The sequence below is a fragment of the Alosa pseudoharengus genome, unplaced genomic scaffold, assembly GCF_046254945.1.
Source record: "Alosa pseudoharengus isolate Yale_2024_CS ecotype anadromous, Long Island Sound unplaced genomic scaffold, YU_APseudo_1.1 YU_APseudo_1.1_scf_6, whole genome shotgun sequence".
Taxonomy (NCBI): Eukaryota; Metazoa; Chordata; class Actinopteri; order Clupeiformes; family Clupeidae; genus Alosa; species Alosa pseudoharengus.
This window is the reverse complement of record NW_027468848.1, coordinates 21,210,808-21,354,986: the sequence shown is the minus strand read 5'-3', so window position 1 is coordinate 21,354,986 and position 144,179 is coordinate 21,210,808. Positions and strand designations below refer to the sequence as shown.

The 144,179-nt window shown below is 41.6% G+C and overlaps 5 protein-coding genes and 1 long non-coding RNA gene across 12 annotated transcripts; 3 read left to right on the top strand and 3 right to left on the bottom strand.

Moving 5' to 3' along the window:
* Positions 1–32,006: 32,006 nt before the first annotated feature.
* On the bottom strand, positions 32,007–34,761 carry LOC143105913 (uncharacterized). 4 transcript variants are annotated; one of them, XR_012983573.1, is made up of 5 exons: positions 33,971–34,761; positions 33,502–33,708; positions 33,280–33,333; positions 32,844–33,070; positions 32,007–32,684 (listed from the first exon to the last, which is right to left on the bottom strand). It is a non-coding gene; the product is annotated as an uncharacterized LOC143105913 (long non-coding RNA). The 4 variants fall into 4 exon arrangements; XR_012983572.1 differs by having other exon boundaries at positions 32,844–33,104; positions 33,502–33,677; XR_012983571.1 differs by having other exon boundaries at positions 33,502–33,677.
* Positions 34,762–56,885: 22,124 nt separating this feature from the next.
* On the bottom strand, positions 56,886–83,300 carry LOC143105887 (H-2 class II histocompatibility antigen, A-Q alpha chain-like). Its single transcript, XM_076270023.1, has 5 exons — positions 83,185–83,300; positions 61,587–61,853; positions 61,178–61,459; positions 57,936–58,066; positions 56,886–57,844 (listed from the first exon to the last, which is right to left on the bottom strand). The coding sequence occupies exons 1-5, from the start codon at positions 83,234–83,236 to the stop codon at positions 57,824–57,826; spliced, it is 753 nt and encodes a 250-aa protein (XP_076126138.1). The 5' UTR covers positions 83,237–83,300; the 3' UTR covers positions 56,886–57,823.
* Positions 83,301–84,220: 920 nt separating this feature from the next.
* LOC143105886 (rano class II histocompatibility antigen, A beta chain-like) lies at positions 84,221–99,769 on the top strand. 3 transcript variants are annotated; one of them, XM_076270019.1, is made up of 5 exons: positions 84,221–84,290; positions 84,601–84,885; positions 95,013–95,294; positions 97,623–97,736; positions 99,128–99,769. In XM_076270019.1, exons 1-5 carry the CDS (start codon positions 84,242–84,244, stop codon positions 99,151–99,153), a joined length of 756 nt encoding a protein of 251 aa, XP_076126134.1. In that variant the 5' UTR covers positions 84,221–84,241; the 3' UTR covers positions 99,154–99,769. The 3 variants fall into 3 exon arrangements, with proteins under 3 accessions (XP_076126134.1, XP_076126135.1, XP_076126137.1); XM_076270020.1 differs by lacking the exon at positions 84,601–84,885 and having other exon boundaries at positions 84,225–84,290; XM_076270022.1 differs by lacking the exon at positions 84,221–84,290 and having other exon boundaries at positions 84,604–84,664.
* Positions 99,770–105,761: 5,992 nt separating this feature from the next.
* LOC143106000 (macrophage-expressed gene 1 protein-like) lies at positions 105,762–109,550 on the top strand. Of its 2 annotated transcripts, none has more exons than XM_076270160.1 (2): positions 105,762–106,167; positions 107,290–109,550. In XM_076270160.1, the coding sequence occupies exons 1-2, from the start codon at positions 105,904–105,906 to the stop codon at positions 108,994–108,996; spliced, it is 1,971 nt and encodes a 656-aa protein (XP_076126275.1). In that variant the 5' UTR covers positions 105,762–105,903; the 3' UTR covers positions 108,997–109,550. The 2 variants fall into 2 exon arrangements, with proteins under 2 accessions (XP_076126275.1, XP_076126274.1); XM_076270159.1 differs by having other exon boundaries at positions 105,762–106,350; positions 107,290–109,548.
* A 376-nt stretch (positions 109,551–109,926) lies between these two features.
* prf1.5 (perforin 1.5) lies at positions 109,927–113,227 on the top strand. Its single transcript, XM_076270161.1, has 3 exons — positions 109,927–110,291; positions 110,710–111,261; positions 111,906–113,227. The coding sequence occupies exons 2-3, from the start codon at positions 110,735–110,737 to the stop codon at positions 112,924–112,926; spliced, it is 1,548 nt and encodes a 515-aa protein (XP_076126276.1). The 5' UTR covers positions 109,927–110,291; positions 110,710–110,734; the 3' UTR covers positions 112,927–113,227.
* Positions 113,228–114,132: 905 nt separating this feature from the next.
* Positions 114,133–133,224, bottom strand: smarcad1a (SNF2 related chromatin remodeling ATPase with DExD box 1a). The gene is made up of 23 exons (XM_076270428.1): positions 132,770–133,224; positions 132,011–132,107; positions 131,719–131,875; positions 131,549–131,615; positions 131,334–131,437; positions 130,827–130,967; positions 129,543–129,621; positions 128,639–129,120; positions 126,171–126,367; positions 124,273–124,363; positions 123,744–123,843; positions 123,184–123,243; positions 123,009–123,084; positions 122,120–122,255; positions 121,378–121,509; positions 119,158–119,250; positions 118,256–118,373; positions 117,891–118,006; positions 116,324–116,512; positions 115,119–115,237; positions 114,828–115,010; positions 114,514–114,623; positions 114,133–114,325 (listed from the first exon to the last, which is right to left on the bottom strand). The coding sequence occupies exons 1-23, from the start codon at positions 132,897–132,899 to the stop codon at positions 114,264–114,266; spliced, it is 3,039 nt and encodes a 1,012-aa protein (XP_076126543.1). The 5' UTR covers positions 132,900–133,224; the 3' UTR covers positions 114,133–114,263.
* Between the last annotated feature and the right edge of the window lie 10,955 nt (positions 133,225–144,179).

Here is a 144,179-nt window from a genome sequence, read left to right as displayed (position 1 = left end):
CCAAAAAAGAAAAGAGACATCCGAAGCTTTTTCACTGCACAGAGTGTAGCCTAAGTAGGCAAAATAACCAAACCTACACCTAGAATCATATGTTGCTGTTAGCAACCAGTTAATGAGTTCATCCACATCCCTTTGAGTCATAGGAGTCTATGCCTCGGGTGATATGTAAGGGATAATGTATAGAACGCCGGTCATTATGGGGAAAATAAGTCCCGACAGGGCGAACCGGACCCCGACGTGCCAGCGGAGGGGTCTTGTTTCGCCCTGAAGGGACTTATTTTCCCATGATGACCGGCGTTCTACACATTATCCCGCTTATTATACGGCTACTTGCCAAAACGAAAAAATAAACTCCATATGTCTCTTTACACGTATTTGTTACCGTTTCGTCGTGGTTTTTGCTGAGAAACAAATAGTTCGCAAAACACGCTTAACTTGAATCAAACATTCTTTAGAACACAGCTGATCAACCGTCTGCTTTCACTTTTGAATGAAGTTCCAAGCACAAACTCCGTTGCCATTGACAGCGGTCATTCTTGTTTTCAGAGGTCTTTTCCCAAGAAATAATGACCGCTAGAACTTTCGGAAATCCCATTCAAGTCAATGGAGCATTCTACTTGCATAATAGTTTATATACTGTAGGTTCTTTGCAACCATTGACAGAGGGTATCCATCCTGTGAATGATTAGGCCTGTTCTCCTGAATCATAGGGCTGTGGACTCTACCCAAGCATACAGTATCTGAGATCCTGAGATGCCCTCCCCACTAATCATTGTTTATTGTAACTTTGTATTGCTGTGACTATTTCATTGCTTTTATTGTGTGAAATTTGTATTCCTATTGGCTTAAACTAAACATTGCTGCTCTGTGTGTTGCAAGTATTTTTTATTTATTTTTTTAATTGTGTCTAACTAATTTGGTTAGGGTCTTTCTCTACTGTTTTTTGCATTGAGTCTTTTAGAATATTCAAGTTCTACAAGGTAAGTTGTGATTGCTTAGTCAGAATTAGTGATTCACCATGTATTTATCACATGGTATTCACCAACTGTATTTATCACTTTAACTGTTTTGTCTTTAAAATAGTGATTATATATTGAGCTCTTGAAAATATAACTAATAAACTGTATAATAAACATTCCTTAGTCTCATTCTAGAGACCGCTATTTTAGGCAGCCTAATCTATTGAATCAATAGAATATTTCCACTGCGTCAGCATCAAACTGTTTTCTGTGTGCCTTTTTCAGCAAAATTCCAGTTTCATGCGGTAGATTTTTTAGTCAGTGACAACCCAGCACTTCTAGCGGTAGGCCACACAACTATTGAGAACTCAGTGCACATACCCCAGACAAACTCTCTGGGCTCCTTGAAGCTGATGTGCTCCACCACACAGGTGATCTTCTCTCCAGGTTTGGGGGTGAACTCCAAATAGGAGTGACTCTGGTAGAACCAGTCACCATCCGCTAGCTCCTCTGGGGCCAAGACATCTCTGATCACCTTCTGCCCATCTCTGTACCAGCTCATGCGAATCATTTTTGGGTGGAAGTCATAAGCGCTGCATACCAGCATGCCTGGGTGATTATCACTGAAAGGCTTCCCCAAACTTAGCTTCACTCTGGGCTCAGCTGCAAAAGTGAATTTTGGATTGTAAAACATAAAGACCCTAAATTATGTATTCATATATGTGTTACTATGTAGTAATCTATCACCTATCACATCTCAAATATAATGTTTCTGATTCTGACATCCCAAACCTCCTACCACTGTCAGCATTTTGGAAGCATGGCCTAAAAACATAACCTGGGCCCCAGCTGTGGCGCAACTGGCTGGGGCACCTGCACCGTACGCCGGTGACCCGGGTTCGATTCCTGCCCCGTGGTCCTTTCCGGATCCCACCCCAACTCTCTCTCCCACTCACTTCCTGTCACTCTCCACTATCCTGTCGCATTAAAGGCATAAAAACTGATGTACAGACCATAACTGAAACTAGATTTAAACCCTATTCAGTATTGTGGGAAGAGCCTCACTAAGATAAACTGCCCTACAAGGGCCTGGTTCGAAATTCAGCCAGCCACAGGTCTACATTGATTTACAGTAGGCTACCCCCCAGAATTATTGGCACCTCTGCTAAAGTTGACTAAAAACCGGTATAAAAAATAATCTGTTGGTGATTTATTGTAATCTCACAATGAAAAGAATTAGGTAAAAATCCAACCTTGAAGGAAAGCTAATTTATTTCGAGAAAAAGGAAAATCTCATAAAGAAATAAATATGTTTAATGAAAACACATGGCTCACAATTATGTGAATTTTTTTAGTCAGCTTTAGCACGTTGCTCACAATTATGTGAACTTTTTTGGTCAACTTTAACAGAGGTGCCAATAATTCTGACGGGTACTGTAGGTGTAGGCTACTGTGTACAGTATCTGTTCCCCATTTACTGAATAAATATTTCAATGAAGGAACTGTGATAGAGGCTTATCACTTCACTGCTCTATTTCCTCATTCTGAAGCCACACACCTGTGTGCTTTGTCTTTAAGGTCACAATATTGTGTGGAAAGTCCAGAATCAATACGGAACTGTACTTAAAACTTTCCAGTGGGAAACATGAGCTGAAGGCAGTCATAGGACAGCAACTTGGGACAAGCCACAAGGCAGTCACAGGACAATACATTAAGACAAGCCACAGGGCCAAATCCTGCTTATCCTGTTCAATTCCTGATCATGTACAGATACATTATTGAAGTGTTTCATTTGCCTCTGGTCAAATGTCAAACTCAGCTGCAAAGCCTGAAAGATATGTGGCAACAACACTTTTTCAACACACACAGCCAAATAAATGCTGTTTTATTTAAAAAAAATTTAAAACATAGAAAACAAAGAAAAACAAACCCTCTCTTAATGTTCCCTTTGATCCATTTTCTGTGAAAATATCTCTCCATTCTTCACACATCAGGGAACTAAGAGTGGGTTTATAAACATGTGACTGGTATTGTGGCTGTAGCTGGCTGGGGTGATATTGACAATCCAGTGCCATTGTTTGGTGCCGTGTCAGAAGAGGAACTGTGACAGTTGGGAGGAGGAAGCAATCTGCTTTGAATGCACTGTTCAGTAATGATGATGAATTCACTTCTTACTGATTCATGACGGAGAAAGCTCAGTGTTATGGAGTGAAAACCTGCAGAGCCATGTTACAACACATTATGTAATAACACAGCATTATGGAATTACTCGACAAAATGTAATACATTGTCCCTTCATCAGTGTTGTGCCAGTTCACAGCTTTTCTGAACTAGTTCAAGTTCAGTTCATACATGCTCAACGTGAACAGTTCACGTTCAAAGTTCACAATTTTAATTCTGAACTAGTTCAAAGTTCAGTTCGTTTTACTTTTTTCGTGAGATATTCAAATAAATACTTTTTTCACACTACGAGCTAGAAATCACTATACGTTCTTTGAAGCTGCTCATTGTAGACATTTGCTCATGACACTGCAATTGTCGGTTTCTTACCAGGTGATGAAACTTGCAGCAGTACAGACAAGGTAGACCAGTCTCCGTGCCATCACTTCCACTAGCCATTTTTTAAAAAAATTGCAGCGCTTTCTCTCACTCTGGTCATTGGTCTGTCTCTCTCTCTCGCTCCCCCAGCCCTCCGCACTCTCGTCGTTGCCTGCTACGCGGCGTTGCTATGCCTACCCCGCTTTGCTGCAATTCATCACGGGTAACGTTGTGCGGAAGCCAGTATGCTATTCAACTATTCTCAGCCGGACACTACGTTGCCCCCAATGCATTGCGCACACAATGTCAAAACCATTTCTGTCTGGTGATACATGATTTATAGCCTGGTGTTACCATCCTACGTACTTCCGGCCAAAATTTGATTTCAGCCTCGCACGTAGTCTGGCCCAACCGACAGTATACGGCTCGCGAGCGGCCGCGCTAATCAGCGAACAGTTGAGTGATGACGCGGGACTTCCCTGCCGAGTTGCTTGTAGTCCAGCGAAGCTTGTAGTTCAACAGCACAGCAACAATGGCGACGGAGGAAGAGACGCTAGAAGCTATCCGCGAAGTCTCGAGGGCATCACGCAAAGCAGGAGCAAGAAGCTTTTCTTGTCAATTTTATAAATGGCAAGGACGTTGTAGCTCTCCTTCCAACTGGCTTTGGGAAAAGTTTGATTTATCAGATGGTGATAACTAAACCTAAACGCACAAGTGTACTACATGCATCACTACTTTTCAAGTTTTCAAATAAACGTTTGCTGCTCGTTATTCTCCCCCCTACTCTCAAATTACCTTTACAAAATCAATACAGCATAGGCCTACTTAAGGAATGGAATGTTAGCTACTAGCTAGCCTACCGAGCGGGGCTCAAGGCGAGGCGGTGTGTCTTGACGTGAGCTAGCCGGTTACCGATCGGGGCTCAAGGCAAGGCTGCTGTGATTATGCTTGACTGGGACTAGCGGTTACCGAGCTGGGCTCAAGGTAAACGGCTCCGTGTTTGGGTTTGACAGAGGCTAGCCTGTGGCTGAGCTGGGCTCCAGGCGAGGCTACCGTACTTGTGGACAGTAACGTTAGCCAGTCACCGAGCATGGCTCAAGGTGAGGCTGCGTTGTTTTATGCCGAACAACTGCTAGTTTAACTGAGCAAGCTCCAGGTTAAATAACACGTAGGTCGTCAGTACAATCCAACTTATCCGAGAGTGAAGTCTGAACAGCCCGTATAGGACGAAGTAAACTCCGTAGCTCCGACGAAGTCACCGGGCTGCGTAGAACAACAATCGTCTGATAAGTGGCGAGAAGAGATAAGAGGAAAACTGGCGTGTGACAAGAGCTGATATAATCTCATGACATGATGGTTTTGGTATACAACTGTAGCCCTTTGGGAATTTAGGTTATTTTCTTTATAATGTACATTTCATGTTGTTAAAAATGTTTAAATAATGTTTACATGTATTAAAAATTAAGTTAGTTAAAAATTACTTACCTGGAAGAAAGACCCAATCAGGAGTCGGGGTTAGAGGTCACGAGGAAGAAGGAAGATGAACGTGAGGAGAAGGAGACCGGAGACAAAGAGAGAGACACGAGTGAGAACTGCGCTGTGTACTGCCACATTAGAAATTGGTAAAACACCAAGTTAATGCGTGTGATAGTAGCCTAAATGTACTTGTATACGGCACGAAGAGTGAGTTACATACATTTGGATAAGTTTGTAGTGTGATAGTTTATGGTTGTGAAGAACTCGGTTAGAGTTCTCAACGAGGAGAAAGAGTGGACGGCTAGTCAGCACGATTTAGCTACAAGGACTTTGCCAGTGAGTAGCCTGCTCGGTTGCCCTTTTGTGCATCGTCTGAAGAAGCACTTATCTCCAGAATCATCCCCTGCTAAGCTGTTGGAAGACGTCTTCAATCGCCAGCACCGCGTTGCCGCGGCGTGGACGACGACAACGACCAGCACTACTACAGCAGTGAGTTTATTTGTTTGCTGCGCAGTGGCGCGAAGCGACCATTTTGTTTGAGGTCTCTACGCTCCCAAGCCACGATACAGGCCTGCAACGTGTCCTCCCTCCTCTGACTGTCTGGGTATTCTTTCTATTTGCCATTTAGTAAGTTGCCGGCTTAGCTTTAACTGTGTGTAATTTAATGTGTTTTTTGCATAATTGGTCATTGGACTGAACTGTGTTTTTTGAATTGCACTTCTGATATTTGAACTGTATGTGCATACTATATTTTTCAGTAAATAGTTTAAACGTATTTCTGTTGAAGACTTGCATTACATTGGGTTTATGATTTTGATACTTAAGGTAAGATAATATTATTGAGTTCAAAGTAGCCTGGTTTAAAGTAAAAAGTGTTTATAAATGCTGATTTTGAAGTGACAATTTAGTTGATGCTTATTGCACTTATTGTATTGATAGCCATTTAAAAAGTTAATCTTTAGTTAACTAAGTGAGATAGCTGCAGACCTTTAGTGCTTTACTTTAACTTAGCTATAGACACTGTATTGATATAACTTTGCATTAGGTTACAAGCTATCATTAGGGTAGGTATTAAAATAGCTGTAAATGCTAACAAACAAATAATAATTAGGGAATTACTATAGAGCATTAATTAAGCTTAGAGAGAGAGATCTCTCGACACATAGGAATTCGGGGAGCGCACTTCACACTAATAGCCAGACACGCTAGGGGGCGCTACATAAAATGGGGGCTCGTCCGGGATGGGTTTAATTAGTGCTGAAATAGGTAATTAGTGATTTCAAATTAGCAGATAATTTATTTTTTCACCTTTAGCAATTTTATTAGTCGCTCAAAAGTAAATAAGATACTCAGCTTATTGAATAGTAAAATAAAAGCCTTTTTGAAAATGGAGACTCAGAGTAGGCATACAGAATTAGTGAAAGAGCTCAAAGCATGGTGCCGTGGAGAGGGATTGGATGAGGCACATTCCGTCATGGTGCTTGTTCCAGAAGGACTTGAGATTGCAGAGATTGAAGCAACCATGGAAACCATCAAAGTGTTGGGTCGAGTGCGCGTGAGAGGGCGGGCATTCAATCAAAAGCTAAACTGTTTAACTGTTCTATGTGAGTGCAAAGAGAAGGTAGAGCCTAGTACGGTTCCCTCTGAAGTAATGCCTACGGGTGGAACAGAGACGTGGAAGATTGTGATGGCATCTGAAAGTCCTGGGTTTAGTGGAAATGCTCAGAGCCCACTGGATAGTTTATTGGGGAATGCTGGAAATGGTAGCTCGGCTGAGTCTATTATTCGTGCAGTGGGTGATTTGCTAGCAAAGGTGGAGAAACCGTCAGGCGAAAATAGCAGTTACCGTCGTTTGCGGCTGTTCTCTGGAACGTTGCCGACCCCAACTGGGGAAGAGTCGTTTGAGCATTGGCTAGAACATGCGCGCCTTATGGTAGAGGAGAGTGATTGCTCTGCCAAGGAGAAGAGACGTCGCATAATGGAAAGTCTTAAGGGTCCTGCGTTGGCGGTGGTGAAGGCTGTTCGGACCGCTGACCTTGATGTTAGTCCGGCTCAATGTTTAGAGGCCATTGAAAGTGCTTTTGGTTCTGCTGAGACAGGTGAAGACCTGTATTTTGCTTTTCGGCTGCTTCAACAGCAACCAAAGGAAAAACTGTCTGACTTCTTGAGGCGATTAGAATTGTCTTTGACCAAAGTGGTCCGTCGTGGAGGTCTTCCACTTGACCGTGCAAATCGTGCTCGGGTAGAACAGCTGCTTAGAGGTGCTATACACTCAGACATGATGTTGGTTCAGCTTAAGCTTAGAGAACGGAAGGAAAGTCCTCCATCCTTTCTTGAACTTTTGAGCGAGATCCGCAATGAAGAGGAATATGAGTCCTCCAGAATGAAGCTGAAGTCATCTGTGCAGAGAGTCCATGCAAACACTGATATGGATAGTAGACAGTTGGATATTCAGACTTTGAGATTAGAAATAAAAGAACTGAAGTCAATGTTTGCTTCTATGACAAATCAACCTTGCCACACAGTAGCAGATAACAAGGAACCTGATTCATTGACAAAAGTGCCCACTCCTGAGACATGTGCTGATACTGAAGTAGCTGCATTGAAAAAACAATTGAAAAAGTTGCAAAATCAGATGACAGCCAAACAGTCAAAAGTGTCTGATGCTCCAGCTGCAGTGTTGAGAGTAGAACCAGCCAGATCTGCACAGAGTGAAACCAGACAACAAACAAGTGACTCAGACGGAAACTTCTGTTATCGCTGTGGCGAAAATGGACACTTTTCTGCCAAATGTAGAAACACAGAGAATCAGACTAAAGTTATCCAGAAGTTAATACGATCTCTAAGAAGAGCTAAACAGGGTGAGACATCTTCTCAAGGAACACAGAGCAGCAGTACTGTGTGTGCAGCTAAGAAAAGTGAGGCGATCACACTGAAAAGAGATATTCCACCAGGATTGATTGGCCCTTCCTCCATCGTTCCTGTAAAGATAAATGGCCAACAGTGTGATGCACTTCTTGATAGTGGCTCACAAGTCACCATTATCTTTGAGACCTGGCACAAGTGTCACTTACCTGATGTCCCGATCCAGCCAGTATCTGGTTTGGCCATATGGGGTTTGAGCGACTCAAGTTACCCATACCTTGGATATGTAGTTGTGGATATGGAGTTTCCAGAGAAGATCACAGGCACGAATGAGACAATTTCTGTCTTAGCTCTGATTTGTCCAAGTCCCCAAAGTCCTGAGCAGACTCCTATAATCTTAGGCACAAACGCAAATCTATTCCAGAGGTTAGCTAGACTGTGCAAAGAAACAGCAGGAGTGGACATTGCTCAGACACTCGGCATTAACGCAAAGGACTCAGTCTTGCCCACAAACCAGTCAACCGATGAGGGAGAAGATGAAGTGGGATGCGTGAGATGGATGGGGCCAGGCTCCCTTACCTTACCTCCTGGTGGCGAGTGTTGTGCCATCTGCGAAGTAGAGTTGAAGGCTCCTTTAGATAAAGACATGCTGATGGTCGAGGCCTCACCCACTGTTCCATTACCGTCTGGTGTACTGCTGCAGCCCATGGTTGTGCCCACTACAGCCGTAGATGTTGATCACTTAACTGTTCTGATCCAGAATTAGTCACTGAGAGATGCAGTCATCCCAGTGGGAACCGTCTTAGGTCAGCTATGCCATGCCGATCCAGTTATGCCATCTCCTAAGACTGACAAGGCGACTGTGAATGTTCCAACCAAGTTAGATCCGCAATTGATTCAGTTTGGCGACTCGCCCATTCCCAGTCATTGGAAGGAGCAACTGCGTCAAAAGCTGTGCAAGAGAGCTAGTGTGTTCTCCTTGCATGAATGGGATGTTGGTCTGGCCCAAGATGTAGAACATCATATCCGTTTGACAGATCAGAGGCCGTTCAGGGAACGTTCCAGACGCCTAGCTCCAGCTGACATAGACGACGTCCGAAAACATTTGCAAGAGTTATTAAAGGCGGGAATTATTAAAGAGTCACGTAGTCAGTATGCATCTCCTATTGTAATAGCCAGAAAGAAGAACGGGCGAGTTAGGATGTGTATTGACTATAGGACACTCAACAGTCGTACGCTTCCTGACCAGTACACTACGCCGCGCATAGATGATGCATTAGATTGCTTGTCTGGCAGTAAGTGGTTTTCTGTCCTAGATTTGCGCAGCGGTTATTACCAGATTGCTATGGCAGATGAGGACAAGGAGAAAACCGCCTTCATTTGTCCTCTTGGATTTTTCCAATTCGAAAGGATGCCACAGGGCATTACCGGAGCACCTGCGACGTTCCAAAGACTGATGGAGAAAGCTGTGGGAGACATGAATCTTCTCCAGGTGTTGGTATACTTGGATGACCTCATTGTCTTTGGACGTTCGTTGGAAGAGCATGAAGAGCGCCTCCTGCGGGTGTTAGATCGACTTGAAGAGGTAGGGCTTAAACTCTCCCTTGACAAGTGTCAATTTTGTCAACCAAGAGTCAAATATGTGGGGCATATTGTGTCTGCCAATGGCGTTGCCACTGACCCTGAAAAGATAGAAGCAGTGGCTAAGTGGCCTAAACCCACAGATTTAAAGTCATTGAGATCTTTCTTAGGGTTCTGTGGGTATTACCGACGCTTCATAGCGAACTACTCTTCAATAGTCAGGCCACTCACCGAACTGGGTCATTCTACGAAACCGGTGCCTTTTGCGTCCGGTCCATTTCATGAGCTCTCAACAATGTAAAAATGTGTCAAAATGTATTTCAAAGGATCAAACCTGTTAATTTAAGTGTTATGAATTACATAATGCATATTTCAATGTCATTGTAAATATAAATCCTACACTTTTTAGTCATCTTTACCAAGGACATGGCCAATTTCCCCATGTCCGGAAAGTCACATATGGAATTCGCACCTAATATATTAATTAGAACATTTCATTTTTTAACCAAATTTTCATTAATGTCATGATTAAAAATATGCTCTTGATACTATACTATATGTTTTTTTAAAATAAAAGTATGATTTCCTATACAAAAATCATGATTTATGCCCGTCCCGTAGTTTTACATACCACCCCATAACGCTTACATGTTCTGGCTATTACAAAGACACTGTTTCTTTAAGTGACCTCACAGACAGCAGATGACATCACTCAAACCCTTGCAGGAGCCAAGGTCTCAAGCAGGCAAGTTCCCACACAATTTGATATGATTTATTTGCTCTTTTTGGTAGTTAGATAGGGTCCGTTAAGCTTAAGCTTACCACCCCATAACGTATAATAGATAGGGAAACTGTTAAATTAGGATTTTTTTTTCAACTGTAATGTAAAGTGAAGGACATTTTAAACTGAATGATATATTTGCTATCTTAGCTAGTCAATAACAGTGCTAGCTGCAGTCATTCTGAGGTGAAATTTACCACCCCGTAACATACCACCCCATAACACTTTGTATCGTTATGGGGTGGTAAGGGGAATGTAGAGGGGGTGATAAGGGGAATGCAGAGTGGTTGCCATTGCCATTTAGATTACACAATTCATAAAAATTATATTTATATATAGTTTTACATACTGTGATGACTGGGGGAAACCTCTGTTCTTTCTGCAGTGAGCCCTTAGCAATAAGTCCATAGCAACCAGCTAATCTGTTGAATGCTGGTTCATCAGTATGCATTGGTCACTGTTAATATTTTATGACTATATTGTATGCCAATGTTAGCCTACTGGAGACTATTGTGGTGAGAAATAATTATTAAACAGCTTAACTAGTTGTGATGGACTTGTTGGGAAGGGCTAACTACAAGCAGAAAGGAGGTTTCTGCAGTCATCACAGCAAATGAATGCATTTCAAAATGTAGAGTACTTAGCTTTTTTGTGTATCTAGTGACAACCCAGTCATGAACTCTCTCTCTCTCTCTGTCTCTCTCAACTTGGCACACACACCTAGTCAGTGTAAATAATTATGATAATTTTCATAATTTGCAGACAATTATGGCTCCAATGAGCAATGCTGAATGACAGCGACTGTTCCGTGCTCGCCGCAATGCCGATCCAGAGAGGAGGCAGCAGTATCTAGAGATGGAGCGGCAAGGAGACGAGATGTCGAAAGAGGGAAGAAGTTGTTGATCAAAGATCTGAGTGAGAGGGACCAACGACAGTTAAGGAAAAAGTGGAAGGAACAAAATGAGGCCCCGTCCATTTATTAGGGAAGTGCGGTGTAAGTTTAAATGTTACTAACGAAGGTATTATAGCAATATTATAAATCTGGCGACGGAATAGCCTAGAACTTGGGTAGGCCTAGCGTTTAGTAGCCTATGCACTTGCGGTGATAGCCAAAACTAATGTGAATCGCGGACTATCCTACAACCAAAGAAAGTAAAGGAGATTATTTGTACCTGCGTTAGCCAAATAAAGGACGGGACTGCACCCTTCACAAACCGTAAAAATGAAGTTTATTAGTTTTACAGTTGACTACAGTTGACAGTTCACTATCAGTCCACACAAACAATTCTGGTTTCCTTGCATTAGCCATTTTCGTCGTAGCCTATTCTGTCTGTTTGTATAGCCTACAGCACGCAAGCTTTGGTCAATTTCTGTAACAGAAACAGTGCCACCTCTAGGCCTGGGATATGAAGTAACGTGTTGAGTCGTGTTGAGATGGATCCGTTTGGACGCAAATATTCTTGATACGGTTCCAGGGAAGACGGAGGAAAAAAAGATTGGTTTGGTACGTGTGGACTAGCCCTGAAAGGAGAAAGCAGGCAAAGGCTAGCCTGGAAAATCCAGACCCTGATAATCTAGAAAGATTAAGGGTCTGGCCACGAACAATCATGTAATGGCCCAACTCGAGGGGTGGCACCAAGCATGCATTTGAAAATCTCACTGCACGCAATTGGATAACACCAGACCAATGTTTACTCTGAATGATTACGGACTTCGACGCAATTGGATAACACTACGATCAATGTTTCCAACGTTGCAACGCTGTCGTCATCAGTTTAGCTCGCCTCTGGCCCGCCTATGTCAGATACGATTTGATTGGTTCTACGGGATGCAAGGGGAAAAAGTAACGTGCATCATTGCTCATTGCCAGAGTGCCTCGCAGAGACAATTCCATTGTGCTCTTGCGAGAACTCTGGATTTCCAGGGTAGGCGAAGGCTAGAATGAAGGCTTTTGACACCCCTCCTGAGAGTACTTTATCTTTTTCAATGTACTCAATTTTATGATCATATTTCAAAATGAATGTACTCAATCTTCTGAAATCTATCCATGTTGAATGTACCCAGTATTACATGACATAACATGCATTTTGAACTTCATATCAATAAATATGTTTATATATACTTTGGATCTTGACTTATTACGACATTAACAGTCCACACATATGTCCAGAACTAATCAAATTATTGTTAAATTATGGAAACAAACAAAATTAACCACCCCGTAACAGGATTTACCACCCTGTAACATGACTTACCACCCCATAACATGTGTGTTTTTAAAAAAAAATACTAGAGAGTGAGTGAAATAGCCCATAAATAAATGTTTGATCATAGTGTGATGAAGTGGGCCTATTTACACATGTAGCTTTAATTTGACAATAGGGAGTAAAATAGCCAATATTGTTCAAAACACCAACCAATGGGCATGTGGAATTCACAGTTTGAAGATTAGAATCTAAATTCTGCAAATATCCAATTAAAAAACAAACCTATAACTTTTAATATCAAATTAAGGACATTTTTATGACAGGAAAACATGAAATGTTCTGAATTCAATGTATGCATTATGTCTAAAATGGAGCGCATCTTGTCCGTTACGGGGTGGTAAAAAAAAAGACACCTGGGCTACAATAAAAAGGAAAATATTAATAGGGATTTATGCCTGAGGTGGGAAAATATTTTTTTATGCAGGTCATATATGTCTTATATCATGTGGATGTCTTAAAATATGGTTTGTCCTACATGATTTTTAAAAAAAATGTCAAAGTGAAAAGGCACCGGTTTCGTAGAATGACCCAACTGACAAAGGGCTATGCACCCACACAGCGTGGAAAGAAAAAAGACCTGGACAAGACAAAGACCTACTTGAAAAAATCGGAACCATTCAATGAAAGATGGGACCAGTCCTGTACCAATGCTTTCAAGCGCATCATCCAGTGTCTGATTAATGCACCTGTGTTGGCCTTCGCTGATGCAAATAAGCCGTATGTTTTGCACACCGACGCCAGTTTCAAAGGGCTTGGTGCGGTACTGTACCAGGAATATCCTGAAGGATTAAGACCTGTGGCCTTTGCCAGTAGAAAGTTGAGCTCTCCAGAACAGCGATACCCTGTCCATCAGTTAGAGTTCCTTGCGCTGAAATGGTCAGTCGTGGATAAATTTCATGATTATCTTTATGGAGCCAGGTTTACGGTACGCACCGATAATAATCCGTTGACCTATGTTCTTTCCACTGCCAAGCTCAATGCGACTGGTCATCGTTGGCTTGCTGCTTTGGCCACCTACGATTTTGATGTACAGTATAGGCCCGGAAAAGCCAACATAGATGCTGATCTATTGTCACGCAACATAGCTGACGTCACAGAGTGTGGTGAATGGGATAGTATGTCGCAGAATGTTGTGAAATCCATATGCCGACGGGTGCAAGTTGATGCGTCCCCCAGATACGTGGAACAGTTAGGAGCGTCGCCATCCTGTATCCCTGATGTGTATGCCTTTCCGTCACAGCTACACTTAAGCTCTCTGGAACAACTGTCCAAGGCTGATTTGGTTGAAGCCCAGAGGAAGGATTCTGTAATCAGGCTGGTGATCGCGGCTGTGAAACAAGGAGTTTGGCCTAGTAACAAAAATATGGATGCTGAGATGCTGTTGATGAAGAGGGAGGTAGGCAGATTAGTGATGAAAGATGGACTCTTGTATAGAGCAAGTAAGAAAGCTACAGAAGAGGCACTACAGCTTGTATTGCCTGCAAAATACAGAAAGTTGGTGTTGCACTCTCTACATGATGACATGGGCCACTTAGGAGTAGAAAGAGCCACTGACCTCCTAAGAGCTAGATTCTACTGGCCAAAGATGGCCAATGATGTAGAGGAATATGTCAGAAATTGTGGACGGTGCATAACACGCAAAACCCCTTGTAAGAAAGCTGCTCCCTTGCATCAAATTGTCAGCAGTGGTCCAATGGACCTTGTGTGCATTGACTTTTTGTCAATGGAACCAGATAGCAGAGGCATAAGTAATGTACTGATTGTGACAGACCACTTTACCAGATACGCTCAAGCTTTCCCGGCTAGGAATCAGAAAGCCTTGACGGTGGCAAAGATCCTGGTAGAGAAGTATTTCGTACACTACGGATTGCCTACCAGGATTCACTCTGATCAGGGTAGAGATTTTGAGTCACGGTTGATAAGAGAGCTTCTGATGATCTTGGGCATTCGGAAATCTCGAACGACTCCGTATCATCCCCAAGGCGATCCCCAGCCGGAGCGTTTCAACCGGACTCTGCTCTCTATGCTGGCTACTTTAGGCCAAGACAAAAAGAAATCCTGGAGTCAGCATGTAGCTTCATTAGTTCATGCATATAACAGCACCAAGAGTGATGCGACGGGATACTCTCCCTATTACTTGATGTTCGGTAGGGAAGCAAGACTCCCAGTAGATCTGTGCTTCAGAACGTCAAGTGATGGGAACGAGGACGCAAACCACTTTCAGTATGTGGCAAACTTGAAGCGTGACCTGCAAAGAGCTTACCAACTGGCGAGTCAAGCTGCAGACAAGACCCACCTACGCAACAAGAGAGCCTATGACAAGAAAGTTAGTTTTCAAAACATGCAAGAGGGAGATCGTGTTCTGCTGAGAAATTTGGGATTAAAAGGGAAACACAAGCTTGAGAGCAGATGGAGTTCACTGCCACATGTGGTCGTAAGAAAGCTACCAAACTTACCTGTATACCGTGTAAGACCTGAGGGAGGCAGAAGTGTAAGGACCATCCATCGCGATCACCTGTTACCTATTGGGCATGCAGTGAGGATGCCAGAGGATCAAGCATGTGAAGAGGCCCCTGCTAGACCGAGGACACGTTCAACAAGACTGAAACAAAGACCGAAGAAGTCAAAACACAGTGAAGAGGTCAAAGAGATGACAGATTCATCATCCGATGAGTATGACAGACCACACAGGCCATACAAGGACTACGTGGAACGTCTACTGAGCAGGAAAGAAGTTTCTGACAGAGATCCTGTGAGCTCAGGTGATGAATATGGCAGAGACTCCAGTCCTGATCGTCCAGCAGATGAGTGTGAGCTAGACAGAAATGACGGCGAAAGTCATGAAGTTACAGATACAGAACACTCTGAATTTGAAACGGACATGGATGTTGGGAGAACCCCTGTCTGTGCACCAAAAGAGAAACTGAGCTCCAAACCAAAAGTAGATAGAATACTAAGACCAAGAACAACAGAGAAAAGACAAGTAAGACCAGTATTAAGACTTACCTATGACGAACCTGGAAAGACCAGTGAGCAACCAATAACAATAGTTCATAGAGGCATTATCATTAAGTTGGGTAAAAACTAAGTTGGGTACAAAGTCCATAGTGTATATAAAAAGGTTTAACACTTTAAATAGGATCTAGAGTGAGGTTTTAGTGTCTAATGAGGACATTTAGACATTTAGTAAGGGGAGGATGTAGCCCTTTGGGAATTTAGGCTATTTTCCTAAAACTACTATTTTCATTTTGGTTATTTTCTTTATAATGTACATTTCATGTTGTTAAAAATGTTTAAATAATGTTTACATGTATTAAAAATTAAGTTAGTTAAAAATTACTTACCTGGAAGAAAGACCCAATCAGGAGTCGGGGTTAGAGGTCACGAGGAAGAAGGAAGATGAACGTGAGGAGAAGGAGACCGGAGACAAAGAGAGAGACACGAGTGAGAACTGCGCTGTGTACTGCCACATTAGAAATTGGTAAAACACCAAGTTAATGCGTGTGATAGTAGCCTAAATGTACTTGTATACGGCACGAAGAGTGAGTTACATACATTTGGATAAGTTTGTAGTGTGATAGTTTATGGTTGTGAAGAACTCGGTTAGAGTTCTCAACGAGGAGAAAGAGTGGACGGCTAGTCAGCACGATTTAGCTACAAGGACTTTGCCAGTGAGTAGCCTGCTCGGTTGCCCTTTTGTGCATCGTCTGAAGAAGCACTTATCTCCAGAATCATCCCCTGCTAAGCTGTTGGAAGACGTCTTCAACCACCAGCATCGCCAGCACCGCGTTGCCGCGGCGTGGACGACGACAACGACCAGCACTACTACAGCAGTGAGTTTATTTGTTTGCTGCGCAGTGGCGCGAAGCGACCATTTTGTTTGAGGTCTCTACGCTCCCAAGCCACGATACAGGCCTGCAACGTGTCCTCCCTCCTCTGACTGTCTGGGTATTCTTTCTATTTGCCATTTAGTAAGTTGCCGGCTTAGCTTTAACTGTGTGTAATTTAATGTGTTTTTTGCATAATTGGTCATTGGACTGAACTGTGTTTTTTGAATTGCACTTCTGATATTTGAACTGTATGTGCATACTATATTTTTCAGTAAATAGTTTAAACGTATTTCTGTTGAAGACTTGCATTACATTGGGTTTATGATTTTGATACTTAAGGTAAGATAATATTATTGAGTTCAAAGTAGCCTGGTTTAAAGTAAAAAGTGTTTATAAATGCTGATTTTGAAGTGACAATTTAGTTGATGCTTATTGCACTTATTGTATTGATAGCCATTTAAAAAGTTAATCTTTAGTTAACTAAGTGAGATAGCTGCAGACCTTTAGTGCTTTACTTTAACTTAGCTATAGACACTGTATTGATATAAATTTGCATTAGGTTACAAGCTATCATTAGGGTAGGTATTAAAATAGCTGTAAATGCTAACAAACAAATAATAATTAGGGAATTACTATAGAGCATTAATTAAGCTTAGAGAGAGAGATCTCTCGACACATAGGAATTCGGGGAGCGCACTTCACACTAATAGCCAGACACGCTAGGGGGCGCTACACAACTCTCGGTCTGTGGCTGGCGCAAGTTAGCAGAAGTGGGAAGCAGAGCCTGAAGCGGAAGTGGTAAGCGTAAGAGCCTGAACTCCTGCGCACAGCATACGTCATTACCAAACGTTGCTGATTGGTTAAGGGAACTCCAATGATTTTAAACCTCGAAATAAGCATCCGCCCATTACGGAGACAGATTATTATTACTTTGTTCCAGACTGTATGACGAAGAGAAACGTAGTCACAGGCGGTAAGGACCAGGCTACATGATTTAAGCGGCACCAGCGAGAATACAGGAGGGAGGAACTTTCTCTCGTTGTGTGTCAAATGTTCATGGCACATAATGTGAACTAATTCACGTTCAAGTTCTTTATTAAAAAATGTGTTGTGTTCAGTTCAACGTTCACGAAAAAATGAGCATGTTCAAAGAACGCGTTCTTTTGAACTCGTTCACGCACAACACTGCCCTTCATTATGTATTAACTTCCACATTTTGTAATAATCCGACGCATTTTGCAATAAACTGCCTGAATGTAATACATTTTCCTGCATTTTGTAATAATTATTAAATATTGCATTGGCCATTACCAAATGCAGGAGTTACAAAAAATGTTTGATGAAAATGTACTAATATGGTGCATTATGTAATAACCAACCAACATTGATGTCTTCTGTAGACGCTATATTTTTTTAGCAATTTAGTGTGTGTGTGCGTGTGTGTGTGTGTATGTTCCAGTGGCGGAGCTAGGGGGTGGCTTTGGAGGCTTAAGCCCCGAATCTTTTTTTTGTGTTTTAAATTCCCGGCAACTCTTATTTCCAATATAACTTCCCCTCGGTTTCTCTATAAATGTCACAAAATGCTCTATTACTGAGGAAATATATCCCTTATTTTCAAAGCCCAATATTGAAAAATAATTTGACTTGCTACACGATCTATGCCAGGTCTCTGGGCTATCCGCTATGGTGATTTCAATGGTTAGATTGATTTGTTTAGATCCAGTGAAAATGCTGCCTTGACAACGCTACGTCATGGCTTCAGTGTTCCAAAAAGCCTGTCAGAAGTCTGTCACTTTTACAGTCTGTGATAAAACACTTTTTGTACATGTTGTTGAAACGTTATGGATATTAGAAAGTTTTTCAAAATACCACCCAGCTCCGTTCAAGCAACAGCATCGCCCAGTGAACTGACGGATGGTGTTGTTTCAGGTTGGTGATTTCACGTTAAGAGCTTTCAGTCAGTTAGGCAGGCTAACGTTAAGCTACTTGGGTAGCTCCCTAAATGCTTAACGTTAACCTTAAATGTCCTCGTTCGTCGCGGAAAAGGCAAATTCAGTACTCTCATAGGCTAGCTAAGCCTACTGCAGAATAAGAAATTCCAGCTCCCAAAACAAAGTGATCCTCGTAATAAATTAGGCTACACTGTTTTGAAATGTCAGAAAACCCCATTAACAGTTATCTGCCCATGTCAACTTTTCAGTGTCATATGTTGCACAAAAGAATGTTAACTGTTAGCTTACCTTAAAACCTTGTTGATATCCTATTCACCACCACAGATCTTATAATCCAAGAGTCCGCATAAATATAAAAGTCATGTTATGTTGTTTTGGCTGCCTAACTAATTATTAACTAAAAAAAAAAAAACATTACAATGATATATTGAGAGGAAAGGGCCCTTTCCATAAGTGTGTTAATCAAGCACCATGCAGTCTGCATTCATAATCTAGGTGCTTGATTTTATGCACCTGTGTAAAGGGACCTGATGAAACCTATGAATAATCTTGCTAAATTACAAAAAAAATAATATAATTTATAAACGCCTATGTCAAGATGATAATGCATTCCTTCTAAAATACCCTTGTATCATGATGACTGGCCATACTGTAATTATATCATAATATTATGTATATTATAGTATAAGATATTCTATATATTTGTCACACAGATGAGATCAGGGAAGAGGAAGAAGGAGAATAGCAATAATAAACAATAATGTCATATCAAACAATAGCCTAATGAAAATAAACAAATACTATAATATACAAACCATAAGAAACGCTAACTAGAAACTAAGTATGCTAAACAGATATGAACAGATATTGCCTCTTGAAAGACCCAAAACTATAATTTTACACAGTGTGCCAGTCAGATACCTTGAATCTGTTGAATGTTAGTTTCACATTCTCAATGTGAACAAGTCTCAATGTGTCCATTAGTTTACACAAAAAATTCACTAGAAGTCATTATTTAAGGGGTTATTTAACAAAAAAAAATAAATGGGCTAAGCCCCGAATGTTTACAATGTCTGGCTCAGCCCCTGCTACATGCAATATTAATGGAACCCCCCCACAGATCTGCTATTTAACACTATTCTGACCTGCACCTGTTGGGTCTTATGTAAAGGTTATGAACCGCAGTCAATGAGTGAGGATATATGGCGACTAACAACCGCGCACCTAAACAGTGGTGCTTATCCAAACAAGAGACTCTGAATTCTTTTGAGAACTGGAAGCAAAACCTACGTTACACACTCTCTTTTGACCCATTGTTTGCTCCATTTCTTGTCGAGGGGACGACGTGGGCTAAGGGACCGTTCATTATTTATAAACGGGGTCACCGGAGGGATTTTGAGTGCTTCAATCAAAAGTTGCATGACCCTCCCCTGCCTGCAAGAAAATTTTCAACGACCCTCCAGCAGTCTTTTCAAAAAAGACATGACCCTCCCCGGCTAATCGTCGATAGGCCTACCTAGCGCTATATGGAGCGCTATGATAACACATCGACTTAAGCAATTGTTCTAAACTCACCCTCTGCTTTCTGATCTTACACATCACACTTCACCAAGATGGTGGCCATTTCTGTAGATTTACTCACTAACATTGTTGTGGAAACACAATAAGCATGGAAACTAAATGCACACTTCCTGCAACTGCATTAGCCTACTTGAAATAATTTACTCCTCTAGTAAGTATTCACATGAAATAAAACAATAAAACATTGAGACCATTCAACAAAGCACACTGGGTAATAACAAATTCAACACATGAACTTGTTGCTATGGACTCGTCTCTAGGCTTCCTCAGTCATTGTAAAGCTGCCGAAGCTGAACATTATCCAAAACTCAATTTCTCAGACGAGCGTCAATTTGGGAGCTTGCTACACTCCTTTCTTCTCAAATGACTTGAAAAGACCGTTTGCACAATTTCACAAATAATCACAGGGACCGAAAAATACCTAACATGGCAACTTTTTCCGGGTTTAGGCCTATCATTTTAACTTTTCCCCGCTGTCTTGCCGTTTTAATATTTTCCCGTAGAATATCCCATATTACTGTAATACTCTCATAACATTAGTCCTGCATTCTGGCCTGTCTCTGTGTTGTCCTGTTGTTACCCCTTGCCCTTCCAGAGAAACAGATGTATTCAAATCATCGTTTTGCTTGCTTGAATGCGAACTCAGAGTGATGTTAACCTACAGTAGGCCTATTTAAGTTAACGACGTGGTTGTTGTGAGAGCACGATTCATTGGCGCTTGCAGTGTTCGGCCGTAGGCTATGTCTACGTGCGCACCTGCCAGGCTAAGAGCCAAAGAAATCCCCTTGTATATTCACTCCAAGTTGGCCTACCATAACTTACCAACTCTAGCCTACACTGTAGTCCATAAACTGGCTATTTATATGACCAATGTATTTGTATTCTGTATTCTGCTTTATGAAGCAGAATTACGCTGCTACTTGGAACGTAACACATTTTTGTTGGCAGGAGAGAGAATGACAGCGATTAACAAATTGCACTTGTTGCTGGTTACCAATAAATACTATATATTTTTTTGCAAACAACAAAAACAGAAAGGATGGAGACAGCAAAGCTAGAGATGGGCAGGAACAAGGTCAATTGGTAGAAATGCTTGTCAAAACGTTAGGAGCTGGATGTGTGGATGAATGAAGCACAAGTATGCTTTATAAGCATGCACACTGTTTAAAGTTAGGCTAGGCTACACGGTAAACTACAAGTAAACCAAAGTTAGCTTTTTTAGGGCTGGATAAAGTTGACCAAATGGATATAGGCTGTTAGGCGTGAATAAAGTAGGCTACTTTGTTGCTCCAACCCTTCCAACGTTAATGGGGACGGATGTTGACATTTTCCGTATTTTGCGTGAGAAACCCGGGAAATCTCCCTTATTTTCATTGTTCAATATTGACAGAGCTATGGAACGAAAGAGAACGTTATATGGCGACAGAAATCAACAATCAAACAAGCCACTTTGATTTTTTGCTGTTTTCATTAATACAAAAGATGGGTGACCCCCCCTCCTAGACAAAAAAGTTAGGTGACCCTCCCCTCAACAAAGAATAAAAAGACATGACCCTCCCCTATTTTCCTCCGGTGACCCCGTTTATAAATAACGAACGGTCCCTAAGAAGAGTAGAACTGCCGTTCTCAGAGGATTCCGGAACGATGGTGAGCCAATTCCTGAAGCTTGCAGGCGGACTGCAAAAACAGAAAGTGAGCCAGTTAGAACTGATGCTTGGCCAGATTGCTAACTATTGCCCTGTGATTTCACGTAACACCATAGTCCGAAATTCCACATCAATAGATAGTATCTGGCAAGCCATTCGACTACATTACGGTTTTCAGACAACTGGCGCTCAGCTCATTGATTTTGTGGACATTCACTTAGAAACTGATGAGCGACCTGAAGATTTATATCAGCGCCTTATGGCATTTACAGAGGATAGCCTCCTCAAAGCTTGTGTATTGATGCACCATGGCAAAACTCTAGCTGAGGATGAAGAGCTGTCCCCATCCCTTGAGAACTTTATAGTTATGACATGGCTACGCTTAATTCATACTGACTTAACCAAACTCATCAAACAACGCTACGGCACTGAATTACGCACACGTACATTGGCATCTATCAAACCGGAGATTTCCCAAGCTCTTGACTCTCTCCTTAGTGAAATTCGCACGGCCGATGATGCCAAAATAATGCGTGTGGCTGCCTCTAACCGTACATACAGTAGCTCATTGCCACGCAAGCCCCCATTCGGTGCGTCTCCTAGAGTGCCGATGAGAATGACCTCCCATGAGAAATCGTGCCCTCTCTGCAAACAAGCAGGCCGCCAGAGCAACACACACTTCCTCAGCACGTGCAAGTACTTTCCTGAACAGGACTGTAAATTCATGTTGAAGGCAAGACAGATTGTCTCTGTGCTTGGCGAAGATCCTGACGGCACGGCCACGTACCATGAGTACCCTGATGAGCCACTTCCTCAGGAGTGCCCTGAGCCGACACAGCCCCACACTGCTCGCGCTGTACAAGTTCGGCAATCTCCATACATCGACACCTTTTACAAACACCACCATGCACGCATTATTCTTGACACTGGTGCTACGTGCAACATGATAAGACTGTCAGCGGCTCGCCGTCTTGATGTTCATGTGACCCCGAGCTCCCAGTCAGCTCACCAGGACGACGGTTCCTCTCCCATGAAGGTGGTAGGAGAGACCCGCCTCACGTTCTGTCGTGACACAAATAAATTTCACTTTGACGGCCTCGTAGTTGAAAACTTAGATGTGGATATACTAGCAGGCACCCCCTTTATGTCCTCAAATTACATTTCTGTGCGTCCTGCTAAAAGACTGGTCACCTTAGCCAATGGGACAGCATGAACCTACGGCTCCGCTGACACCGCCGCACCATACTGTTGCGTGCCCCTCCCACGTCAACCACCATTTGGCCTGGTGAATTCGTAGAGATATGCCTCCCACCTGATGCTCCTTCCGATTCGGCATATGTCATGGAACTCCGCCTGGATTCAGACAGTGTGCGTAAGTGTGAGATGTCACATGTGATAGCAATAAATGTATGGTTAAAATGGATAATAATTTAACTTCAAGACTACTTTTAGTTAGCCATGTAACCCTTCATGACACCCTCCCCCAATCAAATGCTAATGTAGTGGTTCAGGTACACAGGACAAAGGATGTTACCTTGATATAATGTATCCATGTGTCATGAAATGTAAATGTATTCATGTTCGGTATCATTGTGATAGTCTCAGTACAAGGATTGTAATGATTTGATTGTGAGAATGTTTGGAACATTCTATAAGTGATATTTCTGATATATAAGATATCTCTTCTCATGCTATTCAGACAGGTGTGAAGTGGGTGTGAGTAGGTGTGTCTGATGCCAACTGGAGAACCAATCATGTGTGCTTGTTTTGGCGCCATTTTCTTCTTTGTTTAAAGCATTTAAAAGTAACTAAACTGCAATGTTTGTCAGATTTAGATTTCTAGACTTGGACTAAGAATGTAGCGGAAGAGAGGAGAAGTTGGCTACAGGCCAACCTAGGCCTTTCAGGCCTGGGCTAGGCCTACATAGACCATAGACCCTTTTTTTGTACCCTCTCTGCTTGTAACAGAATAAACTTGATTCCTGAGTTTTTCCTGAAGTTCGCCAGTCTAAGATTAATATTAAGTAATTATTCACCACAATTACTTTCATGGAGGTTCCACCGAGATAATATACTTTTTTCGCTGATTCTAAGATGCCGCAGTTTTTTTTTTCTTTTTCTCATCGCTTTGGTGACAGCTCCCAGGTAAGGACGCTTTTTATCTGCATTTCTTCTTTGGTGATGAACAAAGGTGGATCTGTAAACCCGGGCGGTTCCTGCTAACCACAGTTTGGAACGGGCGTTAAGATATCGGAAAAGGCATTCTGAGTGAGTAGACATTTGTGGCAAAACCGTAATTTAATAGTGGACACAAAACGTCGCACAAGACGAATTAATCCATATTTTGTAAATTGCCTTATATGTGTTGGATGACATTGGCTTCTATGAAGCCCAATCCAGATAAGGAGCCTCTCTAGTGGGTCTAGAGAGTAAATAGGTTAAGCGAGTTTGTTCAACAGCTCAGTATTAAACACGGTGGTTAGTGTGCGACCTATTTTCCGCGGTATTAGGGTACTTTGGCCAGTTCCCAAGAAGCTACGTAGCTTATGCCCCTTTTTGTTTACAGAACATTTTCATTCCTTCATTACCAAAACAGAATATTAGACAGAACTTGGCGCTGCTGTTTTTGTTTTTATCACCAAGAGCGCATGAGCGGCTAGAATCCAAAGTGTTAAGCTAACACTAGTCTTGTTTTGTTTTTGAGTAGATGTACTGTTTTGTTTTACATCTACACTCAAGTATCAATAGACTGATAGATGATGAATCCAGGATTTATGTCGTAATCTTTTTCAAGTGTGCAAACAGCATAAGCTCAAGAGAGCATGGTTAGGCCTCTTTTAAGTACGCCTGAGCTAACTAGCTGCCGCTAGGGGCGTCTAGATGTCTTTTGTCTTTGAGCTAACATGAGTAGCCTACATAATGAAAAGGCTTGACTAAACTTCTTTTGTTTTTTTAAGCAGGAACATCTTCCTGCAGCCCGTTTAAGTTGTCCTCCAGCTCCATGGAGCTGTGTGTGTCTTTGTGTGTCCAGTATGAATGAATGCGCGTGTGGGCCGGCCCTGTGTGTGTGAAATTTGTTTATTTCTTTATATGTGTTTGTTTCCATTTTTTGTTCCAAGTCCTTCTGTTTTGAAATGTATGGGTGAGGAATTGTTGCAAGCTTATAATCTTATCGGGATCAAGGACTTCAATACCTTTATTTTATGTATCAAGTAGTTTTTTATTTTGTCAGGATTCTTTTAAACTTCAATTTTTATTTTAAACTTTTCTTGCCTTTAAGTTTCATCAAACTATGAAACAGGATTACCTGAACTGTTGAATGTTGAAATTATGTTCTTATGTTCTTATGTTTTCAACCCTGCCATCTCTGGCTACAATGGCGCAGTAGGCCCATTCGAATCCAAAGTGAACATTGGTCCAGTTGAGCCACCTCAACGCAAAGGCCGCTTACCCTTGTATGGCAGAGACAAACTTACCGACTTGCAACAGAAATTCGATGAGCTGGAGAGTCTGGGGGTCTTCCGACGCCCAGAGGAGTGGCGGTATCGTCTGGTGACTGCTTTTGCTGATGTTGGCCAATATTCAAAACCCCAGCCATCTTTAATGCCTGATGTGGACAGCACCATACGTCAAATTGCCCAGTGAAACACCTGATAGCAACTGATTTAACAAACGCCTTCTACCAAATACCACTGTCACACAAATCCATGAAATACTGTGGCGTTGTCACTCCCTGTCGAGGAGTCCGTGTCTATGCACGCTCGGCTATGGGCATGCCTGGATCAGAGACTGCTCTTGAAGAACTCATGTGCCGTGTGCTGGGTGATCTACTTCAAGCAGGTGTAGTGGCAAAACTCGCTGATGATTTGTATTGTGGCGGCGACTCCTCAGAGGAGCTGGTGAATAACTGGTCCTCAGTCCTACATGCTCTGAGACGCTGCAACCTGCGCTTGTCGGCATCAAAGACTGTCATTAACTCTCACTCCACAAACGTACTGGGGTGGGTGTGGTCCCAGGGTAAGCTTCAACCAAGCCCCCATCGAGTGTCCACACTAGCTGCTTGTGAGCCTCCGAAGACAGTAGGAGGCATGAAGTCTTTCATTGGAGCAGTTAAGGTAATGGCCCGTGTGATCCAACACTGCTCTGCCCTCCTCGCTCCCCTGGACGATGCCATGGCAGGGAAGACGTCACAGGAGTACATTACGTGGACTGAAGAAGTACACTGTGCCTTCAATAAAGTTAAGGAGTGCCTCTCCTCCAGCCGCTCAGTCACTCTGCCACGTCCGGACGATCAGCTATGGATTGTGTCTGATGGCGCCATTAGGAGACCTGGCATAGCCGCTACCTGTACATAATGCGGAGCAAAAAGCTTGCCCTTGCTGGCTTTTTCAGCGCTAAGTTACGTAACCATCAGTTAACATGGCTGCCCTGTGAGGTGGAGGCTCTTGCCATTGCTGCGGCTGTCAAACACTTTGGCCCCTACATCATTCAGTCATCACACAGGGCGTGTGTCCGGACCGACAGCAAACCATGTGTGCAAGCCTATGAGAAGCTGTGCAGGGGTGAGTTCTCTGCTAGTCCCCGTGTGTCTACATTCCTTTCCACGGCAAGCAGATTCCAAGTATCGATCCGACCTGTGGCTGGCGCTGCCATTCTCCCATCTGACTTTGCCAGTCGTAACCCTCCTGACTGCACTGACATGGCGTGCCAAGTGTGCAGCTTTGTACAACGAACTCAGGACTCAGTCGTGCGTTTGTTGTCCAGTGATGATATCCTGGCTGGTCGCGCAAGACTTCCGATCACGAGCAGGACAGCATGGTGGTCCCTACAGTCCGAATGCCCTGATCTGCGTTGCACCCATGCTCATCTCACTCAAGGGACACGACCGTCTAAGAAAATTACCAACATCAAAGACATCAAAAGATACCTTAACATAGCGTCCATAGCCAGTGATGGCGTGCTCATCGTGAAACGTGATGAGCCTCTCTCCCCATCAAGGGAGTGCATAATTGTCCCTAGACAGGTCCTGGACGGCCTGGTGACTGCTTTACACTTACAGCTTAGTCATCCAACAGCGAATCAGCTCAGGAAGACAGTAGGGAGATACTTTTTTGCCCTTGACCTCGACAAGTCCGTCAGCCAGGTTACTGATGGCTGTCATTCCTGTGTGGCCCTTCGTCACATCCCCCAGGTCACTGTAGAACAGTCATCATCTGATCCTCCAGCTGCTGTTGGCATCACCTTTGCCACTGACATCATGAAACGAGCACGCCAATTAGTGCTAGTGGTACGTGAGTGTGTGACATCCTTTACAGTGGCCATGCTCGTGGAAGATGAGGGTAGCCAGACACTGCGGGATGGACTCATCAGGCTATGTGTGGAATTACGCCCCCTAGATGGTCCATTTGCTGTGATCCGGACGGATCCAGCCCCTGCCTTTAAGGCCTTGGTCACTGACTCGCTCCTTGCCCAGCACAGAATTTCACTAGAGCTGGGGCGAGCGAAGAACCTTAATAAAAACCCTGTCGCAGAGAAGGCGGTGCAGAAGCTAGAGGAGGAATTGCTCCGGCAGCAGTCACGGGGTCAGGGATGGATCATGGCTTGTGCCAAGTGTGCATGTGCACAGGGGCCCTGAGCCAATGGGGGCCCTCGGATTAAAAAAAAATAAATTGCCATGAATTTAGGCTAGATTATGCCTTGTTAATTATTGATTATGCCCTGTCTGTTAATTTGCGGCACAACTGAATGGTGTTATGGAACCGCGGACCGAAAGAAAAATAAACTAAATGTTTTCCTGATCAATAAATACTTCTTAATTCATAAAATATAGAGGCTAACATTAGGTGGAAGTGGTAGGCTATGAGTGCTCATTCAATGTGTATGCGTGTTTGCGAAAGTGAAACTGACAAACTGAACCTAATGGAATCCACTTCATTCACCTAACTCGTGGAAGATGAGGGTAGCCAGACACTGCGGGATGGACTCATCAGGCTATGTGTGGAATTACGCCCCCTAGATGGTCCATTTGCTGTGATCCGGACGGATCCAGCCCCTGCCTTTAAGGCCTTGGTCACTGACTCGCTCCTTGCCCAGCATAGAATTTCTCTAGAGCTGGGGCGAGCGAAGAACCTTAATAAAAACCCTGTCGCAGAGAAGGCGGTGCAGAAGCTAGAGGAGGAATTGCTCCGGCAGCAGTCACGGGGTCAGGGATGGATCATGGCTTGTGCCAAGTGTGCATGTGCACAGGGGCCCTGAGCCAATGGGGGCCCTCGGATTAAAAAAAAAAAAAATTGCCATGAATTTAGGCTAGATTATGCCTTGTTAATTATTGATTATGCCCTGTCTGTTAATTTGCGGCACAACTGAATGGTGTTATGGAACCGCGGACCGAAAGAAAAATAAACTAAATGTTTTCCTGATCAATAAATACTTCTTAATTCATAAAATATAGAGGCTAACATTAGGTGGAAGTGGTAGGCTATGAGTGCTCATTCAATGTGTATGCGTGTTTGCGAAAGTGAAACTGACAAACTGAACCTAATGGAATCCACTTCATTCACCTAACTCGTGGGTAGGTGAATGAAGTGGATTCCTGCAATGTTTATGAAAACAGCATAGCGATTGGATAGCCTAATAAATCGCGACTTGTTGTAGGCTTAACAGTAGGTTATATCGTAGCAAATAGCCTATGGCGATGCCGATGACAGATAAGCCTACATTTATTTCACTCGTCTCGCTGGAGTGAGCGCATAATGTGGGCTGTTGCGCGAAGAAATCAATTAGGGAGATGATCTGCATCTCCATTAACCAAACGCTATAGTTTTACTAACATCTCCACTGTTAACGTGAAATCAGCAGTGAAGTGAAAACCTTATCATGCAGGTAGCCAATGTTCACGTCACCTGAGTCAGACAGAAAACGGGCCTGCTCTGTTAAAGTTTGTATGCCCCTTCCAAACTGCGTTAAAAGGGTGTATTTAACAGCCAGAATTTCCAAATCTTCCCGGGGAGACACCCCCGAACCCCCCGTAATATGAGCAGCACCACCTCTCACAAAATACTATCAACGTCCCTGCTACCGGTCCGTCAGAAATATGACAGCTGTTGTCCGGTCCGTTTAATGAAAAAGATTGGGAACTCTGTAGACTGTTTAGACAGCAAAGCACACTGGGAGATTACAGCCTAATAATAAAAACAGCTGTTGGAATTCATTTCTGTGTGGGCCTGAGTTATAATATATGACATAATGTACTACATTTTCCAAGGCCGTAGTCATGATGTCAACATTGGGGGGGACCAAATCTGTGGTGGGGTCTGAGGGACCCCCCAAACAGAATTTCAATACATTTCCTACCATGCAAAAATATTATTAAAAATCACAAACAAGTCGTTAGATAGGTCAGTCAATTAGGGTATTCCAAACTTTTGACGGACATAGGCATGGCATGGATGGATGGATTATGAACCCCTGGGCACAGATGCCCCCCCCCCCCCCTCTTCAGATAGAGGGGTCCTGAGGCATTCTCCCACAGAAGATTTTTTTATTTAAAAAAAAAATGACCCACCAGATGACTTCTTAAGAGGCTACTAAGACAGGCCCCTCTTCTGTCTGACTCTCATGTTACACCTGTATGCATTATAGACTGGCTTTTGACAGAAATGACGTTTTGTGCCAACATGTAGAAACACTAGGCCTACTACAGCCTTTAATTGGTGAATGGAGGTGCAAATTCTTTTCTTTGGTTATTGTCCGCGATTCACATTAACTGTAGGCTATCATCACATTGTAAACGTTTTTTCCCAACTTGTGTGCCGTCATCACATTTGATCACGTTTTGCCTGCATGGATGCGCGATTGAGTGCGCATCTAAATAATATGCAAGATGCAACAATTATTTCTAAGAGGCCTATAAACGGTAATTTCTGGCATTACTACTAGCATATGAATGCATGCATTATTTATGTTGAAAGACGTGAAAGAAATGATACAGGCTTGCACAAATTCATCATTTAAAATTAAACGTTTAACTTTCGCTATCATTACGAGAATAGCCTACAATATGGAAAATGTTCCCTTTCAGTCTGATCGGCTCCAAAAATGTATGGGATTTCCTTAGCCTGTGCTACACCTTTCCAATAAGTTTTGTGAAAATTGTACCGGTAGCTTTTGCGATATTGTTGACAGCCCTACCTCACTGCAGTAGGGTGCAGTAAATAGAAGCTTTTGATAGCGCACGCCACTAACGAAAAACGGAAAATCACCAGGACAAACCACTCAGGGGTGTAGGCTACTCTGGAACCATAGGTCACTAAATTGTGCGTTAGTTATGTTTGATTACATTTCAGATGCGTGTTGGTTTCTTGTAGGCCTAGTAGCGCTTTATTCTTTCTTTCTTTTTCTATGTCCGTATATTGGGGGGGACATTTTGGTCATATTTGAATATTGGGGGGGACACGTCCCCCTCAATGTCTATGGTGACTACGGCCCTGACATTTTCATTGTGTGAAATTGTGCACCAGCCTGCGCAGCGACAGCAAAAAGAGACGCGCTGGCTGCACACGCACGTCACGGTCAGGGGGAGGGGGGGCCTTTTTTGATATTGTGCACAGGGGGCCATATCTGTTTAATCCGTCCCTGCACGGGGTGGCCCCATATCAGCGAGACTTTTGGCCATAGCGACTGCTTGCTTGAACTCCAGAATCCGTTCATGTGGCATGTCTGCTCGGGAGATGTGGACACAGAGAGACCAGTTCACCTGCACTCAGCTGCCCCTAGCTGATGGGGAGCTTATACGCCGACAACACGATGTGCGGAGCAAAAATCATGCATACTGTGAGAAATCTAAGGCCCCTCATGGGAGGTTCTTGGTTCCCTCTTCAGTCGAGGTTGGCGATCTTGTCTACCTACACACAGACCGCAACAAAGCATGCAGCCGCGACCGCGTTACCGTTTCAGTCGTGGGTCGTTGGTGTGGTCTGCGCAAGTTCACAGGATCACAACTTAGAGACTTCACCTATCGAGTCAAGTCAACGGACTGTTACAAAGTCCCTAGGCCTATAGGCCTATGTTGCAGTTATTGCATAGGGTGTAGTTGAAGTGAATTCCCTAAATTATAGAATAAAATACATTTCCACAAAGCAGGTAGGACATTGCTTTTGCATTTTGAAATCACCATCACTCTATTGGGATTAATGGCGAACAATCCATGTGGCATATTTATTTTTCAGACAATATGCACTATCTTTTAACTTATTAGGCTATAACCTGCTCTTGCGTGAAATAAACTGCTCTAGATCGATCCATTTTGTAAAGGTGAGTAAAATGACGCGATAAACGCCCTTTTTATTAGCCTAGAAACCGGGCTAGTCTAGCAACTCTCCGTTGGCTTGCGAGCTGGAAAAAATAAACTTCGATAGGGACAATCATATCGTGTATAGAGACGTTAGGCGGGCTTAACATAGTGATTGATGGCAGAGTTGCAACAGTTTGGCTTGAATTCCCTGCTACTTTAAAACAAAGAAGATGGATGTTGCTGTTGGCGAACAGTGTGACACGAGTTAAGCTTTTTGGTTGGCAAAAGTTTGAATTAGCCAGCTAGCTCCGCTGGTGGGAAAACCCATGGGACTCATGAGTTGTAGGGGCAGAGGAACATTCGTCTACCTGGAGGGGGGGAGAAGAGAAAGCGAGGGGAAAAGGGGGGAAGAAGAGGAAAAGAAGAGAAAAGGGGAAAGAAAGGAGTGTGAATGAAGCAGGTGGATATATCGGGCCATTTTAATAATTTAAAAAAAATGACTGCAAAGTGTATTTTATTCATTTTCAGATATTTGGGATGTGTTTGCCGCCATACCACTAGGGGCAGCATGCGTACGTTTTTATCTTCACGCACAGATGAGCTATAACACTCAGATTCACAAAGTAAGCAGTTCTAAACAATGGGCTGTACGTGTAAAGAGTAGCCTACGTATTATATAGAAATGAGCATATTTATATAATTTCGACAATGTGTCTAGCCTGGCTAACTAGACATTCATTTTCTCGTATTTGAAACGTGGTTTACGAATGCCCAGAGCCGTTGATTGGGCGCTACAAATGTCTATCAAATGTGTCGTCATCGTCTTGCTGCCCTCCCTCCGTTCTGTGATTGGTTCCTTCGTTGAGGTGAAAACGAAGTCCATAGAATCCAGGCTGCCTAGCAGCGTGAATAAAATTGTGCGCGTAAGGCAGCATGGGAAAACCCAGGCTACAATGTGTCAGTAATTTGTGATAATTACTTTACAATTAATTTCATTGTCTGTAAAGCTCCCTCTTTCCAACCTGCACCTTATTTCTTTTAACAAATGTTATAAGATAACAATATCACACCATTTCAAATGTATAATTTAATAAATTATAATACTTTAGATATTGCACATATTTTATCTGATTTAAACCACTATGCAGAATCTGTACAAGAATCTAAATACCTCTTGACAAAAAACAATGCAGAAGACACAATGAAAACCAATTAAAATGTATTTATTTGCACACACACACACACACACACACACACACACACATAACATGAAAACATATGAACATATGAACAATCCTACAAACAACCTCAAAAAAGTAGTGTACACATTTACAAATTACTTTTCTTCATTTCTTTCAGCCACTGCTCTTTTGACAGAGGCTCTGTATTTGGGCTGTATAGTGCCCTTATACTAACTGTGGCCAGTTGCCTTTGTCCGGAACTGTCCACATTTCCGGCATGAATTCACCTCCACTGTTCATTTATTAAACTTGGCCTTGGAGGTGGGTTTCTGTGGGCCAGGTGAGGGCTGTTGTGGGATAGCAGGAGGTCTGGGATGCACTGAGGGAGCAGATGAAAGGGAAAAAACAGTGCCTGTGGCTGGGCTCTGAGGGAGGGTAAAAACAACTGGAGTAGGGAAAGGCTGGAGTAGGAAATCAGCTGCAAAGTAGCACTCCTGGTGTGAAGTCCTTTTTCTTTTTAGGAGAACGGAACCGTCCTTGGTTGAGTCGTTCTTGGTACCGTGCAGCAAAGGCCACACGTTGTTGGTCATATGGCAACAGGTTCTGCCACAGACTTACAATTCTGCCAGCCTGCTGGTTGGTAAGGGTCAAGGATGGCTCATGACGCAGATCCACCAGGAACTCAGCTAGGCTTTCCACCTTGTCCATGCCTGGCATGTTATGTTCGTCTACAGCCTGAAATAATATAGTAAATAAAAACATAATGAGTAAAAGTTATGAGGGAGACAATCATATTCATATGATGAATTACTAATTTACATACATGTAGTATGGCATAGTTTAGTTATATGAGTAATGTAGGATCATTTCAGTCTTAAGTAATAGCTTACTTACCAGTTCTGATGGCTGGACCAACAGAGCAGGAGTTAGAGGCGACAGGGCCAGTGTACAAGGCGATGGAGGAGGTGGCGGGGCCAGTGGCGATGGAGGAGGCAGCAGGGAGGGCAAAGAAGGGAGTAGTATAGTGGGGGTCAATGTCCAAAAGCTTGGATGGAGGATGCAGCTGGGTCCTGACACATGACAGCAAGATGTCTGTTGGTGGGGGCCACACTAATGGAAGTCTGATTCACACACACAAAGAAAGTGAGTGTCTGTCTGTGTGTGTGAGAGAGACATCGAGAGCAAATAAAGAGATGAATAATGTCCGAATCACTCTACACGATAAAGAAAACACTCACAGGACTTGAAGGTTCAGAGTAATGAATGAATAGTTAATCATACGTGATTCGTATACTGCTGAATATGGGCTATGTGGCCATTTTTTTTTTACCTGAGCAGGAGGTGATGTTTTCGGATGTGCCAGTCCAGCAACTGGTCTTGTCAACTGAAAAGGAATAAAATATTGAGTATCACTGACCAAAGTAAAGTAAAACCAGATCATAAGGGTAAAATGTTAATGCAAAGTATTAAAAGATTAGAATATTAGGCAAGTGTGAATAGAAAATAATACAATAATATTGTTTGATAAAAGAATAGGCAGGACTTGACTCACCAGTTTATCAAGCACTTTCCAGGGCTTGAAAGGGGAAGTGCCTGATGGTCCAGGTGCAGCAGCGGGAGGAGCTACTGGTGTGACACCTGTGGCCTTATGAGCGGTCAGACCTGAACCTGATGGTGTGACACCTGTGGCCTTGAGAGCTGGTGTTGCACTTTTAGGCTGAAGAATCACTTTAAATCATCACCAAACATATCAATACTGCTGTCAGAATAATAAGTGACACACATTACCTCAGCAGAGTGGAAATCACATGCACATGTATGCTGACCCTGACCCATAAAAAGTGTCTGGCCCCTAAGCTGCTCTGGACATTTCTTAATCTGTAACAGACATGCATACTAAGACACAAGACAGGTGAATTACACTGGTTTTCATTCACTGGTTATTAGCTCACTTTTCCTATTGATCCAGTGAGTCTGTTAACACAATAGCCTAAAGAACACATAGAGTACTGTAAACTAACCTTTTAATAGAGGTCATGCCACTTTTTCACCTTAGGGCCAGGTCCCTGTGTTGGCATACTTTTTAAGTTGACATACCACTCCTTGCCCGATGTCTTCTTTTCTTGATGCCATCTTTTAAACGGAGCACAATTGTAATAACTTTGTGATTTACAATTATGATATGACTGTCAACATTGTAAACTATCCTAACAACGTATGATAGATAGGCCTATAACGCTATCGTAACAACAATCGTAAATTGTGATATGACTCACTCACACGTTGTTAAGCTAACGTTAAATATCTGACAGTCTGACAAATTGTGAGAAAATGTGAGAAGGCGAGACATTAGAACAAATAGAAGCTGTCTAACATTAATGTTGGCTAGTTCTAACCAGAGCCATATAAAGGTACCTTTATGGCTCTGGTTCTAACCATCCATAGACTGGTAGCAAGCTAACGTCAACAACATAATTTATGTTACGTTAACAGTTATACTACCACTAATGCTAGTTAATGACACTCACAAACTCTGCAGCATACCACCACTGTCCCATAGTCTTAGTTAGAGAAATGTAACTAATTACTAAACTAAATAAACGTAATAATTCCATCAAAAACAGCCTGGAAAAAGCAACACTTACCCCAATAATGTTCGAATGACTGAATAAAAAATGCTTATCCTGCAGAGGAGTTGCTTACATATCGTGACAGTGCGTCTTCCGCTGTGGTTCATATTTGCCTCTCTGTCATTACCAATTTGCAAATGATGGTGAATAACTACTCATTGTGAGATGTATTTCGTAATATCTTTATTGGGGGCCAAGCAGCGAAGCTGCGAAGGCACCCATTGTGTTTCTATTTGTTCTTCTTATTAGGGGTCCGAGCAGCGTAGCTGCAGGAACCCTATTGTTTCTGTACCGTTCATTTTTTGGCCAAAATTCTGTAAAAGTCATACTGCAGCCTAAACCGTAACTCCAAAACTCTTGAAATTTTCAGGTATGGTTACCAGTACCCCCCTCTACCCATAACCCAAAATTTGGGGTACTGCACCCAAAGGTGGCGCTATTGAAAAAAAAAGTTAATTATGCTTATTTCTCCTTACCAGATTAACCTAGACTCAAAATTCTTTCAGAATATTAATCTCTAAACTCAGATGCATCTTTTTGGCCCTGGTCTTATGGTCTACAAATGTTTACTTTTTCCACAATTTCATGGAAAAGCCAAACATTATAAAAAGTTTAACACTCTTCAAAAATAATCGAATCTTCACCAAAATTCTCACAGACAATGTTTAGACCAAGCCTCACAAAAGTTATCGCTCAGAATTTTGATATTTTGTTCCATTTCAGAGATATAGGCCAATAAAGTTAGACCACTTAGGCCTTTTTTCCTAGATCACCTATATTCCTATAAACCGTAAGTCCTAGAAACTTGACATTTTCAAGTATTGTTACCAGTACCCCCCACTACCCATAACCCAAATTTGGTGTACTGCACCCAAAGGTGGCGCTCTTGTCAAAAACGCTTATTTCTCCTTACCAGATTCACCTAGACTCAAAATTCTTTCATCATATTAATCTCTACATTCAGATGCATCTTTTTCACCCTGGTCTTATGCTCTAAAAATGTTTACTTTTGCCACAATTTCAGAGAAAAGCCAAACATCATAAAAAGTTTCACAGGCTTCAAAAATTATCAAATCTTCACCAAAATTCTCACAGACAATGTTTAGACAAAGCCTCACAAAAGTTATCACAATAATTTGGATACGTTGTTCCATTTCAGAGATATAGGCCAATAAAGTTCGACCACTCAGCCCATTTCTCCTATATCACCTATATTCCTATATGAGTAATTTTTTTTTCTTGGATAACAACCATACAACCATCATTAGGTGGATACCATTAACAGTGCACATTTTCAGATATGTACTCTTTTTTATAAAGCCCTTAATTCTATTGTCAAATGTATGCTAGGAATTTTCTTGATGTTGTGTGTTTGCCAACACACATTTTCACCATTTGAATGTGACTGCTCAATGTGTATGATTGTCAGTGGCTGAGTGGGATAATGCCTAGTGCTGGTGTTTGTTAGGTTGAGAGTTCGAATCCTGCTAGAGCTTTAGGCTCAAGATGCACATGCTATTGGTTATTGAAGATTCACACTATTGAACAGCACCTGAATGACATCAGACAATTAACATTCACACTCATTAGTTGCCAAGAATCAGAATGCCGACACACTCTATGACATATGGGGGAACTTCTTTGTTTACTATTTTTCCTTCATCATTAAGTCTATCATATTTATATTTCATCCATTACTGTTCTTCTCTATAAATGTCTAATTGCCCCAGAATATCCAAAAGTTTTCAGGTGTACTCTTTCAGGAAAGCCCTTCATTTTATTGTCAAATGTATACTTGGAGTTTTTCTTGTGTGTTTACCAACACACATTTTCACCATTTGAATGTGACTGCTGAATGTGTATGATTGTCAGTGGCAGAGTGGGATAATGCCTAGTGCTGGTGTTTGTTAGGTTGAGAGTTCGAATCCTGCTAGAGCTTTAGGCTCAAGATGCACATGCTATTGGTTATTGAAGATTATTCACACTATTGAACAGCACCTGAATGACATCAGACAATTAACATTCACACTCATTAGTTGCCAAGAATCAGAATGCCGACACACTCTATGACATATAGGGGAACTTCTTTGTTTACTATTTTTCCTTCATCATTAAGTCTATCATATTTATATTTCATCCATTACTTTTCTTCTCTATAAATGTCTAATTGCCCCAGAATATCCAAAAGTTTTCAGGTGTACTTTTTCAGGAAAGCCCTTCATTTTATTGTCAAATATATACTTGGAGTTTTTCTTGTGTGTTTACCAACACATATTTTCACCATGTGAATGTGACTACCCAATATGTAGGATTGTCAGTGGCTCAGTGGGATAATGCCTAGTGCTGGTGTTTGTTAGGTTGAGGGTTCGAATCCCCGGTAGTGCTTTAGGCTCTAGCTCGAATACTATTGGTTATTGAAGATTCACACCATTGAACAGCACCTGAATGACATCAGGCAATTAACATTCACACTCATTAGTTGCCAAGAATCAGAATGCCGACACACTCTGACATATAGGGGAACTTCTTTGTTTACTATTTTTCCTTCATCATTAAGTCTATCATATTTATATTTCATCCATTACTACTGTTCTCTATAAATGTCTAATTGCCCCAGAATATCCAAAAGTTTTCAGGTGTACTCTTTCAGGAAAGCCCTTCATTTTATTGTCAAATGTATACTTGGAGTTTTTCTTGTGTGTTTACCAACACACATTTTCACCATGTGAATGTGACTGCCTATTATGTCGGATTGTTAGTGGCTCAGAGGGATAATGCCTAGTGCTGGTGTTTGTTAGGTTGAGAGTTCAAATCCTGCTAGAGCTTTAGGCTCAAGATGCACATGCTATTGGTTATTGAAGAGTCACACCATTGAACAGCACCTGAATGACATCAGGCAATCAACATTCACACTCATTAGTTGCCAAGAATCAGAATGCTGACACACTCGAAGACATATAGGGGAACTTCTTTTTTACTATTTTTCCTTCATCATTAAGTCTATCATATTTATATTTCATCCATTACTGTTCTTCTCTACAAATGTCTAATTGTCCCAGAATTTCCAAACGTTTTCAGGTGTTCTCTTTCAGGAAAGCCCTTCATTTTATTGTCAAATGTATACTTGGAGTTTTTCTTGTGTGTTTACCAATACACATTTTCACCATGTGAATGTGACTGGCAAAGATGTAGGATTGACAGTGGCTTAGTGGGATAATGCCTTGTACTGGTCATCCTTATGTTGAGAGTTCAAATCCCACCTGAAGCATTAGTGTTAAAATACTGTTGGGTTGTGGAGGTTAGCATACTAGAATAGAATGCTGTTGGGTTGTGGAGGTTAGCACACTATAACATTACAGCATTACAGCTACTTGTCAATATGGACTTGTAGTGCAAGGCAAGTATAACTGTATAATTATACGCTGTTTATCTTATTGACTCCGACACAGAACCCACCACCACAAATACAATTCAATTCTGTGGGAAACACTGCCTTCCATTATCAAACCCTTCATCTTAATAATAATAATAATAATAATAAGCTTTATTTGTATAGCACCTTTCATACACAGAATGCAGCTCAAAGTGCTTTACATTTGAAGCATGTAACAAAATAATAGTCAGTCAGTCATTATCAATCACATTTCTTCATTGCTGGGGCCGTTTATGATCCACTCAGCAACATATCAAAAATATAGAAAATGACATGTCATAAGACTGGCAGCCTTAACCCTCTTACCCCCCACAAGCACGCCATATGGCAACTGTGGCAAGGAAAAACTCCCATATTCCAGGAAGAAACCTTGAGCAGAACCTGACTTAATAGGGGGAGCCCATCTGCTTCTGGCTGGCTGCGCCCTCCAATAGCAGCAGATGTAGAATAATCTGAAAAAGTAGTCTACAGGATAAGACGAGTTAACTAAAAGCTTTCCTGTACAGGTATGTTTTCAGATCTTTTTTAAAAATATTTACTGAACTCGCCTGCTTGATGTACAGAGGCAGGGTGTTCCATAGTTTGGGGGCATAATGGATAAAAGCAGCTTCTCCACTTTGTTTGTGGAGCACTTTGGGTACGATTAAAAGATTAGAATTGGATGATCTAAGTTTCCTTTGTGGTTGATAAGATATTAAAAGCTCAGAGATATATGAAGGTGCTGTGCCATTCAGAGCTTTGTAAGTAATTAACATAACCTTAAAATCAATTCTATAGGAAATAGGGAGCCAGTGCAGTTCAGCCAACACAGGGGTGATGTGTTCTCTCTTCTTAGTCTTAGTTAAAAGTCTAGCCGCAGAGTTCTGTATGAGTGCCAATTTCTTTAGATGTTTTTTGGGAAGACCAGTGAAAAGTGCATTGCAGTAGTCTAACCTGCTAGTGATAAAGGCGTGAATTAGTTTTTCTGCATCTTGTTGAGTTAAAAAGGGCCGCACTTTGGCAATGTTTCTCAAGTTGTTTGTGTTTATCCACAACAAATAAATAGTCCTGTAGAATCAAGTATTGTTAGAATACTGTTGGGTTGTGGAGGTTAGCACACTATAATGTTACAGCACAGGGTAATCCTAATTTTATGCATCAAATTTATTCCAATCCAACTCAAAAATTTTGAACGACACAAAGTGAAGGTTTTATCCAGATCAAAACCAAGAATAGATCATGTGATCTAATCCAATTTCAGGATCCTTGTTTCCCTTTGAACAACCCATTTTCAAGATTTGATCCAATCCGATAGCTGAAATCCGATAACCGAAATCCGATCACGTTTCTTTTGAACAATTGTGCCCAAACAATCAAAGCATATGTAAAACTAAAAAGCTATGCTATCATGTTCGTTTTGCTCGGACCCCGTAAATCACCGCTTGCGGTTATATTTAGGGGTCCGAGCAGCGTAGCTGCAGGAACCCTATTGTTTCTGTACCGTTCATTTTTTTGCCAAAATTCTGTAAAAGTCATACTGCAGCCTAAACCGTAACTCCAAAACTCTTGAAATTTTCAGGTATGGTTACCAGTACCCCCCTCTACCCATAACCCAACATTTGGGGTACTGCACCCAAAGGTGGCGCTATTGAAAAAAAAAGTTAATTATGCTTATTTCTCCTTACCAGATTCACCTAGACTCAAAATTCTTTCAGAATATTAATCTCTAAACTCAGATGCATATTTTTGGCCCTGGTCTTATGGTCTACAAATGTTTACTTTTTCCACAATTTCATGGAAAAGCCAAACATTATAAAAAGTTTCACACTCTTCAAAAATAATCAAATCTTCACCAAAATTCTCACAGACAATGTTTAGACCAAGCCTCACAAAAGTTATCGCTCAGAATTTTGATATTTTGTTCCATTTCAGAGATATAGGCCAATAAAGTTGGACCACTTAGGCCTTTTTTCCTATATCACCTATATTCCTATAAACCGTAAGTCCTAGAAACTTGACATTTTCAAGTATTGTTACCAGTACCCCCAACTACCCATAACCCAAATTTGGGGTACTGCACCCAAAGGTGGCGCTCTTGTCAAAAATGCTTATTTCTCCTTACCAGATTCACCTAGACTCAAAATTCTTTCATCATATTAATCTCTACATTCAGATGCATCTTTTTCACCCTGGTCTTATGCTCTAAAAATGTTTAGTTTTGCCACAATTTCAGAGAAAAGCCAAACATCATAAAAAGTTTCACAGTCTTCAAAAATTATCAAATCTTCACCAAAATTCTCACAGACAATGTTTAGACCAAGCCTCACACAAGTTATCAAAATAATTTTGATATGTTGTTCCATTTCAGAGATATAGGCCAATAAAGTTCGAGCACTCAGCCCATTTTTCCTATATCACCTATATTCCTATATGAGTATTTTTTTTTCTTGGATAACAAACATACAACCATCATTAGGTGGATACCATTAACAGTGCACATTTTCAGATCTTTACTCTTTTTTATAAAGCCCTTAATTCTATTGTCAAATGTATGCTAGGAATTTACTTGATGATGTGTGTTTGCCAACACACATTTTCACCATGTGAATGTGACTGCTTATTATTTAGGATTGTCAGTGGCTCAGTGGTGTAATGCCTAGTGCTGGTGTTTGTTAGGTTGAGAGTTCGAATCCCCGGTAATGCTTTAGGCTCTAGCTCGAATACTATTGATTATTGAAGATTCACACCATTGAACAGCACCTGAATGACATCAGGCAATCAACATACACAGTCATTAGTTGCCAAGAATCAGAATGCCGAGACACTCTGACATTTAGGGGAACTTCTTTGTTTACTATTTTTCCTTCATCATTAAGTCTATCATATTTATATTTCATCCATTAGTGTTCTTCTCTACAAATGTCTAATTGCCCCAGAATTTCAAAAAGATTTCAGGTGTACTCTTTCAGGAAAGCCCTTCATTTTATTGTCAAATGTATACTTTGAGTTTTTCTTGTGTGTTTACCAGCACACATTTTCACCATTTGAATGTGACTGCTCAATGTGTATGATTGTCAGTGGCTGAGTGGGATAATGCCTAGTGCTGGTGTTTGTTAGGTTGAGAGTTCGAATCCTGCTAGAGGTTGAGGCTCAAGATGCACATGCTATTGGTTATTGAAGATTGACACCATTGAACAGCACCTGAATGACATCAGGCAATCAACATTCACACTCATTAGTTGCCAAGAATCAAAATGCCGAGACACTCTATGACATTCAGGGGAACTTCTTTGTTTACTATTTTTCCTTCATCATTAAGTCTATCATATTTATATTTAATCTATTAGTGTTCATCTCTACAAATGTCTAATCGCCCCTCCATGCTTGGAGTTTTTCTTGTGTGTTTACCAATACACATTTTCACCATGTGAATGTGACTGGCCAACATGTAGGATTGACAGTGGCTCAGTGGGATAATGCCTTGTACTGGTGATCCTTAGGTTGAGAGTTCAAATCCCACTTGAAGCATTAGTGAGTTGTGGATGTTAGCATACTACAATAGAATGCTGTTGGGTTGTGGAGGATAACACACTATAACATTACAGCTACTTGTCAATATGGACTTGTAGTGCAAGGCAAGTATTACTGTATAAGCTGTAGCCTATAATTATTTGTTATTCTTATAATATATGTCATTTCTTATACATATTTAGTCGGCTCTTCCACTTGACAGAACAACTCTATATCGGTTAAGGATGTCACGCATGAAACAATGCTGCAGAAACATGAAAATACGACTTTGAGTTTAGTAGGCTATAATTTTCAGTTCCTGTTTATCTATTGCACAATGGGTAATAATTTAAAGGAATCATGTTGCAGTCTTGTAAATAGTGACCCTGCAAGATCCCTAGTCATTGCAAAATCATAGTCTGTGACTTAAAACTCTACTACTTGTCTTTAGATGTGAGAGGGTCTGAGACTGTAGTCTTTCAAAAATCTTTTCCAAATCTTTGCAAATCTTTCCAAAGTTTACCCGCTGGGAAACCCTGTAGCTCCGGAGCAGGGGCTCAGACCAGGATAAATTGTTTGCTCGCCCTCAGTTCGCTCTTTTGTTCATCTCAACCCAGCACTCCAGTGTGTCCTGCTCTGTGTGCGTCTTTGAGTTAACGTAAGTCATCACTTTAATCACCCTCACTATGACTTTTGTGATGTTTATCAGTTTGTAGAGTAGCTCTGCCATCATGTGTAAAGTTAAGGTCTTTGTTTGTTGGTTTGGTGTGTTGGAGTCCCATGTGAGAGATGATTAGGTGATGTTGGTTGACTTGGGATGTCAAGTATTGTTTAGTTGTACCTTATATAGCCATATGATTTCAGTTTATTGTTCAAATGTCAATTGGTTTGTTTCTGAGTTGGGATCTGTACTGATTTACCCCATTTCACTGATTACTCCATTTTCTGTTTGTTTCCTCTTTGATGCAGCACACATACAAGTAAAGAACAAAAGAACAGATGAATTGAAACTCAAATAAAGTTAACTTGTGTTGCACCGAAACCTGCCATCTCCGTGTCATCACTCCATACCATTGAGCCTTCTGAGTCACACCATTGAACAGCACCTGAATGACATCAGGCAATTAACATTCACACTCATTACACACTGCTGGTGTTTGTTAGGTTGAGAGTTCGAATCCTGCTAGAGCTTGAAGCTCAAGATGCACATGCTATTGGTTATTGAAGATTGACACCATTGAACAGCACCTGAATGACATCAGGCAATTAACATTCACACTCATTAGTTGCCAAGAATCAGAATGCCGACACACTCTATGACATAGGGGAACTTCTTTGTTTACTATTTTTCCTTCATCATTAAGTCTATCATATTTATATTTCATCCATTACTGTTCTTCTCTATAAATGTCTAATTGCCCCAGAATATCCAAAAGTTTTCAGGTGTACTCTTTCAGGAAAGCCCTTTATTTTATTGTCAAATGTATACTTGGAGTTTTTCTTGTGTGTTTACCAACACACATTTTCACCATGTGAATGTGACTGCCTAATATGTCGGATTGTTAGTGGCTCAGAGGGATAATGCCTAGTGCTGGTGTTTGTTAGGTTGAGAGTTCAAATCCTGCTAGAGCTTTAGGCTCAAGATGCACATGCTATTGGTTATTGAAGAGTCACATCATTGAACAGCACCTGAATGACATCAGGCAATCAACATTCACACTCATTAGTTGCCAAGAATCAGAATCCCGACACACTCGAAGACATATAGGGGAACTTCTTTGTTTACTATTTTTCCTTCATCATTAAGTCTATCATATTTATATTTCATCTATTACTGTTCTTCTCTACAAATGTCTAATTGTCCCAGAATTTCCAAACGTTTTCAGGTGTTCTCTTTCAGGAAAGCCCTTCATTTTATTGTCAAATGTATACTTGGAGTTTTTCTTGTGTGTTTACCAATACACATTTTCACCATGTGAATGTGACTGGCAAAGATGTAGGATTGACAGTGGCTTAGTGGGATAATGCCTTGTACTGGTCATCCTTATGTTGAGTGTTCAAATCCCACCTGAAGCATTAGTGAGTTGTGGATATTAGCATACTACAATAGAATGCTGTTGGGTTGTGGAGGATAACACACTATAACATTACAGCTACTTGTCAATATGGACTTGTAGTGCAAGGCAAGTATTACTGTATAATTATAAGCTGTAGCCTATAATTATTTGTTATTCTTATAATATTTGTCATTTCTTATACATATTTAGTCGGCTCTTCCACTTGACAGAACAACTCTATATCGGTTAAGGATGTCACGCATGAAACAATGCTGCAGAAACATGAAAATACGACTTTGAGTTTAGTAGGCTATAATTTTCAGTTCCTGTTTATCTATTGCACAATGGGTAATAATTTAAAGGAATCATGTTGCAGTCTTGTAAATAGTGACCCTGCAAGATCCCTAGTCATTGCAAAATCATAGTCTGTGACTTAAAACTCTACTACTTGTCTTTAGATGTGAGAGGGTCTGAGACTGTAGTCTTTCAAAAATCTTTTCCAAATCTTTGCAAATCTTTCCAAAGTTTACCCGCTGGGAAACCCTGTAGCTCCGGAGCAGGGGCTCAGACCAGGATAAATTGTTTGCTCGCCCTCAGTTCGCTCTTTTGTTCATCTCAACCCAGCACTCCAGTGTGTCCTGCTCTGTGTGCGTCTTTGAGTTAACGTAAGTCATCACTTTAATCACCCTCACTATGACTTTTGTGATGTTTATCAGTTTGTAGAGTAGCTCTGCCATCATGTGTAAAGTTAAGGTCTTTGTTTGTTGGTTTGGTGTGTTGGAGTCCCATGTGAGAGATGATTAGGTGATGTTGGTTGACTTGGGATGTCAAGTATTGTTTAGTTGTACCTTATATAGCCATATGATTTCAGTTTATTGTTCAAATGTCAATTGGTTTGTTTGTGAGTTGGGATCTGTACTGATTTACCCCATTTCACTGATTACTCCATTTTCTGTTTGTTTCCTCTTTGATGCAGCACACATACAAGTAAAGAACAAAAGAACAGATGAATTGAAACTCAAATAAAGTTAACTTGTGTTGCACCGAAACCTGCCATCTCCGTGTCATCACTCCATACCATTGAGCCTTCTGAGTCACACCATTGAACAGCACCTGAATGACATCAGGCAATTAACATTCACACTCATTACACACTGCTGGTGTTTGTTAGGTTGAGAGTTCGAATCCTGCTAGAGCTTGAAGCTCAAGATGCACATGCTATTGGTTATTGAAGATTGACACCATTGAACAGCACCTGAATGACATCAGGCAATTAACATTCACACTCATTAGTTGCCAAGAATCAGAATGCCGACACACTCTATGACATAGGGGAACTTCTTTGTTTACTATTTTTCCTTCATCATTAAGTCTATCATATTTATATTTCATCCATTACTGTTCTTCTCTATAAATGTCTAATTGCCCCAGAATATCCAAAAGTTTTCAGGTGTACTCTTTCAGGAAAGCCCTTTATTTTATTGTCAAATGTATACTTGGAGTTTTTCTTGTGTGTTTACCAACACACATTTTCACCATGTGAATGTGACTGCCTAATATGTCGGATTGTTAGTGGCTCAGAGGGATAATGCCTAGTGCTGGTGTTTGTTAGGTTGAGAGTTCAAATCCTGCTAGAGCTTTAGGCTCAAGATGCACATGCTATTGGTTATTGAAGAGTCACATCATTGAACAGCACCTGAATGACATCAGGCAATCAACATTCACACTCATTAGTTGCCAAGAATCAGAATCCCGACACACTCGAAGACATATAGGGGAACTTCTTTGTTTACTATTTTTCCTTCATCATTAAGTCTATCATATTTATATTTCATCCATTACTGTTCTTCTCTACAAATGTCTAATTGTCCCAGAATTTCCAAACGTTTTCAGGTGTTCTCTTTCAGTTTTTCTTGTGTGTTTACCAATACACATTTTCACCATGTGAATGTGACTGGCAAAGATGTAGGATTGACAGTGGCTTAGTGGGATAATGCCTTGTACTGGTCATCCTTATGTTGAGTGTTCAAATCCCACCTGAAGCATTAGTGTTAAAATACTGTTGGGTTGTGGAGGTTAGCATACTAGAATAGAATGCTGTTGGGTTGTGGAGGTTAGCACACTATAACATTACAGCATTACAGCTACTTGTCAATATGGACTTGTAGTGCAAGGGAAGTATAACTGTATAATTATACGCTGTTTATGTTATTGACTCCGACACAGAACCCACCACCACAAATACAATTCAATTCTGTGGGAAACACTGCCTTCCATTATCAAACCCTTCATCTTATCCACAACAAATAAATAGTCCTGTAGAATCAAGTATTGTTAGAATACTGTTGGGTTGTGGAGGTTAGCACACTATAATGTTACAGCTCAGGGTAATCCTAATTTTATGCATCAAATTTATTCCAATCCAACTCAAAAGTTTTGAACGACACAAAGTGAAGGTTTGAAGGTTTTCAAAACCAAGAATAGATTATGTGATCTAATCCAATTTCAGGATCCTTGTTTCCCTTTGAACAACCCATTTTCAAGATTTGATCCGATAGCTGAAATCCGGTAACTGAAATCCGATAACCGAAATCCGATCACGTTTCTTTTGAACAATTGTGCACAAACAATCAAAGCATATGTAAAACTAAAAAGCTATGCCATCATGTTCGTTTTGCTCGGACCCCGTAAATCACCGCTTGCGGTTATATTTAGGGGTCCGAGCAGCGTAGCTGCAGGAACCCTATTGTTTCTGTACCGTTCATTTTTTGGCCAAAATTCTGTAAAAATCATACTGCAGCCTAAACCGTAACTCCAAAACTCTTGAAATTTTCAGGTATGGTTACCAGTACCCCCCTCTACCCATAACCCAAAATTTGGGGTACTGCACCCAAAGGTGGCGCTATTGAAAAAAAAAGTTAATTATGCTTATTTCTCCTTACCAGATTCACCTAGACTCAAAATTCTTTCAGAATATTAATCTCTAAACTCAGATGCATCTTTTTGGCCCTGGTCTTATGGTCTACAAATGTTTACTTTTTCAACAATTTCATGGAAAAGCCAAACATTATAAAAAGTTTCACACTCTTCAAAAATAATCGAATCTTCACCAAAATTCTCACAGACAATGTTTAGACCAAGCCTCACAAAAGTTATCGCTCAGAATTTTGATATTTTGTTCCATTTCAGAGATATAGGCCAATAAAGTTAGACCACTTAGGCCTTTTTTCCTAGATCACCTATATTCCTATAAACCGTAAGTCCTAGAAACTTGACATTTTCAAGTATTGTTACCAGTACCCCCCACTACCCATAACCCAAATTTGGGGTACTGCACCCAAAGGTGGCGCTCTTGTCAAAAACGCTTATTTCTCCTTACCAGATTCACCTAGACTCAAAATTCTTTCATCATATTAATCTCTACATTCAGATGCATCTTTTTCACCCTGGTCTTATGCTCTAAAAATGTTTACTTTTGCCACAATTTCAGAGAAAAGCCAAACATCATAAAAAGTTTCACAGGCTTCAAAAATTATCAAATCTTCACCAAAATTCTCACAGACAATGTTTAGACAAAGCCTCACAAAAGTTATCAAAAGAATTTGGATACGTTGTTCCATTTCAGAGATATAGGCCAATAAAGTTCGACCACTCAGCCCATTTCTCCTATATCACCTATATTCCTATATGAGTAATTTTTTTTTCTTGGATAACAACCATACAACCATCATCAGGTGGATACCATTAACAGTGCACATTTTCAGATATGTACTCTTTTTTATAAAGCCCTTAATTCTATTGTCAAATGTATGCTAGGAATTTTCTTGATGTTGTGTGTTTGCCAACACACATTTTCACCATTTGACTTCTCAATGTGTATGATTGTCAGTGGCTGAGTGGGATAATGCCTAGTGCTGGTGTTTGTTAGGTTGAGAGTTTGAATCCTGCTAGAGCTTTAGGCTCAAGATGCACATGCTATTGGTTATTGAAGATTCACACTATTGAACAGCACCTGAATGACATCAGACAATTAACATTCACACTCATTAGTTGCCAAGAATCAGAATGCCGACACACTCTATGACATATAGGGGAACTTCTTTGTTTACTATTTTTCCTTCATCATTAAGTCTATCATATTTATATTTCATCCATTACTGTTCTTCTCTATAAATGTCTAATTGCCCCAGAATATCCAAAAGTTTTCAGGTGTACTCTTTCAGGAAAGCCCTTCATTTTATTGTCAAATGTATACTTGGAGTTTTTCTTGTGTGTTTACCAACACATATTTTCACCATTTGAATGTGACTGCTGAATGTGTATGATTGTCAGTGGCAGAGTGGGATAATGCCTAGTGCTGGTGTTTGTTAGGTTGAGAGTTCGAATCCTGCTAGAGCTTTAGGCTCAAGATGCACATGCTATTGGTTATTGAAGATTCACACTATTGAACAGCACCTGAATGACATCAGACAATTAACATTCACACTCATTAGTTGCCAAGAATCAGAATGCCGACACACTCTATGACATATAGGGGAACTTCTTTGTTTACTATTTTTCCTTCATCATTAAGTCTATCATATTTATATTTCATCCATTACTGTTCTTCTCTATAAATGTCTAATTGCCCCAGAATATCCAAAAGTTTTCAGGTGTACTCTTTCAGGAAAGCCCTTCATTTTATTGTCAAATGTTTACTTGGAGTTTTTCTTGTGTGTTTACCAACACACATTTTCACCATTTGAATGTGACTGCTGAATGTGTATGATTGTCAGTGGCAGAGTGGGATAATGCCTAGTGCTGGTGTTTGTTAGGTTGAGAGTTTGAATCCTGCTAGAGCTTTAGGCTCAAGATGCACATGCTATTGGTTATTGAAGATTCACACTATTGAACAGCACCTGAATGACATCAGACAATTAACATTCACACTCATTAGTTGCCAAGAATCAGAATGCCGACACACTCTATGACATATAGGGGAACTTCTTTGTTTACTATTTTTCCTTCATCATTAAGTCTATCATATTTATATTTCATCCATTACTGTTCTTCTCTATAAATGTCTAATTGCCCCAGAATATCCAAAAGTTTTCAGGTGTACTCTTTCAGGAAAGCCCTTCATTTTATTGTCAAATGTATACTTGGAGTTTTTCTTGTGTGTTTACCAACACATATTTTCACCATTTGAATGTGACTGCTGAATGTGTATGATTGTCAGTGGCAGAGTGGGATAATGCCTAGTGCTGGTGTTTGTTAGGTTGAGAGTTCGAATCCTGCTAGAGCTTTAGGCTCAAGATGCACATGCTATTGGTTATTGAAGATTCACACTATTGAACAGCACCTGAATGACATCAGACAATTAACATTCACACTCATTAGTTGCCAAGAATCAGAATGCCGACACACTCTATGACATATAGGGGAACTTCTTTGTTTACTATTTTTCCTTCATCATTAAGTCTATCATATTTATATTTCATCCATTACTGTTCTTCTCTATAAATGTCTAATTGCCCCAGAATATCCAAAAGTTTTCAGGTGTACTCTTTCAGGAAAGCCCTTCATTTTATTGTCAAATGTGTACTTGGAGTTTTTCTTGTGTGTTTACCAACACACATTTTCACCATTTGAATGTGACTGCTGAATGTGTATGATTGTCAGTGGCAGAGTGGGATAATGCCTAGTGCTGGTGTTTGTTAGGTTGAGAGTTCGAATCCTGCTAGAGCTTTAGGCTCAAGATGCACATGCTATTGGTTATTGAAGATTCACACTATTGAACAGCACCTGAATGACATCAGACAATTAACATTCACACTCATTAGTTGCCAAGAATCAGAATGCCGACACACTCTATGACATATAGGGGAACTTCTTTGTTTACTATTTTTCCTTCATCATTAAGTCTATCATATTTATATTTCATCCATTACTGTTCTTCTCTATAAATGTCTATTTGCCCCAGAATATCCAAAAGTTTTCAGGTGTACTCTTTCAGGAAAGCCCTTCATTTTATTGTCAAATGTGTACTTGGAGTTTTTCTTGTGTGTTTACCAACACACATTTTCACCATTTGAATGTGACTGCTGAATGTGTATGATTGTCAGTGGCAGAGTGGGATAATGCCTAGTGCTGGTGTTTGTTAGGTTGAGAGTTCGAATCCTGCTAGAGCTTTAGGCTCAAGATGCACATGCTATTGGTTATTGAAGATTCACACTATTGAACAGCACCTGAATGACATCAGACAATTAACATTCACACTCATTAGTTGCCAAGAATCAGAATGCCGACACACTCTATGACATATAGGGGAACTTCTTTGTTTACTATTTTTCCTTCATCATTAAGTCTATCATATTTATATTTCATCCATTACTGTTCTTCTCTATAAATGTCTAATTGCCCCAGAATATCCAAAAGTTTTCAGGTGTATTTTTTCAGGAAAGCCCTTCATTTTATTGTCAAATATATACTTGGAGTTTTTCTTGTGTGTTTACCAACACACATTTTCACCATTTGAATGTGACTGCTGAATGTGTATGATTGTCAGTGGCAGAGTGGGATAATGCCTAGTGCTGGTGTTTGTTAGGTTGAGAGTTTGAATCCTGCTAGAGCTTTAGGCTCAAGATGCACATGCTATTGGTTATTGAAGATTCACACTATTGAACAGCACCTGAATGACATCAGACAATTAACATTCACACTCATTAGTTGCCAAGAATCAGAATGCCGACACACTCTATGACATATAGGGGAACTTCTTTGTTTACTATTTTTCCTTCATCATTAAGTCTATCATATTTATATTTCATCCATTACTGTTCTTCTCTATAAATGTCTAATTGCCCCAGAATATCCAAAAGTTTTCAGGTGTACTCTTTCAGGAAAGCCCTTCATTTTATTGTCAAATGTATACTTGGAGTTTTTCTTGTGTGTTTACCAACACATATTTTCACCATTTGAATGTGACTGCTGAATGTGTATGATTGTCAGTGGCAGAGTGGGATAATGCCTAGTGCTGGTGTTTGTTAGGTTGAGAGTTCGAATCCTGCTAGAGCTTTAGGCTCAAGATGCACATGCTATTGGTTATTGAAGATTCACACTATTGAACAGCACCTGAATGACATCAGACAATTAACATTCACACTCATTAGTTGCCAAGAATCAGAATGCCGACACACTCTATGACATATAGGGGAACTTCTTTGTTTACTATTTTTCCTTCATCATTAAGTCTATCATATTTATATTTCATCCATTACTGTTCTTCTCTATAAATGTCTAATTGCCCCAGAATATCCAAAAGTTTTCAGGTGTACTCTTTCAGGAAAGCCCTTCATTTTATTGTCAAATGTGTACTTGGAGTTTTTCTTGTGTGTTTACCAACACACATTTTCACCATTTGAATGTGACTGCTGAATGTGTATGATTGTCAGTGGCAGAGTGGGATAATGCCTAGTGCTGGTGTTTGTTAGGTTGAGAGTTCGAATCCTGCTAGAGCTTTAGGCTCAAGATGCACATGCTATTGGTTATTGAAGATTCACACTATTGAACAGCACCTGAATGACATCAGACAATTAACATTCACACTCATTAGTTGCCAAGAATCAGAATGCCGACACACTCTATGACATATAGGGGAACTTCTTTGTTTACTATTTTTCCTTCATCATTAAGTCTATCATATTTATATTTCATCCATTACTGTTCTTCTCTATAAATGTCTATTTGCCCCAGAATATCCAAAAGTTTTCAGGTGTACTCTTTCAGGAAAGCCCTTCATTTTATTGTCAAATGTGTACTTGGAGTTTTTCTTGTGTGTTTACCAACACACATTTTCACCATTTGAATGTGACTGCTGAATGTGTATGATTGTCAGTGGCAGAGTGGGATAATGCCTAGTGCTGGTGTTTGTTAGGTTGAGAGTTCGAATCCTGCTAGAGCTTTAGGCTCAAGATGCACATGCTATTGGTTATTGAAGATTCACACTATTGAACAGCACCTGAATGACATCAGACAATTAACATTCACACTCATTAGTTGCCAAGAATCAGAATGCCGACACACTCTATGACATATAGGGGAACTTCTTTGTTTACTATTTTTCCTTCATCATTAAGTCTATCATATTTATATTTCATCCATTACTGTTCTTCTCTATAAATGTCTAATTGCCCCAGAATATCCAAAAGTTTTCAGGTGTATTTTTTCAGGAAAGCCCTTCATTTTATTGTCAAATATATACTTGGAGTTTTTCTTGTGTGTTTACCAACACACATTTTCACCATGTGAATGTGACTACCCAATATGTAGGATTGTCAGTGGCTCAGTGGGATAATGCCTAGTGCTGGTGTTTGTTAGGTTGAGAGTTCGAATCCCCGGTAGTGCTTTAGGCTCTAGCTCGAATACTATTGGTTATTGAAGATTCACACCATTGAACAGCACCTGAATGACATCAGGCAATCAACATTCACACTCATCAGTTGCCAAGAATCAGAATGCCGAGACACTCTATGACATTCAGGGGAACTTCTTTGTTTACTATTTTTCCTTCATCATTAAGTCTATCATATTTATATTTAATCTATTAGTGTTCATCTCTACAAATGTCTAATCGCCCCTCCATGCTTGGAGTTTTTCTTGTGTGTTTACCAATACACATTTTCACCATGTGAATGTGACTGGCCAACATATAGGATTGACAGTGGCTCAGTGGGATAATGCCTTGTACTGGTGATCCTTAGGTTGAGAGTTCAAATCCCACTTGAAGCATTAGTGGGTTGTGGATGTTAGCATACTACAATAGAATGCTGTTGGGTTGTGGAGGATAACACACTATAACATTACAGCTACTTGTCAATATGGACTTGTAGTGCAAGGCAAGTATTACTGTATAATTATAAGCTGTAGCCTATAATTATTTGTTATTCTTATAATATTTGTCATTTCTTATACATATTTAGTCGGCTCTTCCACTTGACAGAACAACTCTATATCGGTTAAGGATGTCACGCATGAAACAATGCTGCAGAAACATGAAAATACGACTTTGAGTTTAGTAGGCTATAATTTTCAGTTCCTGTTTATCTATTGCACAATGGGTAATAATTTAAAGGAATCATGTTGCAGTCTTGTAAATAGTGACCCTGTAAGATCCCTAGTCATTGCAAAATCATAGTCTGTGACTTAAAACTCTACTACTTGTCTTTAGATGTGAGAGGGTCTGAGACTGTAGTCTTTCAAAAATATTTTCCAAATCTTTGCAAATCTTTCCAAAGTTTACCCGCTGGGAAACCCTGTAGCTCCGGAGCAGGGGCTCAGACCAGGATAAATTGTTTGCTCGCCCTCAGTTCGCTCTTTTGTTCATCTCAACCCAGCACTCCAGTGTGTCCTGCTCTGTGTGCGTCTTTGAGTTAACGTAAGTCATCACTTTAATCACCCTCACTATGACTTTTGTGATGTTTATCAGTTTGTAGAGTAGCTCTGCAATCATGTGTAAAGTTAAGGTCTTTGTTTGTTGGTTTGGTGTGTTGGAGTCCCATGTGAGAGATGATTAGGTGATGTTGGTTGACTTGGGATGTCGAGTATTGTTTAGTTGTACCTTATATAGCCTTATGATTTCAGTTTATTGTTCAAATGTCAATTGGTTTGTTTGTGAGTTGGGATCTGTACTGATTTACCCCATTTCACTGATTACTCCATTTTCTGTTTGTTTCCTCTTTGATGCAGCACACATACAAGTAAAGAACAAAAGAACAGATGAATTGAAACTCAAATAAAGTTAACTTGTGTTGCACCGAAACCTGCCATCTTCGTGTCATCACTCCATACCATTGAGCCTTCTGAGTCACACCATTGAACAGCACCTGAATGACATCAGGCAATTAACATTCACACTCATTACACACTGCTGGTGTTTGTTAGGTTGAGAGTTCAAATCCTGCTAGAGCTTGAAGCTCAAGATGCACATGCTATTGGTTATTGAAGATTCACACCATTGAACAGCACCTGAATGACATCAGGCAATTAACATTCACACTCATTAGTTGCCAAGAATCAGAATGCTGACACTCTATGGCATATAGGGGAACTTCTTCGTTTACTATTTTTCCTTCATCATTAAGTCTATCGTATTTATATTTCATCCATTACTGTTCTTCTCTACAAATGTCTAATTGCCCCAGAATATCCAAAAGTTTTCAGGTGTACTCTTTCAGGAAAGCCCTTCATTTTATTGTCAAATGTATACTTGGAGTTTTTCTTGTGTGTTTACCAACACACATTTTCACCATTTGAATGTGACTGCTGAATGTGTATGATTGTCAGTGGCTCAGTGGGATAATGCCTTGTGCTGGTGTTTTTTAGGTTGAGAGTTCGAATCCTGCTAGAGCTTTGGGCTCAAGATGCACATGCTATTGGTTATTGAAGATTGACACCATTGAACAGCACCTGAATGACATCAGGCAATTAACATTCACACTCATTAGTTGCCAAGAATCAGAATGCCGACACACTCTAAGACATATAGGGGAACTTCTTTGTTTACTATTTTTCCTTCATCATTAAGTCTATCGTATTTATATTTCATCCATTACTGTTCTTCTCTATAAATGTCTAATTGCCCCAAAATGTCCAAAAGTTTTCAGGTGTACTCTTTCAGGAAAGCCCTTCATTTTATTGTCAAATGTATACTTGGAGTTTTTCTTGTGTGTTTACCAACACACATTTTCACCATGTGAATGTGACTGCCTAATATGTCGGATTGTTAGTGGCTCAGAGGGATAATGCCTAGTGCTGGTGTTTGTTAGGTTGAGAGTTCGAATCCTGCTAGAGCTTTAGGCTCAAGATGCACATGCTATTGGTTATTGAAGAGTCACACCATTGAACAGCACCTGAATGACATCAGGCAATCAACATTCACACTCATTAGTTGCCAAGAATCAGAATGCCGACACACTCGAAGACATATAGGGGAACTTCTTTGTTTACTATTTTTCCTTCATCATTAAGTCTATCATATTTATATTTCATCCATTACTGTTCTTCTCTACAAATGTCTAATTGTCCCAGAATTTCCAAACGTTTTCAGGTGTTCTCTTTCAGGAAAGCCCTTCATTTTATTGTCAAATGTATACTTGGAGTTTTTCTTGTGTGTTTACCAATACACATTTTCAGCATGTGAATGTGACTGGCAAAGATGTAGGATTGACAGTGGCTTAGTGGGATAATGCCTTGTACTGGTCATCCTTATGTTGAGTGTTCAAATCCCACCTGAAGCATTAGTGTTAAAATACTGTTGGGTTGTGGAGGTTAGCATACTAGAATAGAATGCTGTTGGGTTGTGGAGGTTAGCACACTATAACATTACAGCATTACAGCTACTTGTCAATATGGACTTGTAGTGCAAGGCAAGTATAACTGTATAATTATACGCTGTTTATCTTATTGACTCCGACACAGAACCCACCACCACAAATACAATTCAATTCTGTGGGAAACACTGCCTTCCATTATCAAACCCTTCATCTTATCCACAACAAATAAATAGTCCTGTAGAATCAAGTATTGTTAGAATACTGTTGGGTTGTGGAGGTTAGCACACTATAATGTTACAGCACAGGGTAATCCTAATTTTATGCAGCAAATTTATTCCAATTCAACTCTAAAGTGTTGAACGACACAAAGTGAAGGTTTTATCCAGATCAAAACCAAGAATAGATTATGTGATCTAATCCATTTTCAGGATCCTTGTTTCCCTTTGAACAACCCATTTTCAAGATTTGATCCAATCCGATAGCTGAAATCCGGTAACTGAAATCCGATAACCGAAATCCGATCACGTTTCTTTTGAACAATTGTGCCCAAACAATCAAAGCATATGTAAAACTAAAAAGCTATGCCATCATGTTCGTTTTGCTCGGACCCCGTAAATCACCGCTTGCGGTTATATTTATTATTATTATTATTATTATTCCGCCATTGAAGTCAATGGCAGCCCATAGAACCGTCTGGTGAAAAGTTGTGAAATTTGGCACACTGATTAGGGACAGTCCCATGATTAATGTCACCAAGTTTCATGATGGCACCTCAAGCACTCTAGCGCCAACAACAGGCCAAAGTTGGACTTGCGTTCACGCACGTAACTTTTGACCCGTATGGCCGATTGTCAAAAATGAGGTATCGTTGGAATCCTTGGACCAAGCCGAGTTCAACGCACCCTATGACGTCATTTTCCGCCATGATGGATTTTCCGCCATTTTGGATTTCATCAAAAACACTTAAAAGTCTTCACAGGTCACAAATTTTGTCTGATCGAGACCAAAACTGACACACTTGATCTTCAGATGAAGCCGCACAAAAGTTATTCCTTTTCGTCTTCGGAACTCAAACCGTTTGCCCGTAACAGCCAATCGAAATATGCGGCGAAGCCGCCAAACAGGAAGTGAGCTCATATCTCAGCAACCCATTCACCTATCATAACCAAACTTAGTACATGGACTCAGGACCCAATCAGGGGGACGCTCAAGAAATCTGGTGACCTTTGACCTCTAGGGGGCGCTGTAATTAAGAAACATGCCTTTTGGCCTGTAGCTGCAGTTGTGCTTAGAATTAAAACGCACTAGTGGTGTCTGGTAATACTGTTGGAGGTCCTTAGGCCGACCCAAGTCAACTTGTGATGTCATCGTAATTGATTCGGCCGCCATATTGGATTTAATCAAAAACACGTACAAATTTTCGCAGGTCACAAATTTCAGCAGATCCTCACCAAAATTGGCACAGACCATCTTCAGACCATAACCTATTAATATATTGCTCTCTGGAACAATTGACAAAAGCATTCGGCTGTAACAGCCAATCGAAATATGCGGCGAAGCCGCCAAACAGGAAGTGAGCTCATATCTCAGCAACCCATTCACCTATCATAACCAAACTTAGTACATGGACTCAGGACCCAATCAGGGGGACGCTCAAGAAATCTGGTGACCTTTGACCTGTAGGGGGTGCTGCAATTAGCAATATTGCATTTAGATGTGTAGTTGCTGATGTGTTTTATCAATCTTTTATTTTTTGATGTGAAACTGATGACAACATGTTCCATCGAGTTAATTCTAATGCGTGCGTACAAGAGCAGGGCAGGGCAGGACGGGGTGGGACGGGCTGGGGTGATTAGGTGGGGGGGGATGGCTGGCGGAGGCGGTGGCGGTGGCAATACTCAGCCCTGTTTCAGCCCTGTTGATCCCGGGTGTCTGCTGAGTTCTATCTTGTCACCGTGGCTACTCCGGCCTATACTGCTTGGCCCCCTCATTGCTGCTTGCAGCTATATTTCTAATTATGTTTCCCATTGTAATCATGTAATTTGTAATGTTTTGCGTGGATTTGCGCCGATGCGCGTTTGTGGATGAGAGAAGCATGGTCCGTTGTGCACCCGCCCATATCACTGTTGATAATGCATTTTAGGTAGTGTACGATAGCGATTTTTAGACAAAACGCCAGACCCCGTTAATTGCCACAGTCCTTGGCGCGTTGCTGAAAAAAAGAGACGTTCAAGATAAGAATAAACGTTGCGCTGGGATAATAATCCACTTTCCGCCAGGCGCCAGGTCGGAAACTAGGGCCCAGAATGGAATTCTGACCAGAACGTGGGTCAAAACAAATCGGGCGAATTTGTGTCTTTAGAATAATCAATGTACTGAGAATATCCTCGTCTGTGTGCTAATCCACACATGATTGCATGTTGTCTGTATTAGAAAAATAAATTTGACATCTATTTAATTTGGTGGATAGTAACATATTCCCTGGCACAAAATTGGAGCCCATAGTCTTACAAGTACATTAGCAAGATGTATTTTTTTAAGATTTTAATCTGTAAAAGAACCAATAATGTATGGCATTAAATCAAAATTATGTAGGAATTGTACCACTAGGGATATAGGGAGAAAGGTATTTCTGGCATAGTACAGGACAGGACAGATCACCCTTGTTATCACGTATCATTGCAGAAGTTACTCCTTTTCAATGCTCAGGGCAGTGTGATGGGCTTCCATGAAAATCTGTGTTGGTGCTGTTGTTTCTGCATGAAAAATGGTCTTGTCTCCTTCCAATGTTGAGGGGGTTCCATTAAAAAATATTAGAAATGTGACAAGGAATAAACCCCTGTTCTTGCATAATGGGCCTTTCTTGTGAGAATAAATTGTTTAACAATAAAAGGTTGGGCCATGCAAAAGAAAAGATTCTGGACGCATTCTGGATGCTGGACGTTAACAGACTTCAGCCCCCGAGATTTATTGTCTGAAATGAAAGAAAATAAAATAAATGACACACACCTACAATTACATTAAAGAGCATTTGGGTTAACATGCTGCTTTAGATATGGTCATACCTCTGGCCTTGTGTTGCACTGGTTTCCCTTGACAAGGAAGAATGTTCCGGTAGCCACTCCCAGCAACCCCAGAGTTAGACCCACCCCACAGAACACTGATGGACCAAGACTGGGCTCAGATACTTCAACATCTGAGGAGGACACACACACACACAAACACACACACACACACACACACACACAGGGATCAGACACCTCAACATCTGAGGAAGATACATCTGTAGGCTGACCAGATGTCCCGAAAAAAAATTGAGACAATCCTGAAACCCAAGCACTTGTCCCGAATCCCGCCCTAATTGTCCCGAAAATTATACTAGAGCAAAGTCTCGAGTTGATATTGTCTGATTGAACATTAAAAACTGTTCATGGTGGTTGAGTCGTCCTGTAGCCAGCTCCCGTCGGCTGTTCATTTGCTGCAGCAGTTCCTATGTGTAAAATAAAAATAATAATAATAATAATTGCGTAGCCTACTGGCATGAATTGATAATGCGCATTGATAACTAGAAATGCAATTCCAAGGAATTACCAGTGCATGAAAATGCAAAAGTTGTGATGTAAAATATCATGTATAGTTAAAATAGATAATACAGAGATGGTTACTACGGTGATGCTAGGATATATATTGTGGTTGCATAGCTTAATAAAAGTTGATAGTTTAAAAGTAGACCGTTTAAAAGTTAAACGTATAGTTTAAAAGTTGTTGATAGACAGCTAGTTTAATATATAGATAGTTTACAAGTAGACTGTTTGAAAGTTGAATGTAGATAGTTGGAAAGTTGTTGATAGACGGCTAGTTTAATAGATAGATAGTTTAATGATAGTTTAAAAATAGACCGTTTAAAAGTTGAATGTAAATAGTTTAAAAGTTGTTGACAGACTGAAAGTTTAATGAATGTTGCTATTCAAATACTTTAATGGCTGTGTATAGGTAGATATTTGATGATAACTGAAAGTTGGAATGGCTCTAATGTTTGCTAGCAGTTATGCTAACAATTTTAACTATGCTAACCATGTGACTTAGCTAATCATTTTTAGCAGTTATGCTAACAATGCTAACTATGTTAACCATGTTACTTAGCTAACTTAGCTAATCATTTTTAGCAGTTTTGCTAGAAATGCTAACTATGCTAACCATGCTAACTAGCTACGGTGGGTAGGGGTCATAGTTGATTACAAGTAACAGTTACAATGGCTGAACAGTTAAAAAGTTCAGTAGTTTAAAGGGTTAAATTGTTAACAGTGAAATATTGTAGTGAGGACTTTTATTTTGAAACAGTTTTTGGCAGAGGAAGCAGTTGAACAGGATGTGTAGTCTTAATAGCAGCCAGTTTGTATGCTTAAAGCCTGAGACTGGCAGTTGATCCAGGTGGCCTGACCACCTGGCATAGGATTCTAATTGCTTAACGGCTCTATTGTGATGTCATCAGCCCAATGTTAAGTCTATGGGGAAATTGTGAGTAGTTTTTAATTACAGTGCATGAAAATGCACTGTACTGTTCTTCCTAGGCTTCTTCTTCTTCTTCTTCTTCTTCTTCTTCTAACGCAGTTAATGCAGCTTCAACCGTTTAACGTAGAAACTTCATTCAAACTGCGTTGCGTAGGTCTTACTTAGGACATGTGGGCTTTGTATTTTTCATCTTTGTAACTTTTATACTTTTTTAAACTATTAATTAAAACTGTTCAAAATTTCCCCATAGACTTAACATGGGCTGATGACATCACAATAGAGCCGTTAAGCAATTAGAATCCTATGGCAGGTGTTCGGGCCACCTGGATCTCAACTGCCAGTCTCAGGCTTTAAGCATACAAACTGGCCCTATTAAGAATACACATCCTGTCCAACTGCTTCCTCTGCCAAAAACTGTTTCAAAATAAAAGTCCTCACTACAATATTACTTGTCATCAACTATGACTCTTACCCACTGTAGCTAGTTAGCATGGTTAGCATAGTTAACATGCTAGTTAGCATTTTTAACAAAACTGTTAAAAATGATTAGCTAAGTTAACTAAGTAACATGGTTAGCATAGTTAGCATGCTAGCATGTTAGCATACTAGTTAGCATTTTTAGCAAAACTACTAAAAATGATTAGCTAAGTTAACTAAGTAACATGGTTAGCATAGTTAGCATGCTACCATGTTACATGCTAGGTAGCATTTTTAGCAAAACTACTAAAAATGATTAGCTAAGTTAGCTAAGTAACATGGTTAGCATAGTTAGCATGCTAGCATGCTAGTTAGCATAACTACTAAAAATTATTAGCTAGGTTAGCTAAGTCACATGGTTAACATAATTAGCATTTTAACATTGTTAGCATGCTAGTTAGCATAGTAACTTGGTTAACATTATTATCTTTGATAACATAGTTAGCATAACTGCTAGCAAACATTAGAGCCATTCCAACTGTCAGTTATCGTCAACTATCTACCTAAATAATTTAACCATTTAAACTATCCACCTATTTAACTGTTCAGTCATTCCAACTATATTAAACCTCATCTACTTAGCAACCAGTATAGTTTGTTTTTACTCTGTATGATATTTTACATCATATTTTTTGCATTTTCATGCACTGTATTTCCTTCAGGAAATGCTTTTCTAGTTAATAGTTTAAAAAGTATAAAAGTAACAAAGATGAAAAATACAAAGCCCTGGTGTCACAAGTAAGACCTACGTAACAAAGTTTGAATGAAGTTTCTACGTTAAACGGTTGAAGCTGCATTAACTGCGTTAGAAGGAAGAATAAGAAGAAGCCTAGGAAGAAGTACAGTGCATTTTCATGCACTGTAATAACCTAATTTTCATTCATTCAGCCACGAGAAGAAGTGATTGGTCGCATGCATAAAATGACTTATGTTGCTGATGTCGGGGTTACGCAAAGCTACAATAACATAATCATTGTGTTTTCTTAATGACCGACAGTTTAGTTTATAAATAAAACTTAACTTAGGCAAAGAGTTGGCCTATTAGCGTTACAATGTTATGGTATTACGGAAAGGCCTGATTTACAGGCACTGTTGAAGCGCATTCATTGTGTTTGTTTTTCATAATGACGTTTGAGTTCATGATTTTAATGATTTTTTTGTTGTTGAGTGTTTACTGGTCTACTTAATAACAGACAGTTGAATTTCTGAATAAAAATAATTTTGGTGCAGCGTTTTGAAATCCGGTCAACCTAAACAAATGTTAATAAAACATCATAGTATTGAAATTAATGAATGAATGGGATTCAAGTCAGCTCACCCCAGTATCTTGTCAAGGGTTCATCCAGTGCCTCGTGCTCCACAGTGCAGGTGTACATGTCATCCTCCTGAGGAGTGAACTGCATGCTGGAGAACATTCTGAAGTAGCCATTTTCATTTAAGTAGTACCGACTCAGACTCACACCACTAGTCACGTTCTTTATGTTCTTGGTCCACCTCACTGTGACTCGAGGTGGGTAGAATCCAGTCACGAGGCAGATGAGAGTGTTGTCAGATCCCAGCTGAACATCATTTTTTGAGTAGACAGCACTTATTGGGGCTTCTGAAATGTATTCGTTTTAGGGTTAATAATTATAGATTGTTTTATCATAAATTGCTATTTATGTCAGATTTTGTTCGGTGTACACCCTTGGTCTACTAGTTGAGTTTCAGGATCACACACATCTTACCTTGAGCAGGTGATGGATAATTAAAAGTCTTTTTCATGTAATTCATGTCAGATTTAAAATTGATCATTTGACGGTAAGCGAGTTCATATATTGGTTCAAAGTATTTCTCCAAGTCAATTTGGGGTTCAAAAGGTGCTGGCAGTGTGCAGACAAGGTCCTTCCTTTGGAAATCCACATACCCCAGCTCATCCTCACCAAACATTATTGAAAACTCCTCTTGATCATCTGTATCACTGCAGATTCTAATGACGCTAAGATCAAACGTATCTGAAAGAGAATGCCAGGTAAAACATATTACTATAGCTCTCGTTGCCTAAAGGTAAGCCTATAGTTATGTACAACTATTAGGGAACCTTTTGGGAACATTCCCTGAAGGATTAATTAAGGTCAAATTTTTGTATAATCAGTGGAGTAGATCTGTCATCGTGTCATATGGAGCTGATTATGCCTAACATGCCTGTGTGTGTGTGTGACAGAGAGAGATAGAGACTCGTCGTGGGGGTTGCCCCTACAACTCTAAACTTTTAGCTCGCCCCAGGTTTCAACCAAAGATAGGCTAGCTGTGGTGGATCCACCAGAGCTGGGAACATTGGTTGTGTAACAAAAATATGAACACCTTACAATGGTTAAGATGATAAGAATTAAGCAGTCAACTTGAATGCAACAGTATTTAACAAATTTGTGCAGCGTGCTAATAATGCTAACCGGGTTTACAGTAATTTAGTAATTTGTTGTTGCTAAATTGTTGTTGGAATTTAGCAACAACAGTCCTTGCTTGCAGGATTGTGAATGTTTGGATTATGTGCGTGCTAAGGTAGCCTACTTCCAGGGCTAGCCCGGTCCCACCATGATTATTTATACATATGCTGAGGCACGCGACATAGAGGATATAAGCGCACATTTATCATCCATTTCGGGAAAGCAATGTTTCACTAATATTACATGATTTTAACTGTAAGCCGTAACACCTGCAAACTATAACTTTATGGCAAGCTAAAATAACACTTTAAGTTGGAGACCGAGTCTACTCATACTGTAGCATTATTTGAAACCAAAGGCTAATACACACACACACACACTAGGGTGACCACCTCCAAAGAAACCGAGGACGAGGTTGTGCACAAAACTCTATAGGCTACTAGCCTGGGTGTTCCCATAATAGGCTACTATTATTATGCATGTTTTAAGTCTGACTGAATAAAATGAGTCCTAATTATTTCCTATGTTGACCATTTACACGAGTTTAGCCTACAATCTCCCCAGATACTATTAAGTGAAGATACACACATCCCAAAACATTTTCATTGTTACGGGCTATCATAATTTCTATGTCATTAGTGTCTTTCTGAGTGTGTGCGTGTGTAGCCTACGTGTGTGTACCTGCCTGTATGCGCACAGAAATGTGATAGGTTTGCTTGTTGTACTGCGTCAAGATTGACAACAATTTCGACCAATCATGACTGACTTCAGATCTCAAAAAGAGATCTGAAGAGTGTTCTGAAGCCAACCACTCGTTGATTTGTTGTGGATAACTTATTTTATTTTTTCTCCTCTCCGCGTCGACGACAACCGAATAGCGCAACGTAGATGGCTTCTTTGCTACTGATGCATGTTGCAAAGAAACGCTCAAATGCATGTCAATTGAAAGCGGAGGAGCAAGTGGTCACAGAGCCCTCCACACACACACAACTAGTCTGGTCAGTTTGGGGCAAAAATGGGGTCAAGGCTGCAAATTATGATTAACATTTGAGCCAATGTTTTTCTGTTCATTTAGGGCCAAATAAAGAAAAAAATGCAAGGAGCCCAAAAAATTAGGTGGGGGAAGGCCCTGAAACGGCCATGCCCACTTTTTAGACCTGGAATTTTCTATCTCGGCTCCTGAAGGTCGCAGAGAGTTGGTCTTCAGCTTAAAAGATGCGGAAATGTCACATTTATATTAGTGTTATTAAGAAACATAGGCCCTAAAACCTTTAATTTCTGAGATATTTGTGAAAAACCTTTTATCACTGAATCAATCAGCGCCCAAGCCACCTTTTTCTGTAAATCTGCTCATGAAAGCAATGCAGTTTGTTTGGGCAAAAGCTCTAAATCTACTCATGGGGCCTACTAGTGCTTAAGTTGATTAAGGCTCTTTGTTAGAAGATGAGGCCCCCAACAACCTTCTAAGAAAACAATGTAAACAAAGTGAAAGTCCAAAAATGATAGGTTTTTGTAAGGTGACAGCAGTTATCACACGTGATGAAGACCATGGAGTGCCTGGTCTTGTGCATACTAAGGCCCCAGGTACGCCATGCACTAGACCCGCTACAGTTTGCATACTAGGAGAAAGTGGGCGTGGACGATGCCATCACATATCTCCTACACAGGACGCATTCTCACCTGGACAAGGGGAAAAGTGCTGTGAGAATCATGTTCTTTGACGTTTCTAGTGCTTTTAACACCATCCAACCCCTCAGACTGGGTGACAATCTCCTGCAGATGGGTGGGGATGCTCAACTAGTATCCTGGATTGACATACTACCTGACAGAGCGGCCACAGTTCGTCAGACCGTCAGACACACCGGAGCTCCACAGGGAACTGAGCTCTCTCCAGTCCTGTTCACCCTGTACACGTCAGACTTCTGCTACAACACTGAGTCATGCCACATGCAGAAGTTTTTGGACAATACTGCAATTGTGGGGTGTATCAGGGATGGGCAAGAGGAGGAATACAGGAGCCTGGTGGAGGAATGGTGCAAACTCAACCACCTACAACTCAACACTGCTAAGACCAAGGAGATGGTGGTGGATTTCTGGAGGTCTAAGCCTGCTCTGCTGCCAGTCACCATTGAGGGGGTCAATGTGGAGGTGGTAAACACTTACAAATATCTACACCTGGACAATGAACTGGACTGGTCATTCAACACTGAAGCACTCTACAGGAAAGGGCAGAGCAAGCTGCACTTCCTGAGGAGGCTGCGGTCCTTCAATGTCTGCAGCAAGCTCCTCCTCTGGATGTCTTACCAGTCTGACTCTGTTGTTGCCATTGCCTCTGCTATGCTGTTGTATGGGGAGGAAGCACTAAGAAGAGGGATGCTGGGCGACAAGACAGGCTGGTAAGGAAAGCTGGCTCTGTTGTGGGAGCTGAACTGGAGTGCATCACTTCAATATCAGACAAAAGGACCCTGAACAAACTAATCAACATCTTAGACAATGACTGTCATCCACTCCACAGCACTATCATGAAGCAGAAGAGCTTGACCAGTTGGAGACTACGCTCACTGGCATGCACAACTGACAGACTGAGGAAGTAATTTGTCCCCAGGGACATACTACTCTTCAATGCTTCACGAAAGGGAAGTGAAGAGATCGACTTCTCTGCTTAGTCTATCTGCCTCTCCACCCTCTTCTACACTTTTATGACCTCCTATAACAATGTTGTGTACGGACTGTCCACTCACCCACAATGTTACTGCTTACACTGTCTACACTGTTTACAGGCTATACTAGCCCACATGCACAACCACTCCCTCCACTGTGGACTGTGGTCTAACTTCATACTTGACCAATGGCTGATATCCTATCACTTCAAACCTATCCTTGCACTGCTGCTATAATTCTTATATTACTATGCTTATATTTATCTCTTATATTGTCCATATTTAATGCTGGTCTCTTGACTCTAGACTATCACTTCACTGTTGGACTTATTTGCACTATCACCATGACACACACCTCATAGAGCACCTTACCACTGAAACACAGGGTCAGTCCCTGCCCTGTTACGCAAGATATTCATGCTTATACATCCTTCGTACATTCACGTGGATCCTTGATTTAGGGGCAGCCGTGGCCTACTGGTTAGCACCTCGGACCTGTCACCGGAGGGTTGCCGGTTCGAACCCCGACCAGTAGGCACGGCTGAAGTGCCCTTGAGCAAGGCACCTAACCCCTCACTGCTCCCCGAACGCCGCTGTTGATGCAGGCAGCTCACCTCACTGTGTGCTGTGTGTGTTTCACTAATTCACGGATTGGGATAAATGCAGAGACCAAATTTCCCTCACGGGATCAAAAGAGTATATATACTATACTATGCTATTCTTGATTTAGTATCTTTTATTGTCCTTATTAGTGGAGTTGTTATTTTATCATCCTGTTTATGTTGTAGTGTATGTTGTGATGTCTTAAGTAGGGACCTTGAATTTCCCCTTAGGGGATCAATAACGTATATCTATCAATCTATCTGTTATGTACCTTCCTCCAAGTTCCTGTGGTGGATTTAAAAATGAAAACGTTGCACACATTTACATGACATTTTTCATGTCAAGCACATGCCAGTTCAGTCATATGGAGATCATCAAATCAGGGAACAGCAGAACTTTGGGGGCCTCAGCAGAACACTGATTTTTTAGTACACAAGTTAAACACAAATATAGTCTGATAAACAATACAATACAGTTGTTTCGAACGAAAATTCAACAGTAGAGGCCAACTACATTTCTTCTATCCCAGATTCATCTGATCCATCCAAGTTAGTTTGATAACTATATTCCATAGATTTAGGTGGTTCTCAAAGCTAAAATACAGATTTTTGCGACAGTTCTTATTAATTTTTTGCATCGATATTTAAAATAAATTAAGGTCATTTAGGGAGTTTGGTGGTTCATAACATTGATATAAGATGAGATTCATACCTAATAAAAACTTAATATGATTCTCTACAACCTTCAGGAGCTGATACATGAAAAATGGCCTGTGCACCATGCAAAAACTAGTTTTTCGTGAATATCTCAAAAAGTAAAGGTTTTACGGCTTATGCTTGTTCATAACACTAATATAAACGTGGTGTTTCTGCATCTTTTAAGCCCAAAACCAACTCTATGTGACCTTCAGGAGCCGAGATACAGAATTCTGGTTCTAAAAAGTGGGCGTGGCCGTTTCAGGGCCTTCCCCCACCTAATTTTTTGGGCTCCTTGCATTTTTTTGTTTATTAGGCCCTAAATTAACAGAAAAACATTGGCTCAAATGTTAATCATTTTTTGCAGCCATTTGCCCTAAACTGACCAGACTAAACAGGCCTCCCTGCATGAAACGTCCCTCTTCATTCTGCTAACATTTACAGTAGCTATTCTGACCTCTTCCTCAATACGTCTCTCTCCTCCTCCGTAACGTCTCTCTCCTCCTCCTCCGAATCCTCCTGTACTTTGCCTTCCTCTGTGTTACTACACTGCACATCAAAGCTGTGTTCCACTCCTTCAGCCTGTGCACTCGATGTCGACAGCCCTGCACCCGCTGTAACAGTCGACCTTGGGGTGAACATTTCTGTGATTTTGAGACATTTTGCTGCGTCCACTTGTAGGCTTTTTAGCCTTTTGTCTCGCAGCTTCTGTGCGCCCCCCTTGCGCTTTTGTGGTTTATTAGGCCTACTATCCATTTTCACAATTTCACTGACGTAAACTCACTTCTCTCCGTGGTCAGACAGCTCAAATGGCAAAATTTGATACCCCTGGGAGGGGAGGGCTGAGAGATGTCGTTTGACTAGCCCAATTTCCGTCAAGACCGATGGGCCGTAGCCTAGAAATCTAGACGCACCCTAGCGGCGGCAAATTAATTTGCTCAGCCTGTACGTCTAGTATCAAACCATAGGGATTTCTATTGGCTGACGCCGTGGACGTCATCCAATCACAGCGCTCTATTTTGTTTGAGAGTCTTAAGGCGGGCTTAACAGGATAAAGACAGTCCTGCGACGGTGAACAACAAGGAAGGTGGCTATGTCAAACGAAGAGCGGTTGTATGAATCGGCGTTGGCGTCAACTTTGGAGGAGTTGGACTTGTGCTTTTCTTTGAAAGTTGAGTGTCACACAATGACACAAGTCATTCCTTTCGAAGAAGGATGTATTAGCCGTTTTGCCGACCGGATACGGATATGGTCGTAGCGCTGGCCTATTGCATGCCTAGGCAGTTTGAAAGACAATTCTCTGCCCGCCCCTTGGATTAAGCGAGGTGAATGGTTCGATTCCAGACTATACATTTCAATGATATAGGATGGCCTGCCAGGCTAGATGGGCCGCGTTTCGTGTCTCAAATACCGTCGCGGTGGATATTGTTGGGGGCCAAGCAGAAAAGCTGCGAAGGCACCCATTGTGTTTCTACGTATTCTTATTGGGGGCCAAGCAGCGAAGTTGCTAAGGCACCCATTGTGTTTGTTAGTTTTCTTATTGGGGGCCAAGCAGCGAAGCTGCGAAGGCACCCATTGTGTTTGTTAGTTTTCTTATTATTGGGGGCCAAGCAGCGAAGCTGCGCGGCAACCCATAGTGTTTGTACCTTTTCTTATTATAATTATTTTTCAGTGGATGTCTATGGCAGCCCATAGAACCATACAGTAAAAAGTTGTGAAATTTGGCACATTGATTCCATACACTCCCATAATCCATCTATCTATAAAGCAAGAAGCGTCTGTGTGTCTGTGTGTTTGTGTGTCTGTGGCACGCATATCTCGCTGACCGCAGACTGACCTAAGATTTCGTATGTGGCTCGAGCGTGGCACAAAGGTGTGCACTCTCGATTTTGAAGATGTTTGAATGCATATTTCAAAATATGCTTATTTACGTAGGACGTTTATCGCTGCACTGCACTGTTTCCAAGGGGACCAGTTTCAGCGGAGCTCCACCCCATGGATCGTGTAGGCAGAGAATGTCTAATAAGGGGAGAACCGCCACTCTCGGGAAACTTCCGGTTTCTGAACTGGTTGCAGTTCCTGTTCTGGTTCCACATGAGGGCGCTCACGAATAAGTGCAGAATGAATGGAGGTCTATGGAGCTGTACCCCTCAAATCCACTTTTCTCGGGATATAATTTTTTGGCCAGAAATTGGAATGTTGCATGCGAAAGAGGGGGCAGAGAAAATATACACCGCTGAGTATTATATTTTTTGAGTCACTTATTTGTTCTAAAAAGCCTTTCAAATGCGTCAATGACGTCATTCATTAGCAGCAAGCTAGTGAGTTGTGGGCAACAACGACCCAACCTGTAAGAAATCGAAAGGAAATAAGTACTCGTTCATTCAACTTTTGACCTATAATCCATATTGATCTTGCAGAAACCACAATCCAATCTTCGATTTGTCAACGACAACCAGGTGAAAGGGACACATTTAGCCGTCTAGCTCCATAGACCCCCATTGTTTTTGCACTTATTCGTGATCGCCCCTAGCGGAACTGCAGCAGATTGCAGTTACAATGGAGTTAATAGGGAGTGATCCGGCTCTCCGTAAACGGGCTCTGGTGTAGGCCTACTGACAGTTCAGGGTTCCCGCGGATCCTTAAAAAGTCTTAAATACAACTTTCGGTTTTTAAGGCCTTAAAAGTCTTAATTTTTTAATGCCTTAAAAGTCTTAAATTGTCAGAGATGTCTTGAATTTTCGAAAGGGAGGTATTAAATTTGCGTATGGGACCGCCAGCGAGTGAGGGAGTGCAAGAGAGCGAGTGAAATGTCTCCATCCATCCGAACGCAATTTTATACAGTAAGTGACTATATAAGGCTACGGGAGGAAGTGTAGTGGTTGCAGAGTGAAGATGTTTTTCACGGGTGTGGTTAAAGGTGTGAAAACGGTAATAATATGTAGGCTACAAATATGCCTGACGTTTTCGTGGTGTAGCCGAGGCCTGAGATACGCAGGTAGCCTAAGTGAGCGGTAGAATGAGCGTGAGAAAGTTGATAAGCCAGTTAGCGATAAGGTGGCCATACGTTCAATATTTAGGCCGGACATATGGATTTTAAAAGCCCTGTCCGGCGTCCGGCACAGCCTCAAGCCGGACGCTCATTTGTCCTCCTTTTTGGAGTTGCGCTTGGCATCTAGAATCTTTGCTCGGATGCAGCATGGTTTCACAAACTATGGAAGACTGCTGGTCAAATTATGCGCAGTGCTTCTGTCACTCGTCTGATAATTTGCTGCGCAATTTATGAAGGAACCACTGACTGACTTGCATTTTCGCAATCAGAAGTCGAAACTGGCTATATAAAAAAACAAACGTGCGTTCATAATACGTGCGTGCTTGAGATGAAACTAGCAGTTTTCAGCAGGATCCGAGGAGGACCTGTCTCTTAATTAATTTAAAACAAAACAATGGTTGCACAATGTTTCAGTCAAGCTTTGGTTTGTTTAGGTACAACTGGTATGCAAAATGTAAAGTAGTGGATTAACTTTAATTTGCTGTGATGTGTATGGGACATATGATTTATATGCACATAGTAAATTATACAAAGTAGGTCTATTAAAATATTTAAATAGCTTAGTCTAACTTTGAAAAAAAATTGAATGGAATCCAGTCCAGTGCACATGTCTTTGGCAAGTAATCTAGGCTACTACAGATACAGATGAAGAACAGTCAGTCTCAGCCAGTAAGCACAACCAGATATGTACAGCCAGCTTCAAAAGCAAGCAGCCCAGACCCTAAAATTGGGCATTTATAGCTGTGAAGGTAATTCACACAATTGTTTTTCTTTTGCCAAAATATATTTCGTAACTTCTGTAGACATCCAAAATTGGGTGGGGGTTAAAATTAGTAGGAAAAAAAAACTGTTGCATAAAACAATTTTAAGTTGTCGTATATATCTTTTTGCCGTGGTATAGTCTTAATTTTTACATTTAGATGTCTTGAAAAGGTCTTAAAAGTCTTTCAATTTGCACTTGGAAAATGTGCAGATATCCTGCAGTTGCTAGGTCCAGAGAACGGGCTCTGCTAGGTCTCACTTTGATGATACAGTCGCAATTTAAAAAACGGATTACTCGGGAACTGCTTGTGGGTTAAGATGCAAGATGATTATCATGTCTGACCTCAACAATAAAGACTCCCTGTATGTTGTTTGCTTGCATAAAATGATTACGCGGATTTTGCAACTACACGCCAACAAACACGGGCATGTAGTGACCACTCAAAATAAAAGTGCAATAAACTGACGTTTCGAATAGCATTAGGAAGTTATTCAGTACGCTATACACACTTAACTCAAAACAGTTGTTAGGCTTATGTCATTCTGATCTGTAGAAATGTCACATGCAGCCATGCCTAAATTTATTACACTTGTATTGTATTAGAGGCCACATTAATTATAGGCTAATATATAATATTCAGTTTTCATTATTGAATGCTTAGATGGAATGATGTTTCCCTATCATCCTATTTTTAAAGCAGGCATACCTGTGGGCATGTAATTGAGCTATACGGGTTTTCTTCAGGAATGGCATGTTTGAACGGGCACTAGTTTCACCAAATTTCAAGTCTGAACCCCAGGCAGTCTAGTGCCACCAATGGGTCAAAGTTGGTGTTGCAACTATGCACTTAACTTTTGAACCGTATGTCCAATTTTGAACATCGATATATAGTTGGAACCCCTGGATCGACCTGAGTTAAGTGACTCCTATTACGTTACTTTCCGCCATATTGGACCTCCGCCATATCGGATTTCATCAAAAACACTTAAAAGTCACAAACTTTATCCAATTTTCACGAAACTTGGCACAGATGATCTTCAGACCATGTCTCATAACTACATTGCTTTTGACACCCTTACTCAAAACTGGTCACCAGTCACGACCAATCAAATTTGGCGGCAAAGCCACCAAACAGGAAGTGAACTCAGATCTCGGCAAGGCTTTCACGTATCAAAACCAAACTCGGTACATGGGCTCAGGACCCAATTAGGAGGAGGCTCAATAAATTTGATGACTTTTGACCTACAGGTGGTGCTATAACTAACAAAACTAAGTTTTGGCCTGTATGGGGTGATGTGTTTGAAATTAAAACATATTAGTGATCTCTGTTAATACTTTGGGAGGTCCTTAGGCTAACACATAATCAACTTTTGATGTTAACATAATTGTTTGGACCGCCATATTGGATTTAATCAAAAACACTTAAAAGTTTTCACAGGTCACAAATTTCATCCAATTGTCACAAAACTTGGCACAGATGATCTTCAGACCATGCCTCACAAACGCTTTGCTTTTTGAACCTTTATTCAAAACAGGTCGGCCGTGACGACCAATCGGAATTGACGGCAAAGCCGCCAAACAGGAAGTGAACTGTTATCTCAGCCAAGCTTTCACGTATCAAACCAAACTTGGTACATGGGCTCAGGACCCAATTAGGAGAAGGCTCAATAAATTTGGTGACTTTTGACCACTATGGGGGCGCTATAATCACAGGAAGTAGGCTCATATCTCAGCAACACTTTCACATGTCAAAACCAAACTTGATGTATGGACTTGGGACCCCATCCTGAGGACACACAATCAATTTGGTGACCTTCGACCACTAGGGGGCGCTAGAGTTACAGGAAGTTAGCTCCTATCTCAGCAACGCTTTCACGTATCAAAACCAAACTTGGTACATGGACTTGGGACCCCATCCTGAGGACACACAATACATTTGGTGTACTTTGACCACTAGGGGCGCTATAATTATCAACACTTTCTTGTAGTGACACCAAACTTGATTTTGGTTCATATCATCAATCTTTGGTTCAGGTGTTTGTGCAACTGGACCCTGAAGATCTAACAAAAATCTGAGTAGTCCTACGTAGGAATTAGGAAAGTATCAAAATTACCTTGTTTGCTTCTTTTGGCCATTTCAGCTCAGCACAAGGAAAAAATGCATTGCTTCTTCTGTACCGACAACATGCATGGTCGTCAATTCACTGTGAGTCCTGTATATTGTAGCAACGAGCACAAAGCTGTGCTGTGGTGAATCGTTTATTTTTCATGTGTGTATGCCTCTATGTGATTGAATTATTATTTGATGCAAATAATTCTAGCTGGCTCAGCCAATGTTTATCAGATGGCGGCTTAATTAGGCCTACAAAATGATTGGCTGGCTGCAGCTGAAATTATAAATGGCACAAATGGTGGCGCCTGGCGGCAGCTTCGGGGTCTAACATGGCTAATGCAATGTACATACTGGTTTCAAAACAATTTCTCAGATAGATTTCAATGTGTTAAATCAGGTAATGTACAGTCTGACTTTCTACAAATAAGAAAGGGTGTCCCTCAAGGCTCTGTTTTAGGTCTGGTCCTTTTTACCATTTACATTAAGGAAATAGCTTCCTCTCTGAAAAACTGTCATGTCCATCTCTATGCCGATGATACCATAATATACTGTATTGCTGACTCTATCAAACTTGCCATGACAAATCTGCAACAATCCTTTACTGCCCTACATGAAGCCCTGACTGATCTTAAATTGTTTTTAAATGTGGACAAAACTAAATTTATATTGTTCTCTTGAGCCAGAAGCACTGACCCAAATGACCTGTGTCTTCTTACTCTTAAAGGTCATGATATTGAACAGGTCTCTGAATATAAGTATCTGGGAATCTGGCTTGATGAAAAACTAAAGTTCTCTTTCCATATAAACTATCTTACCAAAAAGCTGAGGCAAAAGATTGGTCTTCTGTACAGAAACAAATCAAGCCTCCCCATGTCTTGCAGAAAAATGATTGTTGAAGCCGTTTTTATGCTTATGTTGGATTATGGGGATGTAATCTATAGGAATGCTACCCCATCCTCCCTTAAAGCTCTAGACACAGTCTATCACTCTGCTATCAGGTTTGTGACAGGTACCACATTTAATACACACCACTGTATCTTATATGACAGTATTGGTTGGGCATCCCTAACAGAAAGACGGACTAGACACTGGATACTGTTAATTTACAAATCCCTTATTGGAGAACTTCCACCTTACATATATTCTCTGTTAAGCTGGCACTCAGGTCCTCATTTTACTCGCACAAATAACTATCTTCAGCTTAAAGTTCCCAGTGTTCGTTCTGAGTTGGGAAAGTCAGCTTTTTGTTTTGATGCCCCCACCACTTGGAACTCAATTCAACGCACATTTAAACTAAATCATTTAGTTTCTTATGGTCAATTCAAATCATTAGTAACAAACCTCCCTGTCCCAGTCTGTAACTGTTTTACCTGATTGTCTGTATTGTATTTTTATCTATTCTTATTTATTTTATCTATTTTTATGGCTGTGATCTCAGTGGTTGCTGTTATTTTATTATTGTTTCATGTTGTATCTCGGCTACATTGAAAATGAGGGCTGCCCTCAATTGTACACCCGAGAAGGAAAATAAAGGTTTGAAATGAAATGAAATGAAATGAAATGAAACATACAAAAGTTGTTTGTCTTTGGGAGCCCCACACATCTACCAAATTTGGTGTGTGTGGATGAAACTATATATAGACCACAAAACTCAATGACATAAGGGGGTGCTATGAAGTCTGTGGGCCACACCCAGGGCCAAAGCCTCTGTATCAGAGTAGCAAGTGCTACGACTGACGTGTGTACCAAATTTCCTGCGTTTCGACCACGGGAACCGCTTCAAAAAAGGCAATATCATGTCCTAAAACAATTGAATAATAATAATAATAATAAGAATCCTTTAAAAAAAAAAAAATAGGGCTTCGCACTTTGGTGCGCAAGGCCATCTCTTCACCGTCGGTGCTCAGGCCCTAACAAATGAACTATACTTTTTCTGTAGAATGACCCAAACGCTTAGCTAGCAGCGGTCATAAAAAAATAGCTTATTCTTATTGTCTAGTAACCTGGGGCCGTATTCACAAAGCATTTTATCTTACCACTAGGAGTACTAAAAAAATTTTTAGCTAAGAGTTTTCTCTTAAAAGTTATTCACAAAGCCTTTCAGACCTAGGCTACTCTTAAGGGGCTATCACATTGTACTTTGACCGCGGCACGCGCAAGAGCGGCAAAGGGGCTTTGCTCAGCGCAGCGGCAGACCAGTTTTTGCGCTTGCAAGCCTTTGACTATAATGCATTTCATAGCGCATGCCGCGTGTAATGTGACAGGAAAAATGTCAACTCCTAAACTAAGAGTGAGCCTTCGTTGCTATGTGTGACGTCATTACTCATGCACGAGCTTGATTGAAGTGACCACCTTGATTGACTGATGATTATAACGCGGGAATGATGCCAAAAACCTCCCCTACGACGATGAGTGACAGGTGACAGGTATTTTCTGGTGAGAATGTGTGCGCTACACAAGTACCACAAAGGATAGAAGATGGTGAATAAATCTCTCAGTGCGCCCATTTCACTCGCGAGTAAAAATGATGCCGTGCGAGTGCAAAAAAATATTTAGGCGCACTGGTGCGAATGACTTCTAACCATGTCAATGTTTGTCTACAAAATACACCGCAACATCGAGAAACATTACTGGTGCAAACCATAGAATCACGTCGCGAATGCAGCACAAAAACTACACCTCCCATCAACGTTAGCAGTTTCGCGTTGTGACTCGCTAGTAGTCGCTTCTATCAAATCCAAGAGCGCGCAGAAAAAGCGGAAAGACTAGCCAGCCAATATGCAAAGATTGAAGAAATTAGTTCTTCTATCCACCGAATTCATTGGATATAGGAGGAACAGGATGAGATTCTGAGAATGCAGTGAGAGAAGGAAAGGTAACCTAACATGCCTTTTAGCCCAGTTGACGTATTGGCTGCAATATGCAAAATATAGCTGTAGCGGCACAAAAGTAGGCTAGCCTACTCCCATTTTATTCAAAGGTAGAACGCTACTGACAACTCCAGGCTTCCACGCATGCTTGTTTGTTTACACCGAATACAAGCTGAAGTGCAAAACGATAGTAGGCCTAACGTTTGCCTACTGCTCCCATCAATGCAGATATTTCAAATAAAAACTAAAAGTATAAAACATATATCCTTGATTAGCCTATGTTGGGTTTTGTGGAAGAGAAAATTGACTGTTTTAGTAGTATTAGGCAGTATGCAGTCAGATAGGTGACCATGGGCATTTGGGCACATTTGGATTAGCTATAGATGGATTCACTAATAAATAAATTAGCCTACATTTGGAAGGATACTTGAAATACAGGCTAAATGCAAATATGGCAATGTATTATATTATTTTACATTAACAAAATGTAGGAAAATAGAACAGACTGAAAATAAAGTAGCCACTGATCTTTAAAATCCTGTTTCCTGTAGCCTAAATGTTGTCAGTCATTCTTAATATCCGCAATTGGTGCACTGGCATATTTAACTGTTAGCTGCAGTATAATGTTAGATTATGTGTAAGTTAAGTAGCCTACAGAACTGACTGTGGGCCCAAATTTTTGTCTGTGCTCCTAAATTTTTTAACTTGGGCGCACAAGTGCTTCTGAAATTTTTTTTTAGTGTAGAGCCCTGTATGAATAAAGAGTAAGACAAAGAAAATAACAAGAATTATAAAATACACTACGGATTGATGCAGTGTCTTTGCAATATGTTTTAAATGAATCTGAGAGGAGAAACAATTTAATTTGATTTAGGCTACAGTAAGACGTTCTATCTATGCAATGTGCAATTATAGTTTTGGTTGTTGGTGGCATTATTGCATCCCTTAATTAGGCTACAATGCACAATTCTTCCCTCTCAATTGACTGCTCCTGTAACCGCATGTTCATTTCAAAACATCACGACGACGGCAATTTCAACAGTAACAAACGACAGTTGACAGTTTCATGTAGCCAGTGTTGTAATGTAACGGAGTACAAATCACTTATCTGTACTTTACTTCGCTATTTAAATTTATGTCAACTTCCACTTTTACTCCACTACATTTCCTAGATAAAATGTATACTTTTACTCCGTTATATTTCCACTAAGCATCTTCGTTACTCGTTACTAAAACATAAAATTAGAAAAAATGTGTGCGACTGCAATAAGGGAGGTTTGGCGAATCACTGCTCCTAGATTGCATTACGCACGCTCCGCACGCTGCGCGCTCTATTTCAGCTCTTGTTTGTTGCTAAAGGAGGAGGACGTACAACTGAAACCGCCATGGAAGCACGAGCACCTACTGGAGGACCTCCCGTTATCATAGATGACCACCCCGACAATAGTGGTGAACTCGGTGAACAGGGTAGTGGTGAATATAACGTCATACACCCGTGGCCGTATTTGCAAGAAATGTTTCTGTACATCGGCTACCTGCCCTAGCGGCCTGTGAAAGGCTATTTATCCATAGCATCGCAGGAGTTGTCTTCAGTCCAAGAAGAGTAAGACTGAATCAGGCCCGGGGTGGGTAATCGGGAGAATTCCTGGTGGGCCGCTTCACTTTTGGCCCGGTAGAGGAAACAAATATTGACATTTGTCACGTTAGTCTATCTTTTTTGAAAGTAGGACACGTTCCGCATTCTGTACATGAGACCAATGCAATGCCTGCATGGGTTGTAGCCTACGTGAGGGAGTTCTCCCCTCCCAAAAAGAGTTGGTTGGGTCCATATAGCCCGTCTTTTCCAAAACGTTTTCTCAGATACGATAGCCAAGCCGGCCCTACAGTTAACACAAGCGTCAGGAAAGATGGAGGGTAGAAAGAGGCCAGGAGAGACTGAGCAGCAGATCAACCAGTCGACCACTGAAAATGATGAGCCCGAAATTAGTGATGAGGAGGCCATGACTACAGGAACAAGTAGAGAGGATAAATTAAAGTTGTTTAATGTAAGAAAGAGCAATTACCCTACATGATAAACCTATATGCCTTGTTTGCTCAGAAGAGGGTGTAGTAAAGGAGTAGGCTAAATCACCAAACAACAATAGCCTACCCATGCAAAAAACATGTAGCCTAAACATTAGTTCAATATGCCTCTTTGTGGAAGCATGGGATAGGCTACATTTCAAAGGCGTTCTTTCTTTCTTTCTGTTTTGGTAACTTGTGGAATAGTGGAATATTTTTTGTTAACTTCTCAGTTGAAGTGAATTATTATATAACCTTTACACATTTGTTGAACCATGGTACTAATAAAAACTACAGGATCTTGGATCGGTCTTGGGCCTGAAACTCGCGGGCACTGAATTCTGGCAACTTTGACAACCAGCTTCTTTTGAAGATGAACAGACACCTTTTCAGTTTCAACTAATGACTGGCATATTAGTAGCTGCTGGACATAGGTGGCCTGTGTGTGTGTGTGTGTGTGAGTGACGGTGACCTGGGGCAGGGGCGCCTGCAGGAATTAATGCTATGGTACGCACACCCATCCCCCCCCCCCCCCCCGCAAAAAAAAAATTCACTCGTGAACAATATTTGTCCGTTTTAGGTCCGTGCATTGGTCAGCAAAAAAGTAGCCTACATAGCATAACAACATCCACATGCAACAATACAACGACAATGTCTACAATGACCTATTAATTTGGACAACTTGATACAGCCCTATACAGGCTAAAGTTACCTTTAGTTTTGTTCTAGCGTAACGTGACGTCTATGGGGCGCCAAATGTAACATGCCTTATTTCGTGGACAGAATGACTTTCGTGTGACGAAATACATATATTCATTACGAAACCATGTTACATCGTAACGCCTTTTGTCCACGGAATGCACAAATTGGTTTGCATTGTGTCCACGAAACACTGAAGAGAGCACATCATTTCGTGGACGAAATTGACTGGTGGCCTTTTCCTTTCGTGGACATAATGCTGAATGCAGTATTCACTGTCGTAGACGAAATGTTTGGTCAAAAGTAATTCTGTCTACGTAAATACGGAATGCACCTACACGCATCATTCTGTGCATCCTATTTCAATTTCGTCCACAGAAGTATTGTGTTGTGTTACAGAAGGCATTCCGTCCACGCAATAGTAACTTAACAACTTACGAAATGCATTCAGTGACATATGCTTTCATTCTGTGGATGAAATGCATAATAGAATCACGTACATTCGTGAGTCAGCAGTTTACGAAATGACTTATGTGTCACGATAATTTCATTACGTGGACGAAATGCATAACAGAATCACAAAATCAGTTTTGTGACCTGATGCAATACATTTCGTGAGTCAGCAGTTTACGGAATTAATTATGTGTCACGGTCATTTCATTATGTGGACGAAATGCATAACAGAATCACGAAATCAGTTTTGTGACCTGCTGCAATACATTTCGTGAGTCAGCAGTTTACAGAATGAATTATGTGTCACGATAATTTCATTACGTGGACGAAATGCATAACAGAATCACGAAATCAGTTTTGTGACCTGCTACAATACATTTCGTTAGTCAGCAGTTTACGAAATGAATTATGTGTCAGGATAATTTCATTACGTGGACGAAATGCATAACAGAATCACGGAATCAGCTTTGTGACCTGCTACAATTCATTTCGTGAGTCAGCAGTTTACGGAATTAATTATGTGTCACGATAATTTTATTACGTGGACGAAATGCATAAGAGAATCACGAAATCAGTTTTGTAACCTGCTAAAATAAATTTCGTGAGTCAGCAGTTTGCGGAATGAATTAGCCAGTGGGTCCCATTTAGAAGTGGCACTCTAAATGGGCCTAGGTCCGCGAAAAGCTTTCTCTGAATTATCTATGGTCTATGATCTTCAAAGTATGAGCCTCTTCTACGAGTATATTGCTGGTCCACTGGACCACGATTTTAGGCTAGATTAGGTCTATGCCCGGTGCTTCTGTCTGTTAGGCCTACTTCTTAATTCATTAAATATAGAGGCATAACATTAGCCTAGGTGGTAGTGGTAGGCTGTGAGTGCTCATTCAAAGTCTATGCGTGTCTGTGCAAGTTGTAACAAATTGCCCTTATTCAAAAGAACTGATTGCCACTACGCATTTAAGGTTACGGGCGGATCTAACAAGCAGGAAATCATTCTAGCTCAATGCAGACGAAGACCTCAGTTTATCTTAACTTAAACTGGCAAAAGGCCTTGTCTTCCTCTTAATAAGAGTGTATATTAAAGAAAAAACTATCTTACAGAAAGAAACCCAAACATATGAGATTGATTCACTTTGTATTGTAATGAACGAACTCGCGGCCACTCGGCGCGCAACTGAAGGCCCGACACACAATTAACAACAAAGTTTCACAATGCAAGAACAAATACCCCCCAAAGTTCAGTGCCCAATAGTCCCGACATCAAGCAGATGATTCAATCAGTCCAAAACACAAACGTGATCCCCGGAATAAGAGTCGTTGCGCTTACAGTCTGTTGAGAAGTCGTTCCCTAATACGGTTGCGAAACGCAATCTCACCAAAACACGCACGTTAGGAAAAATTGCTGTAATCCAATGACTTTGGGAAAAAATGAGTGATCGCAGATAGCGAGAAAAAGTCACGGTTCAGCATGCAAGGCCTCTAACGCGCGCTACTCCATACACCAGCGTCTTCGCACAGGTAACTCTCGGGGGCGAGCGCTCTCCCCGCGCCTCCATTTAAACAAAGTGCAATGAAAGTCACTCCTACCCAAAACGCGCGTTCAACGGTCAGCTGACATCAAATTTACATACATGGCATATTAAACAGAGAGAAAATACTACAGACGCCTCTGCGTAGTATACTACAGAGAGAAAATACTAATACATTTTCATACAAACAACCATGTAAAAAGGTGATTTTGGCAAACTTTACAAAGTGAAACGGACAAACTCGTGGGTAGGCTAAGCAACGATATTTAAAACAATCAAGAAGTGGATTCCTGTAATGTTCATGAAAACAGTATAGCGATTGGATAGCCTAATAAATCGCGACTTGTTGTAGGCCTAACAGTAGGCCTAGATTATCTCGTCTCGCTGGAGTGCGTGCATAATAGGCGTAATGCCTACTTGCCCGTCCAAATAAAGGGCTTTCCTTTGTTTCACGGAGCTCTGACTAACGGGAGGCGCGATTGAAGTGGCCACTTCTAAATGGTAGCCTAGGCTACCCACTGATTAATTCATTCCGCAAACTCACGAAATGTATTGTAGCAGGTCACAAAACTGATTTCGTGATTATGTTATGCATTTCGTCCACGTAATGGAATTACATGTATTGTGACACATAATTCATTTCGTAAACTGCTGACTCACGAAATAGCAGGTCACAAAACTGATTTCGTGATTCTGTTATGCATTTCGTCCAAGTAATGAAATTATCGTGACACATAATTCATTCTGTAAACTGCTGACTCACGCAATGTATTGCAGCAGGTCACAAAACTGATTTCGTGATTCTGTTATGCATTTCGTCCACGTAATGAAATTATCGTGACACATAATTCATTCTGTAAACTGCTGACTCACGAAATGTATTGCAGCAGGTCACAAAACTGATTTCGTGATTCTGTTATGCATTTCGTCCACGTAATGAAATGACAGTGACACATAATTAATTCCGTAAACTGCTGACTCACGAAATGTATTGTACGTGATTCTATTATGCATTTCGTCCACAGAATGAAAGCATATGTCACTGAATGCATTTCGTAAGTTGTTAAGTTACTATTGCGTGGACGGAATGCCTTCTGTAACACAACACAATTGAAATTGAAAAAAAAATTGAAACGAAATTGAAATAGGATGCACAGAATGATGCGTGTAGGTGCATTCCGTATTTACGTAGACAAAATTACTTTTGACCAAACATTTCGTCTACGACAGTGAATACTGCATTCAGCATTATGTCCACGAAAGGAAAAGGCCACCAGTCAATTTCGTCCACGAAATGATGTGCTCTCTTCAGTGTTTCGTGGACACAATGCAAACCAATTTGTGCATTCCGTGGACAAAAGGCGTTACGATGTAACATGGTTTCGTAATGAATATATATTTCGTCACACGAAAGTCATTCTGTCCACGAAATAAGGCATGTTACATTTGGCGCCCCATAGACGTCTGGGCCCACTTCCCCGATAACGACGGAGACACGCTCTTAAGAGGGTTTTCTACGATTCATCTTACGATCGTTCGTTTGGTTTTTCCGACTGTTTCCCGAACATGCTCGTAGCGTGAACGCGCGTGCACTGCTCTTAAGATGCTCTTAAGGGGAGCTGTCCACGTTAATAGTTCTGAAATATCCTCTGATTTGACGGTGATGTCAGGTGACTGCACGTCACAGCTATATGCCTACCATTTAAACTTCGGATCTACACATTAATTCACATCAATTCGAAAATAGAAACACTTTAACATCTGCATGTAAGCATCCCAAGTAGGTTATATACCACACAGAGACATAAATAATTGTAATTATTTTAAGATTAGATTGTTGCACCATGCAATAATTTTTCGCGGTGCCACTTAAGAACACGTTTGAAGATAAGAAAAAAGTCGAGTAAGAAAGAGAGGAAATGTGTAGGCTTAGATTTTGATGCAGTAGGCTACAGAATAAACCACATGTTGCTTTCTCTGCTTTTTACCTCATAGGCCTAATAAAATATTCACTTAGCAAAGATAATGTCAAACTATTCTGGCAACGTCTCGTTTCATAACTTGATTGCATTTTTGTCCGCTTTTCATCACATTATTATGACCATTAAATGTAGGCTATTTTGCACGCTAAAATCTGATTCATCACAGGTAAACACAATAAAGAATGGGAACGTAAATTGGATTATGTATTCTAAATTGTAATTCCTCTGTATGTCCTGTTGGTGACCTCAGTGAGAAGTAGCCTAGGCCTACTGTTAAGACGCTCTTAGCCGGTAACGAGTACTCTGGAGCACTCGTAGATCTACGAGTGTTTTCACGATGCTCTTAAGCTACGATGGTTTTGGGAAACAGTCGGCAAATCTTAAGATGTTCGTAAGAGGGACTTTACGACGCTCTTAGGCTTAAGATGCTTTCGGGGAAGTGGGCCCTGGCTTTAGTGCAGTCTAACGTTCTGACAAGCACACCAATTGCCTACCTTGTTCTTGCCCATCTGGAATAACTCCTTAAAACTCCTAGCTTTGCTGCCTCCATCCTTTCTGTTTTCGTTGTTTAAACTTGTGATATCCATGATGAGTATTGAGTTAGTGAATTAGCTCAACATTGTGTGCTGATAACCATATATAGATAGCCGAGTAAAAGAAAACAACAAGTAGCCTATTGCGTGTCAGCGTGCGTATTCTCTCTCCTGCTCAAACAAAATGCGTGCACGTTAATTTTGATAACGTGTTCACTAACTTTACGTATTAGAAAATGGTAAATAGCCTAAAGGCATGCAGCTAAAGGGATACTGTGCATAGTTGGGAAAGTATGGTAGGCCAATTTGGTGTGGATACACACACACAAGGGATATGTTCTGTTGTTGAGTATAGTTTGATGGTATGCACAGTGCGTACGGACGTACACCTGCAGGCGAGCCTGACCTGGGGAGTAAGCCCTAGAAATGCTCATGCCACATGACCAAAATGTTCTCCCTACAAGCAGGTAATTTTTTTTTGTGAAAGAAATAAGTTATTTATTTTTCATTTCAGAGAATTGTGCCTAAAAAGTCCTAGAAAAGAATGTGATTTTGATTTGATGAGTGAGATTAAGAAGATATGGGAACCCTAAATATATTCTTTATGCTTTACTATAAGAAAGCCAAAATAAAGTTTCCAATAAAAGTTCAAAATAAAACCGTTTGCTTTTTACTTTTACTTCAAATACTTAAGTACATTAAATATCAGAAAATTATCAGATACTTTAAGACTTTTACTTAAGTAATATTCTAAAAGGCAACTTTCACTTCTACCAAAGTCTTTTTCTACGATACTTGTACTTTTACTCAAGTATTGCTTTCTAGTACTTTATACAACACTGCATGTAGCCTATAATTAATTTACATATTTTTTAATTATACTTACACTCTGTGCTAAAGTGCAGGAGAAGACCGAAAAGGATGATAACTGGTTTCATTTTGAGGATGAAACAGAGTGAAGAAACAAAGCTAAAAACTGCACTGAGTGATCTTACAGTGCTAGTAAATCCACACTGACCAACAGGAACAGTTCAGCTGTTGATTTAAACCTCTCGATCGTTTTATCATACAGCCAATGAGATTGCGAGATTTACTTTTACTTAACAGTATCCAGGGAAAGTCGAGATTAACACACACTTTTAATTAATTGTAGCCTAGGCTACTGAATGAAGGCTACCATTTTCATGAAATTGGCTCTTCACTTCAGACCACTGTTTTGGAGCAATATATTGGAATAATATATGGAAACATTTTTTTATATTTAGGGGATTTTTACCTGTATGTTGAGAAAGAGACTGAGTGGGAGAGAGAGATGGTGGGATAGGGAAATAACCCTAGTCGGACTCGAAACAGGTCCCTGTGGGAATTTGGACCCAAATGATATGGGTGCTGAAGCCAGCTGCTTCAGCGCCCCACTGGAAACATTTCTTTCAAACAGACATTGTCCCATAGCTTGCTGTAAATTGGCACAGCTTTCTGTATCTTTAGTAAAACGCCAGGCCTCAGAACTGAATACAAAATGAATTAATTAATCAATTAAAAGGCTAATGCTACATTTATTAATGTATTATTTTTTTCTTTGTGATTTAAATTTCACAATCAGGAGTGCGTTTTCCATACAACTATGGAGGTTAGCCTATTATTAAGTAGCCTATTATGTTGTGTAAACCTCCCTCCCGACACCTTGAGTTGTACTAATGAGAGAGCTAGGCTACTACATGCAGATCGCAAAGACAAAGAGAATAACAACAAGTACACTAGGTGTCCGCAGTTATCCCTTGCACACCCGTCAACGAGTCTAATCAATGTCTGTCATAGACTAGCCTACCTGGAAACACATGACACAATAACTCCTCATAAACTGATTGGTGAAATCTAGGGAGAGTTTGCGTAAATTCCTGCACAAAGGCTTTAATCTCACAGAAGAGATCATACAGCCATCAATGTTGGGTTCCTTCGTGCTGATATTATCATATCTCAGTGGCAGAGCAGGTTGGTGAAAATGTTATGCCAATAATATTAAAATTATAGTAACATATTTTATGTTTATGGTATGGCAGATGCAGTTTAAATAAACACCATTGTAGGCTATGTCACTTTGGACAAGAGCGTCTGCCAAATACTTGCCATAAATTAGTAACTTATGCAATGTTTTATTAGACAACAGAATATTTTATGCCCTCTAATATTTAGTAGACTAGTTAGAAATATTTGAATTCAAAGAAATATTTTACTACATTGAATATTGAAATGCAATATTGAATCACAAAATAATATTATGCACATTTTGCTTTGTTTATAGATGCATATACCCGGTATTCTTTGACATCTTGTCGCTCCAGCACCTTGGACCTGAGTGACATAATGTTTGTTAACTCCTATTACTTCAATAGGATCAACTATTTAGTGTTTAACAGCACACTTGGAAAGTTTGTTGGATACACTGAAGTAGGGGTGAGGTGGGCAAAGGCTTCCAACGGAAATAAAGAATATATGGCCTATATGCGAAATGCTGTCAACACATACTGCAATCCAGCAGTTGATTTATATAAAACGTATGCAAGTACCCATGGGATGTTTTTCATATGTAAGTAATACCAAACCAAAATGACCTTTTTACAGAAAGCTACAATGTAGGTAGGGCGTAGGGCCTATGTTTCAACATTGTTTTAGATTGAATTATTTAATTATTAAGTAGGCCTACTGATCACAGTAATTATGTGTGTACCTAAGTTTTACAGGTTGCATTTTTAATACTAGTACAGGCGTTCAAACACATTCCTGTAGTAGGGGAGAGCCGGCGTTACATGTGCACCCATGTTAGCTGCGTTGGTGACGTTTCACGAGTGATGGCGTTTATTCTACAGATTTGGCCGCTTGCAGATTTGTCACTTTCTGATTGAAACTGGAGACGAACAAATACAAATATGTATGACATGTTTAAATGTCAAAATTGCCTCTAGTACGCTCCATGCACTGGACCATGAATATGCCACCCAAAAAATAAATAACAAATAGCCTAATAATCTCCACATGCTACCGAACCTGCCTCCTAAATATATGATAACCAGTGATCTTCATACTTGCGCTACAAACGAGCTGAGAAGTCACAGTGAAATGTACTTCACGTACACTATACAATTAAAAGAAGTCAGCTGATATATGTTATTATGATTGCAGCAAGTTAGCGCGGCTGGTCATGGGCGGATTATGAACTTTCGGGCCCCTGGGCCCAGATGTATTGAGGGCCCCCCACTAATTGTCGTATATATGTGAGAGGGGGGGGTTTGGGGGTCCTCCCCCAGAACATTTTGGTAACACTTTACTTGACGGGTGAGTTCATAAAACATTCATAGCAGCTGTCAGGAACTGCACATAAAGCATTCATGACAGTTGAACACGAGACATGACTCAACATTCATACCAAACCTTTCATGAATGTGGAAGACAGACCGACGAGAACTTGTCAAAATAAAAGTCCAAAGTCGCAAAGCAGCATTGCCGTTTTTGGTCCAAACCTCTTACCTGATCACGTCCCATCTGAGTCAATGGGCTACTCCAGTGCCAAAAAGACAGAACATGGTCAAGCAAATAATTTTTGCTTCATAAAAATGTATTTGTTTTATGATGTAACCTTTGCAGATGATTTCTCATCTTTTGCTACTGGGAATGTCCAACCGTTCCAGGTTACACAAATATGGGTCAGCTGAATGTAGGCTAGTTTACCTCCCAGTGTTAAACTCAGTGATACTTCACAACTTGCATAGTAAAGTGACATTCGATGTACTGTAGACTTCATAATTGATGGTATCCAGGTTACACAAATACGATGTTGGACTTTTATTTTGACAAGTTGTCGTCGCTCTGTCTTTCACATTCATGAAAGGTTTGGTATGAATGTTGAGTCATGTCTCATGAAACAGTCATGAATGCTTTATGTGCAGTTTATGACAGCTGCTATGAATGTGTTATGAACTCACCCGTCAAGTAAAGTGTTACCAACATTTTTAATTTGTATGATGTGATTCCCTTCTGGTGCATTTTGGGGATGGCAATACTAAATTAAATTCATGAATTCATAGCCTACATCCTGATTTGTTGATATTGAGGCAATGATTCCATGCAAAGGCTTGGGCTTCAGGGCCCCCTGACCCCTTGGGCCCCTGGGCCTGGGCCCGGTAGGCCCGTGCAGTAATCCATCCCTGCGGCTGGTCATGCATAGGCTATGGCTACCTACGGTGTTGTCTTGCTACAGCAGTTGCATGTATCATGGTTAAGTTTTCAAACATTTCACTGACTGCTGCAGGCTCTCTGTGGCCACCTAGTCTATCTGTAGACTAAATTGAGGAAGCATTGCTGTTCTAAAAGTAAATAAATAATAATAATAATAATAAAACTGTGATTGGTGAGGATTGAACCTACCGGTATATCGACTGCGCGTAATAGCAATATGTTGGCCAAGGCATCAACCTGCTGCGTCACAGGAGAAGCAACATTTCATCAGTTGATAAATAAACTGATTAACATTAACGTTAATATACGCCTAAGAGTCTCCCTGTGCGCAAATTTTGTGTAAAATATGGACACGTTATAGACTTCTCCTGCCCATTGTAGTGTGCGTTTCAATGCCTGTGTTTCATGAACTGAATTCTTAAAAGAATAGTCTGGACAAAAGTATACACAATTAGGCAATTATTTGATTTATTTGCTGACGTTTATGTGCCTCTACAAGCACTTCAGGCAGGGGCGGCCACAGCCTAACCTCAGTGATCATATTCACTGAAACCGACACTATACTCAGACAGAACAACATCAATCAGCAGAAAAAAAACACACTTCTACCTCCACCTAGAGCCTGTTATTTGTTTTGCAAAAATCCACAGCTCCAGGGTCCAGGTTCCCGATAACGACGGAGACACGCTATTAAGAGGGTTTTCTACGATTCATCTTACGATCGTTCGTTTGGTTTTTCCGACTGTTTCCCGAACATGCTCGTTGCGTGAAGGCGCGTGCACTGCTCTTAAGATGCTCTTAAGGGGAGCTGTCCACGTTAATAGTTCTGAAATATCCTCTGATTTGACGGTGATGTCAGGTGACTGCACGTCACAGCTATAGGCCTACCATTTAAACTTCGGATCTACACATTAAAGGGGAACTTGGCAACTATTTCAACTTAATAAACCCGTTTAGAAATCATTTGGATGGTTAAATGACCTGTTCCGGTGAAAATGGTGACTTTCCCCGCTGCGCCTAGCGTCCCCAGGCGGAAAACCAACCTTGCAACATTGAGACTACTGTCCTGGGCCCACTTCCCCGATAACGACGGAGACACGCTCTTAAGAGGGTTTTCTACGATTCATCTTACGATCGTTCGTTTGGTTTTTCCGACTGTTTCCCGAACATGCTCGTAGCGTGAACGCGCGTGCACTGCTCTTAAGATGCTCTTAAGGGGAGCTGTCCACGTTAATAGTTCTGAAATATCCTCTGATTTGACGGTGATGTCAGGTGACTGCACGTCACAGCTATAGGCCTACCATTTAAACTTCGGATCTACACATTAATTCACATCAATACGAAAATAGAAACACTTTGACATCTGCATGTAAGCATCCCAAGTAGGTTATATACCACACAGAGACATAAATAATTGTAATTATTTTAAGATTAGATTGTTGCACCATGCAATAATTTTTCGCGGTGCCACTTATGAACACGTTTGAAGATAAGAAAGAAGTCGAGTAAGAAAGAGAGGAAATGTGTAGGCTTAGATTTTGATGCAGTAGGCTACAGACTAAACCACATGTTGCTTTCTCTGCTTTTTACCTCATAGGCCTAATACAATATTCACTTAGCAAAGATAATGTCAAACTATTCTGGCAACGTCTCGTTTCATAACTTGATTGCATTTTTGTCCGCTTTTCATCACATTATTATGACCATTAAATGTAGGCTATTTTGCACGCTAAAATCTGATTCATCACAGGTAAACACAATAAAGAATGGGCACGTAAATTGGATTATGTATTCTAAGTTGTAATTCCTCTGTATGTCCTGTTGGTGACCTCAGTGAGAAGTACTGTTAAGACGCTCTTAGCCGGTAACGAGTACTCTGGAGCACTCGTAGATCTACGAGTGTTTTCACGATGCGCTTAAGCTACGATGGTTTCGGGAAACAGTCGGCAAATCTTAAGACGTTCGTAAGAGGGACTTTACGACGCTCTTAGGCTTAACATGCTTTCGCGGAAGTGGGCCCTGGGATCTATGAGTGCTCCAGAGTACTCGTTACCGGCTAAGAGCGTCTTAACAGTGCTTCTCACTGAGGTCACCAACAGGACATACAGAGGAATTACAACTTAGAATACATAATCCAATTTACGTTCCCATTCTTTATTGTGTTTACCTGTGATGAATCAGATTTTAGCGTGCAAAATAGCCTACATTTAATGGTCATACTAATGTGATGAAAAGCGGACAAAAATGCAATCAAGTTATGAAACGAGACGTTGCCAGAATAGTTTGACATTATCTTTGCTAAGTGAATATTTTATTAGGCCTATGAGGTAAAAAGCAGAGAAAGCAACATGTGGTTTAGTCTGTAGCCTACTGCATCAAAATCTAAGCCTACACATTTCCTCTCTTTCTTACTCGACTTCTTTCTTATCTTCTTATCGGGAAACGGGGCCCAGGGCCCACTTCCCCGAAAGCATCTTAAGCCTAAGAGCGTCGTAAAGTCCCTCTTACGAACGTCTTAAGATTTGCCGACTGTTTCCCGAAACCATCGTAGCTTAAGAGCGTCGTGAAAACACTCGTAGATCTACGAGTGCTCCAGAGTACTCGTTACCGGCTAAGAGCGTCTTAACAGTACTTCTCACTGAGGTCACCAACAGGACATACAGAGGAATTACAACTTAGAATACATAATCCAACTTACGTTCCCATTCTTTATTGTGTTTACCAGTGATGAATCAGATTTTAGCGTGCAAAATAGCCTACATTTAATGGTCATAATAATGTGATGAAAAGCGGACAAAAATGCAATCAAGTTATGAAACGAGACGTTGCCAGAATAGTTTGACATTATCTTTGCTAAGTGAAGGCTATATTTTATTAGGCCTATGAGGTAAAAAGCAGAGAAAGCAACATGTGGTTTAGTCTGTAGCCTACTGCATCAAAATCTAAGCCTACACATTTCCTCTCTTTCTTACTCGACTTCTTTCTTATCTTCAAACGTGTTCTTAAGTGGCACCGCGAAAAATTATTGCATGGTGCAACAATCTAATCTTAAAATAATTACAATTATTTATGTGTCTGTGTGGTAGGCTATATAACCTACTTGGGATGCTTACATGCAGATGTCAAAGTGTTTCTATTTTCGTAGTGATGTGAATTAATGTGTAGATCCAAAGTTTAAATGGTAGGCCTGTGACGTGCAGTCACCTGACATCACCGTCAAATCAGAGGATATTTCAGAACTATTAACGTGGACAGCTCCCCTTAAGAGCATCTTAAGAGCAGTGCACGCGCGTTCACGCTACGAGCATGTTCGGGAAACAGTCGGAAAAACCAAACGAACGATCGTAAGATGAATCGTAGAAAACCCTCTTAAGAGCGTGTCTCCGTCGTTATCGGGGAAGTGGGCCCAGGGCTGTGTTATTACACACAGACTGATATTTTTCAAATGTTTATTTCTTTTAATTTTCATGATTATAACTGACTAATGAAAATCCCAAATTCAGTATCTCAGAAAATTTGAATATTACTTAAGACCTATACAAAAAAAAGGATTTTTAGAAATGTTGGCCAACTGAAAATTATGAACATGAAAATATGAGCATGCACAGAACTCAATACTTAATTGGGGCTCCTTTTGCCTGAATTACTGCAGCAATGTGGTGTGGCATGGAGTCGATCAGTCTGTGGCACTGCTCAGGTGTTATGAGAGCCCAGGTTACTCTGATGGTGACCTTCAGCTCTTCTGCATTGTTGGGTCTGGCGTATCGCATCTTCCTCTTTACAATACTCCATAGAATTTCTATAAGGTTAAGGTCAGGCGAGTTTCTGGCCAATTAAGAACAGGGATACCATGGTCCTTAAACCAGGTACTGGTAGCTTTGGCACTGTGTGCAGGTGCCAAGTCCTAATGGAAAATGAAATCTGCATCTCCATAAAGTTGGTCAGCAGCAGGAAGCATGAAGCGCTCTAAAACTTCCTGGTAGACGGCTGCGTTGACCTTGGATCTCAGAAAACACAGTGGACCAACACCAGCAGATGACATGGCACCCCAAACATCCCTGACTGGAAACTGGAGACTTCAAACAACATGGATTCTGTGCCTCTCCTCTCTTCCTCCAGACTCTAGGACCTTGATTTCCAAAGGAAATGCAAAATTTACTTTCATCAGAGAACATAACTTTGGACCACTCAGCAGCAGTCCAGTCCTTTTTGTCTTTAGTCCAGGAGAGACATATCTGACGCTGTGTCTTGTTCAAGAGTGGCTTGACACAAGGAATATGACAGCTGAAAACCATGTCTTGCATACGTTTGTGCGTGGGGGTTTTTGAAGCACTGACTCCAGCTGCAGTCCACTCTTTGTGAATCTCCCCCACATTTTTGAATGGGTTTTGTTTCACAATCCTCCCCAGGGTGCGGTTATCCCTATTGCTTGTACACTTTCATCTTTTCCTTCCCTTTGCCTCTCTATTAATGTGCTTGGACACAGAGCTCTGTGAACAGCCAGGCTCTTAAGCAATGACCTGTCCTTTTGTGTCTTGCCCTCCTTGTGCAAGGTGTCAATGGTCGTCTTTTGGACAACTGTCAAGTCAGCAGTCTTCCCCATGATTGTGTAGCCTACAGAACTAGACTGAGAGACCATTTAAAGGCCTTTGCAGGTGTTTTGAGTTAATTAGCTGATTAGAGTGTGGCACCAGGTGTCTTCAAAATTGAACCTTTTCACAATATTCTCATTTTCTGAGATACTGAATTTGGGGTTTTCATTAGTAAGTTATAATCATAAAAATTAAAGACTTGAAATATATCAACTTTTTCATGATATTCTAATTATATGACCAGCACTTGTAATTTCTCTCAACAGGACTATTTGCTCACTGAGGCTACGTTTATACGGTGACTATGAAAAGGGAAGACGCAGAAGTGGCGTCTCGTCTTCATTTTTTTATTCGCGTTTAGACGAGCATTCTCAGGGGGAAATCTTTGTTTGTATGAAGACGCAAGAGTATGTGATATTCGATTGGATATGCATTCCAGACCGCTGGGTGGTGGTGTGATAGAACCCCGGTACGTCACGCGCAGACATTCTAATTTGACAGTTTAGCCAGAGAGGTAATCAAGGATATTTGGTTTAGCCGTTTAGACGGAGACGCAACCCGGGTCGTCTTCAAAACTCTACACTCTGGAAGGAGTCTTCAGATTTTTGCGTCTTCAAGCCCCGATGGCGAGGGTCGCCGTGTAAACGAAAGGCACTTATGATAAAATATTTTGTCGTCTTCCTTCGCAATCGTTCTTGTATAAACGGCCCCTGAAACTAGTGCTGCCGCGATTAGTCGACTTAGTCGACCTAATCGACCATGAAAATTAGTCGACGGCAATTTTTTTAGTCGAAGAGTCGTTTTACTATTGACCGCCTATTTATTTTTGGTCTCACACGGCTGTAATGTTATATTAACTCTATGTTTTTAACTCTTGAAAAGTACAATGACTGTCTTTGGATGTTAAACAGGCTACTAAGACTTTGGCATGTTTTAAACCCCACTATGCACGCAAGTGTTAATGCCAGCAGCAAAGCTGCGTGCCTGCCTGCTTTCAGCGCAATTAATTATTAGGCAGAGCTAAGTGGGGGGAGCTAAGCTAGTAGGTTACGCTAGTCCAGACTCTGACTAGTAGCCTATTGTGGAAATTGAAATAAATGAAGTGAAGTGTCTCACGTTGACAACGCAACGGCAACAGCGTGTCATTACTGTAATTCATTCATACAAAAAAACGTTAAACCGAACATGCCGCCGCCCGTGATATCAACAATCAAGGTGCACGTAATTTCCCATGGTCAATAAGTCACGACGCATATTTTTTTAGCGTTCAAGCCAACTGATAAAGTGAAGTAACCTATGTGGTAAGACGCGCAAAGTGCCTGTAGCCTACTTGTTTTGAACATGCTGATGTTAGGCTAATTAGCAAAGTCCTCAACTCCTGTCGCCTTTCAAAGTCCAGCGTTTCTCAAACTATGGGCCGCGCGGACCAGCACCGGCCGTAACGTGGACATTGCTGGTCCGGAGCCGCGGAGTGAAATTATTCCCGGGGCTTCGTCTGATAATTTGATGCCAATTGATCAAGGAACCGCGGACCGACAGAAAAAGAAAACAAACTTTTCTGCAATCAGTATGAATTACTTGCTAATTTGGTGTCATCCAACATAGAGGCATACAATTAAATGGTGGTATGAGCGTTCATTCAATGCGCGAGAGAAACTGAAACCACTTGATAACGTTGGTAGCAAATCTCCAATTCAACCTATTGGAAAGCTATTTAATTATGAAACTACATTTAATAGAACAATGTGGATTTATGCAACTCCCATAAAAACAGAGCACAGACTATAATACACTATCTAGAGTATTGTATAGTCAAATTTGAATAACGTGGCCAAAAGCTTGTGGCATAATTAAATATGTAAATATTCTTTCCATTTGCCTACCCAAGCATGATGCTTGCATGAGGGAAACATCCCAAAACGATGACACCCATATAATTGCTGTCGTTTTGAGAAGTATTTATCATGCAACCATGCAAAAGCAATGGAACTATTCTAATTATATTTTACATTAGTAAAGCAGTCCTCTGATGTGCATGTATTCAAACTTTTTGTGAACAATGTTAGCACTTTAAACACTGGCTGCTTTGAAGTGCATGTATAACAATATAGCATAACAGTAATAATTGTGATGTGATATAATGATAATTTGATGGGGGGTGGGTTCATGTAGGTGGGCCCTATGACCCCAAAGTATGCCATGACCGGGCCTCAGGTCAAAGAAGTTGTCTATGTCGATGGCAACACTGGCATACAAATAAAGTCTATCAAAGGTCTGACATTACTGTAGATCTGAAGGTAGCATTTTAAATGGGAGTTTTTTTTTATATAATGTTTTTGAACAGTTTACTTACTGTAATACAGCTTCTAACAAAAGTAGGGTGATATATATTTTATGTTTTCCCTTTAGTTGAGTTCAAAATAAAACGTACACAACAAAATAACAAACACTTGATTTAAAAAAAAATAGTCGTTTAGATTAGTCGACTAATCGAAAAATTAGTCGAAAGATTAGTCGTTAGAAAATTAGTCGTTAGTGGCAGCACTACCTGAAACTGAACATAAGATCTTCCATGTGAGGAGGGCCCAACACACATTTTAATGATTTTCGAGGGCTTTACAGATCTGGGGTTACCTAACAATAGCATTAATCATTATTAGCCTAGACACCTTCAAGTTTGAAATCAATCGGACTAATGGTTCAACATATATGCAAGCCTATACAGTGCTGTGTGAGAGGGGAGTGGATGCAGAGCGGAGAAGGCAATGTGTGCTTCTTTTACCGCTATATTTAACTATATCTTTTGCATTACTAATCCAAACTGTCAAACTTGGCACTGCAGGACAGGTACTCGTTCCAAGACACCTGCCAAGTTTGAAATCAATCGGACAAGCGGTTAATGAAACGGTTAACGAATAACAGACAGACAGACAGACGTTCCTGTAATTACAGTGCATGAAAATGCACTGTTCTGTTATCCGAAGTCTTCTTCTTCTTCTTCTTCTTCTTCTTCTTCTTCTTCTTCTTCTTCTTCTTCCCACCAAATTTCTGTGTCTAATTCAGCTTCAACCGTTTAACGTAGAAACTTCGTTCAAACTTTGTAACGTAGGTCTGTAGGTTTTCACTTTTGTAAACTTTATACTTTTTGAGATATTAATAAAAAACAAGCTTATTTTTCCCCATAGACTTTGTATGGGGACTATGACATCATAATGGGCTAATTAACTTGATTTGCACCTGTATGAACTTCCAGCTGCTCAACTAGGTCCCATCAAAAAGCTAGTTAAACTGATTGCACCTGTATCAACTGCTTTCTGCTCAATTAGGCCAACTCTCTCTGTGTATCTCCATTCTACAAGGATATAAGGCACATTCCATCCAACTTTCTATCCATTCATCCTCTTCAAACCATTCACTCATCTACCCATTAAACTATCCCATCAACATCCATTAAACAATCTGCCTATCAACATCCATTCAACTTTCTGTCTATCAACATCCATTACACTATCTACATTTAACTTTTAAACTATATACTCTGTCTCAGGCTTTAAACATACAATCTGGCTCTACAGATCCTGTTCAACTATTTCCTCTGCCCACAACTGTTTCAAAATAAATGTCCTCACTACAATAATTCACTATTAAATAATTTAACTATTTAAACTACTCAACTATTTAACTGTTCAGCCATTTCAACTGTCAGTTGTTATCAACTATGACTTCTGCCAACTGTTATCAAATAAAAGTTTGTTTTGCATTTTATGTTAATATACAGTATGTTTATATTTTCATGCACTGGTAATTTCCTCGAAAATTACATTTTCTAGTTTATAGATAAATATCATCCAGGTCTTTACGTATCACGATCCAAAATTCACTTTTGCAGCTGAACCCAGAGTGAAGCTGAGTTTGGGGAAGCCTTTCAGTGATAATCACCCTGGCATGCTGGTGTGCAGCGCGTATGACTTCTACCCAAAAATGATCCGCATGAGCTGGTACAGAGATGGGCAGAAGGTGACCAGCGATGTCTGGGCCACAGAGGAGCTAGCGGATGGAGACTGGTTCTACCAGAGTCACTCCTATCTGGAGTTCACCCCCAAACCTGGAGAGAAGATCACCTGTGTGGTGGAGCACATCAGCTTCAAGGAGCCCAATGAGTTTGCCTGGGGTATGTGCACTGAGTTCTCAATAGTTGGAATTTTGAAACTGGAATTTTGCTGAAGAAGGCACATAGAAAACAGTTTGATGCTGACGCAGTGGAAATATTCTATTGATTCAATAGATTAGGCTGCCTAGAATAGCGGTCTCTAGAATGAGACTAAGGAATGTTTATTATACAGTTTATTAGTTATATTTTCAAGAGCTCAATATATAATCAGTATTTTAAAGACAAAACAGTTAAAGTGATAAATACAGTTAAGCAGAGTACCATGGTGATTCACTAATTCTGACTAAGCACCCACAACTTAACTTACCTTGTAGAACTTGAATATTCCAAAAGACTCAATGCAAAAAACAGTAGAGAAAGACCCTAACCAAATTAGTTAGACATAATTCCAAAAAATATCCAACACACAGAGCAGCAATGTTTAGTTTAAGAATACAAATTTCACACAATAAAAGCAATAAAATAGTCACAGCAATAAAAAATCACAATAAACAATGATTAGAGGGGAGGGCATCTCAGGATCTCATATATGCTTAGACTGACACACCTAGCTTTGGCTCTGAGTCCACAGCCCTATGATTCAGGAGAACAGGCCTAATCATTCACAGGATGGATACCCTCTGTCAATGGTTGCAAAGAACCTACAGTATATAAACTAATATCACCCGAGGCATAGACTCCTATGACTGGAGGCAGGCTTCGCAACAATGGAATCAACTATAAACAAGCTAACTGTCCATGCTATCGCTGTTATAGGGCCAACAAGCTGAACTGCGTGTTTCCTTTGCGTGCTATAAAGGCATGGCTTTACAGTGGCAACCGTGTGATAAGCGGGATAACGGCCTTCGAGGTGTGTCCAGTTATATGGAATTAATGGACTCGCCCTCGTCCATTAATTCCGTATAACAGGACACCTCGGCGGCCGTTATCCCTTACATATCACCCGAGGCATAGACTCCTATGACTCAATAGTAACAGTCTTCTGAGTGGATGAACTCATTAACTGGTTGCTAACAGCAACATATGATTCAAGGTGTAGGTTTGGTTATTTTGCCTACTTAGGCTACACTCTGTGCGGTGAAAAAGCATCGGATGTCTCTTTTCTTTTTTGGTGGTACTGCTGATTTCCAAAGCACAAAAAAGGCAAAAGTGCAAAGGGAATACTGATCTGAAGTTTTACCCTTTCCTAGGGTATGTATTGGCAGATAGCCCTGATAACTTACTCTTGTCGGCACACCTGCTTACTAAGATTGGGGAACTCTACAAAGCCCTTAAGGGGACAAATGCAAAAGAAATAATAATAAATTGCGCACCAGAACATTCTCCTGTTCACAAGAAATTCAAAGCCCCAAAGAGGACATGGGCAAAAAAAAAATTGTGTGTTTCTCGTGACCACCAGAAACTCTGACTAGAAGGCTCTGTAACACTGTGTCCTGGAACAGGACTTATTTTTTAAATGCTATGCAATTGCCTGGAGCTGGCTGTGATGCCCCTCCAATAAGCTTAAGACAAAAAAACTTTTATATATCAAAGTAAAAGTCCCAGGCCCAAACCAGTTAAAGGTTGTATCAGCGATGGTGGGGTAACGTCACTTCTGTTGATGTTCAAACAAAACAAAGAGCTAGCTCGCTACTCCCTCCCCCTCCCTCCCGTGCAATTGAAACTCTCCTGAACGCGCATATCGTCTGTTATTGGTTGGAACACTTTATTTTGCCTTTGAGTGGTTGGCAACACTTACTGTAGAAACACTTAGAAACAGAAATTGTTTTTGTGTGCAGATCTCAGAGCCTAGGCTGCCTACAGAGGCGCTTTTTTGACGGCCTGCTTATGGGGCGGGCAGCTAGCGGATCGGGTGGAAAGATTAGATGAATGTGATCATTTATGTTTGGGCCTGCAATCGCTGATACAACCTTTAACTCTGCCAGCTACATTAGGATCATTGATTTTTTTTACTTCTTATTGGTTTAGGACCAGTGGTCAGATGGTCAAATTACCTGCAAAAAGTCATTTCTGGGAGGCCCTTATCACCATGTCATGTTTAATGATTAGTCTCACACACACACGCACACACACACACACACACACACACACACACACACACACACACACTCATGCATGAGCTCTCGCTTGCTCACTCCAGATATTATTATAATATCCCGGGATATTGTATCTAATTTGCAGGAGTCTGTGAGCTGCTATCAATATGCGTGAAACTCACAGAACTTTCATGAGGTTTGGGATGTCAGAATGAGCATTACATTTGAGTTGTAATGGGTTGTAGATTACTAAATAAGACAGTAATATTTGTCCATCTTCTTATACTGGCAGACTCCTCCATGCCCGAGTCTGAGAGGAATAAGGTGGCCATTGGGGCTGCTGGACTGGTGCTGGGCCTGGTGGTCTGTGCTGCTGGACTGCTCTACTACAGGAAGAAGTCTCAAGGTTAGTAGTGTCTGGATACAGCAGGGCACAGTGTTGGTCTGGCAAAACAGAATTACAGAAAAATATGCCAATAGCAGGTCCTCAAAAAATAAATCAAGCAGATAACAGAAAAGGGTAATGCTTTTTAATAACTATTAAGCATTTATTAAGTATTTGTAAACTATTACTAAATGAAGCAATAAGCCATGAGAGGCTGTAGGTTACAATGATTTTAGAACAGTTAAGGGGCGTTGTTAGGCACTACGCGCAAGCGGAGTCCAGCTGCATCATCTCTAACTTTTGTATCAATCTGTGGTGGCACATGTAATTTAGAATGAAATGCAGTCAAGATGTATGGTTATGCTGGGTTTTACAACGGCATTGAACGTGATTCAGCCAATCATAATTAAGGACCGGAACTATCCGTTTTAGAATGCTTTGTTCCTCATTTGTAAAGCATTGTTCCTACATTAATGAATTATTATTAATTAACATTAATTAATCAGTAAAGCATTTGTACACACAGTTATAAATGGTTTGTCCAAAGTAAATAAGCCTATGTCTAAAATATGTTCATAAATTGTTAATAATTAATAAATTATGCAATAATAATTTGTTAATGAAGTAATATTTCCATTACCGGTATTTAACAGTTGTTAAGGAATTGTCTATCGTTTATAAGATCAGTTAGAATGGGTGTGTTTATGATTAAGAAACTTTTTACATCTACATGAATGCATGCCTTTATAATAATGATTAAACACATGCACTAATGATTAGTTAGGGTGTGGATACATGTTTTAAAAAACACTTCTTAATACTATAATTCATGATTAACTCAGGAGTTAAGGATATTTTGTGGGCTCATCTAAAGTGAGGACTTTCCATGCCTTACAGCGCATTTACAAATGAGTTGTAAAGGTTACATTTGCATTTATTCATTTAGCAGACACTTTCATCCAAAGCGACTTACACATGTCAATTAAATTAAAGGCCAAGGGCACAATGGCAGAAGCAGGGAATTGAACACACAACTTTTCAGACTACTGCATGCTAGCCTGGATCCTTATCCACTACACTACCTCCACAGCTTTAGGCTACTGTATCACTATGAACAAACTATTTATAACTATGTGTACAAATGCTTTACTGATGAGGATTAATGTAGGAACAATGCTTTACAAATGAGGAACAAAACATTTAGTGTGTAGTTATTATAAAGTGTTACCGATGTGGGTAGTCATTATCATCTTCATGACAGTCATAAGTGACTGACTTTTTTCTATGGGTGGATGCTAAGTAATAAATAGAAATGTAATGTAGACCTAGTTGGAAGAACCTACATTGTACATAAACACTACAATTATGTGAATGAATGCATATGTTATGTTTTACGTTTATGTGTCTCGTAGGCTGGATCATGGTTCCGCCAGGATGAGAGTTCATTATACCTACTAAAGGACCCATCTTTCATGTGAGCTATCAGCACACTTTATGTCTCCAAATGTGAACTATGAAGCACCTTTTACTTCTGAACTGGTATTGTAAATGTTATTGTCTTGCATCTGACTTTTTGTACTTCTGTGATTTCTTCCCTTTGCTATTGAATAGGATGTTGTAGGTACACATAGTGCTTTGGTGTGATTTAGTCCAAGGTATTATTATTATTATCAATACCATCTAATGAGTAATATAACATCTGTAATGGTAAATGTGTTAACACTGGCTGTTTGATTGCCCTTTGATTCCACAAGAATGAATTCTGTTATGTTACTTCATGTAATTCATGTAACTGAGATTTTTGGCCCATAAACTGTCCTGGAAGGCATTGTTGAGATGTGGCTGTAAGGTAAACAAGGAAGTAAAGAGTGTATACAACATCTGTCACTACTTTATACATTAACCCAATAATGGTACATAAACAATATAGATTTTTCTGGTACTTTTGTCTTTCATTCCATTGCTCTTAGGAATATTACTGTTGGTTATTGGTAGATAGGACTTTAGCGTCCTCTACTGACAAGTCTGAATAAACAGTAAACTCACTTGCTCCACATGCCTTCCTTGTGTGTTTTGTTTGCTGCAGTGCCAACATTTCTTTTCTTTTTTTAAGTATATTTTTTTGGCCTTTTTATGCTTTTTTAATGATAGTGACAGTGGAGAGTGACAGGAAGCGAATGGGAGAGAGAGCAGGGGTGGGATCCTGAAAGGACCACGGGGCGGGAATCGAACCCGGGTGGCCGGCGTACGGTGCAGGTGCCCCAGCCAGTTGCACCACAGCTGGGGCCCAGTGCCAACATTTCTTCACATATACACACACATATTGCATATATATTGCATATATTTGGACAAAAGTGTAACCATAACCATATATATTCACACATATACTGTACCACACACACATATTGCATATATATATTCACACATAATATATATTATACTGTACCACACACACATATTGCATATATATTCTCACATATACTGCACCTCACAGACACATATTGCATATATATTCTCACATACACTGCACCTCAAACACACATTTTGAATATATATTCTCACATATACTGTACCTTACACACATATTGCATACATATTCTCACATATAACATCCCTCTTAATGTGGCCTAGCTGGAGTGTCAACATTTCTCACATACTGTAGCTCTTAATATGGCCTAGGCTACTCTCAGATATGTGGCAACAACAGTTTTTTCAACACACACAGCCAAATAAATGCTGTTTTTATTTCAAATCTAACTTTTCAAAACATAGAAAACAAAGCAAAACACATCCTCTCTCAGTGTTCCCACTGATCAACTTTCTGTGAAAATATCTCTCTGTTCTTCTGACTGCTACATTATGCCACCTAGTGGCTCATAGATGGTATAACCAGAGTATTCAGAAAACCTTTTTTCAAGGAAAAAAACAGCTGGAAAGCCCTGCTGGAAATCAACAGTCAGTGCACACACAGCCTCTCCCAAGTGACCTACTTCTGCTCTGTCACTAACCCATACTGGTCACAAATCATAGATGCAAAAAGCAGCTGCAAAAGCTCAGCTCCTCAGCAAACAACCGCAGCTAGCTACGGGATCTAACCCTGCTGCAACTTCTGATGACATTTGACTTCCCAAAATGGGAATGTGCAGGCTCCACAGTGACCTAACAGCACATAAGATGCATCTTACAATTAATCACAGATGGAAATGTGACATGAGTACAGTAAATACATCCAAGTCATAATCAAAGATTAAATTAAAGATTAAAGATAATAGATTTTCCTCAATAACTTGCACATTTATCAAAGCAACATTTATTATGCTGATTCTAAAAGTGCAGTAGACTGGACATGTAACAAGTATTCAAAATGTATGTGTGACTGACTTTGAGGACTTTTATAGTACCATCAAACTTTCCTTGAGTGTATACCATGAACAATTAAAAATATAAACACGAGATGTGCTGAAATAACATTCAGTTGAGGGAGTAGAGAGTGGCATCCTTATCTAAAACACACACATTTTAAAACACAGTAAGTGGCTTTTCCTAACAGTATTTGGGCCTTCAATGATCATTGTTACACTATTAACTAATTAATTCTCCATGCAGAGTCACAGTTTGTATGTGTTTATGGTTCATTTTACTGTGATCACTTGCTATTACTTTTCTGCTTACAGTTTTTTCTGATTGCTTAAGCACATTTTTTGTAACTATGGCTTTTTTTGCAAAACTCTACACACAAATGGCAAAACCTCTCACCCAATCAGCAAAACATTGTAGTTCTCTTGCAAAAGCTAACACACCTTGCTTAACTCTTCACACCTTCGTAAAAATGGTGTTTTCGTATCTAACAGTAAACACAAGCCATCACAATAGTAAGCACACAATGTGCCAACAACACACTGATGGTATGAATAAAAAACACATCTGGCTTTTGCTTTCTCTGTGCACAAGGTAGACTATGTCAGTTTGAGGTCATACTTTTGTCATAGTTCTGTAAACATACAGGGATCCAAACTTCAAGTATTAGTGTTTATTTACACACATCAAAACAAACACAAGTGTGTTTTTCCAAGTCAAAACACAAAATAGCATTTCACTGAGACAAAACAAATCAGTCTACATTGGGTCGTCTCTCTCAAAATTCTGTCTACATCACATGCAATGTCCTAGTCCAAGGCACCGGGAAAAATATATTCTGGAATGACGTATCCAGGCCTGACATGACAATATCCCCACATGTAGACTGTTTTTTTGTCTGTAAAAGGGCTATTTCTTTCTCTTCTCACTCTTCCTGCTCACTCCATTGTAGGGGAGACCGGGGCTGGTTGTCTCACGGGTTGGTTGTCACATTGCTTATTCCAGGCACACTAGGTGATGCTGTGGTAAAATTTTGATATCAAAATGTTACCCTTTGATAGCTTACTCATTTGCACTAGGAATTTTGCTGAGCAGACACACAGCATTGAGGTGAGGAGACAATTTTTAAATTTCATGGGTCAGAGTAAATTTTCATGTTGGTGTTGTTTTTGTATTGAGAGCTTGTAGGATATTAGTAGTTCAAAAACAAAACACTCATTAAAAAGCCAAAGGTAGTAGCTTTATTTTGAGTCATATTTAGCTATCAAGTTAAAGCCATGTGGCAGCTAGGTTAACATCTTTGTCAAGAGGTCAGTTGGGGATGGTTGTCACATAGCTCGTGGGGTTGGTTGTCACATGTGTTTGTTGTCACTGAGACACAGTTGTCACTGTGTTTGCAACTTTGTTTGCAACTTACATGATAATAAAGAGGTTTTAGCACGGAAAATGATTTCATTTCATTTCTCAACACAGTAGACAATTCAAGTAACTGATCACCTCCTTTAATCCCATTGTTTAAACATAAGGGGCATTGATGACAACTATCATAGGGGTGGTATTCATATTAAAACTTATTTGCAGTTTCTAGCTTAAAAAACTAAAAAGTTACACATCATTTTTTAAGATCCCATTTTATCACTGAAATCCCATTGAAACTCTATAGGGACAACCAACCCCATACCCTGTGACAACCAACCCCATGATGGGGTTGATTGTCACATTGTGTCAGAGTGTCTTTGATGGTTAATTGCTTCCTGTTACAATACATTCTAAAAGTAAAAATTATACACATTTAAAGCCAAGACCCCAAGCTTTCATTTCATGTAGGAATTACTGCTGAAAGAGTTTTTGAAGATGAGCAATTCATGCATGAGTAAAAATTGTGACAACCAACCCCGGTCTCCCCTACCCATTGTACATTACCTGTGGCTTATTTATAGTGCTTGGGCTGATTGCAAAGTAAACTAATTATCTAAAACAGTTTTCACATGAGAAAGTGTGCCAGAGAGTTGGCAAAATAGTGTAAACTAGATGTACCGCATATCGGTACAAAATATGACCGCCGCTCAGTCCTGTACATCCGTTCCGCGAAAATAAATCACACTTCAATTTGTCTCCATATTTTACTCCATCCCCCACTCTTGAAACTTTTGTGTATGCTTGTTTGGCATGCCTGAGTGTGTGTGTGCGGCTGCACAGAGAGTAGCCTACTGGTGCTGAAAAGGTGAATAGATTGTAGAATAGCCAAAGAAGATGTAGCATTGTTATAAAACCTTTAACATCTCTAAACAATCACAAGTAGGGCAGTTCATCACAGTTCATCCATTGCAACTGGATTGATGAAAGGTCACCACACCTGTAGGCTACATTGTATTTGGGAAAAGCAAAAGGTATCAGCATAATGTTATTTATTTATTTATAAACAAAAACATCTCTGTCAGTTCCATGCCGTTTTCAACAGCTATCAAAAACAAAGGTCATTTTTGGATGGATGGATTTTTTGTGAATGTTTCTTCTTCTACATAAGATTTTAGTCATCTTTAGTTCATCTATACTTTATTGTCAATGCACAAATTAAGTAACAGTAGTCTGAAACGTTATTGTTAACGCACAAATTAAGTAACAGTAGTCTGAAACGAAATGCTGTTTTACATCTAGTGGTGCAAATAACTGACATGTCCAAATGGGCCTTGATGAAATGCGTCGCTAGACTGTTCATAGGCCTACACATTTTAACGGGCCAAAGTTGAAGAGCTGTTGTCCGTTATTGTTCGTGCAAATATAGGCTGATTCATGTTCCTTTGCATTGTGTAACTGAGGTCCATGCTAGTTTGGCTTTCACCAGACCAACCTCAATCTTTTAAGAAATCAAAAAATAAATAGCGGGCCTGTAGGAAGAATATCCCGCTTGCAAGTTCAGTGTATCGTACCCGGCGACCGAAGCGGTTTCAGTTTCCATCCTGCATCCACAGCACAGAGGGAGGCTAACGAAACGCTAGCGATTGTTGCAAACGTGTGTATAATGGCAGAGCCTGCGAAGAAGCAGAGAAAACCCTTGACGGAAGATGCAAAGAAAAAGAAAAGAGCTTCAGACCGAGCGACGGGGAGTTTCGTAGAGAAAAAGCATCAGGCTTGCCTGGTGTCCCTTTAACTTCCAACAAAATTACGTCTCACTGCAACGATGCGCCATCTAGTGGACAAACGACTACTTATCGCCAATACTGGAAATGCAGCCATGATGATGATGATGAATATATATTTTGGCTTTCTTTTAATCCTATTGAATTTGTAATTATGTGTGCATGTGTGTGTGCATGTGTATATGTGTGCACCGCCATCTACAGGCCAATGAGTGTACAGTCACTAAATGTACACATAATCTATTTTTTTTAAGACCCCCCCATGGATGAAATTCTACGAAACTTGGCATACCCCCAGAGAATGCCAGGTCAATCATACAAATAAAATTTGGTGCAGTTCTGAACATCTTAACTGAAGATAGGGGCGATTAAAGCAGAATAATATTGCATTTTCATTTTTTACCGGGGGGGGTGGCAATCACAAATGAGTGATTATGGGCCAGATTGATGTGGGCCCTTGAGACCAACATACCATAAAAGATTCTTCATCCTCGGTGCCACGGTTCAGGTAGTTATTTAGGAAAAACTGCTTTTTTTGCGGTTCGGGGGGCCCAGCACAGGGGGGGAGTGGACCCCGGGGACAAAACAAAATTTTTCCGTAAAAGTCTAGTGGGGCTACATACACACCAAATTTCATGTGTCCCGGTGGTTCGGTGTCCCAGGTATCGTTGACCAAAAATTCAGGAAGTAGATGACGGGGGAAAAAAAAAAAAAAAAACCTTTGACAATCCCTTTATGACTGCTTCGCTAGCGGCGGTCATAATAATAGCCATTGTGCCTACAGTTGTGCAAAGTGTGTGTTACAAAATTGCAAACTGAGTGCAAAGCAGTGTTTGTGCTTTTAGTTTTGCGAACTCAGTGAGTGGTTTTGCCATTTGTGTGTAAAGTTTTGCAAAAAAAGCCATAGTTACAAAAAATGTGTTTAAGCATTCAGAAAAAACTGTAAATGATTTATTACTATTATTAATATTTGGATGTAGCAATATGACTTTAAATGAACTGTTCATTTTTTATATTAATATTTATTGTTATTGTTGTTTGTTGCTTTGAACAAAAGCATCTGCCAAGAACCATGTCCATAACCATATCTGACATAGGCATTCCATGAGTCAACAAGAGTGGTGATATCTCAGGACATCCCCACTTGAGCATTTTGCAGCTAGTAATCACATATTGCACTGAATTATCCAACTCAAACATTCTATTCATTCAAGTGACAGAGCAACAACTTCATAACATATACATATTTGAATGAGAAAAAAGAGTAAATAAAGAGGATGAATGAGTATGAAGAGTATGAATGATGAGACGTAAAGACAAGTAAGTAGGCTAGTAGGTAATAGGAAATTACTGTGTGCACAAGCACATCCTCTCACTGAACCTGCTCCTCGAGTGGTGTTGCATTGCTTGGCAACTTAAGCCACTGAGGATTCAAATTTACATGAGCCAGCCAGGTATTCTCAATGGCACACTACATAGCCCAAACAGCTTTCTCATTTTGCGAAAACGAAACTTGGTTGTCAACAGGAAGCTGTATGAAGCCACACTGTGAATGCCATCCTGAGACAACACAAACACAGGCTGTCAGGGTTGATGTAATAGTCCCTCAACAAGCAGCTACCACAGTCTGACCTTAAAAAGAAAAAAAAACCCTTTTCATCTTGTCCTCACCGTAGCTCAATCTGACAGACATGGATCTCTCCTTAGGACGTGTTCTTGTGCTTTGTGTCTTGGGTCACTGTCTTTGTCAGCCTCTCCCTCGGCCAAGCAACGGGCTGCTAGAGTGTCGAAAAACTGTGAACTCACCAGCCCTGGGAGTGTTGCCCGGTGGAGGCTGGGACAACCTACGGAACCTGGACATGGGGCGAGTCATGAACATCAGTTACAGGCACTGTCACACCACTGAGGACGGGGTGTACCTCATCCCGGACGAGGTGTTTGTCATCCCCCAGAAGGTGAGTGGTGTGGAGACTAACTCTGAGATCGTCTCTTCATGGCAGAAGCAGCACAGCTCCACCGCTCTCTCCATCAATGCAGAGGCATCTTTCCTTTCTGTGCTGAATGCAAAGTTCTCCAGAGACAACCAGCGCATGAAAATCCATCAAGTCATGGAAAGTTCGGTCACTGCTCGTATACAAGTGAGTATGAACTTACTGAATACATGAATGGGAGTGGGAATGCTTCGAGACTAAAATGGACACAAAATGGTTAAAATGTACTAACAGTGTATAAATGTTATAAGAACTATGTCAAACTATTTACCGTGTAGGCCCCCTCTTACCTTGGCAATAGTATGTTTTTCTCAGTCACTTTGGTGCATTTTTCAGATCAGATTCGGAATTCTCAAAACTGCTTGTTCAAACTCCATATCATCTTATCACTTGTGCACATCATTAAAGCAATTTCTCCCAGTCTTGAACAAACAGCAATGCTACATCTATGGAGAATCTACATCCATGCAACTGATTGTATACAAATGTCTGTTGCTAATGCACTATACTGGTTCCATGCTGAATTAGTCCTACCCATAAAATAGAAAAGGCCTTGTCTCATCATTTGAGTCATTGTGTTGAACTAGTTCTTCTAACTAGTTGTCAGAAGGGGGGTTTTCTATGTTTTACTGTAAATTTGTAATTTTTCCTTTGAACAATGCTGTAAAAGCCTTTGTTTTCTTATACTGTAACAATGGCTGTCAACAAATTACAGTACAAACATGCAGTCAATCCCCATCACATAATGTGTCACTTTGTAGTTTTACTGCAAAATAGATATGCCACACAGGAAATAGTACTGCCTTTTATAGTTTTTCATTTAAACATACTGACATAGTAAAGTATTGATCTTCTTTATAAACAATGGTGTCAAATACTTGCTTTTGAGCCATAAACTAAGCTTTTGCAGGAAATCCACTATGTAGAATTGTTTTAAAAAATGCACTAACTGTTGTGCAAGCGTTAACGATTCGATGATTCGAGAATTGCACCAAAGTGATTCTAATGGATTCATTATAGTCCACTTTCAACAGTTTTTACCATTCACTTCAACAACTTCTACTTCTACGTCTTTTTCCTCTGTAGGTGCGCAATCACCTCTACACAGTCAAGGCTTACCCTAACTTTGCTTTGGACTCTCGCTTTGCCTGCCAGGCAGAGGAAATCGCAGATGCAGTAGTAAACAACCAAACCCGCCAAGCCATTTACCTGTCAGAGAGGCTGGTGCTGAGCTACGGCTCTCATGTCATAACAACCGTTGAAGCTGGTGCTTCGCTGGTGCATGAGGACTACCTAAGAGCCTCTTATGTTTCCACCAGCGACACAGAGAAGTCAACAGTGTCTGCATTAGCTGGCGCAAGCTTTTTCAGCAAACTTAATATTGATGGCAAATCCACAGGAGAGACTGCAGAAGCACGCATGTATGAGGGAAACATCACATATTCTTTCACCCAGGGCCATGGTGGGGCTTTGTTCTACCCGGGCATTACGCTGCAAAAATGGCAGGAAAGCACCCTTAACAATCTGGTGGCTATCGACCGGGCCGGGATGCCGCTGCACTTCTTTCTAAACAGAGCAGCATTTCCTCATCTCCCAGAACCAACCGTGTTTAAGATGGCAACGTTAGTGCGTCAGGCTGCCGAGCGCTATTACAAAATCAACAGCCGTCCAGGATGTGTCAAGCCAGACTCAAAGAATTTCAACTTCCAGGCCAATATAGACGATGGTTCTTGTGATGGCTTGGCAACCAATCTCAGTTTTGGAGGGGTTTACCAGCAGTGCTCTAAGCTCACACCAGATGCAGATCCGATATGTAACGACCATGCACAGGCAAATCCAGACACTGGAGATTACTCATGTCGAGAGTCATTCAGGTCCATTCTGTTGCAGTCAGAGGTGCAAGAGCAGGGTTACACTGAGTATGAATGCCATAAAGAAAGTGTCCGATGTTGGGTTATTTCCACATGTTCTAAGACAGTTTGTGGAAATAGCTATCATGTCAGACGTGCTCGCATTGACACTTTCTGGTGTTCCACTGTTAAAGACACCGTGGAGCTTTCAGGATACCTCTTTGGGGGGCTATATAGCCTTTCCAGGCGGAACCCATTAACGAAATCCATGAGTTGTCCTCCAAATTTCTTCCCCCGGAAATTGTTGGCGAGTGGGCTGATGGTATGTCTAAGTAATGACTATGAAGGAGGCAGTCAATACTCTGTGCCTTTTGGAGGATTTTTCAGCTGCAAATCTGGCAACCCTCTGGCTGGCGGTCTCCAGCGCTGCCCCCCACAGTTCAGCCAGCATCTTGCGGCCATCAGTGATGGATGCCAGGTTCTCTACTGCGTGCAGTCGGACGTTTTCACAGCAGAAAAACTGCTGCCCATCAATTTACCTCCCTTCACAAGGCCTCCTCTGGTCAACATGATTGCCACCAACACTGTGGCTGTGATGACAGAGGGAGGCATGTCCTGGGTCAGAATGGGAGAGACGAGGACATGGAGACTGGCCAAGCCTGAGGACATCAGAAGGCTCTCAGAGGAGCTGGACCCATCTGCAAAGGTGCCCCCCTCCAGGTTGTCCACGAACATATTAGGGTGGCAGATATTCGGGGTCACTATGGCTTGCATCGTGCTCGCCTTGATACTTATAGGAATAGTGCTGCTGGCGAGGAGAAGAAACAAACAACGAAGGACGCCTGAATTACCGGAGAGCAGAGAGTGTCAACAATTTATCAACGATGGTCAGATTAGTGATGGTGGGGAAGATGACGCAGAGGTCTTCTCAGTGAGACTGTGAGGAGAGAGGGACAAAAGGGAGGAAACAGCAGAGCAGGGTGTTAGGGATGCACGCATTGTTAACAGAGCTGGTAGCGTGTGGCTGGGGATTGTGAGTGGTTTTGTTTGCAGACATGTGCTTCCTGTGCTAAGTTTCAGCTGTTTTTTTACTTTTTTTATTCTGCTTGCATGCTCAAATCAGATTTCCTCTCCTCTCACTGAGGTTGCATGAATTGCTGCGCAGTATACTCACAAATGACACGGTTGACCTATATTGTAAGCCTCCTATTGTCATGATTTGATTTTGCATGTAACAAAATGATGTTGTTATATGAATGATGTACATACAGTATTTTCAAATTCTGTAGACATTCAAAGTGCTTTCTTTAATGCCATTTTAACGGAGAGGTTGAGTTTGGGGCAGGGGTGGGTGGTGGGAAGGTGGAGTTGTTCATTTTGAATAGCCTTGTATGACCTGGGAGGAAAATACCATTATGGTTACTGTATATTTATATTAAGCAGCAGTGGCTGCACTTTTCCAGGGAACTGTTTTAGCATGGTTTGTATCTGTAAGTACACAAAAACGTTCTAAAATAAAATATCAATTCAACCATTGTCTTTGGGTAAAAATACTTTGACTTAAATATGTGACTACGGTAGTTTTGAACCAACACTGATACACTGACACTGAAATATTGAGGAATGAGATGCATTTTCAAAAACATTTTCTTGCATGAAGCTGCAATATATCTACTGTCTGTTTGAACCCTCTTCCACAAATCTGCCTATGATCCTCCACTCATTTGCAGACAGATGGGATTAAAGGATATATAGACAATGATGTTTTTTTCTCTCCTCTCTCTCGGCTTAGTCATATTCGGTTAAATACACACCCACATGTGCACACACACACACACACACACACACACACTCTTGTGGCCTCATGAGAACCTCCCCCACAGCACAGCTGGAGCTGAGGCAGCCGTCCGGCCCCGGCTCTCATCAAAACAAAACAGTTTGCCTGATGAACACAGTCTGACCGCAGGGACAGGGGGCCTGGCAGAGGGAAACTCCCTGCCCTTCCTCAAACACAAGAGACACTGCAGCTCAAAGAGGAGCTTTTCAGAACGGCAAGGCACTCATGAGCAAGACACAGAGAATCTGGGATTTCGAGAAGGAAGGAAATAAATGTTGGACCAATCCAAAGCTATAATTGTCTTCTTGGAAACTTGGCCTTGGGGGAGTTGCTTTGTGTGAGAGACATAACTGCTCCCATCAACTGGAAATCTGAGGAACTCAGAAGTGGCTGGTTCTATGGTAGGCCTACGATATTCCACAAGTGTAGCCTACTTTTTAGCTTTCTGGTAGGCCTATTATGTTCATAGTCTGCATTTTTTCTGCAAAAAAATGTGTTAAATATACTCTGCTGCCCTGGTTTTAAATGACCTATATAGTGCTTTTTCTTCTACAATCAAGACAGCACTACTGAATAGGGTAGCCTAGGCGGGCATGTTGTGTACATTTTGTTCTTATAAACCTACTTTAAAAAAAAATAGATTCAGTATATTGTCTAACGGGACAGAGTTTTCCTGGAGTTGACAGCAATGTCTTATGGTAATTAAGGTCCAGAAAACAGTTGCAAAAGGAACTAAGAAAGAAACTGCAAAACTGCCCAAATGTACCATGTGACGAGCTAATATCATCTATTTTTTTTTTCATCCTTCTTGTGTTTTAGTTGTGACACGTGCTCGGTTGGAAAAATGGCCAGACTGAAGTTGTATGTGGTCAAGCTGATATTCCCTCTTCTTTCACTTCTGGGAAGCACCGCTGCCTGCCGGAGTGGTACCCCAGCAGAGTGCGAGAAGGTGCCGTTTGTGCCCGGTTACAACCTTGCAGGAGAGGGCTTTGATGTGGTTAAAATGCGTCGCAAAGGCGCCTACTTGATCAACGTTAAAACGCACCTTAACGACAATGGCACCTGCACGCTGTGTGAGAACCGCTTTCAGGGTGGGCAGGTGCAGAAGCTACCCGCCATGGTCCTGGACTGGAGACCCTTCAGCCGGTGCAGCAAGCAGCTGTCCAGTGCGCTTCATCACACAGTCGACTCCCTTGTCAAGAGCTCCACTGCGCTTATCAACAACAACTGGGGCATTGACCTGAACCTGGACACCTATGGCAAGGTGCTTCTGGGAGGGAGCCGTTCAGACATCGCTAAGTTCGCAAGAACTCAGTACAATGTGGACAAAGCTACCTTTGCACTACATGAAATCACATGCACATACTACAGGTAAGATCCTACACACCGTGTGTGTTTACAAGAAGGGCCTAGTAGCTTATCAGCGGATGTGCTATAACAGCTAATGCACGTCAGAACTTAAGTGTTTGTGACTACAAAGAAAAGCCTGCGTACTCAGTTGATTATTTGGAATTAGAATTCATTTTAATTAGGCTCCTATTCATAGGCCTACATGAAATAAAAACACACTACATACAAATTAAACAACAAATAAATAATAACACAGAGCATACAATATTCCAGATTTCATTTTCAATTTCCAGCTGATGGCATACATGTAGTAACAATGGTTTTATTACTGGTCTTCACCATATTCAAAGAGGTTCTTATCTCACTCTGAACACAGGGCTTCAAGTATCCTGGTTGAGTGGGATTGCAGTTCACAATAGCAGGTCTCCAATAGAACATCAAACCCTTTCTCACACTGTGTCTGAAAAGCACTGATAAGCTGTGACAAGAAAGAGTTTACAACTGTTGTTTTGCTCAATAGTCATCCCACTTTGTTTGGGCTACCAGGATAAATAGTATCAAAACAAAGCATGACACCATTGTATTAGAGCCATGTTTATTTGGTTTAGGGGAGTGAGCTGATCTATGGTTATCATTCATAAATCCTCTTTATTGTCTTTTTACAGTTACAGGGTGACTGATCACCCAGAGCTCAGCAGCGAGTTCAGCAAGCACCTTAAGCGACTGCCAAAGCAGTATGACGACCAGAGCAAAGCAGTGTACCGCAGGACCATCGACACGTATGGCACCCACTACATCCGCCACGTGCACCTGGGTGGCCGCGTGCGAAGGGTAACGGCCTTCCGGACGTGCCTGGCGACGCTGAAGGGCTTCTCCGAGACCGAGATCAAGAACTGCCTGAACGTGGAGCTCAAGTTAGCACTCGGCTTCCTCCCCGCCAACGCCTCACTCTCCAACAAGTGCGTGGACATCCTGAAGGACAACATGAGTATGGGCTTCTACCAGGGCTTCATGACCCACAAGATCGAGGTGCTGGGCGGGGAGAAGTACTTCCCGGACGTCCTGTTCCAGGAGAGCCCCAGCAAGGCCTACAGTAGCTGGATGAGCAGTTTGCAGGAGAACCCGGATGTGGTCTCCTACGCCATCTACCCCTTGCACCACCTGGTCGATGATCCGAACATCAGGGGCAATCTCAAGAGTGCCGTTTCTGAGTACATAGAGGAGAACATGGCTCCTGCGGACCAGAAGAATGCCCAGTGCTCCCCCTCCGAAAATCTGGACCACAACTGCTGCCCCTTGAGGACCGCCAGGGGCAAACTCCTGGTGGAGATCCAGAGAGCGGCGGGGTTAAAGGCTGACACGTTTACCAAGACTGACGCTTTCGTCAAGATCTGGTACAATGATAAGTATCGCGAGACCGACATTGTCGAGAACGACAACAACCCGTCGTGGAACGTCACCTACAACTTCGGCTCCATCGAGGTGGGCCACCAGCTGATTGTGGAGGTGTGGGACAGTGATGTGCTGTACAACGACATGCCTGGGCGCTGCGTCCTGATTCCAGAACGTGGGGTCCACACACATGGCTGCAAACTGAACAAAGGGGTGCTATACTTCTCTTATGCGGTCCTTTGCGATGCTCACCTGACAGGTTACAGGTGTGAGAGGTATTCTCCCAAACGGTAATAACCTCTCGGTCAACTGTCAGTGACTGTGTGAAGTCTTAGTAACTGCTGTAACTGTGACCACAGTTTAGAACATTTTTCCTAATTTTGTTTTTCTGTATTTTAAAATGGTAATTTTTTTTTTTTTTGGGGGGGGGGGGGGGTGTGATATGTTGACTCACCCACAAAAGCACCATGTTGCTGCAGCAGAATCTTTGTGATATTTTTACAGAACAAGTAAATGTTTGGATTGGTTTAATTTCCTGGGTTTCAAATCTTAAATAAGAAGTTCAAATAAATGATTCTGTACTTTTCGAAAGACACCACTATTCAGTTTCTTATTTATGATCACTGATGGCAAACATTATGGGTTAAGACTGAAAAAAAAAACCTCAGGCCCCATGAACAGTTCCAGTCATGTGCCTGGAAGAAGCGTGTGGGGGAATACAACCCAGTAACTACCGCTGTGACTATTTTGAGAAATGCTTATGTAAGCAAAACTAGTTTGCAGCGGGCTGCATACTCCATACCTCACATGCTATCCCAGAAATTCAGCTCCTGCACTCCTAGTGTCTGAGGTTAAAGGCCTAAGTTTACTGAGAAACTTCTGAATCTACAGTGCGCATCAGACACTAACCCTGGCTGTATAGTTTAATGGGTTGATTACAAATCACAGTACACAATCACAAGTCTGCCAAGTGACAGTGAGGAGGTCAGATGCATCAGTGAAAAGACCTGCCTGATTTTCTGCCTTACATGTTGGTTGGTATACGTCTTTTATATTGAATAGGTCTATTCAGCATATTATAATGGGCATGAGTATTGTGTTTTGTCACAATTTCAGTGATGGGGCCAATCATGTGAATTTTAGTTATCCCCATCCGCATAAATCAGTTTAATGCGGGTCAGTCTCCTTCAGCATTACAGACATTTACCACAGTGTGGCATGGAGCGCTACAGTTATGAGTCATGTGGTGAGCATAATGCATGCTAGTGAAACCCTGCACTGAATGACTGTCTGACAGTATTTTAGTACTTTAACTTTGAAAGGAAAAGTGTCTCCTTGGAAACAACCAGAGATGAGTAGAATATTACATGAAAACGTCAAAAGTGGTTGCTCAATTTTTATACACATGCCCCATTAGAAAAAAAAACAATTCTGATGTGGGATAAAAAATAAAGTAGTACACGGAAGCTGCTAGTAGTAAGGAATACTGTAACATGCCTATGAGTTTTCAAGTTATATTTATTTCATGAAGATGTACAAGACAAACACAGACAATAGCTAAAAACACTTAAAAAAAAAAAAGAAAAAAAAAAAAAGCCCTATCTGGAGAGGTAACAGTACCATCACTGCTTTCAAAGGCCCATTGAGACCTTCAAAAGCAAAGCCATATCTTCAGGCATGGAGCTCTCTTCCCCTAAAGGAGAGAAAGAGTCAGAGTTCAGTCAACTGAAAATATAGTTACACAAGCACCAGACTTACAAAACATCCATGCAAATTCATTCTGGGTTCAATCCTTGATATTTTACATGATTATACAGCTTCCACCATTATCCTGGCCTGGGACAGTGGGGGAAAAATATGCAATTCCTGAGCTGTGCTTACCCATGTCTGAAGAGATCATACACTCTTCAAGTTTCAGTTTTTCCTGCCCGACTCGCAGCATGGCATCTTCAATGGAGTCTTTGCTGACCAGCTTAATGACCGTCACAGGCCTGTGGGTCAAAAGAGGACCAGAAAATGATACACACACCCTCACTTCACTCCTCACTTAACTGATGACAACTTCATACCACAAATCACCCTGGGACTGCCAGAGAAACAAAGGTTTGGCATAAATGCACAGTCACATGGCTGCCAGAGGCTGAGATATTCTGTCTCTGGTCCTGAAGGTTGGGTTGAAAACCCCATACACCTACCTGGTCTGGCCCATGCGATGGCAGCGGTCTTCTGCCTGCTTGTCGTTGTAGGGGTTGCAGTCGATATCGTGGAGGATGACCACGTTGGCGGTCGCGAGGTTGATGCCCTGTCCCCCAGCACGGGTGGACAGCAGGAACACGAAGATATCAGGGTCGTTGTTGAAGTCATCAATGAGCCCAATCCTGGAGTAGGACAAGCAAAGGTTTGCTGACTGTCTGTGTGTGTCTGTGTCTCTGTGTGTGTGTGTGTGTGTGTGTGTGTGTGGTAATGATTAACTCAGCACCCCTTACCTCTCCGCAATAGGTGTGGACCCATCCAGCCGGATGTAACGATGGTCCAGGTGCTTCAGCAGAACTTCTACGATGTCCAGCACCATGGTGAACTGGCTGAAAAGCACCACTCTGTCTCCCTGAGGACAAAGATGTCCATTATTTAACACACAAAAGAGGATGAGGAAAATGAGGGCCAAAAATGGTAAGGTCAATATGACCGAGTATAGGAAATAAATGCTAGAGATATTCAACAAAAATTTGGATCCAAACATACAAATACTGCAATAGAGCAGGTAGTACACACTAGTGGTACTGTACCTTCTCTTTGAAGGATGCCAGTAGTTGTGTGGGCAGACTGAATTTTGGCAGTAAAACTATCTCTGACAAATTGCTGTTACAATTTTGCGGTCCTCTGAACTCTTATCAGATAGCTAATTTGTAACTCTGTCGCAATGTGACAGTCCATTTAAACGTCACAACGACTTTGGCGAATGCACATGCACATGCGGCTACAGGAGCTGTCAATCGCAAGGGAATAATTGTGCATTGTAACTAAGGGATGCAATAACGCCACCAACAACAACCAAAAGCATTCATTGTCAACAAGTTAAACTGAATGTAAGGTTTCATTGTAAATCAAAATAAATTGTTTCTCCTCTTTGCAAACATGTCTTTTAGTTTAGTTTAAAAAATGTTGCAAAGATACTGCATCAATCCATAGTGCTCATTAGGCTACTAGGCTATTTGCTTTTTCTTCCTCTTTATTCATTTAGGCTATTTATTTATCATCTTCCATCCTTCACAGTACTTGTGTAGCACTAGCATTCTCACCAGCAAAGACCGGTCACCTGTCACTCATCATCGTAGGGGGGGGGTTTTTGCCATCGTTCCCACGTTATAATGATCAGCCAATCAAGGTGGTCACTTCAATCAAGCTTGTGCATGAGTAATGATGTCAACCATAGCAACAGAGCTCTTCTCTTATCTTAGGAGTTGTCATTTTTCCTTACTTAGAGTAGGTATGAGCGGCTTAGTGAATAGGTTTTAAGAGAAAACTCAAACTAGCTCAAAATTTTTAGTGCGATTCAGGAACACTCCTAGCGGTAAGCTTTGTGAATACGGCTCCAAACAATGGTATAACAGCATAATCGTGTGTGTGTGTGTGTGTGTGTGCTAGAGAGAGATAACAATTGAGTGGGTTGTACAGTACATGCTAATGTTACCTTTTCTTTGAGGGAGGCCAGTAGTTGTGTGAGTCGATCGAATTTCCCCGAGTCCAGCAGCAGGTCGGTGTCGAGCTTGTGGCTGTGGATGGATGGGTACTGCAGACAAAGGTTATGCAGCTCAAAGTCCGACATCGCCTCCATGTCCTCCTGGATCAGGACGGGGTCAGCATCAAAGTGCGTCGGCTCCTGAACAACAGAGGAAACTCTGCTCATGTTTTTGATTGAACAACATGAGGAAGCAATATGCAACACTAACAGTTCACACCCACGTGTGAGGGAGTTCTCCTACCCCCACCTCACCCCACTCTGTTTAGTCTGTGGCATGTCACAGCAGAGTGTGACTTGTGATGACATTAGAGAAAATTAAGTAGTGCCATGTGCCAAACAGGGCACTGTAGCCTACTGGGTATTGGGTACATGAGGTAACATTTGTATGTGGCCCCGCTGGATTCTAAAGGCTGTTTCAGACTGGGTGCATGGCGTGAGCGTGACAGCTGCGTGGCTCCCATGTTAACAGGTTAGAACTTGCAGAGAGGCCAGCGCAGCGTCACGTCAGACACGTTTCTGGTAAACAAAGACATCGAAAACGCCAAGCCGCCGCCAAGCAACTGATACGCCACTCACCTGGTCTGGAACAGCTCTAACACAAAGACTTTTACGCATCATCCTTTAAAGGTGCGATTTGTAGGATTGTTACCGAACGTTCTTTAGGCCAAAATCAAAACACTGGTGAACATTCTCAAGACTACCAGACGCGAGCCTCTTCTGGGTTGCCAGATGTAATGAAGACTTAGCTAACGTTAGTTGACCTGCAGCTGCTTTAACGTTTCTCCAACCATGACACAGCTACACATTACGGAAACAGTGAAAACAAAAAATACCTCTCTAACCAACATAACATATTTAGCTGAAGTTAGCAATGCAGATGAAGTTTAGCATAGGCTACCTGTTGTGGATAAATATGGCCAGCTCTGCGTCAGACTTGATATTCTTCGTTTGACGAAGACGTCACCATCTCAGGAAGCTCCTCCGATGTCCACTTCATTTGTTTCTTGTTTAAATTTTGGAAATTTGCCTGCCTCTCGTAGGCGTTCATGACTACAACTGACAGCTGTTGACAGTTGGCCTTTGCTAATTTGGCAACCCAAATAGGAGGACGCGCTAGCCCATTATTAATACGCTATTCTAGAATGAATCGTTCAAAACATAAACGAAAATTCCAAGACATTCCGCCCCGTAACTCATTTTTTTTCATGGGTTTTACGGGTTAGAGTAATGTTGTCAAATAAGCCATTACTTCAATTCATCGTGTTTCCTTACTCTCTGACAACATATGGTGATCATTTTTGGAATGGTTACAGTTTATTTTCCATTATTTCCTACATACTGGACCTTTAACTGTCTGATTTGCACATTCAGTTCTATCTGGTCAGAGCACAGTCTGTATCCGTAAGCATTTCAGCTGTTTAACTGAAAATGCTTACAGACTGCGCTCTGACCAGACAGAACTGGACGAGCGAATCAAATCTCACAACGTGCTAGGACTGGCCAGTTGCGCGCTGACCTTCAGCATGGCCCGGCTCATGGCTGCCAGCTTCTCGGTGGTGTAGTACTGCCGGTGGAGCAGCGGGTGGTTGGCCATCTTGCGCAGCTGCATCATCACATTACACAGCTCTTTCTCTGAGGAGAGGACAAACACATAAACACCGGGTCACCACGCGGTTAAGAGAACACTCAGCAAACAGTATAGTATAGTATAGTATAGTATAGTATAGTATATAAAGGGGAGAGGCAGGCACACACACACACACACACACACACACACACACACACACAGTTGGACACACTCCGGCATCACATGTACAACTGGGGTAAGAATGCTGCCCTATGGGACTCAATGACTAGTGCTGGACTAGGCAGGGGACCTACTTTCTCCAGGGACGGAGCGCTTGAGCTTGTTGAACAGGGAGGTGTAGAGGTCCTTCTGCTTGGCTGACATGGGGCACGCCTCCACCTGCTCCACCTTAGGGGGCAGCTCTTTCAGCACCTGAGGAAGACAAGGAAAGTTAACGAGTGAGAGTGTGCGTGCGGAACAGCTGCGTTGCATGTTGACTTCCATTTTGGCGCCCGTGTTAGCAGCCACACCGCCTCCGTCATACGCCCAATCCGGACCCAGCCAGAGAACAGAAGCGGCACCTATTTGTTGCGCTTGCTGGGAGCGATTCAGTGCAGAGGGAGAGAGCTGAGCAAGAGTGGGCGTGGGGTGAGGATCACACTGACCAGCAGCAAGCGGTCAGATTTCCTATTGTTTGTATTGCCACCGTTCCGCTAGTGTCAAACAATTTCACGTTCAATCAGACCCTTCGTGTAACTTAGGAATGAGATAGAACTTCCTTTGAATTATTATGGCCTGAGCATTGTGTTTTCCTTTACCGCTGCCACTTCATTATTTCCAATGTGATCCCTGCCTTATGCCTTCAGTGGACCCCCCAGTGGACATGGTACTAGACCACTGAAAGCGTTGGAAGCATTTAAAGTTATTTTTAACTAATTGTCTAACTGCCCTAATATCGTTAGGAAACCATGTAAGAAAATGACATGACCAAAAACTTACCAACCGTTAATTTTATTGTGTACCACTACGGATCATGACCGTCCCTTTTCGATGACTTCCGTTTGAAAATGTATTGTTTTAAAGCATGTAGTATGCTAATATAAAAAGTAATAACTCAGTTTGTTTATCAGCACCATAGCTGTTGCAGCATAGTGATGCTGTGGTTTCCTGCAGTGGTCATGACATGGCAGCGCTGCCGGCGGGATCATTTGCTCACCTCGGCTTTGACCCTCCTCAGGATGAAGGGCTTCATTATGCGTTTGGCCTGATCGATCCTGTCCTTATGGAAACTGCTCTCCTCGTCTGATTTCTGAGGGAGGCAGAAAAAGAAATCAGGAGAATGACTAAACAAAAACAGGAACAAAATAAAAAACAATAATAAAAAAAAAAAGACAGATAAAAGGTAGAGTGTGTGAACGGGATGCCCAGACAGGAAATGAGCAAACATGATTCTGGGAAGGCTCAGCTTGTTTGAGCTTTGCTCTCCAGGTTATTACTTGCACTGAGCGACAAGGGGGAAGAGGAAGGGGAGAAAGCGAGAAATAAAGAAACAAAGAGGGTCAAAAGGACAGACAGACACACATTCATATTGGAATTCACAGTCATGACCTGGGGGTTATCCCAGATACATGGTTTAATGACTACCTCTGAGTGAGTGGTATAACTCCTAATAGAACTATGGCTTCATTCCTCAAGCAAAACAAAATCATTGGGCTCTTCTTTCAAAAGGTTTACTACTTACTGCTTTTTCTGTAAGTCAAACTCCCCAGAGGCCTGGGGCCGTATTCACGAAACAAATCTTAAGATAAATCTTAAGTAGATTCCTAAGAAGATTCCTAAGAATGTTCTTAAATGCTATTCACCAATATTTTCTTAAGAACTGTCGTATTTATTAGGAACTTCTTGTTTTCTCACTTAAGAACTTCTTAGATAAGAAAGGCCTGCATCATTCATCAACAGTGTTAACGTTACCCATACCTAGTTTAAAACGATGAAACCACGTTTCAATGACACACCATTCAGTGCCATTCATAGGACTGTATAAAGTGCCATTTGAATCTGACTAGCGATATCTGCTACAAACGTAACGTTAGTTTTGTTTACAAGTGGCAACCGTTGCTAAGGGGTTAGCTTGCGTTGTGCAGTTTTTACCATGGTTTTTACTAGAAAATACGGCCATTTCCATGGACCTTGTGTTTAAGAAATGAAACATGTTCTAAACGCTGACGTCGATGTGCGTCACATGCTGCCACCCTTCGGTTATGCCAGTTTTCAGTAGACAGAGGGCTTACCGAAAACAATAGCAGTAAGCTAAAATTAGCAATAAATGGTAAGCTTATATATTTTAAGTACACATAATAAAGACTGATATTTTAAACGAGCTGTCTAAAACTTTTAAATGTGTTTATATAAATGACTTTAAGAGGCTCAACTTTACACTGTAACATTTTTAAGACAGGTGCAGGGTTGTCTTAAAGTTACAAGGAAAATTGAGAAGAAATGTAAGAACTTTGTTTTCAAGAATCTCATTTGTTCTTAAGTGTTTTCTTAGGAAACATCTTAAGAAGAAAATTAAGAAAAAACATAAGAACTTTATTCATGAATATCAAATCTTCTTAAATTTGTTCTTAAAACAAAAGAAACAAAGACGTTTTTTTGTCTAAAGAAGACTTTGTGAATACGGCCCCTGGTCTCCAATACATGGAATATGGCAATTAAAGTCTGAGACTTTTTCCTGACAGAGACATCTCCACTGACTTTCTATTTCAGTCCAGGGCTAATAGGCTTAATCTTTAACAGGAAACCAGCACCAAAAGGACTACAGGCCATCTTTTGGCTTCGGTCTCCTGACCAACTCCTCCTTGAGTAGGGCCAGACTTGCTCTTTGTCCTCAATTCAAAAGACACCCTTTTTCACCCACATCCCCAGAACATTCCATCTCCAACTCCCCCTACAGCACACAGTGAAGAACATCTCCATCTCCTCCGTTAGCACACTCACAGTGGAGAACATCTCCATTTCCCCCCTTAGCACACTCACGGTGAAGAACATCTCCATCTCCTCCGTTAGCACACTCACAGTGGAGAACATCTCCATTTCCCCCCTTAGCACACTCACAGTGAAGAACATCTCCATTTCCCCCCTTAGCACACTCACAGTGAAGAACATCTCCATCTCCTCCATTAGCACACTCACAATGGAGAACATCTCCATCTCCTCCATTAGCACACACACAGTGGAGAACATCTCCATCTCCCCCACAGCACACACACAGTGGATAACATCTCCATCTTGCCCCATAGAGCACACTCACAGTGAAGAACATCTCCATCTCCTCCGTTAGCACACACACAGTGGAGAACATCTCCCATCTCCCCCCATAGAGCTCACACACAGTGGAGAACATCTCCATCTCCTCCATAGAGCACACACTCACTTTGGAGAACATCCTGGCAATCTGGCTGGTGCTGCTGGAGAACATGGAGGGCATGATGAAGTTGAGCAGAGACATGAGCTCCAGCAGGTTGTTCTGCACTGGGGTGCCCGTCAGCAGCAGTCTGCGCTCGGCCTGGACAGGAGGGGAAAAGCACAGGAGATGTATAATCCAAGCTGTAGTTAGGTTACTGAGTCATCAGCACCATCATCACACATTTCTAACTAGAAAGCAAACCAGCTTTTCTTGGGGTGGTGTGACCATTGGGGAGAGGGGGATGGGGGGGTAAATAGAGTATGTAATGTGTGTAAATTGAATTTCCCCTAAGGATCAATAAAGTATCTATCTATCTATCTATCTATCTATCTAAATTGAGACATCGAGCAGCCCTGTCCAGGTCTGGAAGGTCCACTGCTGTGTGCAGCTTTGGTTGCACAGACATTGCTTACGGATTGGATTTTCAACTTCCTTTTATTATAATCCTTATCATCATCATCACCACCATCACCATCACCATCATCATCATCACCACCACCACCACCACCAATATCATCATCACCATCATCATCACCACCACCACCACCAATATCATCATCACCACCACCACCACCAATATCATCATCACCATCATCACCACCACCACCACCACCAATATCATCATCATCACCACCACCACCACCAATATCATCATCATCATCACCACCACCACCAATATCATCATCACCATCATCGGTGCAGCACTCACGTTGATAGCCATGAGACAGCGGTAGCGTTGAGAACTCATGTTCTTCAGCATGTGACCTTCGTCAAAGATGGCGTACTTCAGCTTCAGCTTACGAAACAGGCTGCGGTCAAAGTCAGTTCCCAGTGTTGAGCGATACCTGAGTGAGGGTACAGAGCACATGTACCATCAGGCATGTGCACACACACCCACACCCACACCCACACCCACACCCACACAATGCAATGCAGATGTGTGTAAGAATATGAACAAGTTTATGAACAATATTCTGAATGTTCATATATGTGCTCAAACTGCATTTGTTGTAGACAAGGGAGTTAACAATCGCAGAGCTTAGATTCTAGAGGAACATCTATTCAGCGGGGTATCATCCCATGGGCCAATCACGTAAGGGATAGATGAATAGCGACAGATGCCTGGCTCTGATTGCTCGGTGACTGACAGCACGTAGCAATCAATTATCATTAGGAGATGATTAATCAGCACATTCCGTCAAGTGCTTTCCAGGTGCGCAAGCTGCCACTGGGACTAGGGAGCCGCTGTGAGGGCGGGTAGGGCTACAACGAGAGCCTGCAGTTCTGTTTCTGGTCACCGGAGGGCACTGTGGCACTTCAGCAGATGGGATAGGGGAGTGGATGCAACAGCCAAAGCAATGGTGGAGGAGAGAAGGAAAAAGAGGAAGAGGGGAAGAGAGAGAGAGAGAGAGAGAGAGAGAGAGAGAGAGAGAGAGAGAGAGAGAGAGAGAGAGAGAGAGAGAGAGAGAGAGAGAGTGACCAGAAATAGAACAATGGAAGGTGGGAGGCAGCTGTAATGTGTGTGAGTGTGTGTGTGAGTGTGTGTGTGAGTGGGGGGGGGGGGAATGGGCTAAGCCCGAAGGGTGATTATTACTCACGTGCATACAATGACATTGAAGTCCACCTGCCTGTCGAGAATGTCACGGCGCAGGTATTTGCGGTCGTCTATAGAGCCTGAAACAAAGACACACACAGACACACAAAATGATGTGACCTTACTGCAAAGGACAACACACTGCCACATGTTAAACTCAGTTAGTGTCCCAAACTCACCACAATAGACCAGCACCTTCAGAGTAGGGCACCACACTTTCAGCTCACGGACCCAGTTATCTGATAAAAACATCAACATCAACATCAGCATCAACATCAACATCAATATCAGCATCAGCATCAGCATCAGCATCATCAGCATCAACATCAATATCAGCATCAGCATCAGCATCAGCATCAGCATCAGCATCATCAGCATCAACATCAGCATCATCGGCAACATCTACTGAGGGATGCTCACGCTGTCCCAAATAGCTGCACTTAAATAAGCCCTTAGCACTAGCCTCCCAGCAACTCAATATCCAGAGTAATAAAAATTCTCATGCTGCACTGACCTCACATACTGAAAGTGCACAATCTGAAACGCTGCCAGATCGTTCGTGTAAGTTATTCACACAAGAACCCCCAGCAGCTGCTGGGCAGCCTTTTACCGCACACAAATTTTACATTTATGCGACAGTCAGTCAGTCAGTCTGGACACGCACGCGTCTGCCAATTTAATAAAAGGTAAATGTCAAAGTGCTCCCTTGTTCTCGGGCTGTGGGTGTGAGGTCTCGTACCTAGCGTGGAGGAGGGCACAGTGATGAGATGAGGGCCGGTTATGCCCTGCTGGTAGAGGTGGGCCAGGAAAGCTATAGCCTGGACAGTCTTCCCTAGGCCCTGCACACAGAGAGAGAGAGAGAGAGAGAGAGAGAGAGAGACAGAGACAGAGACAGAGACAGAGACAGAGACAGAGACAGAGACAGAGACAGAGACAGAGACAGAGACAGAGACAGAGAGAGAGAGAGAGAGAGACAGAGACAGAGACAGAGACAGAGACAGAGACAGAGACAGAGACAGAGACAGAGACAGAGAGAGAGAGAGAGAGAGAGAGAGAGAGAGAGAGAGAGAGAGAGAGAGAGAGAGATAAGCCTGTTATATCAACCATTTTATGTACAGAAAGGTTCAACGACTACTGTACCATCACGGACACAATGTTTGTGTCATGACACCTGCTGAAATGGATTGGGGGGGTGTGGGTGGATGGATGGATGGGTGAATAAATTAATGAATGGATGAATGAATGAATGTCTTTTCTTTACCACTTACCATCTCATCAGCGAGGATGCCACTCAGCTTGTGTTGGTTTAATAGTGTGAGCCACTTCACTCCGATGAGCTGATAGGATTGCAACCTTAAACTGATGGGACCCAATGGAACAGCCACACACACATAAATAAGAAAAAAGCAGGAACAGCACAATCAGATAACAAAACTGACTTCCAGAAGTAAAGGTAGTGGCTAAGAGTGGAGCTTCCAGGTCAGCTGTGGGCCATGACTAGAGTTGCTTATTCTTCCAGGGTTAATGCCCTCACCATGGACAACACTAGAGCTGTCCACACCTCATGAAACCTTTTTCACATATTCTTACTTTGTAAAGGCGATTTGTCAATTGGGGCGTGCCACGACCAAATGAGTCCAAGATCATGGAAATCCATTTTGAGATATAGCGATTTGAATGCAGAGAGGGTCGAAAAATGACTAAATTATATTTCCTAATTTCACCACCACAAACACATTCCTTAACCTCTTATCACTCACTCATTGACGTATCTTACTGTAAAACCACCAAGAAATATGATTTTGAAGGCCAAATGTGTAGGCTGCTCATTAAAGTTTGGATAAAAAAGTTGACGTTTTTCTTCCTCGTTCAGATGCTTGCTGTGTGAGGACAGGAAAGTTTCCGTTTTCTTTGGTCTGATAACTTCGTGTTATGGCTTTTGGCCTCTTCAAGAAGTCATCATAAATAATTATTCTGAAGAAAATGTCTAGGATTTAGGAGGAGAAACAGCAACCTAAACCAATTTTTTTATTTTGTTGAACTGGACTCATTTCGTCGTGCCACTCAACAACACACGTTACATTTAGCGCTTTTCTCAACATTCAAAGCGCTTTACATGGAAAGGGGGACCTCACTAACCACCACCAATGTGTAGCACCCACCTGGGTGATGCACGGCAGCCATTATGTGCCAGAACGCTCACCACACACCAGCTTGAGGTGGAGAGTAAGTGAGTGAATGAGCCAATCACAGTGGGGGATGATTAGGGGGCCAGATTGAATGAGCCAGGTTGGAAATTAAGCCAGGACACCGGGGAATCCCCAACTCTTTACGATAAGTGCCATGGGATCTTTAATGACCATAGTGAGTCAGGACCTCGGTTTAACGTCTCATCCGAAGGACGGCATCTCCTACAGTGCAGTGTCCCCATCACTGCACTGGGGCATTGGGATCGATCTATTTGGTCAGAGGGAAGAGTGCCACCTACTGACCACCCATCAACACCACTTCCAGCAGCAACCTAGTTTTCCAAGGAGGTCTCCCATCCAAGTACTAACCAGGCCCACACCTGCTTAGCTTCAGTAATTCAGCTAAGACAAGGTATCCGTTGGTCTGGCTGCTGGCCACTCCCCATTTGTTATGACCTGGTTTAAAATACAATAATTAGGGTGTATTACCAAATAGTAATTTTATGCATATATACATTTATACTGTATGTTTGAGCATTGTTTATTGAAGGTTTTGATAATGTATAGCGACATCTACTGTATAGTATTGTCAATATCCAGTATTTTTCCAGTATACAGTATGTGCTGGGAATCCATACTTTTCAGGATCAACTTATCATTCTTCTCCAGGTTTGCCAAGGTCCCCCATCTTTTCAATTCCTCAAAGTCTCATTTAAAAAGGCCACCACATGCTCCTTGGTTTCCCTGCCTCTTGAAGCAGATCAGCGCTCGCTCTCTGTCTCTCTATCTTACCCACCCACCTTCTCTCCCTCCCTCCCTCACACCCACTTTCTCTCTCACACATCCACCCTCTCTCTTTCTCTCTCTCATACCCACCCTCTATTTCTCTCCCTCCCTGCCCCCATCTCTCTCTCTCTCAGCCCCCAGCCCTTCTGTGCTCAGGTGGCGTGAAGAAGAGGGGGGCTGCGTGGGCTCACCTGCTGTTCAGGATGGCGGGCTGCTTGGTGGAGCCGGTGCCCTGCTCGATGAGGGCGGTCACGTCCTTGAACATCTTGCGGGCGATGCCCTCGCACTTGCCCATGAGCTGCTGCACCACCTGCCTCTCCTTCAGCACCACGCGGCAGCCCACCAGCAGATCCGCAGACAGGCCGTTGTCCCGGTCAAACATGGCCTCCTGGAGGACGGACACACACACACACACACACACACGTATTAAACAAACAACACTAACCAAGGCAAAGCTCAAGCGGCAGACTTACGTAACAAGACATTAAAAGTGAACATCTAATGAAAGCAACACACACGCAAACAGGGCCTCATGAAGAGAGGACAGATATACTCTGACGCGCGCACACACACACTAAAACTGTTAAAGCATACACCAAGGCAAAGCTTGGGCACCAGAAAATCATACAAACATGAAGATAAGAAATACACTGATACATGCTAAATAAAATAGGCTGTCTGGGGTTTTCCCCATACAGACTCCGCTAAACCTAAAGCTTTCCCTTTGTGCAAGACCTAACAAAAAACCCTCTCAAACCCTTCACAAGCTTGCAATCTGCTGCCGTTTTGAGAGCCAATTGATACCACAAATCAATTAGGCTAGTTCATGCCTACAGACCAGTGTGTTTCAATGAACGTAAAAGCCTGCCAAAAACCACATTTGATTTATCTTCATGAAAACCCAACATAAACCCAAACCAAAACTTGCGTTCTATCACACACAAATCTTTATCAATCTCTCACAGACACCACCACACCCACCTTTTAACATGCCACCTCAGTGAGGCCGCACTGTTAACATGAGATCTTATTCATCATTCCCACCAATCAGTGGAATAGCACACTTCAGATAGAACAACCTGACGTTTTCCATTTTCTAATCTTCCATCTACACTGCACCAAATGAGTGAATAAATATTAGCACAATAAATAAAGGCATTTCACCAACACATCAAGGATGGTGTCAAAGAGATAATAGGGATAAAAGCAGGCTAAAAAGTCAAATAAACACAACCTTATTCTTTATGTAATTCCACCCCTGTGGCAAATACACGTAAAAAAAACCTTGAAATCTATCCAATTTCCACAAGCTCCTTTAGAAATGCAAGACGGAGACAAGAGCTCTGCCTGTTACAGTGAGCGAAATTCCTCTGGCTCCAAAGTTAGGCCTAAGTGTTTGCTCTAACTCACACACACACACACACACACACACACACACACACACACACACACACACACACACACACACACACACACACACACACACACACACACACACACACAGGTGAAGTACACCATACTGATGAAAAGGCGACAGCAGCAGTCAGATCCTGCTGACGGCCCACAATGGCACACCTGTGCCACTCTGCAGTTGAGAAGAAGAAAAAGAAATCGCTGTTTGCCTAGAGAGGTACGAGGGGAAAGTCAAACAGCTCCCCTCTCTCTCCAACAGCTGCCTGACGGCACTTTGACCAGCAGCACTCCGCCTAACACACCTTTTCTCTCCCTCTTCAGGTAAATCCTTTTGGGACTGTCGGGGGGGGAGGGAAAAAAGATGTAGATCACTCCAAACGCAGAGAGCAGATAAAGAAGCTTTCTGTCGGAGGGCAGACAGCATCACAACGCAATCTGTTTGCCAGCACATTGAAAGCCGAGAACAAAGGCAGAAGGCTTTTCCCTTTCCTTATCAAAGGCACCCAGTAGAGCATGCGGCAAAGAAACGCTACACTGTTTTTAAAATATCTTAAAACATCTCCATGGCCGTGCATATCGCTCAGAAAGCATTCTATCACACAACCAAAAACACATCATATGCCCATGTACGGACCTGTATGATTATTCCCCCGCTTTCACTGAGCGTAGGATGAACATCTGAGAGATGTGAGAGAGAGAGCCAAACTGACTAAGTCTGTGCTTTAAATTACAGGGCAGCATAATGAGCTGAGCTGTTAATCAAAAGCAGCATGTCACTAAATGTGGCGCACCTCCCAAAATATCTGCACATAATCAACCGGCTGTCAATAGGCTGCAGGTCAACACAGTGGATGGTGGGGAATACGCACATGAGATCACCCTCCAACAGACCAAACAAAAGACTAAGGGCTGAGCTACACCAGGCGCGTAACTGAAACGTTCCGTTCCCGTTGCGTCTGCTGCAACAATTAGCTTCCATTATAATCAATGGAAGTAGCTACACCAGACGTGACAGTGGGGCGTACGTTCGAAAAAAATAGACCATTCATCTAAAATGGATTTTACGCGTAGCGAACGGAACGCTTCAGTTACGCGCCTGGTGCAGCTCATACCTAAAGGAAAAGTCTTCACAATAGGAAAAGTCCTCAAAAATGACTGAAGTTTGCATTCTTATACAATCTTAATGCAATTTTATCAAGTCGGTTGAAATTCACATTCTCACTCAGCACGCACACACTGAACCCACCAGGTCTTTCCAGACGTTGAAGGGCCTGAGCGAGATGATCTTATTGGCCCTCTTGGCCGAGCAGCCGGAGATGAGCGTGAGCTCGTGCGCTGCCGCCTCCTGGAAGAACTTCAGGATGTCCTGCTGCTGCTCGGAGTTGACCGGCGCCTCGTCGTCTGAGTTGTACTCGTCCGTGAGGTCATCCTCCTCGCCCCCGCTGCTGAGTGCACGTTCATCGTCATCTTCATCCTCGGAATCTTCTCCTTTTCTCCGTACTGGGGGGACCTTCTTCTCCTTCTTCTTCTCCACCGGCTTGCTGTCTTTGGCCTTGCTGCTCTCGCCCTGTTTGGCCTTGGCGGCCACCGAGGCACTGGGGATCTTCCACACCCAACCGGAGAGGGAGGGTGTGCTGGAGTTTTTCAGTTCACTGCTGCCTTTCTTTGCCTTTGAGGAGCTGGAGGTCTTTGGTTGGCTTGACTTCTTTTTTGAAGAGTTGGAGTCTCCTATTGACATGAAAAACAGAAACAACTATAAACAACCATCTGTGATCTTGAGACCGCAATTATTTTGTGTGGTATCAGTGGCCATGTAGACATCTTGTCTAAAAGGGAATCCAACACTCATTAGTCACCCAGACCAAAGCTAAATATGAAGACAACCATTCTCTTTGGTTTGAGTTTCCATGGCAACAGGGACTTGGCTTATTTAAACTTCTGACCAAGCAGAATGTTAACTTCTCAATAGACTGAAGACAATTGGGTCACTCCAGTAAAAATTATTTATACATTTGAAAAGGGTGATGGTCATGGCAGAGCACTAGCACGGCAGCCCACAGACCTTCAGCACTGCCCAGCAACAACACGAGGTTAAACCAGACCTGTTCCTGGCCTTATAACTAAGTCAGAGGCATGGTAAGTTCCCTCACCTGAATCAGCGAACATGCGCAGTGCTCCCAGAGCATCCTCATAGTGCCAGTCATGCTCCTGCAAAACATCCCTGAGCAACTGCAAAGCAACAGACATCATTTACCTCCCATCATTCGGACCATTGCTCAAATTGCCTTCAGCACAGTAAAGCCACACATGCTCCACTGACATGCTCCACTGAACTTCTGCTTAACTGGATCTGAATCCATGAGCTTGTTATCTGTTATCATACAGTACTGTACCAGGGGCCGTATTCACAAAGAATTTTAAGGCAAAAAGTAGCTCCTAAGTGGCGAATTTAGGAGCAACTCCTAAAAATAATGGGCGTGTCACTCCTAACTTTAGGACTCCTAATTTTTTTCACTAAAAGTAATTCACGAAGCATTTTAGACCTAAAAGTAGCACCTAAGTCTGGGACAGCTTAAAAGAAGTCGAGAGGACTCCTAACTCACTAAGACCCATTCACAAACAGCTTTTTGCGGCATTTCACGTCGCGATGTTTTGAAATGCGTAGCCTATGCGGCAATAGGAGCTTCCAATCGCGAGGGAACAATTTTACATTCATAAAAGGGATGCAATAACGCCACCAACAACAACCAAACCCTACTCATTGTTAACATGTTAATTAAATGTAACGTTTCATTGTGAATCAAATTAAAATGTTCTCCTCTTTGCAAACGTAGGCATACTGTATGTGACAGATTAATTTAATAATGTGGCAAAGACACTACATCAGTCCGTAGGCCTATGTTTCATTAGGCTACTACTGTAGGCTATTTGTTTTGGCTTACTCTTTATTCATTTAGGCTAGGCCTTTTTATTCAGTTATTCATCATCTTCCGTCCTTCGAACTACTTGTGTAGCGCACGCATTCTCAGACCTGTCACCTGTCACTCATCATCGTAAGGGAGGTGTTTGTAATCATTCCCGCGTTACAATCATCAGCCAATCAAGGTGGTCACTTCAGTCAAGCTCGTGCATGAGTAATGACGTCATCCATAGCAACGAAGACTCACTCTTAGTTTAGGAGCTGTCATTTTTCCTTACTAAGAGTAGGTCTGAAAGGCTTTGTGAATAACTTTTAAGAGAAAACTCCTAGCTAAAATATTTTAGTGCGATTTAGGAGTACTCCTAGTGGTAAGATAAAAGGCTTTGTGAATACGGCCCCAGATAAAGGAGTGAAAGCAAAGCAAACTGAACCATTGACCATATTGAAAGGGAAATAAGTTTGCTCATGATCTTGATGACATGGGTATTGAATATAATAGGTCTCTAGGCCTTACCTCCTTGTCCTGGTCCGGAAGCTTCTTCTTCAGCCTCTGCACCAGACGCTCCTGCTTCTCCCGGTTTGGCTCAAATGACTCATCCTCTGAATCTACCAAATCCTCCGATTCCGACTCATCAGATTCTTGGGAATCCTCAGGCTGCATGATGAGAGAAAGCACTGTTGACAAGACTCAAAAGGAATTATGCAATGACCGAATGCAACTGGAAAGAAAACACATTACTGTGTGCAGACTGGGACAACTTATATTTTGCCTAGCTATGGCAGTTCCAAGATTTCAAAAGGTAACTGGGGCTAAATATTGCATTCATTCTTCATTAATTCCTGCACTTCCAATCATCTTTTCACATGTTTACAAAAGCATCCAGCACAGTAAAGTGATTCAGGTAAAATAATAAAACAACACATGGCATGCATTCAGTCATCTGTGCCCACCAGGACCTAAGTACTGAGCTACCAGGAGCTTAAAAACAGAGCTTCTGTTGATCCAGTTGCAGTCTCTTACCACTTCAGCACGTCTCTTCTTTGCTGGGTTTGACAAATCATCCTCATCCTTCTCAACATCATCATCCTCACTGAGGACATCCCTCTTTCTTTGCCTTGATGCAGCTGGTCAGAAAGAATGAGCATTATACAACAGGGTGTAGTGTATATAACACATAATGATAAATTAAGTTTAACTTTCAGAACGTCATAAGAACCCTTTGACCGACACCATACCTCTGTCTCCATACTGCATCAAACAAAGTGCCACTGCTCCCTCTAAAGTGCCTGTGCATCTGATTAACTGTGAGAAAGCAAAGACAGGTGTTAAATGGCTACAGGGGAAAAAATTTGGTGTTCCTGAAGAATTTCTGCAGTTTTAAACATAAAGGCTACAAGTTAACTACCTCTAGCAGCTGACTCCGGTGCCTCTGAGGAAACATCTCTTGCAGTGTCTCGATCTTCTGATCCTCATCATCGACCTTGTCGTGGCCGTCATCATCGTCGTCATCTGAATGCTCAGTCATTTCTTTCTTGTAAAGCTTTGCTTTTCTCTGAGGTAATCTGTCAATAAGCACCAACACTGATCACCTTTCAAATGCATGTCACTCAAAACTTCTCTCTGCTTCTTCTTCCATGCATGTACAGTTACAGTAAACAAACAGAATCTCAAGTCTGCATAGAACATTGCTCTCTTACATTCCATTCTGGAGAATGTCCTCATCAGAATCACCACCTTCGACTTTATTCTTCAGTGGTTTCTTAGAGGCAAGTTTGTGATCTTGTTTGGTGGTTTCTGAATGACAGAATGAAGACAGAGAGGTTACAGAACAGGCATTCAGTGTGGCACAATACCCGAGACTAAGCTATGAGATTTCATATTACATGGCAGGGATTCTGATTCAGGGTCTTGAGGAAACAAGCAATCTTAGCCATCATGGCTGGCCAGCTACAAGAAGCTATCTGTTAGCAGTCCCTAAAATGTAAGCTACTGCAAAAATAGCTAGCTTAGTTAATATTTCTGATTGTCATCACAGTCATGCACAGCACAGAACATTGAGCATGTGTCACTTCATGGAGCAATTAACACTACACTACTGATGAAGTTAGCTGGCTAGAAAGTAATGTTAGCTGAGGCCGAGGCAGCAATCTACGCTTACACACAACACTTTCAAAGCTATGGGTACGCATAACCCAATGAGTGGTATGCCAATAACTGATCAACTTGTCAATGTATGAAAGTAAACGTTAGATATTTTAGACAAATTGACAACAGACAAGTCCACTTGTCATAGCAAGCTAACTTAGACCAGATACTACTAGCAAGCTAATAAAAACAGTAACGTTAGCCTAGCCAATTTCAGATGGAAAAGAGAGCAGCAAGCTTGTACAGTTCAGTGCAGTGCTAACTGTAACGTGAATGGCTTTTGGTTAGGTAATGGTAGCAGGTATTCTTACTTGGTTTGTTCTCTTTATCCGAACTGGGGCTCGCCGAGTCACTTGATACCTCTGATTTCTTTAACTTCGGGGTAGAATTTGTTCCTTCATCCCCTTTGAAACGGAACCTGTCCAAGTTAAATAAACTCATTCTTGTGCAGCTGGGTTAACTAGCCGGTTTTTTTGAGCTATATCGAGCCGGCTAACGTTAGCTAGCTAGCTCCCTTTGTTCCCTTGAGAAATGCCACTTTGTTTCAATCTGAAGCGTAACGGGAATCACAAATGTTGCACGCAGTCCCACGTTAGCGAAATCATTAGCTTGGTTTCAGTACATTTAGCCAAGGTAGCCTATATAGCGATGCGTGTTGATCCAATACAGACAAACATCACAATTTCACAAAAGTACACACAGAGAATGTCCACAGACGGGCTCTGGTACAGCACAGGTCATCAGAGCAAGTAAGGTTGACGGCCTTTCCCGCCACACGGAGAGAGCGTCCTGTCGGTGTTTCCTATTCGACAGAGTGCAGCATCCTTAGATGTAAAACCCAATAGAAATGCAGGCTACACGCAAAGATGAAAAGGGGGCGTGTACATACCGACGGTCAACAAGAGGGCTATGTGATTTTCTCTGTGATAAGACTAGAGCATGCCGAAATGAAACAATAAATGTAGGCTATTATATCTGTGGGTTTGACGTCTACTAAACCAATGAGGATCAAATGCATACGTAGACAACTGACTAGAAAACGCTGGATAACACAGCCTGATGTCGACTTCAGAATCGGTTATTTTGCTAAGATATATGCAAGTAAACATTATTTTCGAACAGACTCAGTCAAAACCCTCTCACCAGCTCAGTGTGGCATAGAGCTATCTGCACTTTTAACAGTGTATTAGAGCTTTGTCTGCTCTAGGCTAGGCCTACTGGACGATGGATTTGTCAGTTTAATAGCCTAGCCTATTTTGGGGAATGTGCTTATATGCTAGCTTTAACAAAAAAAAAACTAAAAATATGTTTGTGCCTACAGTTACATTTCACCAATTCAGGTAGTCTCATACCGAGCAGTGACATAAACTGTAGACTACTAGAGTGTCCACAAGGTGACAGACTTGGGCCACAAAGCCAGCCGTGAATTGAGCTACTCCAAGTGTTCATTCCTGCAGGGTGCAGTGTATCTGTAGTAGCCTACCCCCACAGATAGAGACGATTTTCCAAATAGATAGGATTCATTGCACACATTCAGTACCATCCTCCCTGTATTTATGGCGTTCCAGATTCTCCAGTAGACTTCAGCTATTCTACTGCAACAGTCAAAGATTAAGACAGACTTCATATTATCATCTCACAAATTTCATATTGTAATATGTGGAAGGAAAAGAAAGCAAGAAGCAATGTCTTTTATTGACAAATTACCCAATGTGTGTGTGTGTGTGTGTGTGTGTGTGTGTGTTTGTGTGTGTTTGTGTGTGTGTGTGTGTGTGTGTGTGTGTTTGTGTGTGTGTGTGTGTGTGTGTGTGTGTGAGAGAGAGATCACTACCTAAAATTCATAAGGAATATATTGCCTCAACAGCTTTGATTGACTAAAGTTTCTGCATTGCACATATCTTGACATGTTTTATATCAAGAGGAGGCCAAAGGAGGACAATATTCACTTTTCACCAACCAAATCTCAACTCACTCCTTCTGAGGTGTTGTAGTGAAGTAGGCTACCAGACATAATTGTGTACCAACCCCCCCCCCCCCCCCCCCCCCTTCCACTCCAGACATATAAATGTCTGTGTCCCTCATCGCAGTGGGTGATGAGGTGCAGAGGTGGGCTCAGATACAGTAATGTACAGTCCCGACTCGTGTCAGCCGTCTAGCTCGCTCTCTCTCTGTCGCCACTCTGTCTCCCTGTGGCCATCACTATGGAGACCTCTATAAGTTACACTAGTGCTGTGCGGGGTGGGTGAAGGGAGGGTGGGGGACAATGGGCCACACTGACATTGAGCTTGATCAGAGTCCTGACCCCCAGGCAGCGGGATGCCACGCCAAGGCTCCTGCTCAAGTTTTCCTGCAGTTTTACTCCATATATAAATTGATTGCTGAGCGCCCATTGCGGTAGTAGATGCTCCTGTAAATTAGGGCAATCTGACATTTATGTCCTTCCCAAAGTGAGCCCACTGGCTTTTTTTTTTGTTGTTAACTTGAAATACTATGTAGTCAGCCAAGAAGCCTCATAAACTGGAGAGTGGAGTTAGGTCTAGTGTGATCTAGTGTGATTGTGTGTCTAGGATGTCCATGGTGCCTTTGCTTTGAGGTTTGAGCAAAAGACTGGAGGCAAGAGAAGCCTGAATGAGCCCTTTCTGCATTAGGTCTCTGAAGAGAACACATTTTTAAGGCGACAGTGCTGAGCACACGAAAAGTTCGAGAATCACGGCTCAAGGTTGACCCGATATCTCGGCGGACTTGTCACTGTGTCTGTCACAATCCAGTCGCCATGACTCCCCACATGTGCGAGACCCGACGGCGGCAGGGAGTACCTTATCACCGTGGCAACACGTCTGGGATTTGACCCACCCCCATTCCATAATGCACATTAGCCCCTCCCTATCTCACCCTTTCAGCAGGCAAGAGCATGACAAAATTAATTGCCATTGTCTCATTTAGATGCCATCATATATAGATATATTAAATGATAATGTTGATTTAGTAGATTTCTTCATAAATTATGTTATGTATTTACACAGTTTGAAATGTGTGTTACATTTTTGCCTGAAGACAGGGATACACTATCCAAGAGATGCTATTTTCATCATAAGAATATTTTACAATTCTAATGGCGTTTAGGACTGTTTAATGTCCTTTGTATAGATTTGGTATATAGAAGGTCACAGAAGTTTGTTCTGCAAGGTTATAGTGCATGGTAAAAGAAATCTGCATATCTGTCAAATAAATCTCCATATCTGATGTGTCGGCGTTGAGGAGTCCGTAATGTGTCTAATGTAAGGGCGAGAGTTTTTGTGTGCGTTGAGGAGACGTCGACATGTCGGCACAACAGTGGCCATCATGAGTACATCACTCTCTGCTTGTTCCCAGCGTGGTGTGTGTGTGTGTGTGTCTGTGTGTGTGTGTGTGTGTGTGTGTAAGGGGGAGGGTCTGCTGTGGATGACACACAGTCTCCCTGCGCCCCGGCGAGGAGCCGTACCCTGGCGAGCCGAGGCCCAGGGTGGTGGAGGTGGCGGGGACTTTAATTAAATCCCACTACAATGAGGAAGGTATGGAGGAGGAGGAGGAGGAGGAGGTGGATGTGGGGGTGGTGAGGGCACTGGTGGTGGCAGCAGGGGTGTGTGTTGGGGGTGGTGAGGGGGGGGGGTTGGGATCCGACCATCTCCAGGGTAGAACCAGTGTGGGAAGAGAATGTGAAGCTCCTGCCTCTGTCTCGTCTTTGTTGTCAGGCCGTGCGCTCCCCACGTCCTGTGGGAATTCCCAGGGAGGACGGAGGTGAGAGGCAGACGCACAAGGTTCACTCACACAAGGTTGATATGAGTTGTCATAATTATTGCCGCTGGCCTATTTAAGCCACGGTTTAATAGCACTGTGCGGGTAGATGTTGTTTAAGGCTCCAGCCATAGGTAATTATGCTGCTGTTATCATCCGTGTAATGCCTTCATGGTGGTTGCCAGGCCCCATCGCTGGTCATTATCGCCACTATAAAGTATCAGTTTGGGGATGCTATTGGGTGTCATATAATCACTAATTACCCACTGTTTATGTGAGACCAGGGCAATTCAGAGAGTTCAATTAGTTTGGGTGGGGCTGTTTGTTACATGAGCCTTGTCAACCTATCCTCGAACTAACACCAGATCATAATATATGGCTACACTGACTGAAAGCAGAGCTTGTTGTTAAAAAACAGTGGCCTGCAATTGTCTCACTATGGAGTAAACCGGACCACTGGTCGGGGTTCAATTACCATCATGTCACGAGGATGTTACGCACTCTTAGCATTGTCGTCCATGCATTCAGTGATGCTGGCAAACCTCATGACTGGACTGTGAGATTGCCTGGAAATAACTTGGTACTTAATAAGAAAGGGGACATCAATACAAAAGTTAGCTGAGTTGTATTGATTTCCTGACAATTAATTGGACTTATTTACTTGAAAGCCCCTCAAAGTGTCCCTGAATTATAATTTATTGCCAACTTGCAGTTCCCTGCTCTCCAAGGTATTTGGTGCAAGTATATTTTTCTTCAGGGTCACACTAAAGAAGCATTTACCCTTAAATACTGGCCAATGCTCCTTTATTGAGCCAAAAAGAGTCCATTGCCTTGAGGTGGTGGGACCAATACAGATAACATTTCAGTGCAGCTCAGTGGTCTAACGTTGGTTGAGGGAAATGTCCAATTCATAGGTTATGAAACTTCGAAAACCAAAAGGAGTTGTCTTTGTGAGCGACTTCGCTTGAAAATATCAACAGAAAATAAAACAGCTAAGCCTTCTTTGTCAGAAACAAATTACCGACGTGTCCCCTTTCCATCACGGCCACAAAGAGAGCGCAAGGAGAGGAAGTCATTGGGCTCACAGGGTGCCCTCTTTTTAATCGTCCCACACAGTGAGCGAGGGAAAGCGGCAGCCGAGGCGGACCGCCAGACAGACGCATGCGGGGGTTGCAGGGTTAGGGCCTCTCCGACAGGGACGAGGCGGATGAGAGATGGACTCTCACCGGCTCCCTCTTTCCCTCCCTCTCTCTCTCTCTGTCTCTCTCTCTCTCCCTCTCTCTTTCCCCAGGGCGTTTATGGATGGCAGAGTCGCTGAGATGGCCCGAGGCTGGGAAGCATAATGGCGGGAGCAGGCCCCCTGCGGCCGGGGACTGGTGGGGTTGAGTCTGTGTTGGGACAAGCCAGCAGGGGGGTGGTGACAGCTCTGGAGGAGGAGAGGCAGGAGATGGAGCGACGCTATGGGGGCCGATGTCTGACATGACCCCGCCCAGCGTGGGCCCGGCAGGGAAGTAAGGAGCCCATCGCCAGAGCGAGGCTGGGGCAGTTGCCATGGTTTCCCTGTAGCCGACATTAAGCCTCTGTCAGTTGGAGACTTATACACTTAACCTGTTGGCATAACAACAAAAGTAACGCTATGTAAACACATCCAAGACACTACAGAGGGAATAATGCTAACGTTATATGTAGACTCCTGGATATGGATGTGCAGGGTTCTGAATCAGTGATTTATGTATTTTATTTCTACCATTCCTTTGGATTCATCAAATACCAATTTTAGACTTGCAAGACTTGTCGGGTTGAAGTGTTCATTATGAGTTATGAGCAGTTCCTCTTGTGTTGCTTCATAAATCTTGTCGTCCATTTGCACTAATAGATTCCCATAATGATTAACTAGGAGACTATTAAGAGCTCTTTAGACTGTGTCATTGTTTGACAAGGGAAGTGATTTATTTTGCCATAATTGCGAACTAAAAATCCTTGCCCTGTGCAGATTCAGCTTTGAATGAAAATTAAGCTAGAGATGGAAAATCAAGCCCAGCTTGCAATATAACAAATGATGCACAATTCGATGACCAAATGAGAAATTTCGCTTTTCGGATTTAGCTTGTAATTCATCATCATCAGTTATTTATTTAAACCTTGGGGAAACACAAACACACCATTATTGGCTTGTTAACTTCAGCATTCTCCCTTCAGAATACAAAGAGTCAAGTGAAACCAGAACTAGGCTGAAAACAGCCGTCCGCTCTCATCACGTCTTTTTGACATCACTGCTGCAACAAGTCCACTCTTGTCACAATGTCTCTTTATGTCCTTGTCACTGAGAAATTTAAGTATCTGTCATAAGAGACCTAAGTGTGTCAACTGAGAACGTTAAGGTTGCCTTTTAATGCAGCAATCCTTTGAATGTTTGTCCCATGTCAAGCCTTTGATGCATCCGACTCATGTCACCACCACACTGTGACACAATGAAACTAAAAGAATCATAAACTTAACCCTATTCACCTTCATGACTCTTAAATTGCTCTAATCACCAATTACTGTCACATGAAAACAGCTCGTTGAATGACACATTTCTTAAAGACTAGCACACAATTTCAGCCAGACCTCACCGATATCTTCGTATCATAACATTATGACAAAAGGTCTTGTAGGTGGGAGCGTTTTCCCAGCGTTCGGCGTGAACTTGTGGTGGCATCACTCGAGGGTTGGTGATGCGATTGTGTGCATGGGACTCCTGTTGTCGGACCACAGACAGGAAGTTCCTCAGACACTTTCTCTCTATTCTCCGCGCCTCTCTCAGACTCGTCGAGGCTTGATGGACATGACAGGACTGCTCTTGTGTAACTGAAGCCTCTGAGTCAACACCCCCCGTAGACATGAAGTCTCTGAGGCTGACCTTCTCACTCTCCCTTTCTTTATGCTCGCTCTCTCCTCTCCTCTCTCCCACCCTCCTTTCTCTCTCCCTCTCTCACTCTCCCTCCTTCCTCTCTTTCTCTCTATCTCCTCCCTCTCTTTTTCTCCCATGACTGTGCACTCAATTTAGGAATGTGACCCAGGAGTCCAGGACTATTCTGCCTCTGTTCTGACATTGCATGTCCACCTCATCTCAAAAGGTCTCTCTCTCTCTCTCTCTCTCTCTCTCTCTCTCTCTCTCTCTCTCTCTCTCTCTCTCTCTCTCTCTTCTCTCTCTTTCTTTCTCTCTCTCTCTTCCTCTGCACCCCCCCTCCACTATGTCCATCCATCCATCCGCTCGCTTCGCTGTGGTTTCTCTCCCCCCCCCACCTCCACCCCCTCTCCCACCCCCACCCCCACTCCGCTGCCTATTTCTTTTTTCGCACTCCTCCCTCCGCCCTGCCGTCCCTGCAGCTAACCTGCCACAAAGCCCCCACTGTGTCCCCAGCCCTGTCCTTGGCTCCTTCATGAGTAGCAGAGCGTGAATCGAGGAGGGAGGAGTCACTTATCTCCCCGGTCACCATCCTCCTCCACCTCCCCCCCCCCCCCCCACCCCTCCACCCACCCCTGCCCACAGCACAATGGCTATGGCTCTTAATGTTGGACAATGATGCCGATCTGAGAGACTACTGGGCCCTGTGCAAACCCACCGACCCCCAACTCTCCATTCTGCCCCCCCCCACAGCAACCCCCAGCCCCTCATACCTCTATCCCCACTCCATCCCCCCCTCCCATTCCTCAGCATCAAGCACCATGCATGAAAGAAACTCTAATGGTCCTTGTTAGCCACTCCAGAGGCCGCAGTGATCCCCCCTTATCTCCTCATCGGTGTACCCAAGATGTCTGTGTGAATGTGGGGGAATCTAGGTAAGGGTCATGTTTTTATTCGCCCAATCGGCCGCAGTCTGATAAGACAATTTGTCAGGAGAAATCAGAGATGGCTGTGGCCATTAGGGTTCCCTGTGTGTTCCTGGGTGGAAACCTGAGGGACGTTTGCAGGGAGAACCTGAGGGCTTTTGCCCAGAGGAGTTCTTTTGGGGGCTTGACCCTCTGATCTCCGGTTCCTCTCGGCAGAAGCGTTCCCATTCCTCCCCACAGGCACGGGGAACCACTTAGAGTGAAATGAGGAGAATTAGTGGCTGGTTTAACTTTCCCCCCTCATGCCACCCAAGGTAGTATACTCTGAATAATGTCGTGTTCCAGTGACACTGTAATTGGTCAAAGTAGTTTTCTGAGGGGAATTATTTAACAAATGAAAACAAACATAAACAAACAAAATAAATTAATGAATGAAGATAGCTTTTAAGTGAATACTTTGGTTTAGACTTCATCTAGACATTGAAAAGCATTAGTTCTTCTACAGTTAACACCAAATATTGTGGACAGCAAAATCAGCATGCAATGAAACACACTGAAACGAAAACACAATGTTCTTACCAATGCTCCAGTATTTCAAATATTGTATTGGAGCAAAACGTCTACTAACTGAATTAGCACTCTATCAACTTGCCCGTGTCCAGCCTTACCTTCACAGCCTGTGGCTTAATCTACTTTAATCCAGGGAGGCTGTGATGTTGAATTGCTCCGCACCCAGCGCTGGCCCCCGATCAGTATGCAGCCCCAGCGGTGTTACCCGAACTTGCACAAGCTCTAATCCAATCCCAGTACATCCACATAGTCGCCGTGGACTTTTGAATTTCAGTCTTGCCCACCGCACTGAGCTCTTAATCGACGGTTATTGCCCGGGATCAAATTTGCAGAGAGGAGCCAAGTCTTTAGTGATGCGATTAGAGTTGCCATAACCCAATAGGTTGCCAAAGCCTCTCTTTCATTTTGTGTCTTTCATCTTACAACAAAGCGATGGCATTTTAATTCTCATTCCTGCATTATGCTTTATTTATTTATCTGACCGATTCCTGCTAGCTTGATCTCAAATAATAGTTGGTATTGGTCATTGACAATTCTATTATTGATCTCGGAGGAATTGTATGGGCTGCGCATCTCAGATCCAGGTGGAGGCAAACATCCTGTGGTTCATGGGGGTCATACAGAGAATAAGTGCGTGTGATGGCCTGATGGGGAAAACATGGGGAACACTTTATTTGGAGTGTCCACCTTAATTACTTTATACAGAGTGTATATAGAGTCATTGGTCCACTTACAGAGACTTCATAGATGGTTTGTTGAAATTGCAGTCAAGTTCATCGAACATCACCTTAATCAAACACAACCCCTAACAATAAACAGCAGTTAACAGCGTTTCAACAAATGGTTTGTTTATAATCTGATCATCTGTAGGTAATCTATAGGAGATCACCCAAATGTAATTAAGTAGCTGAATCAGTCATGAGGCTAGAGGAGCTTGACTCGCTTTACTGAAGCTGAGAGGAGTTTGGCTGTATGAGCCACTATAATCATAAATAATAATAAATAAATAATCACATAATCTTGAAATCCATTCAGTATTCATCCCCATTTAAAATTATTTAATTTACAATTAAATCATGAGCATGTGCATAAATTATACTTTATGTATTACATAATTCAAAATATGATATGAACATTAAAAGGGAGAATGGGGGTTAGATTTGAGTTAGGATTAGGGCAAGGGTTAGTGTTAGTTGTCACACTATTGATTTATACTGAAATAGCTACACTATGTGACAAAACCCCCTGAGTCAGCAACAAGATCTCCTGTGGCCAAGATCCCCTGAAAATGAGTTTTGTACCATTTCCACACATTTCCCAAATTCCCAAAGTCAAATTATGGCATAATGCATTTCAGGTGATTAAATGCTTTTTAGTATTTACATTTTTCAGCTTTTGCATATTTATGATTGAGGGTGTTAGTGCAGTGTGATTAGATGTGTTTACAACAGGCTTTGCTTGAATGAGCAAATATTTCATTAGTGAGTTTGGGGCAAGTTGTAGCATGTGTTGTGTTGACTGATTTTCTCCCTAAATTGAAGAAACAACTGGCTTGAAACATCATTAGGTGAGCAGACATTTACTTTGGCTGATTGGAAAGTGGTGCAGCATTTGTAAAAGACTTCTGTGTGGACCGACTTAGATAGGCCGGTGCTGAAGGAAACTTCAGAAAAGAAAGAGAGCAGAAAACTATTAAATTAAACATCACATTACAGGTAACTCGACTCATGTAGATGAGAACTAGTCTGGTTGCTTTGTCTGTGTAAAACTATCTTCAAACATCCCACTAAAGGAGACGGGATGGCCTGATATTACATTCAGGTGACCTCAGAAGAGACCATGCCAGAAATATGACCAATGCCAGCAGATCTTTGTCTAAATTGTTGTCTTACTGTTTTATTTTTACAGACATGCATGATGTGGCAAATTTTTTAAATGATTGATTGCTTTCACATTCACTTAGTGTGTTGTGTTCAGTTTGGAATATGAAATGAACCAATTCATTACGTGTTCTTATTGTATAATGAAATGTGACAACTTACCGTCTTATAGGTAAATACACACTCTGAAATTAGAGCAAGGCATAACATTTTTACACTGAATTACACTACCGGATATGTACCCAACACTTAGGTCTTTCATATTCTCCATTAAAATGCATCATTTAAGATGTATCAGTCTTCACTGCATTCTGTATTATATAAGCCATTTTTTGTTTCAATGTTGATGATTATGGCTTACAGCTCATGAAAACCAAAAATCAGTATCTCAAATATTATAATAAAGAGGTCATAATACAGAAATGTCAACCTTTTGAAAATAAATTAAATAACTTGACTAATCTGAAATATTTAATTTATACACTAAATACTTGGTCAGGCTGCTTTTGCACAAATTACTGTATCAATGTGGCGTGGTATGGAGGCAATCAGCCTGTGACAATGCGGATATGTTTCCAGTGAAACCAGGTTTCTTTGATAGCGGCCTTAAGGTCGTCTGTATTGTTGGGTCTGCTGTCTCTCATTTTACTCTTGACAATAAACCATAGATTCTCTATGAGGTTCAGGTCAGATGAGTTGTCTGGCCAGTCATGCACAGTAATGTGGTAAGCAAACCATTTACTAGAAGTTTTGGCATTGTGGGCAGGTGCCGAGTCCTGCTAGAAAAGGAAACCAGCATCTCCTTATAGCTTGTCAGCAGATGGAAGCATGAAGTGCTCTAAAATCTCCTGGTAGAAAGCTGCATTGACTCTGGAGTTGATAAAACATAGTGGACCAACACCAGCAAATTGCATGGCACCCCATGACTGTGGAAACATCAAACTGAACTTGGATTATGTGCCTCTCCACACTTCCTCCAGACTCTTGGGAGTGGGACCCTGATATCCAAAATTAGTTTTTATGTGAAAAGAGGAGCTTGGACCACTGAACAACGGTCCAGTTCTGTCTCTCCTTAGCCCAGGTAAGACGGCCTAACCTTGTCTCTGATTCAGAAGTGGCTTGACACTATAGGAATGTGCCTATTGTAGCCCATTTCCTGGACAGGTCTGTGCGTGGTGGCTCTTGATACAGACTTCAGCCTCAGTCCACTCCTTGTGAAGTTCCTCCAAGCTCTTGAATCAGCTTTGCTTGACAATTCTCTCAAGGCTGTGGTCATCCTTGCTTGCACACCTTTTACCACACTTTTCCCTTCCAGTCAACTTACCATATGCTTTGATACAGCACTGACCTTCTGTGGCTTACCCTCAATGAGTGTCTTTTGGAAAACTATCAAGTCAGCAGGCTTTCCCATGATTTTGGTTGTGTTTACTGAACCAGACTAAGAGATTGAAGGCTCAGGAAACCAACATTTCTGTAAAATATTTATTCTAATATTTTAAGAAACTGATTTTTGATTTTCATGATATTCATTGACACTAAACCAAAAAAATTGCTTGAACTATTTCACTCTATCTAGACCCACCTGTATAAACATAACAATAATTAATAATAATAATACCGGTAATAATAATAATAATAAAAACACTGCATACTGCATGCTTCATGCTTCCCCCCAAAAAAG

Excerpts from the sequence above, each read along its gene's own strand:
- LOC143105887 (XM_076270023.1), bottom strand. The coding sequence starts at position 83,236 with ATGAAACCAGTTATCATCCTTTTCGGTCTTCTCCTGCACTTTAGCACA. Across the intron at positions 61,854-83,184 it reads CCTGCACTTTAGCACAGAGT|ATACGTTTGATCTTAGCGTC; the intron begins GTAAGTATAATT and ends ATTCTCTTTCAG. Across the intron at positions 61,460-61,586 it reads TTATCCATCACCTGCTCAAG|AAGCCCCAATAAGTGCTGTC; the intron begins GTAAGATGTGTG and ends AATACATTTCAG.
- LOC143105886 (XM_076270019.1), top strand. The coding sequence starts at position 84,242 with ATGTTGGGTTCCTTCGTGCTGATATTATCATATCTCAGTGGCAGAGCA. Across the intron at positions 84,886-95,012 it reads CCATGGGATGTTTTTCATAT|CTGAACCCAGAGTGAAGCTG; the intron begins GTAAGTAATACC and ends TCACTTTTGCAG. Across the intron at positions 95,295-97,622 it reads GCCCAATGAGTTTGCCTGGG|ACTCCTCCATGCCCGAGTCT; the intron begins GTATGTGCACTG and ends TTATACTGGCAG.
- LOC143106000 (XM_076270159.1), top strand. The coding sequence starts at position 105,904 with ATGGATCTCTCCTTAGGACGTGTTCTTGTGCTTTGTGTCTTGGGTCAC. Across the intron at positions 106,351-107,289 it reads CGGTCACTGCTCGTATACAA|GTGCGCAATCACCTCTACAC; the intron begins GTGAGTATGAAC and ends TTTCCTCTGTAG.
- prf1.5 (XM_076270161.1), top strand. The coding sequence starts at position 110,735 with ATGGCCAGACTGAAGTTGTATGTGGTCAAGCTGATATTCCCTCTTCTT. Across the intron at positions 111,262-111,905 it reads ATCACATGCACATACTACAG|TTACAGGGTGACTGATCACC; the intron begins GTAAGATCCTAC and ends GTCTTTTTACAG.
- smarcad1a (XM_076270428.1), bottom strand. The coding sequence starts at position 132,899 with ATGAGTTTATTTAACTTGGACAGGTTCCGTTTCAAAGGGGATGAAGGA. Across the intron at positions 116,513-117,890 it reads TGAGCCGGGCCATGCTGAAG|GAGCCGACGCACTTTGATGC; the intron begins GTCAGCGCGCAA and ends TCTGTTGTTCAG. Across the intron at positions 115,238-116,323 it reads TGGCCTCCCTCAAAGAAAAG|GGAGACAGAGTGGTGCTTTT; the intron begins GTAACATTAGCA and ends CTTTGTCCTCAG.